General features: G+C 41.9%; 2 protein-coding genes across 2 annotated transcripts; both read left to right on the top strand.

Moving 5' to 3' along the window:
- Positions 1 to 26,464: 26,464 nt before the first annotated feature.
- Positions 26,465 to 51,695, top strand: TCP11L2 (t-complex 11 like 2; the record flags this gene model as incomplete). The annotated part of the gene is made up of 9 exons (XM_084256454.1): positions 26,465 to 26,740; positions 29,530 to 29,665; positions 32,618 to 32,738; positions 33,677 to 33,897; positions 35,550 to 35,686; positions 43,091 to 43,278; positions 43,489 to 43,670; positions 47,066 to 47,238; positions 51,451 to 51,695. The coding sequence occupies exons 1-9, from the start codon at positions 26,584 to 26,586 to the stop codon at positions 51,693 to 51,695; spliced, it is 1,560 nt and encodes a 519-aa protein (XP_084112580.1). The 5' UTR covers positions 26,465 to 26,583.
- A 6,050-nt stretch (positions 51,696 to 57,745) lies between these two features.
- On the top strand, positions 57,746 to 142,999 carry POLR3B (RNA polymerase III subunit B; the record flags this gene model as incomplete). Its single annotated transcript, XM_084254639.1, has 28 exons — positions 57,746 to 57,817; positions 60,301 to 60,333; positions 62,214 to 62,270; positions 62,357 to 62,421; positions 63,727 to 63,802; positions 64,776 to 64,876; positions 66,647 to 66,738; positions 67,924 to 68,041; positions 70,061 to 70,169; positions 76,760 to 76,882; positions 80,331 to 80,450; positions 82,652 to 82,786; positions 89,757 to 89,918; positions 93,796 to 93,996; positions 95,246 to 95,408; positions 96,583 to 96,736; positions 98,371 to 98,445; positions 99,010 to 99,108; positions 103,325 to 103,452; positions 110,233 to 110,442; positions 113,111 to 113,269; positions 114,898 to 115,015; positions 117,570 to 117,712; positions 131,135 to 131,238; positions 132,061 to 132,227; positions 135,719 to 135,832; positions 137,756 to 137,929; positions 142,870 to 142,999. The coding sequence occupies 28 exons, from the start codon at positions 57,746 to 57,748 to the stop codon at positions 142,997 to 142,999; spliced, it is 3,402 nt and encodes a 1,133-aa protein (XP_084110765.1).
- Positions 143,000 to 144,179: the final 1,180 nt, after the last annotated feature.

Raw genomic sequence — 144,179 nt, 5'->3', positions numbered from 1 at the left:
TTTTACTGCACCGATATTCTCTCTCATTGTGCCCAGCACACCCACCCCCTCAGCAGGATGGCCTCTCTTGTTTTTTTTTTTTTTTTAATATTTATTTATTTATGCAAGCACTGGGTACAGTGAGATGCGCGGGAAGGCTAGAGAATCACCAGAGCCAGGCAGGGAACAGAACAGGCAGACTGACAAAATACACTGCTGAGGGGAGCAGTGGGCTCAGCAGGAGAGGTCTGTCGCGCAATGTGAGACCCTTGCTGGCGGTCGGGGATTGAACCTGTGCTGCAGAGGCTGCGGGCAGCTTCGCAGCCCAGTGCTCAACTGCTGCGCCACCAGGGGAGGCCCGAAAAGCACTGGTTTAAGAGTAAGAAAAACATTCTTCTTTCATAGAAAATGAAGGTTGGACCCAGCATGTCTTAGCAATTGGCCTAAAGTCACACAGCTTATCCCTGTCAAGTGTCAGGTTTGATATCACATGTGTCTGACTCCAAACCCTTTCTCCCTTTTCAGGACTCTTCTCTGCCTCTTGAATTAGTGACCTCCAAGAAATACTGATTAGCGCCCAATCTCAGAGTAAATATTTTATGTCAACTTGTAATACAGGGCAGCATAGATTAAGTTTTAATGATTACTGTTCAGAGACCAGTTGCAATGTCATTGTCAAACAGAAGTGCTACCAATAAATATTTGTCAAATCACTGAATGAATATCAATGAAATGAGTTAAGGCAGGTGGATCTTCTGAGAAGGAATGGCAATTACCTCCTCAAGAAAGGAGATTCTTGCCCTGTCAACACATTTGCATAAGAATTTTCTTTTATAAAAATACTATGACTGTGTTATTTTCCAACAGCTGGCCTTGGTTGGCAGGCTAAACTTCCCCAGGGCTGGGATTATCTCTGCACTGAAATGAGGTGCCCTGTAGGGAGCCAGATTTTTGCCTCTGCCAAGCTTATGTAGGCAAGGCCTTTGTCAAGTCCAAAGAAGGGCTCCTTTCCAAATAGATATGGTCTCTTTAAAGGTTCCTGAAACCCGTGGAAGTAAAGGGCAATGTGGGCCTCTCTCTGATGCTCATCCTGACCTGTATCTGTATATCATCTCTAGAAATATCTTGCATCTTCATGCTGAAGGCAACCATGAAAGCAGGACAGGCATGAGCCAAAGGCTCATTCAAAAGGAAAAAGGGGGAAATAATGAACGTGCCAGGTGCTGAGACAGGCTTTAATACATGATTTACCATCAAATCATCACAACCCTACTGGGTAAATATTATTAGGTCTGTTAAGGACAGAAAAATGAGACCCAGAGCGTACCCTCAGCCTGCCCCATTATGTAGCCTGGAATTGGGGATGACAAGGTTGAAACCTCTGTCTGAGTCTAAAGCTCACGCCCCTTCGACTCTCCTGTCAGAGGCCTCCTGGACCTGTAGTTGAGTTCAGCTTGGCTCCCTCAATCTGCTCCCTACTTATCTGACTAGCTTTATCCTCCACATTTGCCTTCCTACAGGAGTTCCAGGGAAGCTGGTCCCATAACAAACCTACTAATAGTAGAGTTCAGGCACGGGTACTTCTTTAAAGCTCCCCATCTGTAGGCAAGTCCATCCTGGGTAAGCACCACTACGTATACACGGACTCTTTGTGCCAACAAACTCTACATCCCATTTATGCCGTAGGCCCCATCCTCCTTGCCATTTCTCACATCAGTTCCATAAACTGGAATTCCTATTGCCCTTCTATAGCCTTCTGCCTTACCTTGCCATTGATCAAAATTCGTTCTGTCATCTTTGCAAATCAACAGAGAGGGGAAGACTTCATTAAGTGTTAATTTTTTGGAAAAAATGACTAATTCATATGCTCAGCTTGCCCCACACATAATGACAAATGATAAATGAATTAAATCCTTGAATACAAAATTTTTCATGCCTTGAAAAAGAGAGAATAAATAAAATGAGTCATACCTTCAAATTTTGTTGGGGAAACAGAATTCCAAGTGTGGAAGAAAACATTTATATTAGAAGGGAAAAAAGAGATCAGATTTCACTCCATGAAAATGTGAAACTACTGTAGTGAAGAATAAGAAAAACATGTAGGAAAAATATGTGCTGTAATACGAAAAGCAAAAGTTAGATGTTATTCTCTAAAAAGACCATATAAATAGGGCAAGTGCTCTGTCCATCCTGTTAGCCATTGCAGTTCCTGTGTATATAGAAATGGCCTATATAGTAGTAAACATTTGTTGAATTAAAAAAAGATTTTTTTTTTATTGAGGTAACATTGGCTTACAATACTCTGGTGTGTGATTCAAAGGCATAAAGTCAAAGATATTTTTTTGAACTTTAAAACCCAAGATAAAGTGAGCAAAAGACATGAAAATAATTCACAAAAGGGGAATTATGATTTTTCAACATAATATGAGAAGTCTTGCTTGTAATATGAGAAAAAGGAGTATTTATAATACCAGTGGGAGATTTATGAGCCCGTGTTCCCAGCAGCCCTATTCATAGTAACTAAGACATGCAAACAATCTATCTACCCACTGATGGATAACTGGATAAAAAAGTAGATATACTCAATGGAATACTACTCGGGCTTAAAAAAGATGAAATCTTGCCTTTTGCAACAACATGGAAGGAACTTGAAGAGATTATTATGAGCAAAATATGTCAGAGTAAGACAATTATGAGGTGGTTTCTCTCATATGTGGAATATAAATAATCAAAGCAAATGAACTAACAAATCCCCCCCAAAAAACAACTCTTAGACTCTGAAAAGTATGGTGGTTGGGGTGGTGAGCAAGGAGGGCAGGAGGGAAGGGTAGAGGGCATTGAGCTGATCGAGGGAAGGTACTAGAATGTTGGCGGTGGGTAAGGTGAGGTTAACACACACATAGAGGCAAAGATGCACTCCTGAAATTTTATAGTTTTGTAAATCAATTAAAAATAGGTTATTTTGCTTATGATATTAGCTGAGGGTTTATTTGTTGTTCGTGTTAAACTATGGACTATAATTGCTAAGGCATTACATGGAATATAATGCTAAGGTAAAACAGCTCCTTCATGCTGCCATTGATTTAGCCATGATGGAGATGACTAGAAATGGAAACTATTGGTTTTGTCTCACCAGCAACTGCCCTTCCACCTTCTAGCAGACCCCATGATCCTCAAGAGGTGCACCTTACCTTCCTATGGATAGAGAAAAGAACACCATTAAAGGCTGGTCAGCCCTTTTCTGGGATTTTTTTAAATCAGCCCTAGCTGGAAGAGAAACCCTCCTTTTTCTTTGGCTGTGAATCAATAAGGATGTGATTGGAAGCTGCATGCAGTCATGTCTCCTGAATCATGGGGAGAATATATCTGTAGCAGGAATAAACAAAAATAAGTTGGTTTGCAGAGAGAATCCTATTGACATTAGATTCCCCAACTCCCTCATTCCTGTGGTCATTTCCATGTTCCACATATGATGGTGCTGCCTTAGTGTACACTGGATGGGCTCCTTCTGGCTTCCCAGAGCCTGTTGTTACATTTTCAGACTTTGCCAACTGGCTGACAAAAGGCTAGAGCTTGCAATCAGCTCTGGTATTTACTCTTTGTATTTACTCTACAACCACAAGGGAGTTTCTAGCCCGTGGAAATCTGCAAACAATACAAATGCAGAGTTTTTTTAAATTTTATTTTCAATCTGGAGAGCCAGTTGTTAAACATTTACCAGCACACCACTTTCCTTAAGATGTCTGGACTGAATTTCTGTCAATAGCGATTCAGAGAATGTTGGGCAATGCAGTCAGAAATGCTGCAAGCACCCAAATCCCACCTAAGACAAGTTAAAAAACACCCAGTTTGCAAGTGAGGAAATCTTCCCAGTCAGTTCCTAAGAGAAGCAAAACCCCAAGGTGGGTCTTATTTTTAGCTGGGCTTTAGGCACTGTGGCTCAAAGCAGAACTCTGGTGTAAGAAACTTTTCTATGCCGGTCACCACTAGACACTGAAGGGGACAACGGTCTTCTGCAACGCGAGTATTAGATCAGTGTTTTTGTAAAGAAAGGGATACCGTACATACCCATCAGCGCTGGGTGAGTTGGGGCCACAGACAAAGAGGGTTCAAGAGCATGTATATTAGCCTGGCAAGGAACCTTGAGGGGCAGGGGTGTGGGAGCCAGGAGGTCCCAGGCCTCTAGCCACCAGGAACTTTGAGAACAGATGCCCTCCAAGAAGGAGTTCAGACTCTAGGTTATGATGTTCTGCTCAGACTACACTCAGCAGATTGGCAGAGAAAAAGAGAAACTACACCCCTCTCCAGACGTCCCTCTGGCTGGCAAGTCTGCCTGGGTCTCTGGTTTATCATATTCTTCCTCTTGAAAAGAAGGGACGTGTCTGGAGGTGAAAGCCTCTCTTCCAGAGACTTCCAGAATTATTCTGAAAGCAGTAGGAACGTGAAAACCTTTGGTACCTTCCACATCAGTGATTTCAATCTAAGAACCGTTTCTAAAGAAAGGATTAAAAATACAAGGTTTATGCACAGACTTGTTTATTACTGAGTTGTCTAGAACAAGTTAAAAAACACCAGGAAAATGAATAACTATAAGAAAGTGAAAATCAAAATCAACAAAAAACTATGAACCAGAGACACTTTTTGGGGGGTGAGGGGCGGGAGGGGAGGGATTGGGGTCAGAATGGGGGGGTTGCAATTGTATGGGGAATATAAAAATAAAATTTATTATTTAAAAAAAAAAACCTAGAATCCACACAAATGTCTAACAATAGAAGAATGATTAAGTACATTGTAAGACATCAATTTGATTTAATGTGTCACAGTCATGAAAAATGTTTTGAAGAGGGCCTCCCCTGGTGGCGCAGGCGGTTGAACGCAGCACTGTAAAGCTGTCCGCAGCCTCAGCAGCGCCAGTTCAAACCCGGCCTGCCGGCAAGGGTCCCACATGGCATCACAGACCTCTCCTGTCGCACCCACTGCTCCCCTCAGTAGTGTATTTTTGTCAGTCTGCCTGTTCTGTTCCCTGCTCTGTCTCTGGTGAATCCTCTCACCCTCCCGCGCATCTGGCCTGTTCCCCCGTTCTTGTATAAATCTCTTTAAAAAAAAGTTTTGAAGAGATGATAAGAAGATGAAAAAATTCTTATGCTAGCTAAATACAAATCAGGATTTAAATTTTGTATGCAGAATGACTGGCAATACAAAAAGAAAAAAAGGTAAAGTAAACTATGCATTGATGGAAAACTGGAAAGGGATACTCCAAATGTCAGCTATGATTTTCTCTTTTGGGTGGCGGGAACTATTGATGGTTTTTCATTCGGCTTTTTTCTATGTCTCAAATTGTGTTCAATATATATACACATAAAAATGGATACTACTTATTGAATATGACTGAATATTTATCTTGTGCCAGACCCTATACGGAACTTTTCCTAAATTATATTATTTCAATCTCCCAACAACCCTAAAAAGTGGGTACTTTATTATCTCAGTTTACACATGAGAAACCGAGGCACAGAGACCTTAAGTAACTTGCCCAAAGTCACACAGCTGATTGCTGGGACTGAGAGCCTGGCCTGCTTGATTTCAGGATCAAAGCCCACTATCCACTATCTCCCCTCCCCAACAAGAGAAGTAAATGGATAACGAATTTCCAGAGGCATCTCCATTACAAGGAAGGTACCATGTTCCCCACCCCCTTTACATGTGCCTGCCTTAGACTAGCTACTGGGAACTGTGGGCGGGGCTGAGCAGCCAGGTGATAGAACACAGAAGGCAGGTGGGCTCCGGGAGAGACACGTGGAGAAAAGGGGTTGCTTGCGTTTCAGCTTTGGACTTGCATCATGGACTTGAAGGTCTTGGGGAAAACATGTGGACGCGAGACACAGAGAGACATTCGCAAGAGACACACGGGTGCGAGGCAAGTGGGGAGGCTGACAATGGTAGCTGTTATCGTGATTTATCCCAGACCTGCCTGGCCCCTTCTGCCCTTTTCCTAGGGTTCCTCACCAGAAGGTGCCTTAAATTTATGGCAAACTTTCAGACTTCAGTGGCCCGCTTTGAACCTACCCTGTTTGGCTGGGTTTTTACCCACAAGGGGATGGGTAACTTTAGGTGGGTGGTGTTGTTTTTTTTTTTTTTTTTTTGGTACAATGTTTGCTTTTTTTTTTTTTAAGATTTATTTTTATTTATTTATACAAGCACTGGGTACAGTCGGGAGCGCAGGAGGGTGAGAGAATTCACCAGAGCCAGAGCGGGGAGCAGAGCAGGCAGAAGGACCGAAGGACACTGCTGAGGGGAGCAGCGGGCGGCAGGAGAGGTCTGCGCCCATGTGGGACCCTCCTCCGGTGGCCGGGGAGCAGCAGGGGATCAAACCGGCGCTGCAGAGGCTGCGGGCAGCTTCACAACCCAGTGCTCAACCGCTGCGCCACCGGGGAGACCCAACTTTGGGTGTTTTATTGGTAAACTCTTATTTATCCTTTCCTCTCTCTCTCTCTCTCTCTCTCATTCTCTCCACACTAACCCTATTAAGTTCTTTCACACTAAGTCTCTGCTTTGCTTTTGTGTACAGGGATGGCTGGACCCCTTTAGGGAATACAGGTTTGGGGGTCCCCTTTGTCACATGCTAGCAGATTATATACATATATAATAAGCTTCTTTAAGCAGTAGATCCATCCTTCAAGCCTAGCTCAAGGCTAACCTCTTTGTGAGAACTTTGATTTGCTCCATCCATCCACACACTGCCCCACGCTGCCAGCTGCGTTCCTTTGCCTCGCTTTCAGCCTTGCCTCCTATCCGTCCTCTCCTTATTTTGTACCCTAGATGTCATCTGCCGTCTCTCTGTACAGCCATAAGAGAAAATGAGCTAGAAACTCCCAGATACATGTCCTGAGGGAATTTAAAAGCCTGACCCAAATTTCTACTTACATTCTGAAGTTAACTGTCTCATGGCCGCTTCTGCCTCCAACGCCTGCCTCCACCCACTAATTCATTCAGGAGATGGTCTCACTGTCTTACCCTATGGAGACTTAGCTCCTTCCTGGGTTTCTACAGGGGAGCCACATTACCCGATCATCTGCATGTGTAGACTTTATCCAAAAAGATGTTGGAGGGAGAACTGCTGAAATCCCAACAGCCTATGTGTGAATGTCCTATGTCCCTCGCAAGAGAAAACAAAACCATTTGGCTACCAGGCCTGGGGATCTGTGTGTATCAGCTGTTTTGCCCTATGAGTATCCCAGGGGATCCTCTCTCTCTCCCTTCCTCCCTCCCTGCTTCTTTCCTAACCTACCCTTACGCCACATGCAACCCCAAATTCTCATGCACAGCTTTCCCCTGTCTCCACACTCAGCTCCTGACCTGGGTATCTGACTGAACAGAAGGCATTTCACTGACAATGAATATACCCTTCTTACAAGGCACTGGTGCTGGTGGGAGCAAACGCTGTATCCGCCCGTTACACTTAAATACATACATATAATTGACAATCTGCTTTGTACCTATGGGATTTGTCTCCCCAAAAGGGGACAGATAGATAGGCTTTTTCAAAGAAGTCCAGGGTAGGCCTGTTTTCAAAGCATGTGACCCTGGAGTGGGGGTTAGGTAGAACTAAGGTCAGTTGAGGCACTGGAGGCTAAAGAATAGCTCTATCTTCTTCCCTAGTCCCTTTGCCCTACCCCTCATTGAAGAGGTGTCCATGCTCCCCTCTAATGACCTAGAAAAGTCTAGCTTGGGGGATGGGCTGTCATCAGTGTAGCTGCACCAGTGAGCATGTTCTCTCCATCTGAGAAACTCCTCTTGTCACCCTTTAGAGAGGAAATCATCCTCTCCTCATCATCTGTAAACCCCTTTCTCTTTCTTGAACACCCCAGGTCTCTTAGCATAGGATATAAACCCCTGGTTTTCCTTCATCTACTTCAGAATTTATAGCCATGTAAATTCTCCCTATGTGTGTTATTAAATTTTGCCTTTTTCTTCCACTAATCTGTCTGATGTTAATGTTTGTTCATCCAGCCTCAGAAGAACCCAACATGCCCAATGCTAGAGATACACAAAATTGGAACAATTTGCTATAATCCTAAGAACTTAATCACTACGTTGCTTAAAAACTCATACCTTAGGACACGTACTCTATATACCAGGTCACTGGCTCTATGACAGAGGCAGAGGTAAAGGGTCATGGGGCCCAAGCGGACAGGGCAGCCTGCACATTGGGCCCCTTGGCAACCCAAAACCAGCCATGCAGGAGTTTTTTGAGTTCTGAGTTTCTTTCTCCAGCCATGGGTTTCAGCCAGATGTGGTGTACATTTCCCTTCCTAAAATTAATTTTAGGTGTGGGTGCCAAGTTTCTGTCTTTTCCATTACACAGTGAACAACATTTAAGACTAACACTAACCCCAATAACCCTAACTTGTGCATGACCCCAAGTTGAAAGGTACAGAACATTCGCTCTGGGCCACCCTGAAGGTGCCATGAACGTGAGCAAGACCCTTGGGTGGAATGAGCAACAGAAGATAATGAAGATAATGAAGGTTCTTCAGACAAAGTCCATTTTCAACCCAAGCTTCCTATTTCCTGCTGGGGATTTGATTGTTTTGTTTTCCTTTCAAAACCAAATGCAAACCAGAGCTCTTCTTTCAGATTCTTTAAAAATAAATGGGGGTAGGAGAGGTGTGGCAATCTCCTGATCACAGAGGATGTTGCCTGTTTTGACACTGGTTTCAACAGTTCCTTTACAAAATACTGTGATGTGCTTTATTTAGCCTTAACTTGAATTCTGAGCATGGAAAAACTGATTGTCAAGACAATCAAACTGCTTGTCATAGAAAGTTCTATTATTTGGGGAACACATTACATGCTAGTTATTATATTAAATATAATATCAAATTTAATCCTCAAGATGAACCTATGAGATAAATGTCAATGTTTCCTTTTTAAAAAAGCGCTTGTATTTAACTCAACGTTTACATGACTTCCAGTTTATGCTGCAGAATTCTTTTAATCACTACAGTTCTTTCCAGAGTTACAAGCACCTGACTTGGGAGTTTCTTGTCCCTGGACAACCCTGGCCAGCAACCAAGCTGTTCTGGCCTACTTGCTCCACCTGGTGGGTGGCTGAGGAAACCGCCTTGCTTTATTATTTTCCTCAAGCCAGTCTCCTTGATTCTGGTGTCCTCTTCCCTCAAGACCTGGGCTTTGAAAACTGAAGGTGCCCAGATTAGACCACCCCAAGATTCTCAGAGTTGGTCTCCTCGAATGCCCTGTTCTGGCACAGGGATTATTTTGAGCTAATCATTGAAGGCCCTTGGAGGCAAAGGAGAACCTCTTGCTGCTTCCCTAATCATTGCTCCCTCCAATGACACAGGAGAATGTAGTTTGAGGGGTGTTGTGCAGGTATAGGTTTATCAGAGAACATATCCTCTCTATCTGAGAAACACTTCTTTTCAGAATAAAGATGAAGCCATCCCCTCACCTTTGCATGTAAACTTCACTTCCACCCCAGCTGAAAACCTGGGCCTACATGACCTCTACTGCGCACACATTCTTAAGTTGATTGTTCCTTTGCTAACCAATCTGATGCTGTTTTGATTACTTGCCAGCCTGAGAAGAACCCAGAGGGATGGGGGATTTCCCCACTCACCCTGACAGAACCCATATGGGAGAAATCCAGCTACTCTGAAGTCACCAGCCTAGCAAAGTACTTGTAGAGACCCCATGGGGAGATGAAGCAATGTCCCAGGAGCCCCAGCTATTCAAGTCTTCCTGAGGTCAACCACCAGACACACAATTGGGTGAACTCTCCTCTGTATTGAAATCCAGCTGAAGGCCCCAGACATCATGGAGATACCATTCCTGGTGAGTCCTGTTCAAAACCCCCCACATCCTAGGATCCATGAGCATAATGAAAGGTTGTTTTACACCACTAAATTTGGGGGTTAATTTGTTTTTGTTTTGTTATGCTGCAACTACAGAACGTTTACTGAGAGGTAAAGCAGAAAGAACCAGTTCTTGCCAATCAGTAAGTGCTTGAAATCCATGTTAAGAAGTTTGGATTTTATGTAGGAGTCATAGGGAGCCATTGATAGTTTTTGAGTAGAGATGTTATGCATGTCATCATGTCACATGTGCCCCAGTATTTTTGTTAGGACAATTTGTATTTCTCTGAAGCCTTTTTGTCAGTGGAGAAAAGCAGAGGAAGAGAACATGATAGGAAGTCCTTGAAGAAACACGATCTCTGTGGTGCTCTAGTTTACCTGGGGAAATACCAGAAAACAAGGAAACAGTGGAAAGAAATATGGCGGGCAGGAATGCCTGGGATCTACCACTAGATACAAAGCTGCTGTTTCAGGACCTGAATATAAGTCCCAAGCTTGGCTTGTGTCCCTTGGTTCCTTTGGTGGGAAGGATAGGAAGCTGCCCTCCACTGATTCTATGATCTGGGTTGTTTTGCCATCCCATGATATGACTTTTAGTTTTCCTACCTGCATACAATTTCTTCTCCATATTGAATTCTCTCTAATAAACTGTAGAAAGGATTCTTGTTTTCCTGAACGGGCCCTGACTTACTGGTTTAATGAGTCAATAACAGCAATATTCTATAAATACATAAATACTGGGTGGCTCTATTAGGCTCACTCATTAGCTAAGTAATTGACTCCTGAACCATCAACTCGTTGGACTCAGATTTGTTCCTTGGCAGAATTTGAAATGATCACATATCACAGGCCTTTATTTGTTTAGGACCAGTTGAACTCTTATAACTTATATACTCTTCTAACAAGAGTATGAGTTATAGTTTATTGATCTATACATGTACCTGGCACCCTGCTCACTTCCTTAGACACATTATCTCTTTTCATTCTGCAATAAACTGTGGGGTATTTGCAAGGTTCATAGTGACAAATAGATACCTGCTTTGAATAGACATACCAGATTTGGGGTAGTTTATGGAATTAAGAGGGAAGCTGAAGAACCAGGTGGGGTTGGGAGAGGGGAAGAGTTGGGGGAGATGGTAGGAACTAAAGAAAGTCAGACACAGCTAAGACCAAACCACAGGATGATCGCTACAAACACCTTGCACAGAACACCAGCACTGTCAGCTCTATGAACCACCCCTGTCTACTCCTGGTGGGGAAAAAAGAATGTCTTTCCCCTTTTCAGTTTTAGTAGTAAGATGTCAATGGCATGACCATATCACACACTCCCCTCCCCCACCGATAGTGAATGGTAATAATGGGATAGCCATTCTGGAAGCTGGACCACCTCCATGACAAATGGCTCCCAAAACACCACTGTATGCATTTTATACCTGTACATATATGGGCACATGTATCATGAGCTTGGCCATGATACATGGCCTCAGGTCTGTCTGAATCCAAAGCACCCCCTCTTTCCACCACACTACATGTGCTCATCATGTACAGTTAGTTTGTACCTTAACTGATTCGCTTTTTGAAACCTTTAATTTATGTGTATAAAATTTAAAAAATCATTCCTAAGCTTACAGGCATAATCACATAAACCTTCCTTTAAATAACCATTCAGCTTGAGCATCAAAACTCATTTGTACGCAATTATGTTAAACCCAGAGCTCAGGACTTGCTGATTTACGTGTATACAGGTGTGCTTGTAACAGGAACAATGGCGTGGCCAGGAATCCTGCTCAGGGAATGGGTCAGAAATGCCTTCTGATTGTTCTTCAGGTTTTCTTATAGCAGAATTAACTCTTTTCCTTCTTTTCACTGCTTCCTATAAATATGAGAGGAAACAAACAGCTTCATATTTTAGAAGGACAGCATTCCATTCTCCTTGCTCGAAGGAAGGCATACTTACCCTAGTACCTGGTGAGGCACTTTTCTAGAGTAATGGAATGTGATTGTAAATACTTTGGGCACTTGGTTGAAATAGTACTAGCATACTTGTTGACATGTTGTTATAGAAATTAGATAATTATGCCAATAGATAATAGTTTACATGTGACTGCCTCTGTGTGTGTGTGTGTGTGTGTGTGTGTGTAGAAGCTATGAAATGAGTTCTAGCTTCTATTTTTGACCTGCCAATTCAGTGAGTCACTGAATGCCCCTTTGGTTGGTCATAAACCCTCAGTGCCTGATACCTTCAACTAGAACCCCCAGGAACTCAGGTAAAAGTGACTGTGCAGACATCTGAATGGTCAGGCTCAATCTTTCATCCTCAAAAGGTAGTGTAGCTTTTCATGTTCCATACTTCTTTGGAAAAGAATGCCGGCCCAGTGTATTACGGAAGGCCTATAGGTCAGGGGTTGGGAAAACATGTTTATAAAATAATAGTAACTTCCATGTACTTTTACTGTCTAAGAACTGAACTTGAAGGGAACAACTCAAAAATAAATTTAAATATTCCCTTACCCAGTATAATTTTGACTCGTAAGGAAACTTTTGCAAATATATTCCTTTCTAGCCTTTACAACCAAAAGCTCTATCGATTCTCATGACTTCTTAAACATCTGAGAAAAAGGAAAATGGAAAAAATGTTATTTATTGTGAAGTGTGAGAGTCCATTTAGGAGGATATTTAGGAGGATATGAGTGAAAAGGGCACCATCACTGTACTGCTGTATGAATTGACAGGGTAACATATGAATAAACACATTCTCATCGAAAAAGAAAGAAGCCACTTCTATATAAAATAAATCAGAGACAACTTCCAGCTTGCCTCGTAACCAGTTGGGAGGGGACCATCCTTTTCTATGCGATTCATAGGTAGAGAATTCATGATATCTCCCCTAATCATTGTTCTAGACTCATGTTTTGATGTTGAACACTATCTGAACAGTCACATTTCTTAATCTTTCCTTTATTTCTTCTGGGTTTCCTGTGTTATTTTAGAAGCTCATCCCCCTGGATATTCCAATTGATTTTTTAAAGTGAGAGCCTAAATGTTGATCCATGGTTGAAGGGAACTCTGGGAGGCATCTAGGAAACAATCACCTACTGGCTCAGAGGTGGAGTAAGGACAGTGACTGGCCTGGCTGGGCTCTGAGCCATCACTTTGTTGGCCTCTCATGGGTGCTCTTTTGAGCTTCAACTCCCCTTGGCCCCTCCCACTTCCTGCCCAGAATTGTCTTTCCTGCTAGTCCTCACTCTCTTCTTTGCTTTCCAGGAGGTAACAGTGGTTTCCAGGTATGTAGAGGGTATGCATTATATATGTTCAAATATGTTTTTGAAGCAGGGGAGATGCTAAGACTGCTTTTCATTTTAGTCTGTGAGGGGTCAGGGCCTGGACCTGTGTCTACGTATTAGGGTACAGGCAATTTTTTGCTTCCAATTTTTTACTAATTCAGTTCAGTGTGGAATTGGGAAAATCTGTTTTTGGTGCTTTGGCAGCTTCGTCAAGCATCAATATTTTGATAACGGGTTTAACATATCTCAGTGATATAAATCTTATCTTCAAGACAAAAAGAAAAAGAATGATAAAATCTGACAAGATATGGTTAAACTTTTAACATTCAGTGGCTGATTATACACTTTTTATATTCGCTAAATTATTTTTCTTCCTTCTACTTTCTGTGGCCTTCCTGTTCCCACCCACCCCCTTACTGCTACTTAACCCTTCTTAGACCTTAAGAGGGACAGGGAACAGTAAAAGAGATGAGATTCTATGAGTCCATTTTTCTGCTTACAGTGGAGTCACTTTATGTGAGGAGCCAGGTACTAAAGGGAGAAATGATCGAAACCATGTACAGACAGCATTATCCTTGACAGTCCCTTCAAAGGCCAGCAGGAATGTCTCCCAAGCTATCCTAGACAGCAAATGAATGAGCAGTAGCTTTAATTTGTACATAATTACAGTTGGAGCACCATGTACATATGTATGGATGTATATATGTAAAAACATAATCTGGGCTCCAGAGTCTGACAGAAATAAGTAAATAGGTTTTCTAATGTAATAAGATAATTCAACTTGAATGATAATACATTGGGGGGGATCATTTTACTAACAAATTGTGACTGCAAACATTGCACTGTAAATGTTACGCAGTTTTTTTCCCAAACCATTTTTGGGAAAGCAGGTTCCAAAAGAAGGTTCCTTCAGTGGGCCATGAATCTGGGATATACCCAGGCTTTTTTTTTTTTTTTTTGCCTGCAGCATTGAAACAGACACATGTGTCTTCAACTGAATACTAGATAAAATTAATTTGCATTTAGGAATAGAATAAGGCAAAACAACCTCATGTTTTCTATGCTGAGGTCAGAACCAGTTACATAGTTTGCAAGGTCTAGTACCAGGTGAAAATTCAGGCTCCTTGTTCAAAAACTCTTAATAGTTTCAAGATAGTGGCAGCAGAGCTTTAAAACAAATGTAGGGGGCTTCCAAGCATAGGGTCTTGTGCCACTGCACAGGCTTCATGTCCATGAACACATCCTTGGGTAAGAAGCTTGGAATATAATAAGAAGGTTGGAAGCTGGAATTAATTCAGGAAGAGAAACTCACAAGTTCCACTGAGAACCTGGAGGCAAAATCAATGGCAGTGTCAAAGTTATTGTCTTGTGTTGCCCACACCCATCTGAATATGCACAGTTGAACTTGATCTGCTAAAACAGCCCAAGATGCAGCTCCACTGTAAAAGCAAATACTGAGCAGCTGCAAATCCATGGTAACATTACATTTTTGGATTTCCTGTTTTGTTTTTCCCCAAGGAATCATTGTCACTTAACACTCAGATTTAAGACGTAGAAAGAAAATGAGTCTATTTCTTCACTGAGCAAAATTTTTTATTCGTCTTTAGTCATTTGCCAAAAGTCCTGACTAGATCAAATGTAGTCTATTGTATAATTTATAGGGAAAAAACCAATTGCAAACATGAATTCTCTCAGTGGTTCAAAAAAGATGAGTTAGATAAATTAGGTGTGATACTATGTCTTCATCAAATAATAAAGCTTATTATTTGACTTATAAAAGGGGTTCATTTTCAGACCTTTTTTTGGTCTCAGAAAGTAAAAGAACATAATCTGAGCAAGGAGGATTTTACTCTAAGGCAGCACTATCTTTTTCCAAGGTGCTTTTATAAACAGGTTAGACAGAGGGCAGTCATTCAGATAAGTTATTTAATGGCAAAGTAACAGAAGATTGTATCTCCAGGATACTTTCTCTCCCTGGCTCGGGTCTCCAATGTTACCCCACGTCTTCCACCTCCAGGTTCTCACCCCAGCACATGCTGAAACTTGACTCATCTACCTTAGCAAAAATTGCTTCCTTGTGGCTTTGCGAGTTACACATTTGAAATTTAAAAATAAGTGCCATGCCCAGGGTCAGGTAGCTGGTGACCCAAGTAGACTGGATAACTCTCCTGACTCATGCTCACCTGCTCCAACTTATGTCATGGAACAAAACAATACTTAGTAAGCTCCTACAAAGCTAACAAAGGAAACAGAGCTGCAATGTGTCATTGTCACAGTGTCCAGATGTTTGGGGGATATTTTTGGCTAATCGTTCTATTGTTGAGTTTTTGGGGCGGTGTTGGCAGTTGTGTACCCTGGTTGTTATTTGGCAAGAAATTGGAGGCTTCTGTCATCCTGACTGCTGATTCCAACAAAATCCACCAACAAGGGCAGGATCATAAGGAAGAACCTGGGTGACAACAGCATTTGTTCCTTAATCTCTTAATCTGCATCACATTGTATATTTCAGAAGGGAGGGGACGTAAATACAAGTTTATACAGATCACCAGCTAAGTTTGTTCAGAAGGTTTGCCAAACGGTTTCAACAACTGCTAACACTGATTGAGGGCTCACTGCAGACAACTACCAGCGCCTCACATGCTTAACTCTCCTTTCATCCTCAAAATAACCCAAAGAGTTACCATCATTGACCTCACTGACCAAGATTTCAGAGGAAGTAAATATCAGAGCCGGGACACTGAATTATTCCACCTGCATTCACCCAGCTTCTACTCTCCTTTAAAGTTTCCTATTTTTTCTCCCTAAAACCAAATTGACCTCTACAATCCAAACAGGATTTCAGCACTAAAAACTTGAAAAGAACTCACTTATATTTCTGCAAGAAACTAGCTCCTGAAAAAAAAAAAAAAAAAAAAACATTTACACGGGGTCTAAGAAACCGCGCTTTTCCTGCCTGCGGGTGGGGGGTGGGTGTTGGCGGACACCCCCAAGCAGGCCCACGCAGGAGCTGAGCAGAGGCCCCACTGCAGTTCTAGGCCTGGTTATTTACATTAACCAATGTCGAAACTTCTCCCAGAGATGGGTGCAGCCCAGAACCCAGGAGGAAGTGAGCGGCCTTATCGTTTGCATGCACACCGCGACGTTTACCTCTTGGGGAGCCGGGTGGGTGTGACTCCCAGGAGCTAATCGTGCATCCAGCCAGATGCAAATCTGGACGTGTGTATTTGTGGAGGCGCAGACTCAGCTGCTGGAGGCTCGACGGCTTGCGGGGGTGCTCGGGAGCACACTGGCCACGCTGTCGCGGGGTCTCCTCGATGTGGCCGTGTGAGGCGGCGCCCGATCTGCACCGCCCCGTCGGGGTGAGGGGTGTGGGGGGACTGATGGTCCCACCCGGGCTGGGGGCCTGGAGGCTGGTCCACGCTGGTGCTCCGCGCCAGCCCCGGGGAGTCCAGCCGCGCCCCAGCCGCGGCCCCGCGGGCTGCACCGCCCAGAGCCCGGCGCCCCCAAACCAACGCCTCGGCCCCGCCCCCAGCGCCCCCCACAGACCCCGCCTCCAACGGCGGCGCTCGGGCCGCCCGGCAGCCCCAGTTCCGTAAACACTCCTGTCCCCGCCCCTCGCGGTCTCGGGGCGCGGCACTCGCAGTTCGCGGGGGGGGCTTTTCCTTGCAGCACCCCCAAACTCCCTCTGCCCGGCCATTCCTCGGCTGTTTCACCCGCACATGGAGCTCGACGCCCAGGGGCAGGTCGGCGCCGTCCGCTCTCTGCCCGCGGGGCCGCGAGGACCCGGGGAGCCCCGCGCCGCGCGCCGCCCGCCCCCCGCTCGCCCCGGCGCGATGGCCGCGCCCTGGCCGGCGCCCGGGAGGCCTCCGGGCCCTTTAAATACCGCGTGGGGCGGGGGGGCGCGGAGAGACGGGGTGTTGCGGGGCTGCGGGGTGCTCGTGGAGCTCGTGCCGCGCGCGGTGAGGGGACACGCAGGACCCCCGGCCCGGCCCGGCCCGTCGCCGTCCTCCTGCGCGCCGGGCTCGGTGCGTATCCGTCCCGCGGAGGGGGCGCCCCCTCGGAGGTGAGGGGTGGGCCCCGAGGGGGGACACCTCCCCCCAGGTTGCCGAGGGCCCCCCCCGCCCCGCTCCACCTCGGAACTCCGATCTGCGACGCGGGGGCCGGGCCCCTCCAGCTCCGCCGCTCGCCGCCTCCCTCCGGCGCCCCCAATTCCCAGGTGGGGCTTCGAACCGCCGTCCCGCGTGGGAGCGGGCGCGGGGCGGCGGCGGGTGGGGGGCCGCGGGGTCGGGGCGGCCGGGGGCCCGTCTCCCTCCCGCGGGGCTCCCCACCCCCCGGGCCGTGGGAGGGGGTTCTCCCCGCGACCCCCGGCCGGCTGGGGTGCGCGCGCGGATGGGCCGGGGCCCGGGCGCGGTTGTTTGGGGTTTGTTGCCCGGGTTTCCCCGGCGCTCGGCCCGGCCTCCGCCGTCCCCTCCCCCAAGGGTTTGTTTTGACAGGAAACGTGCGGCCGGAGGGGAGGGGCGCCCGGAGCCGCGCGCCCGGGGGTGCAGACGCCCGCGTCCGCCCGTGACCCTCGGTTCGGGGGCGGGGTGGGGGGGAGGCGGGACTCCCGGTCGGGCCCCGGGCTCGAACCCCTGGCCCCAAGCTGCCGTCTGGGCGGCCCACGGGGAGCGGTGGCACGTGGACGAGCGTGAGGTGTTTTCGTTACTATTAGGAAAAAATCTTGCTTGGAAGGAGCGACCTCATAAGTTTCCTTTGAAAATGAGTGTGTGTGAATGCAAACGTCAAGGTAAAGCAAAGTGGCTGATAAAACTAGAGGGTGACCTAGGAGGGCGATGGAGCAACGAACAGGCCTGCAGAGGGGTGTTCTCGCAGCTGGAGTTTGGCAGATGGTGTCTTAGATGGTGGTTCTGTTACTTTAACCTTGCAGAGATTAGGGGGATAGCCCTGAGCAAGCCCCTCAGCACCCAAGATCTCCGTGGTCCCACAGTTTCCAGCCTGCTGATCTTAATGAGGGCATCACAGTTCTCACGAAGGAGGCCTCCTCCTGCCTTTTCCTCGTGCCTGGAGGGATTTCTTGACTTCAAGAGGCCCTGGGCTGAAGAGAGCCTGTAGAGTGTGGTAGCTGCTTCAGTGCTTTTTTTGTGAAGGGTTGGGAGCCTCCAAAGGGGAAGCACAGGTCCTAAAACAGGCCAGCCAGGGGTGGGACCAGTGTATGCGAGTGTGAAAGGTGTCCAGAAATCCTCCCTGAGGCTGTAATGGTATGTGACTGGCTTCTTGGCTTTTGACAGTTCTTTGTTGGCTCTAATTTGATGAGGATCGATGTCCTCTAGTCCAATGGAGCAAGCACCTGTATCTGTGCTCTGTGGTTTTTGCTTTGCTGCTTACAACTTTTTGGCTCGGCTGTTTGAGACTGGTGCTAAAGCAGCATTTTGCAGAAGATGGAGATTTTCCACGTCATCTGCTATTTTTCCTGCAGAACCCAGTTTTAGTCCTATAATTCGCTTCACGGAGCTACACCTGTGAATGATTGTCCTTGTGCATGACCTTGATCTGGTCTTGAAGGATGATACCCACTAGTTGTACATTGAATTTTTTTCTTTTTCGGTGACCCAACTTTAATTGGATGGGTTTCATTCCTTGGGGCCCTGCTGGGTAATCTGCACTTCAAAGTGTGTTTGACTCATACCAGCTGCAAGCAGTTAACTCTTGCTATTTGGGTTTTAGCTAGGGATTTTGCAGTATATATAGATTGGTTCCCTGGTAGAGAATTTTCAGTCACTCTAGTGGAGTGGTTGAGAACTATTTTAGACAATGCACTGTCAGTGATGCCCTTCACCCTACTGAGCTTGAACAACTACCCCAGTGTCAGGTCAGCCTGCTATATCACATGTGCAAATGTTCATGTGGTGATGTGGGTAGATTGATTTGCAGAGTGGGAGTAGAAAGACTGAGCAGCACACTAGATCTTTTTTTCCAACCATCCCGGAGAGTGTGGACTTTAGGAATCCACCGCCTGGATTTACACTGTGCTTCTGCCTCTGCTGTGAGCCCTTGGGTAGGTAATTTCACCTCTCTGGATCTTAGGGCATGATAATACTACCTTAGTTAAAATAAGATTAAATGAAGACCTAAGAAGACAAAAAATATTTTAAAGCATTTATCATGGGACTGTGTCAGAGTAAGCTCAGTAACTATTGGCTTTAATTGTTAGTATTTCGTATCAGTGAGCACAGATACAATGTAAAAGTTTCTTTAAACTCAGGAACTGTGAGTCTTTGGCTAGTCAGAATTATTGGTGCCCTGAAAATATGTTGCGGTAGGCACTAGCAATTGTGAGGGACAGTTCCTTCTAGCAAATTTAGTGTGGAAGCAGATATTTAGACAACTGTGCTGCTCTAAGTGACTGCATAATGAGAATATGAACAATGTGAGTGAACCAGCGGAGATGGAAACCCCATGTTGCCATGAATAGGAAGGTGGCTTAATTTGTTGATCATTGACACTCACTGAGCTCCCGCGCTAGCCCAAGATGCTCTAGATGGATAACTTAGCTAGAGTGGGGATAGCAGTTGAAGTTATAGCATTTAAGACAAGGGGCCAACTACCTGGAGATCGGGGAAGAGAATAGCAGGTGCAGGTGCTTCCCAGAGGTGTCTGAGGAAGCCCCAAAAGGCCAATGTTAGAGCACAGGGGGTTAGAGGGAGCGTGTACAGGAGGGGGCTGCAGAGGCCAGGTCACAGGACGTACAGACCACTGCCAAGAGGCTTCAGAAAGGGGAAACTACCTGGAAGAGATGAACTTTAAAAAGGAGTGATTTATTTTGCCTCTTTTGAAGGGCTCTGACCTATTTCCCATGTTATTCCCTAATGCTGTCAAAGACAGACATTGAGACAAGTTTGACTCTGAGAGTTTTGTCATAGTGGTATCTAAGCTATGGCAGCGGTGGGAACAAAACAAAATGTAAAAACTGCAAGAGACTGGATTTTTCTGAATTAAAATCTTAAGCTTTCAGGTCAGTGCTGCTTTTTCTTTTAACTTTTAGTCTGGAAATAAATTCAGATTTACAGAAAAAGTTACAAGAGCTGTAAAAGAACTCCCTCTGGTCTGCTTTTTTTGCAAAGTCACCTATTAACATTTTGCTCCATATGCTTTGTTATTCTCTCTTTTGAATCATTTGAGTGAAATTTGCATACATCATGGTCCTTTATTCCTAGATAAATAATCACAGTACACTTAAATTTCCGTAACATTGTAATACAGACAGTAGATTCGAGGACAGTAACAGTCTTCTTTCTCCAGTCCAGGATTATCTGTTGCCCTCAGTTGTTAAGTATCTTTCTTTTTTAGTTTTTATTTTATTTTATTTTCTATTGAAGTAACATTAGAAGTTTTAGGTATTCATCATCGATAAACAAATCTTTCATCTATTGCATATTTTCAGCCTTTGTGTATATTTTTTATGTACACTTAGTGCTTTATGTACACTTAGTGCACTTTCAGAATTCATCACTTTTAATAAGAATAAAATAATATCTGTTAAGTACTTGCTAGGAACCTAATTGACAGACTGTTTCAGTTAATTTCCACAACAATTCTACAAGGTAGATACTATTATTATCTTCATTTTGCAGATGGTACATTCACTGTCTGCAGTTAAAATTTGAGTCAGGATCAAGAATTCAGTCTGCCTGCCTCCAGAACTGGTGATATTACTGCACAGTGGCAAGTACATTGTCACAGGTGGATCTTTACAATGGTCCTGGATCACAGCAGGACCATTTGTAGATAATTTGCTGCAGAGGGGAAATAATAAAATAAAATTGGTAGTTTGGATAGAGGCTAAGGAATCACTAGCAAATTTAAAAAATGGCCCCTCAGTATGTGGTGGGACATGGCACTAGCCCTTGAGCCCCTACGCCCATTCCCTACTCTCTGAAATGTCAGTGGTCATAATGCCATTCATTCTTCTACTCGTTTGACAATAAACATTTAAGTGCCAGCTGCCTCCCAATGATTGGCCTTGGAAGGAATGGGATAATATTGCATTTATTTATAAAATCAGCAACACTACAGTGAGAAATGTGGCTGTGACAATTTTCTTTGAATAGTGTGTTGGAGCTCTCTTCTTTCTTTTTTGACTTTACCTTTGCCCAGTAAGTCCTCCAAATAGGATGAGATGTGGTTTTCCTGAAAAAGTGTGGTTTCCTTATGCGTTGCAGTGGTGAACAAGGCAAGTAAATCTTAAGTCTGTCAGTGTGAGAAGCATTAAAGAAACAGTCTGGTTTCATTATCATGTTCTAAAGAAGAATCCAAATAGTTTTAAAAGCATTCTAATTACCCTCAGTGCCTCTTGAATGAAATGGCTTTTTTCCCAGATGACTTGTATGAAACCCCAAGACCAAAAAACCCCCAAGAACAGGTATTGTCCTTGTGTGTGACCTTGTGCTTTTTCCCTAGGTAAACTGTCAGTATTTATCAGTAGGGGAACATGCTTTTATCACCAGGGATAAAACCCTTCTTCCCTTCAGAGGTTTGTTTTTTTTTTTTAAAGATTTATTTATTCATACATACAAGAACTGGGATACAGGTCAGATGCGCAGGAGGATGAGAGAATTCACCAGAGACAGAGCGGGGAACAGAACAGGCAGACTGAGTGAAATACACTGCTGAAGGGAGCAGCGGCCAAGACAGAAGAGATCTGTGCCGTGTGAGATTCTCACCGGCCATCTGGGATCGAACCTGTGCTACAGAGGCTGTGGACAGCTTCACAGCACTGCACTCAACCACCTGTGCCACCAGGGGAGGCCTCCCTTCAGAGTTCTTAATGCCTGAAATGATGATAGTAACAACAATGGCAAAGCAATACTGATAGTAAATATCTGTATCCTGTTTATCAGATGCTGTTCTGGGCACTGTACATAATTTGAACAAATGAAATCTCACACTGGACCTCTGGGTTATATATTGTTGGTATGACTATGTGAAGAAACAGGCTATTCATTAATATAATAATGGCATTTTGACTTCAGAAAACCCTTTCTGCTTTGAATGCACTAAAGCCCAGCTTCGGGGCCTCCCCGGTGGCACAGCAGTTGAGCGCTGGGCTGCGAAGCTGCCCGCAGCCTCTGCAGCGCCGGTTCAATCCCCAGCCGCCAGGCGAGGGTCTCACATGGCGCACAGACCTCTTCTGCCGCCTGCTGCCCCCCTCAGCAGTGTTCTTTGTCAGTCTGCCTGCTCTGCTCTCCCCTCTGGCTCTGGTGAATTCTCTCACCCTCCCGCTCTTCTGACTGTACCCGGTGCTTGTATAAATAAATAAATAAATCTTTAAAAAAAAAAAAAAAAAAACTAAATAAAGCCCAGCTTCAATGTAAAAGGCTGTACTCCCTAAGTGAATTTTGAGGCTTTTGAGTTTTCTTTTTTTTTTTTTTTAAGATTTATTTATTTATACAAGCACTGGGTACAGTCAGAAGCGCGGGAGGGTGAGGGAATTCACCAGAGCCAGAGTGGGGAACAAAACAGGCAGACTGAGAAATACACTGCTGAGGGGAGTAGCGGGCGGCAGGAGAGGTCTGCCAGCCATGTGGGACCCTTGCCGGCAGGTGGGAATCAAACCGGCGCTGCAGAGGCTGCAGGCAGCTTCGCAGCTCAGCACTCAACTGCTGCACAACCAGGGGAGGCCCAGCTTTTGAGTTTTCTGTTGCATCCCCTGTGTCAGAAACTCTGCCATTAGTGAATTGTTAGGGAAAAAGCATAGTTGTTCTTTGTCAAGCATGCCTGCCACACACACATTTTATTTCTCAGAACATGCAGGGATGCCTCATAGAACTCTGTTCTGGAGCATTTTAGTTCCTAGGTGAAAGAGACCATAGCTGGCTCACCAACTCAGAAGAAAAATGAGGGAAAGAGGGCTTCCCCGGTGGCGCAGCGGTTGAGCGCTGGGTTGCGAAGCTGCCCGCGGCCTCTGCCGCGCTGGTTCGATCCCCAGCTGCTCCCAGGCCACCGGAGGAGGGTCCCACATGGCGCGCAGACCTCTCCTGCCGCCCGCTGCTCCCCTCAGCAGTGTACTTCCCTCAGCAGTGTACTTCGGTCCTTCTGCCTGCTCTGCTCCCCGCTCTGGCTCTGGTGAATTCTCTCACCCTCCCGCGCTTCTGATTGTACCCAGTGCATGTATAAACAAACAAACAAACAAACAAACAAATAAATAAAACATGCCTCTATTTAAAAAAAAAAATTGAGGGAAAGAAAACAAAGGTTATGTGCATAAATTCTTGCAAAGAATTAGTGACAGACCAAGGCCTCAAACCCTGGACTTCTAACTTAGATCTTTTTATATTTTACTTTACTTCATTTTTTTCAAAGATTTATTTATTTATTTACTTATGCATAGAAGAGCTGGGGTGTGGGCCAGTGGTGAGAGGGGTGAGAAGTTTTACCAGAGACAGAGTGGAGAACAGAACAGGCAGATCGACTGAAATACACTGCTGAGGGGAGCAGCGGGCCAGAGAGGAGAGTTCTGCTGCTCCATGTGGATTAGCTCCCTGGCCAGGGATCAAACCCAGGCCACAACAGTGACAGCGTGATAGTGCTGAAACTTAACCCCTATGCCACCAGGGATATACTTTTTATATTCAAAATCTTTGTGCTTTGCTGCCTGTTAAACACAATTAAGAAACCTATGAAGTATGCACTTCAGTTGGAGTAGAAAAATGAAATAGACAATTGTGACTATTAATCTAGTTCATAAATTCCAATGGATGAAAGCTTTCATTCACCTTTACTTGAAAAACCAGCCAAAGTGAAAAGAAATGAAGAGCAAAGCATGCGTAATACAGTTGCTACACTGGAGGTAGAAAAAAAAAAAATGAAGTGACAGCAAAGTTTAAGATACTCTAATAAAAGTATGACAAGGACTAGAGAATATTGAGTCTCATACCTAATAAGGTAGGTTGAGGTGGCAGGTTCTCTGCTCCAGGGCTTGGGCCTTAGCAGTACCAGGCCCGTAAATGTGCAGTGATATCAGTTTGCAAATGTTCTGGTTGAAGCTGTACTAAAGGGGATTCAGTGATTCCAATTCAGCTGACTCCAAGTGAATACTTGTCACATACTTGACACTGGCAACAGGCAAGACACAGTCCCTGCCTTATTAGGAGAGTCAGAAGTAGCCATGGAGGAAAGTAGCTGTCCAAGGCACTACATGCTGTCCCGAGATGTGCTGTAGAACACACAGTGCCTTTAGCTCTGACCCCAGGGCAGAGGAAGGGCTTCCTGGAGAAGGTAGCATTTTTAAGAAGTGCCACCGATTGCAAAACATTAGGAAAGAGACAAAGCGAGAGGGGAGGGCAGGCATTCCATTTAGGTGTTGGGTTTGGTGGAAGAGAAAGGGTTAGAGTTAAAACTCAAATTGAATGCAGTTCACGGAATAGAGGAGGTTATTTTAACACCAAAGATGCATGAATTCAGGCAGTTTGATGGGCCATGTTCATGGTAGTTGACCTTGGGACACGAAGATCAAGTGAATGTCTCTGTGGTCCGTCCTGGCAGCTGCTCTTCACTCCTTACCCTTTAGGTCTGACAAAGCCTCTGAGTGAGTGGTTGTTAGAGCAGTGGGCCAGATAAGGGTACTTATCATTTCTGCAGGACTGAAGAAAGTTGTTTAGGGGAGATGAGGTACAAATGCCCTTGCCCTTAACCGTTAATACATTCTTCCCAGGCTCCTCCTTGTTTCTGTTACCACAATGAAAATTGACACTATTTCTCTGAACAAAGGCCAGGTCTCTCCCCGTCCCTCCCTTCATTCTGTCCCTGCCTATTCTTTCTTGTGCTTCTTGTTTTCCCTTCTGGCATCTGGCACACACAGTTTGAAGTAACTGGCCTTAGAAACCACGAGAGTAGGACCCTGTCTACTTTGTTTGCTATTCTATTTCCCAGTGCCGGGTGCACAGCACGCCCTCAATTAATAATGTAACCGTGTAGGCATTTCCAGGCATGCTATGGGTAGTTGTAGTTTGACATTCTGGCAGCTTTAAAAGCTGTGCACGCTTCATTGTATGGACTGGCTCAGGTTACTATCATGACTGTCCAAAGTGGATTCTGGGTGCCTTTCTTCTCAGGCCCAGCTTTTGAGTCAGTGTAAGCCACATCGTGTGTCTGTCCAGTGCGCTCATGGCCATGGCTCGAGCTCCTGGACCCTGGCCTGGGCATCCTGTGTGGCCCGGATCTCCTTGCAGGTTGTGCCCAGGCTCACTGGTCTGTCCTTCTCCAGGAGGCAATCCAGTGTCCTTTAGACAGCACTGGAAGTGGAGTCAGGGAGCTGGTTTTATGCATCATAAGTCCCCATATCCCTGGGAATCCACTCCACACCCCCAACATCTGTGAATGGGGATTTTTTTGGGGTACCTCTTTGTTCCTTGGGTGGCAGTGGGTACTTTCAAAATTGTCAGTAAAAACTAAGTATCTGGCTTTACACTTCATATCACGTCAGCTCATGGGAATATAGAGAAGAAACTAAAGACTTACCAGTTTTCCCTTTTCCTCAGGTGGCTCACCGAGAACCACAGAGGTTCATTTCAAAAATATATATTTTTAAAGATTTATTCATTTATGCATACAAGAGCTGGGGTACAGGCCCGAGATTCGGGGAGTGAGAGGACTCACCAGAGACAGAGTGGGGATCAGAATAGGTGGATCTACTGAAATACACTGCTGAGGGGAGCAGCGGGCGAGACAGGAGAGGTCTGCTGCATCATGTGGGTTGCTCCCTGGCTGGGGATAGAACTCGTGCTGCAGAGGCTGCGGATTGCTTCATAGTACAGTACTTAACCCCTTGTGCCATCAGGGAGGCCCCTCAAAAATATATTTTATTTCAAACAAAGACATAGGAGCATTAACAATTAGCTAACTTTGATAGCACCTTAATAAGATTAATTCTCTTTCATCTTCAGTAACCAACCCTATGAGGTTAGTCTTTCAATTCAGTTTTGCTAAGGAGGGGAGGTGACTTAGTGACTTCCCCGGGGTCACATGAAAATAACAGAAGGCACTTCTAGCCAATGCAGTCCTGGTGCTGAGTCCCACCCTGCACGCTTACCTTGCCATGTTTTGGCACTGCAGGAGGAGTGTGTGTGCATCCTGCATGTATTTCTCAGAGATGTGTTATTGCTGAGAGTTGCCCCATGTTTACAGAGTATATTCTGAGTAAGCTCAATCTATGCCCATGGAACCCCTTTTCTGGAAGGCAGTTTTGAAGGCTTAGTAATAGCTTGGCCAGGGTGCTATGGGAAGGCTGAGGCAATCTTCTGGGGTGCTTTCCAACCCCATGACGCTTGCAGGCACTGCTGCCTATGTAGGCAGAAGCATCAGCACATCAGAGGACATACCACAGCACATTGATGCAGGGTCTGTTTGTCTGCACAGGTGCTCTCTCTGGACCCACACGCAAGTGACCCAAGATGCCTTTCAATGGCGAAAAGCAGTGTATGGGCGAGGATCAGCCGAGTGATTCCGACTCATCCCAGTTTTCTGAAAGCATGGCTTCACTAAGTGACTGTGAGTGCTCCAGGCAGAGTTTTACAAGCGACTCCTCCAGCAAATCCAGCTCTCCTACATGTAAGATGACAGGGGAGTAGGGGCTCAGGGTGGTGGGGATGGCTTCACATATAATGTGTCAGATTTTAAAATTCAGAAATGAATGAATTCAAAGTACACCCTTCCTCCCCTTTCTCAATGTACCAGAATAGCACTGCGAAGGCCCCACTGCTATCTGGTACATGCACTCAGGAATAAATAGCCTCTAAAGTTGACAACCTGCCCATTTTTATTTCCCTCCCTGTCTCCGATCTGCTTTGCTTTGATGATAAAGCAGGTCTCTCAACCCCATTTGTCTTGTCACTGTATTGGAAAGCCATTCAAGATCATTTTTGGGGCCTCATTCTAGGACCAATTCAAATCAGTCTTTTCTGGTCATTTCCGACATATATTGAAGGAAACCTGCCCTAATTCAGGGATCAGGCAGGAAGTGAAATAATATAAAGGGTTTCCTGCCTATTTCAAAATCTGTTGTACAAAGCACCCCAGAAGGGTGCACATGAGGAAAATTACTACATATGCTGAGGATGTGAGGAAAGGGTTGAAGGAGTGGCTACAGTGGGGGAAAAAAAAAAAGTCCTTTTATATATATGGAAGCTAGAGATGTGTAAAAGCGTGTATTTGTCTTTTTTCTTGGCTTTTTAGTTGGCATTTTGATAGGAAATATAACACCTTAAACTGACAAAAACAGAGGCAGAAAGAATCAGCTAGTGTTTAATATGCTCAAATGCCAATTTAAAAAAAGTTGTACATTTATATTTATTTTAAATTTATACAGTCTCATTTTAAAAATTTGGAAAGTGCATGTGCATATGCATAGTACAGAGAGAATAAGATATTCCCTATCACACCTCCTGGAGATGACAGCTGGCAGGGCTTGGTCACGTCTTCCATTTTCACTTAGGCATCTGTGTGGACTCTTCACTCAGTCTTATAACTAAAACATTCACTCAGGATAATATATATTTTTAAATAGTTTTTATAGCTGCCTACTACACCACATGAATGTATTGTAAATGTATTTGACATTGTTGTATCATTTGCCATTTAGTTCATTTCCTTTGTTGTTTTGTTTTTTCTGTTCCAAATAGTGCTTTATGAACATCTTGGTGCTTAAAGCTTTTCCAGGAATTCCTTTGGATATAATTAGATTGTTGGACTAAAGGGTATTGACATTTTTAAAGAGACTCTTAATGGGGAAGAGAGTTGATAAAACACACTAACAACCACCCAGGTTTCTATGCCTTTTCTCATTCTTTATACTATATTTGGAATTGATGCTGCTAATATCATATCTAGGCATCCTGAAGAAGAGCTTTACTAATTCTGTGTATCACCATTCTTAATTTTTTTTTAAATTTTTTTTTAATAGAGGCATGTTTTATTTATTTATTTGTTTGTTTGTTTGTTTTGTTTATACAAGCACTGGGTACAGTCAGAAGCGCATGAGGGTGAGAGAATTCACCAGAGCCAGAGCGGGGAGCAGAGCAGGCAGAGGGACCGAAGTACACTGCTGAGGGGAGCAGCGGGCGGCAGGAGAGGTCTGCGCGCCATGTGGGACCCTCCTCTGGTGGCCAGGGAGCAGCCGGGGATCGAACCGGCGCTGCAGAGGCCACGGGCAGCTTCGCAACCCAGCGCTCAACCGCTGCGCCACCGGGGAGGCCCTGTATCACCATTCTTTCTCCCTCACCCCAACTCTTTCCCCCTTCTTCCTCCTCATCCTGTACCTTATAATATCATCATTGTTACCATTATTTTTATTATTTTAAATTGCCTGTCAGTAAGGTGGCTTGTGATCATGACCTTTAGTTAAAGAAGCTAAGAGTTCTAAAAGTGTTACCTCACATATTATAATATTTTCTTAAAATACTCTTTAGAAATAAGTAGAATAATTCCTTATTTATACCTTCTTCCTGAAAAGTAATGACCTAGTTTATTAAATTTATTTTGTTTTAAATTATCTACCTTTAGTGAGATTTTGTTATGCTCTTAGATAATGTAGTCACCTCAGAACAGCCATGTGAGGAAGGTAAGCTGTACCTCAGTAAAATCAAATGATAACTACCAATTTGGGTTCAGTTCTAAGTTTCAAATGATAACTTAGCATTATGCTATACTACCCATACTTTTAGAAATTATAGCTTTTGAAAACCAGTTATTTTTTAGTAAGTCTGCTTAAGTTGATGAGAGTTTGGAGTTACAGAATAAAATTTTCTGTATAGTACACGTAATGATGCAATTAATAGGGAACTTAAAAACTGAGGAGATTTAAAAAGTAACTTTTGAGGGCCTCCCCTGGTGGCGCAGTGGTTGAACACTGGGTTGCGAAGCTGCCCGCAGCCTCTGCAGCGCGGGTTCTATCACCGGCCACCAGCGAGGGCCCCACATGGCGCGACAGACTTCTCCTGCCGAGCCCGCTGCTCCCCTCAGCAGTGTATTTCGTCATTCTGTCTGTTCTGTTCCCCACTCTGGCTCTGGTGAATTCTCTCACCCTCCCGCACTTCTGACTGACCCAGTGCTTATATAAATAAATGAATAAATCTTAAAAAAAAAAAAGTAACTTTTGATTGGCCTATATGGATAAGGTTGTCTCAGAAACATTGAGAGTTTATTACCAGTTGCAGTAACCAAAGCTATCAAAGGAGTTCTTGACTTTTTGAAGTCTTTATCAATCAGCTGTTTTGGAATATATTCTTACTTGTAAAACCCTGAAAATATATATTGGAGTAACTGACACCCCATTTGCAGTGGGGGCTTCTTTGGATGACAGCTTCTCTGCTGGGGCATTGACTGGTTGGTTTATCTTTCAGCACCAAGCCCTCCCAGGGTTCTCACATACGATGAAGTGATTGCTGCGGCAGGGAACTTGTTAAACTTGACTCTTGCTCATGAAATTGCTGTCAACGAGAAATTTGAAGTGAAACCAACTCCCATTCCTGAGAACAGGTAACCGGGGGACGTTTGTTGTACATAAACTTAATTGAAGATTTTAGAAGCCTCTGAACATAGGAATCACAGCTGTATGGACACGGCTGGTTAGCCTCACTCCTGAGGGAGCTCTAGGAGTGCCCTAGATCCTACATCAGTCTGACTGCAGTAGCTCCAAATCTCCTGGGACAGAGATGAAGAAAAGGCCTCAAGCCATTGCTACAGATGAATCATCTTTAAAGGCAAAGTTGGCTTATAGATAACGGTGCTGAATCTCTAATCTCCTGGTGCCATTATAAATCCAGAGGCATCTGCTCTGTGAATTAAGAAAACATAATAGTTGATTCCAGCTAGAACTTAATTCTTTTAAAGGAACATAGTTAATGTAATCATGTTCTGTCTTTAAAATGTAAATCATAGTCTTTCTGGGGGCGTTATTCATGATAATCATTAGTATTTTTTAAGAGTGTGGAAAGTAGGTGTATCTGTGTGGTAACTGCATTCCACCTTGATCCTTTACCTTTATACTGCTTCTGCTGCTCACCTAGGCAGGGCCACCATCATCTCCAACCTGGACTCTTTAATCCTAACTAGTTGCCCATCTCCAACTTAACTCCCCAGGTTCTTCCTCCACATCCACATTGTAGCCACAGTGACCTTTCTAAAGGGCAAATCAGATGAGATCATCTCTTTGCTTAAGACCCTTCAGTGGTTTTCTTGACACTTAGAGTAATACAGATGTTGGTTAGCATGGCCGCAGGCCCTACTTTTCCAACTCCTCTCTACTGCTTCCCCTCCTATTTGTTGTGCTTTAGACACACAGCTCCCCTCCTGACCTCAGCGCACTCCAGCTTGATCCTGTCCCAGGGACTTTATTCTCCAAAGTTCTTGCATTCATCCTGCACAGGCTGCTTTCTTTCTCCCCACTCAAGTCTCAACTCAAAGATTATGTCCTCTCTCAGAGAAGCTTTCTTTAACCACTCAGCAAGATCGGCACCCTCTGCCACGTCCCTACCTGCTACATCGTCTTCTCCGTCTTCCTCATAGCTCTGAAATTATCTGTTTCTTCTTAATGTGTTTTTTTTTTTTGTCCCTGCTAACATAATAAGCTTTTGAGTGTACAAACTTTCTTTTCACTGCACTATCCCCTGTGCCAAAACAGGGTCTACCACATGTTGGATGTTGCATAAACATTTATTGACCTGCTAATGGAAATGAATGTTTGAAGTGAAAAATTAGTGCAGCAGGAGACAGTCGGGGGTATTGGTACTGTAAACTCTAGAATTGTTAGTATAGGCCATAGTGAAGGCACCTCACGATCAGGCAGACCCTGGGATCTGAATTCTGGCTCTGCTGAGACCATCTCTGAGTCTTGCTTCCTCAGGGATATTTTCTTTGGGGGCCGGGGATTGGTGAATAAAGTCCAGTTGTTGATATCCAGTAGGAATGCTTATGATTTGATTGCTCTCATCTCCTTACCCATATTCTCTAGAAAATTTAAAGAGTTTAAGCAGTACCTTGCAGCCTATAGGGAAATTTAAGTTTAAACTCTGATGTCCCTATGGGAATTTATAAAGTTGTTGTCCTGGTTGGTTCATTCAAGCCAGGAGTGGGAGGCTCATCAAGTCAGGAGTACTGCTGGCCTTTCAGATTGCATGGCCGCTCTCCAGCATCTCAAACACTGGACATGGCATTCTGTTTTATACATCCAGTTAGGCAACTGGAACAGGTTTTAACATTTAAAGTTTGTGAGTAGACTATATTATTCACAGTTATTGAAACAACTTTAATTCGATTTAACAATTTTAACTTCTCAGAAACCTAATTTTCATAGCACTATTGTACATTTAGCTATTGGCAATTAAAAAAAAAAAACACTTCCAAAATATCAAGTCATTCACTGTTCATTCATTGAACACTCACTAAATGTCAGATGCTGTATTAACTACAATGGCAAGTACCTGAAGAAGTCCTGCCCTCCACCCGGTGAGCAATAGAGCCTGGTAAATAATTACAATGCAGGGAAATAATATGCTTTTCTCAAAACTGCTGCAGAATAGTGTAGGTATTTAGTAGGAATGTGTATTTTGATACGCACCTATTTTAGGGCATTGACATAATGGGTGAAGTAAGGTGGCTACCTATTCATTGTGAACACTTCCACGAAGGTTCCTATTTCAGCAATTTGGTCTGGCTTACTTTAAATGGAACATCTAAGCTGAAGCTGGCAGGCATTCAAAGGCATGTATCCTTGCGGTCAGTCTATTCTATTCCATGTCATGAAACTTCAGCTGTTGAGGAAAGAGCAACTCAGCCATCTCATTTCATTAGAGCAAGTCTAAAGATCCATGCGGGAGCGGTAGCAAGGTAAACTGCAGCATCTGCTTAGGGCAGAATTTGATGAATTTATTGAAAACTATAGGAGAGAAGCATTTTTTAAAAAGATTTTATTTTTTTTTATTTATGCATACAAGAACTGGGGTGTAGGCCAGAGGTGTGAAGGGTGAGAGGATTCACCAGAGACAGAGTAGGGGGCAGAACAGGCAGCTCTACTGAAATCCACTGCTGAGGGGAGCAGTGGGCAAGACAGGAGAGGTCTGCTATGCCATGTGGGTCAGCTCCCTGGCTGGGGATTGAACTCATACTGCAGTGGCCGTGGATAGCTTAATAGTGCTGAGACTTAACCCCTTGCACCACCAGGGAGGCCCAGAAGGAAGCATTTTTAAAGCATGAAGGAGACACTTAGGAGAGAATATTGAAGAATCAAGTTTAAGTCTAAATAAATAAGTATATACTGGGAATTCTTAATTATGTTAAATACATTGAACTAGGAAAATATGTCAGATATCAATGGTATTATGGGCAATTTTTATTCTGTTGTTCTGCATTTTCTAAATTTTCTACCTTGAGCATATTTTTACAATCAGTAAAAATGCTCATTTTGAAAAAAACATCCATTCATTCCTGTAGCTTGTTTGGTCAAGTGAAGAACATTGTCCACCAGGCCTTTTGGGACCTCCTGGAAGCGGAACTGAATGCTGAGCCTCCCAAATATGAATATGCCATCAAGCTGTTTGAAGAAATCAGAGAGGTGAGTTGATGTTGTCAGTGTTAATTAGCAGTTTTTTTCTCCTGGAAGATCATTTTCATATTCTCCAAAGAGCATTGGATGTGACTGGAAGGATTTTCTTCCTGTACCTTCCAGAGTGGGGTGGAGGCAGGGAAAATGAGGAAGAAAAGGAGCACAGGGCAATGCTTAGTGCACAGAGTGGAGGTTGTGGTGGTGAACAGCTGGTGCTCTGGAGTTAGACCTGGCGCGGGGACAGCCTCTCCTCCTTGAGTCTTGGTTTCCCAAGTACTTCTAGGGTAGTTATAAGAATGAAATGACATGACAGTTATAGTTGTTTTAGCCTTTACATTTACAAAGTGCTTATTCTATGCCAAGCATTAGATTGTTCATTTATCCTTAACACTGTGAGGTAGCTATTTCTGATACTATTTTATATAAAGAAATCAAACTCCTGACTCACCCAGGGTCACACAGCTCGAAAGGGTGGAAAGGATTTGAACTGAAGCTCTCATTCATAGCCAGGTGCCAAACCAGGTGCTTTGTGTCTATAAGTACACTGTTTGCTGTGTGGTGAGCACTCTGTAGAGGTTGCTTATTAAAGGTAAATATTTTATATGTAAAATATACGGTGTTAATGGAGCCTATGGGGCATTTCCATTTTCTCTTCTTTAAAAGATATTTTTTAAGACATGATCTGCAACTTGTAAACTGAGTAATTGCTTCCTTGCCAGTTGTTTTCATGCTGATAGTATTAGTGATTTCCCATGGAGGGAGGGGGGCTCTAGTTCAAATGATCAGAGTATTATTTTAGAGTTGAGACGCTGGAACGATCCCACCACCCAGCACAGGAAACTTGTAGGCCATCTGGGGCATTGTAGCATGGACAAGACACTGAAGTAAAAGGGACAGCCTTTGTTCATATAACAATGCTGTTAATTTTCTCTCCTTTCCCTGCGTAGATTCTTCTCTCTTTTCTGATTAATGGTGGCAACCGCCTTCGTGACCAGATCTGTGAAGTATTGGACACAGACCTCATTAGGCAGCAAGCCGAGCACAGCGCTGTGGACATCCAAGGGCTGGCCAACTACATCATCAGTACGATGGGGAAGCTCTGTGCTCCCATGCGAGATGGCGACATCCGGGAGCTGAAGGTCACTGGCAACATCGTGCAGGTGCTGCGGTGAGCACTTGGGACTTCTGTTCTCTTAGTTCATTCCAGAGGGAATTGCGGGGCTTTAGGAACAGATAGTAATAACTAGTCTCAAAACAAACAAACAAACAAACAAACAAACAAAAAAACAAACCCTTGACTTTCAAAGAAAGCCAAATAAAGCAAGGAGCAAGGCAGTCACTCACAACAACATTGTTCATGGGCAAGTGCTGGAACTGAGGAATGCAGTGTTGGAAAAAGAGAGATGCAGTCCCCGACCTCAGGGAGTTTTCAGTCAGTGGGGATACAAGGAATTACTTACGGTGGTAGCTGCTATAGAAGAGGCAGTGGAGAGGCTTTAATAGAGCCTCCGGCAGGGGGCACCTAACCTAGGCAAGGATCTAGGAAGGCTCCTTTATTAGTAAGGATATATTAGCAGCACCAAGTCCTCAGACACCCTTACATTCAGCTGATGAATGAGAAAGATCACGAGGAAGCCTACCCAGTATTTAACCGTCGTGGCCCAGAAGTGACACATTCCACTGACTCTAACTCATCCCACGGGGCCACCTAGATTGCAGGAGTTTTGGGAAATGTGGTTGCATATCTGGAAAACACATTTTCCACCTCAGACCTGCTTATTGGAAAAGGAGCATGGCTCTTTGGCCAACAAGTCTTCTTTGCCGCAGCTGCCCTGTGGCGGTAAGGTGAGATTCAAATTGTAGGAATCTGATATGGCTGTGTAGACAGTAACATCTTTGTGACCCCACACTTTTGGGCACTGAAGGGAACTTTTTCCCCTTTTTTATGAATATAGCCACATTGAGAATTTAATTTTATACTATAGTGTTAGAAAGGTAGGAGGAAAAAATTGCATGTAGCAGGTAACTGTATGACCTTGAGCAAGGTAATAACCTCTCAGAGTCACACTTTTCCCCATCTGTAAAGTGGACTTTATATATCTTTAGATTTCTGCTCAGCTTTGGAAAATTGAGATTCTTCACTTGTGGAATCCTTGCACAAGTGGAAACGATGTTCCTCGTTTCTCATTGATTATCTCACTGGCTTTTCATAATATCTCTCCAAGGCTGATCTTGTCCTCTCTTTACACAGACAAAAAAAACTGGGGCTTAGAGAGACTGAGTATCTTGTGCCTGGCCACTGAGCTGGTGGTTTGCAACACTGTCTTTGAACATAGGGCTGCCCAGCTCTAACCTGAAGGATGTTGTCCCCTGGGCCTCACTTCCCATTCCTGTTTCGTCTGGCCTTCTCTTTTCTTTCCTCTTATTCCGTTTGGCCAAAAAAAAAAAAAACCATTATACAATGTTCAGGCTTCCTAACATTTAAGGGGTTTTCAAATGAAAATTCCTGCTTGAATCTTTTTTGTCTCACTGTTGAGATTTGTTGTTTATGCTTCTTTGTTTTTCTATCAGTTTATAACTGGAAGGAATGTTTCAGCAGAGATACTGTAATCACTAAACCAAATACTCTTGAAATCTGTGGAAGAATCCATTTGGAATGCACCTGTAATGCTGTCTGTGAAAAGACCTTGCCAAATGGCAGTTGGAATTTCAAAACTATTTTGTGCGTGTGTTGTCTTTCTAGTGTGTACAGTAGGTAGACGCTATGAGTTTCAGCCTAATTTTTAAATTACCTTCCTATTTTAACTGCATACTTTTTAGACAAATATTTCACGTTTTGGACCTCATGAAACTGGATATGGTCAATTTTACAATTTGGAGTATTAGACCCCATCTTCAACGCCAGTTGGTGGATTATGAGAGAACCAAGTTCCAGGAAATTTTAGAAGAAACTCCAGGTAAGTATAATATAATGTGTGTTTATAAGGAAATTGGATGAAGATATAATAGGCTTATGTTGACATCTTGATGAGTGTCACTAAAGCATTTCAGCCTTCTTTGAACATGTTTAATATCTAAAATTGATGTCACAATTTGTAATAATTTCCTATGTTTCAGGAAGTGTGCTAAGCACTACTCATTTCTTCATGCATCTCTCTCAGACACACACAAACACAAACAAGCATGCACATGCACGCACTTATTAAGCTTCTACTGTGTTCCAGAGACAGCTTAGATGCTGTGGATACTCCACTAAACAAAACAGAATAGAGTTGTGAACCCCAAACCTGACATTTTACTAGGCATGATAAACAAACACATATTATCAGATGTAGTATTAATTGCTGTGATGGAGAAATAGGATAAAGGGGTGATAGTAAAGGGGCATGGGTGAGGGTGGGGGTTGTGGGTTTTTTTATGAGTTGGACTGGGGAGCACTGTCTGATATGTAATATTTGAGCAGAGTTTATAAATAAGTGAGGGTATGAATATTTGAAGGATGAACATTCCAGCCAGAAGGAACTGCAAGTACAAAGACCCTAAAGCAGAAAATGACTTGTGACATTGGACAAACACAAGGCACACAGGCTGGCTAGAATAGAGGAAGCGGAGAGAGAATGGTAGAGGATGAGGAAGGCAAAGGCAGGTCACCTCGAGCCATATTAGGACTTTAGAGAAATTTAGATTTCATTCCCAGTGTCATCAGAAGTCTTTGGAGAGTTTTGAGTAGGGGAGCAATGTCTGATTTAGCTTTTTAAAGAGTCATCTGGCTCATAGTAGTCAACACTAGCAAACACTTTGAGTACTCATCATGGGCCAAGTCTTGACAGTGTGTCAAACACTTTACATTTATTAGCCTATGGAAGCCCAAGAATAACCCTGTGAGGCTGTGACTATTGCCACCCACTGTTTACAAATGAGAAAAATGCAGTTGAGGTATTTACCGTAGGTGACTGCTACTAAGTGGGGAAATCTGGATAGGCTAGCTATTTCTGTGGCCAGGCCACATGCATTCAACCAGCAGGCACACTGCTGTCTTCATACAGGATGTGCACATACAGGAGGGGTGTTGCAGCGGGAGCTCTGGCAGCTGGTGCCTTATGGGACTAGATGATTCCTAAGGAGCCTTCCTATAACCAACACTCTATGCTCCAGGGCTGGGTTTTAGCTGCAAAGACAGAGGGATTAAGGGAAGTGGAGGCTGAATTTGAAACCTTATCTATAGTAACTTGTTCTTAGCATTTTCCTGAGAATGGCTGGTTTCATTGTGCCTGTGTGTATGTCTATATGTATACATGTGCATACCTATGTGTACATATGTATGTGTCCAATATCACCATGTCTTGAATCAAGATAACTTGGAATCTTGAGCCAATTCTTTAATAGAGGGTTGAATGATAATTTTGTTTATCTCAAGTGATATGTTTCTGACATTAAAAACCAGGTTTACTGACCCGTAATTCATCTGTACCTTTCACATGAACCTGTCTATTTCCAGAGATTTAAGAATAGAATAATCCAGCTGTGCATATAGGTCATTATTGCCCAGCTCTAAATATGTTCCCAGAGAAAGAGTCCAGGAAGCAGAGTGTATGTCAGCTGTTAATTATATCCTCGAGTCTCTCTGCCAAAGTCGGCCACTGTGGCCTGCTGTCAAAATAAGAGCCTGAGTGTCGTGTAGAAGGATGAAAGCATTGTTGGAATATTGTGTGTGTGTGATTTATAAAATAATTACTGGAAAATGAATACAGAGAAGAACTGTGGATTTCTGAATTGACTTAAAAAATGATTTTATTTTGCCTAAGGGGAGATTTTATATAATTGCATTATTTATTTTTTTTAAAGATTTATTTATTTATATACAAGAACTGGGGTACAGGTCAGAGGTGCAGGAGGGTGAGAGGACTCACCAAAGACAGAGTGGGGAACAGAACAGGCAGACTGACGAAATATACTGCTGAGGGAGCATCAGGTGAGACAGGAGAGATCTGCGTGCCATGTGGGTAGCTCCCTGGCCGGCCGGGAATCAAACCCGTGCTACAAAGGCTGAGGCAGAGTCACGGCGCTGTGCTCAACCCCTTGCACCACCAGGGAGGCCCTATAATTGCATTATTTAGAATACACCAAAGAAAGCCTTAGGCAGTGGTCAGGCTCGTGTAGAAAGCACCAACGAGGTAGCCACAGTAGAGCCAACAACAAAACTAACTGGAAAGAATAACCGATTACCCAGGGCAAGGGGTAATTACCACAACTAATTTATTTTTTTTAAGGATTTTGCTTTTTTTTTTTTTTTTAAAGATTTATTTATTTACACAAGAACCGGGGTATAGGCCAGATATGCAGGCAGGTGAGAGAACTCACCAGAGACAGAGCGGGGAACAGAACAGGCAGACTTATGAAAGACACTGCTGAGGGGAGCAGCAGGCAAGACAGGAGAGGTCTGCACGCCATGTGGGACCCTCGCCGGCCGGCTGGGATCAAACCAGCACTGCAGAGGCTGTGGACAGCTTCACAGTGTGGTGCTCCACCCACTGTGCCACCAGGGAGGCCCACCACAACTAATTTTAAAGAAACTCAGAAAAGAGAGTTGTATTTTTTTAGATAATACCTTTTCTGATACAATGTTCTCATGAGCTTCATTTCATGTGATTTCAAAAATCCTAGAGAACTTTATCTTTTCAAAAATTACATCAAACTGCATTATAATTGTCTTTTCCTAGCTCGTCTTTGAGATAGTTAAATGGGCTTTTAAATGTATCAGTTGTAAATGATTAAGCTTGCAATATAAATGCTTATTATTGCCACATTGTAATTGTATCTATGATTACATGTATATCCCTCCTTAAATAAAAGACTGCAAATCTTTTATATGTTCATAAATAAAACCAGAAAGACCAAGAACAACATTTGCCAATAGACACAAGGTTGTGAAATTCTAGGGGTGGTTTTGTTTTAGTATAGCAAACAGCTACTCATAAATTACCCCTGTTCAAAGGCTGGGTTTGAGGAAGAATCACAGGGTGACTATTCTTTATTTTGTCCGGTGATACTTAAAAAATCTGCCCCAGTGTTTAGTCTACTTTTTTTTAGCAGTCACCGCTCTATGAATTCTACCAAATACGTATTTTTATAGGAAATTCAGTATAAAAAGCAATTTGTTTCTAGTAAGGAACCTTAGAACTGTGTCTAATGTAAAATAAAGTGAATTTTGTCCTAAGGCAGACAGCCTCAATAGAAAAATCTTGCCCTCAAACTTTCCTCCTTCTGAGTGAACTTCAATATGTCAAATTTCATTTGTTCTTGATGTATGAGTTGTTTCACTCACGGTTGGAGGAAATGCTTGCAAATAAAAGTAAATGAATGTTATTATTTAAACTGTTCCTCTCAATTGTGAGTGATTTTGCACTGCAGGGGACATTTGGCCATGTCTGAAGACATTTTTAGTCATTCACTGGGGGAGAAGATTGCTGCCGGCAGCTAGTGAGTGTAGGCCAGCGATGCCGGCAGAAACCCTACAAAACAATGGACAGCGCCAGCGAAAAGAATTACCCAGTCCAGATGTCATGTGCTAAGGGTGAGACACCCTGTTCTAGAAAAGAATTGGAATGAATCCATTTCATGATGGAGGAAAAAATGTGTGGGTTTTTTATTTTTTCCATGCTCCAGGATGATTTGGTCATCAAGAATCTAAGAAGTGTGGTGGCAGTCCGGCCTTTGGGGTTACTGTGTGCTTGGAAGCGGTCTCATTTCAGCCAGACTCGCTTGACGGCAGGAGCCGTCCTCTCCTTGCCTCCTTTCCATCACCTGGGTGGACTGTCTCTTCAGAGCAGTTGCAGAGGCACCTTTGGGAACAATTGGATGAGGGGTGTAGTTGTTTGCTAACAAACTACTAACATAATGGAATTATTATGTTTCCCTTAATCACAAAAATCCCTTTTATTATAGTATCTCAGTGCCTTATTCTTAGAAAATGAAGTGAATTAAGCTTTAGAACCTCATTTCCAGTGACACATATTTTTAATGCAGAAGTATTGAATTTGATAAACTCGTTTAAAGTGAAAGGATAACCTAATGACATTGTCACACATTCCCTAAAATCAAATTAAGTCTAAGACTCAAATTCAGGGATTTCATCTCTGCCTCATCTTGTCCCTCATGTGTACAGTGCAAATTGGATTCCAAAGTAAAGTTGTTTCCCCATTCTGAGTTTGCTTTCTAAGCTCTTGGAGAAGAGACTGTTGGTAATCAGCCTCTCTACATTGCCAGCTTATGTTTACTTGTCAGATGTTTCAAGAATTAATGGAAAGTACCTCTCTGCTTAATACTGGGTTCAGTTTGGCAAGCAATTAATTCTATGGGCACTGCCAGTGGTGTGTTGGAAGTAGTTTGTACTGTTAGTTTCTTGTTATAAATACACTTACTGATTACAACCTAATCATCCCAGTACTAACAACTTGTCCCAAAGAAATGTAAATTCCCATTGACACAAAAACTTATCTGAGAATGTTAATAGCAACTTTATTTGTATAGCCCTATAGGAGAAACAACCCAAATGCCTTTCAGCAGGTGAATAAACAAAACTATAGTGGACTACTACTCAGCTATGGAAAGGAATGAACTATTGATATACACACTAGCTTCGAGGCTGAGTTAAAAAAAAAATCTCCGAAGTTTGTTGAATATTGTATGATTCTATTTGTCTGATATTCTAAAAATGACATAATTACAGTGATCAGTGGTTGCCAGAGGTTAGAGTTGGGAACAGAATGTGACTTTAAGGGATAGTGTGAGGGAGTTTTTTCTTTTTATGGTAAGGGATAGTTCAGTATCCTGATGGTTACACTAATATACATAGTCATTAAATTTCAAAGAACAACATTCACACAAAGAATGCATGTGAAAACTGGTGAAATAAAAGCTTGCAAGTTAGTGGTTGTAAATCAGTTACAGTTTCCTGGTTTTGACAATGGAATGTAGTTTTGTAAAATGTTGTTGAGAGAAGGTGAGAGAGGGATACAGAGGAACTCTGTACTATATATAGTTTCTTGAGTCTTAAATTCTTCAAAATAAATTTTTTTTAATTTAATATTAATTTTTTTATTTTTTACATCACTGTTCATTTTTAAACAGTATTTGCTTCCTCCCCACCCCCCAGGTGTAGTCCCCATAGAGTTTCCTTCCCCAAGGCACCTGTGCACTATCACCTCAGTCCCCTGTGCTCCTCCCTCCTTCCCTCTGCTCCCTCTCCCTCCTCCTCCCCTGCAGGATATCTCTGATTTATAATTGTCCGTTTTTGCTTTGTTGTGTTTTGTACTATTAATATTTTTTACACTGATGTCTTATTGGGTTCCCCTATATTCCTGCTATAAGTGAAAGCATCCAATATTTTTCTTTTTCCTTCTGACTTATTTCACTGAGCATAATTCCTTCTAGTTCTATCCACATTGCTGCGAATGGCATGAGTTTATCATTTTTGATTGCTGAATAATATTCCATTGGGTATATATGCCACATCGTCTCGATCCAGTCATCTATTTTTGGGCATTTGGGTTGTTTCCAGGTTTTACCTATTGTAAATAGTGCTGCAATAAGCATAGGGGCACAGGTGTTCTTTTGAATCAATGTTTTTGTGTACTTTAGGTAGATCCCTAGCAGTGGAATTGCCAGGTCGTATGGTAGCTCCACAAAATAAAGTTATTTTAAACAGTGAAAAAGGAATGAACTGTGATACTTAAGATAACATGGATAAATCTCAAAGATACTATGTTTAACAGGCATATGAAAAAATGTTCACTATCACTTATTATCCAAAACCACAATGAGATACCACCTCACACCTGTGAGAATGGCCCTCATTTAAAAAAAAAACAAAACAAAACTGGAAGCAACAAATGCTAGCAAGCCTGTGGTTAAAAAATGAACCTTTTTTCACTGCTGGTAGGAGTGTAAACTGGTCCAGCTACTGTGGAAAGCTGTGTAGGGGTTCCTCAAAACACTAAAAATAGATCTACCATATGATCCAGCAAGCCCACTCTTAGGAATCTACCCAAAGAGCATAAAAAGACTAATTTGAAAGGAAACCCGTACTCTTATGTTTATTGCCATAATATTTTCAGTAGCAGAGATATGGAAACAACCTAAATGCCCCCAAATAGATGAATAAATCAAAAAGATGTGGTATATATACACAGTGGAATACTACTCAGCAATCAAAAAATAAACTCATGCCATTTGCAGCAACATGGATGGAGTTGGAAGGGATCATGCTAAGCGAAATAAGTCAGAAGGAAAGAGATAAATGTTGGATGGTTTCACTGATGTGTGGAATATAGAGAAACCAAACAAAAAGTTAGGAAAAAGATAAAACTTGTAAGCTTGCAGTAGATCTGAGGCACTCAGCAAGGCAGGAGGGAGGAAGGTATGTCTGAACTGGGGAGGGAAGACAAGGGACAGGGATCATGGGTGCTGTGGCAGTGGGAGAGCTACAGAGACTACACCTGAGGGGAGAAATCAAATGCTATCCAAAAATTTATGCTGTAAGAAAATTAAGTAATAAAAAATTGTATGTTTAACACCAATTCCACTTATATGATGTTTTAGAAGGTGAAATTACTCCATGAAGATAGAAAGCAAAGCACAGTGGAAAGGGGTACAAATTGACTGGGTAGGGAGATAAGATGACTTTCTGGGATGATGGAAATGGTCAAATGAATGCTGTTTGTAACTTGGGTCTGTGAATCTGATAAGATAGAATGACCCTTGTCTGTGGGCCTGTGCACACTAGCATACATGTGCATTTGGGGATAGGCATGGGTCTAGCAAGACACTCAGAGGGGTCTAGAGCCCCAGAGTGTTTAATAATCAATGCCTTTATCCTAAACACCTTATCTACACAAAACTCAAGGTCATTTGTGAATTGGCCCCTATCTCCCCTTGTGTGCCATCTGCTGGCCTCCTCATTCCCCCAGCGACTTAGGCACTTGAAACGTGGATTTGCTTGTGGCATCCAGAGTGTGCCAGCTTCTCTCAGTTTCCCAGGGCTGTGTAGGGGCTCTTCTCCTTGCCTGGAATAGACAGCTGTTTCCTCCCTGGTATCATCAAGTGTCACTTACAGAAGTGTTCCTCTAGAAATGCAATCCTGGAAAAATCTCTGCTCCTCCACTCCCACTGTGCCTTCTGGCATTCATTGTATTCTGCTGTAATTGCTGGTTTATCTAGAGGTCTTTCTGGACATTGGGCTCCTTGAGGGCATGACTGTCTTTTCATTTGTGCCCAGCACCTAACCCAGTATCTGTCACAGAGAGTGTGTGAATGAAAGGAGCCATCAGCTGTAGGACAAATATGTGGCCTTTTCATTTTAGATGCTCTTAAACATACTACAGACTGGATAAAAGAATCTCTCGATGAAGAATTACTTTCTCTTTCTGAGACTGCATTAACTCCTGGAGCTGAAAATACTACCAAACCAAGCGTGAGCCCCACATCGGTGCTCAACAACAGTTACTTGAAACTATTACAGTGGGATTGTCAGAAAAAAGTATTTCCAGAGGTGAGTGATTTCTTTTCTTCCCTCAAGTTTTCCAATATTTTAATTATTAAGTTTTAACCGTGAATCAGCTGATCTGTCTGTGTTGCCTGTGGTTTAATGACTGTACTAAAATTAGATAAAAATGGGAATTTGGATGTAACATTGCTTATTTTACACTTTTATGGTATTGAGTTTCCCTTTCTATTTTTGCATTTTAAATAAATCTGCTAGACGCTTGGGACAGATGAAGTACGTCTTCAGGAACTGGCGGAGAAGCTGAATCAACTGAAAACGATTGCCTGCCTGTCCCTAATTACCAACAACATGATGGGTGCTATTATAGAAGGCCAACCTGAGCTTGCAGACAGGTTAAAGAGGATTTCAGCTGTTCTCCTTGAAGACATGAACAAAAAGTAAGTTCACAATGTTTCTCTGTTCCTGATATGAAGTCTCGGCTTGTGTTCCAGAGCATGAATAACCTTGGACATCTAGATGTGATAGTCAGGACTGTGCTTTAGAGAAACTTGTCTTACATCTTTTTCTAGAATTTCTTTTAATATCTCTGAAGGCTTAAATGTCCTTTCCTAGGAAAGGAGAGGCCTTTTCCATGACAAGTGCCAGAATGAATATAGTATTTCCACTTAGGATGGGTGTGTGCAAGAGTGCTTCTTTGTCAATGCTGTGGAACAAACAAAAAACAAATCCACTAACCTTAGTGTTCAGAATGCCCTATCAAGGAGGCTTTCCAGGTTGTTTTGACCCCATCATTTTTCTATAGTGACGTGTTCACCAGCTTTACTAATCCAGCCTGCTGTCTTCAAGAGGGTGATATCTCTGTCCTTCAGACATGTTACATAAGACCAGTGAAGATTTGGGTTTTGCTAAATTCACTTCCCGGTATCAAACCTTATCACACACTAGGATCTCCTTAGATTCTGCATCTGGGTCATCCTTTTGGGAATCCTGCCCAAGCCAGAAGAGCCCTAATGTTATCAATAAGCAGATCTTGCCATGAGGAGACAGCTCCTGCTGCTGGCTCCCCTTGCAGGTGCTGGCAGGGACTGTGCTCTTTGCTCCTCTCATTGAAGGAAGATGTTCTTATCCTCCCACATGCCTTCCCATTACTCAGAAAACACATACTTTTCAAAAAAAGAAAATCTTAGACTCTTAAAGATTATTAAGTGTTGGAGGCGGCCACCCCGTGTAGTGAGTAGAAGGGCCTTGACCCGAGTTCCTAAGGCATGTGAAAACACATGCGTCTCAAAGAAAAACCTCTAAGTGACAGGACTTGGTGTTGAGAGTCTGGAAAGTGACCCGCGTGGAGTCATGCTTTTACATTTCTACAGTCTGAAAATAACAAAATGGAGAGACCCTGTACAGTGAACAAAAGGGCCTTGACCGGAGTTCTTAAGGCATGTGAAAACACATGCGTCTCGGAGGAAAACCTCTGGGTGACAGGACTTGGTGTTAAGAGCCTGGAAATAAACTGCGTACATTTCCACAGTTTAAAAACAACAAAATAATAAACAAACTTCCCAGGCTCTGGCTAGAAGACAATAAAATTACGTGTATAAAAACTAACTACCTGGTACCTTACTGTCTAAAGTAAATAAATAATAATAAAAAATAGACTAATCATTCATACATGTTATTATTATATGGTATACTTTGATGTTACACCTGTTACAATTAAAATAGTATATAATGAACACTAAGACAATAAAAATTTACTACATACTAGACATGACAGTCCCCCATGTCTAATTTCCCTCACCATCACGTCCCAGGTTCGGACTCACTAAAAGTCCACATTAAGAGTCAAAAGGAGCCTCAGTGGTTACAGAATCCAAAGTTCTCACTTTAAATTGATGCTCAAGAGAGAACTGGGGTTTGCTTCAGTTGGCACAGCGAGCAGAGAGCCCTGTGCTATCAGGGGGCCCAGGACCTAAAATGAAAAGGATCCTTCTCTGGTTATGCAGTTAATCTTACCTTAGTGTTTCTCCACACTTGATAACCATTCCTCTCCAGACACATTTATTTATTAAGCCTTTGATGACTGCCCCCCCATGCTGCTTATGTGTTAATATAAAGCATATGTTGATAAGGTTACTAAGAGTACAGGCTTTGGGGTCAGACAAGCCAGGGTTTCAGTCCTGCATCTATTGACTTGTTATGTATCCTTCAACAAGTTCCTGAATCACCCTGAGACTCACTGCCTCACTGTAAAAAAGAGAATAGTAATTGTACTTACCTTGGAGAGCTGGGAACTTAAGATGATTCATGTGAAGCATGTAGTATAGGTGTCTGACACACACACAATGCTTGATGAATGTCAGCTTCCAGTCACTACTTAGTTGTTAAATCATTCTCTTTATTGTTGTTCTGCCTTTCTGGCTATTTAGTTGTTTTGTTTAGTCCCCTCCCCAACTTGTGTTAAGAAATGAATACAGTCAATTCTCAATTATCCTCATTATGGAGAGAGTAATAGCATTCCATAATATTAAAAAGAAGAAACTATTCCAAATAGTCAGTGGATCCAGATGTTATTTATACTTGTTTTGTGATGCATCTCCAAAACTAACAACAGTTTTGCCTTATTTATTGTGAAAGGGAAGCCATGGATTTTGCTAAAATTAATTTTTCCTTTAGCTCAAGAACTCACTGATTAGAAGAGGAGAAAGCTAGGGCAGTACCTTGTAGTGGGCAAAGAGTCAGAAAATAAAAACTTTGCTGTGAAAAGTCTACCTTTGGCTTGTAGGACCCCAGATACAGGTTCAGTGTGGATTTTTAACACATTTCACTCAAGACAGAACACTAAGGACTTGTTTCCTATTGTTGTTAATGATTATAATAATGAAAAACGGTTTTCTCTTTTTCTTCTTCTCATTAAGCATCGACTAAATGCTTAATGATCTGCTAAGAACTGGCGTAATCACATAGCAGGTTAGTGGTAGAGTTAGGATTTGAACTCAGGTCTGCACAGCAATGCAGGCTTCAGCCATTACCCACACTGCCTCCATCATCAGGCTGCTCTCTCATCCTCTAACACCCACTTTGTGCAGACTTTTCTTGAAGTACCTTTCAGGAGGGTGAGATGCAATTTTCAATCATCATTCCCCAAAGTGTGACCCCAACAATGCCCTTCCCCATTATCTTTTTTCTTACCTATTAAATAATCTACCACTTTACAGTTTTCTAGACTCTATTTTGGGGATTATCGATCAGTTTTCTGAAACTAACAATGGGGAAGAGCTGCTTATCTTTGGTCAAGATGGGTCAAAAGTTTTAGGTAATTCACCTTCTTGGTATTGACCTCTAATATCACTGGTTCTTGTTTTTGACTAGTTATATAGATTTACTGCTCAGGCATGGATAGGAATCAATTCTTCCTCATTTACAAGCATACATTAAAAAAAAAAACAAACAACTATGCTATTCAGACCAAAAGGACTTATTTTAACAGGTAAATAAGGATTTTCTTTCCCTTTCTGCTAGCCCTACTATCAGAAAGTGGGTTTACAGACTTGTTTTTGGACCACACTTTTCTATGTTTTCCTATTCAAACACTATCTGTAAAATGGTTTTAAAAATTTAAACATATGCTACTTATGGGTTGATGCTTGGGAATAGTTACTATTTGGGGAGTCATTCTAATAGCAGAACTTACCATTTGTATAAAGATACAACTTATCATTGCATAAAGAAAATTGGTAGACATTTGAAATTGGTATATTTTTTGGAAAACAACCAAAAACTAATGAAAAAAACCCAAACCATCCCTGATGGGCTTTTGTTTTATGTTTTGTAGGACCTTTAACTTGAAGGAAGCCTTGAATTCTATCGGTGTTCAGATTTGTGTTGAGGTTAATAAGACTTTGACGGAGAGAGGTTTACCCACTTTAAATGCTGAGATTCAAGCTAATCTTCTAGGTCAGTTTTCAAGTATCGAAGAGGAGGGCAATCCTATCCGGTCTTTGATTGGTGAGTCCTCATGTTTTTATTGGTTTCTGCTTCAATTCCAATATGTTTTAATTTTCCACTATTACTAATGTCAAGTGTCAGTAAGATTTTAGACTTAAGATTTCCTGCTTTTGAAGCATCAATATTAAAAATACAAGGAAGTATTGATGTTTTCAAAGGTTTGGGAGTTACTGCTCCTTCTGTGAGGATATGCAGTGAAGTAGAGGGATGTTTCAGGGTTTTCCAGCTTACTGTCCAACTCGAAGATTTTTTTTGTGCAGAAAACAGCATAATGCTGGCTAGTAATGATAAAGCCTAGATGATAAAGCCTATGAACAGCCCATACCAGCTGGCAGTGTGTTCACAGAAAGTAGGTATTGATTCTGCTGTGAGCAAGCCCTACATGAGCTGAGGCCTGTTCCTTAGTCCCACTTCAGCAGAGAACAGAGGCTCTGGGACTGAGAACCATGATGGGTGGGCCTTTTTTATACTCTACTGCTAAGAAAGTGAATATCTTGGTGTCAAGTTGTATTGCAGAGTTGGGAAAATAGAAAATATATCAGGACTTTTTCTGCTACCTATGACAGAGAATTTAAATTTCTAAAGTAGCTTAAGCAAAAGGGAATGTATTTTTTCACATGGCTGAAAAGAGCGGGCTGGGATTGGCTACAGTACAGCTTAATGAGAGCTCAAACTGTCATGGCTGTGGTGGCCCCACCTTCGTCCCTCTGCCTGCTGCAGGCTGGCTGTCTTCCCATCAGACCAGGATGGCTTCAGCCTGCGTCTCTCCATGTTTCAGCCAATTGAAAAACAAGCAGTCAGCTTCCCCTGTTGGCTTAATGAATGACCCCAAAATTTGAGTGTCATTGGTGCTGGTTGGCCCAACAATAGGTCCAATCCATTCTAGAATCTGTCATTTAACCAGAGAGAGAGTAACTTCAGCCTGGGAATTATGTTCAGTTCCTGAAGCCAGGGTGAATCAACCTTATCTGTAATTCCTGGTCTGAGAGTAGGGAAAAACGGGTTTCCCCCAAACAAAACCATGGCTGTGGGAAGGAGATTGGGGAGTGGGACACAAAGCCAGTGTCTCCTGCAGAGACTTCCTACAGAGGGTGAGGAATAATGTCTAGAAGGAGGAAAAGCGTGCAGACTACAGTTAGAATTCTAATGAAAAATAATCAGAATAGACTAACATTCTGAAACTAACCTGCAAGTTTTCAGAGATATACTGACTTCCCTCAGAATACAAATACTTATTATTTGAGGCTCTCAAATGGTTCTCTCATCGTTGTCCCAGAGGACCTGGAATGTAGAGATCTAGGCCACACAGGCCACCTAATAGCTCAGAACTTCAGCCCCGCCCCCAGAAAGGAGCCCTGTGGCCTCCTGCAGGCCGCTGCTGAGAGGTGCCTGTTGCTAACAGTAACCAACAGCATAACCACAGCCCAGTGGCTGAGACCATCCCTGCTGACAAGCATCTGCCCTGCCTGCCTGCAGTGTTTTCATAGGGGAGGGGCAGACTGCCTGCAGTCCCTACCACACTGCTAGACCTCCCCAGCATGCAGGCCTCCTAGGACCGATGGTATTTGCTCACTGCGTAATCCCCAGGTACCATATCAGACCATGGATGACGTTTAATAAACCTGTGGCGGGGAGAACATTGGAAAGTTAGAGCAGCTGGGTAACTCTCCCTTATCTATCCAGCTGCAGAATAGAGAGTCCTATCAAGCCTGTTTGACTTTGGAGCTCAGTTTCTTTTTTTAAATTCCAAACAATGTGGACAAAACCATATCTAAGATAATTATATTGAGACATTGGCTTCCTATCTGTTGTCTACAGTTATTATTTATTTTATTTTATTTATTTTTTATTTTTATTTATTTATTTATTTATTTATTTATTGTGGGACCCTCGTCGGTGGCCGGGGAACAAACCGGCGGTGCTGCAGAGGCTGCGGGCAGCCTCGCAGCCCAGCGCTCAACCGCTGCGCCACCAGGGGAGGCCCTATTATTTATTTTTAATGCAGTAGCATCATTTTGTCTCCCAATCTCTGTTCATGCAGTTCTCCCCCATGTTCCCTTCCTGAAATGTTAGGTATTTTTCCTCCATATGCTTACATCCTTGGGAATCTGAACTATTCCTTCATGTGGATGGCCTTCAGCTCTACATATTCAGATCTGGCATTTCTCCCAGATGTTATGCAGCTCTTTCTAATAGTTTGCTATTGCTGCAGTAATGTTGTGTAACAAATAGCCCCCCAGTCCCAGGAGCTTTTCAACAACAAATTCATTTTTTTCTCTCATTCTTGACTCTGATCAGCTAGGGCAGCTTTGCCTCTTTAGAGTGTGAATTGGGCTCAAGGTCACTGCATGTCTTCATCCTGGGGCCTAGGTTGGCTGAGTTCAGATGCTGAATTACTCAGATCTGCACAGCAGCCAGAGCTGGAGCACTGCTGCTTGTTGGCAGAGTGGCCAAAGTATCTGGATGTCCCCTGTGCCTTTGGTTTAGCTAAGGGGTGTACCTGCAATATCAGGAGAATATTCTTGGGGGCCAGGAAATGCCCCACTCGGATTTTTTCCACCCAGCTCTCCCCAGTTCAGCTCTCCTGTCCTTTTGCAAATTGAAAGCATTTTAAAACCTCCTTTAAAGTACTGTTGCCTAGCAACTCAAATGACTCACTTAGAGCATCTCTCCTGCTATTCTGAAAGCCATGGCACGCCTTCAGATGGGACTTGGCTTGGCTGCTCCTATCTGGACAAACACTTCTGTCACTTAAGTCTTGGCCTATGAACTGACTTGTCCACAGAGGAGACAGAACCACCTGTCAGCATAATAACAGTTTGAAAAGAGTTCCATTCTTTACACAGTCTTGCAGGAAAGTGGACCATATCTGTGGTGAAAAGAGAACTGGGCTCCCAAGAGTCAGGCAGCCAATCTAAAGGAAAGTTCAGTATGCAGTTGATGCTTAACTTCTGCCTGCAGAGAAGTTAGAATAAACTGAGCACTTAGATCCTTGGGACAGAAAGGTTGACCAGCTTTAGCCCTGGTTTTCCATCCCCATTCACAGTACCCAGTTTCCTTCTTGTGTTCTGTTTCCAAACTAAACTGCTAAAATTACAAACATTAAGTATTGAGATTTTGTAAAAGATCCTCTGTCCCACCACAAAAGTGCTCCATATTGTTTTTAATCAGTTAGCTATTGCTACATTACAAGTCATCATCAAACTCCATAGTGAAAAGATAGATAAACATCTAGTATTGCTTACAAGTCTGTGGGGGTAGTTAGCTAGTTCTAGTCTGGCTGGATTCAGTCTTATCGTTGTTGTCAGCTGTGTGTTGGGATGCAGGAGAAAAGTCCCCAACCTCTCTGGTTTCTTCTTGGGCTGGACAAGCAAACAAATTAACATGAGATATATTAGTAATGGAGAAAACCCCAAATTTAATTATCTACATATGGAGAATTTATATGACTGCAACTGCTAAAGTAAATGGGACAAACCTAAGGTTCATATCTTGAGTTAAGGAACAGGACAGGAGCTTGAGGCATCAAGAAGAGAGGAGGCCCTGCCTTAAAATAGGTTTCCCCAATAACAAGGTTATTTCTGGAGATGTCCCTCAATCTAGGTAACCTATATTCTTTAAGTGTATGGTAAGTTTCTACTGAGACCTATAGGGCCTCTGTTGACCTTAGTTTCATAGGCCAAGGCAACACCTGTTAGAAAAAGCCTGCTATTTCTATTTAAACATTTTTGGAGAGGCCCATCCTACATAGCTTGCGTAGGTGGCTCTGCTGATCTTGACTGGATTCTCTCAACTGTTTGGGAGTTGGTCAGTTACAGGTTGGTCTAGCGTGTCCTCAGATGTAATCCCTGGTCTTCCCTCCATGTGACTTCTCGTCAGATCCAGGCTAGTTCACGTGGGGGTTGTGGACAGAGAGAGTAGATGCAAACCGTGTCCCTTGAGATGGTGGCTCGGAAGTAGCATGCCAACACTTCTACTTAATTCTGTGCTGGCCAAGGCAGGGTGAGGCCAGCCCTGATTCAAGGCACAGGAAAACAGACTCTAGCCTTTGATGGGAAGAAGTGCAAAACTGTCTTGTAAAGGGCCTGGATAGAGGGAGGGCTAATAATTGGGAACATTATTGCATTTCACTTACTGCAGTTTCTGTTCTCATTTTTTAAAATGATGTGCTTTCATAATGGGACAGTTAAAGGTATCTTCTTTTCTCCCCAGATAAACGCATCCAGCTATACATGAAGAGCATACTTTGTCTTCCAAGCCCTCAAAAATGCATGCCTCCCATGCCTGGAGGCCTTGCTGTCATTCAGAAGGAGCTAGAAGTGCTAGGCTGTCAATATGCAAACATTGTGAATCTCAACAAACAAGTATATGGACCATTTTATGCAAATATACTTCGAAAGCTGCTGTTCGGTGAGGAAGCCTTGGAGAAGGCAGACACTTCATCTTCTACTAACTAAAGAGGAACTGACATTGACCAAGAGATTGGAAATCTGGCGCTTCAGGACCGTCTGTTCCATCGATGGCATTTTGATATGGCAGCCTCAGTCCTGTCGGTGGTGCAGCCCAAGTCTGTGTGATCCAGTAGCATTAGCATTACACAATCTATGCACTCCTATGAATCCTATTTCTGCGTTGTTTTCAAGGTCAAAAAAAGACATTTAATGAACAGAAAGCAATTTGTAGTTAATTATATTACCTACTTAATACTTACAAATGTTTTCTTAAGGAGTTGTATTTCCTCACTTGTTCCTTTTGAATCTAATAATCTTTGGTTTTGATGCAGCTTCATAAAGGGTTGAAAGCTGTGAGATGAAGGGTATGGCTGTTCTGAATTAAATGGTGTGAAGTAAGCATAATTTTGTTTGAAATGTACGATTACATTTTATTAAGGTGTGGCAGACACATTGTAAGTCCTCATTCAGAAATGTACTCAATCACATTTTATAATACCAATGGTCAGTATTTGTTTAGAGTTTTTAAATGTATTTTTAAGGTACATTTTAAAACTATCTACAAAGTTTGGATAAAACCTCCCTGTTCATTTAGTGAAATCAGAAACAATTCCTTCTAGAATTTTATTCCAGAGAGTGATTTCTTCTTGTACCTTAACCTGCTCCCCAAGAGAAACAATTTTTGCACACATCTCTGAGTGAATGTCCTTGCATTTCTCAGGCCATTAATAAGGTTTTTAAGAGATTTTTGATATTTTATGTAAACAAGGCAGGACTGGTTTGAATTGGTTTACTTGTAAGAAGGGAAGTTAACAATAACTTGAGGACTCCAGGAGATCCCTATTCGCAGTGAAGTTCACCTCTGAAAAAGAGACAAACTCTTTCATCTTTGAGCATATAATTTAACTAGCAAATGCTGATTAAATTCTTACCCTGCCGTGACCAAGTTGCTTTTCTGAATGTCCTTATTATTTGTCATTCTTGAGCATTAAATCAAGCTTTGCCAAGCTGGCGCTGGTTGTCATGGAAGTTGAGAGAAAACTGCTTCACCTGGAGTTGTATGTCTTCTGAAATGTTTAGGGAAGCACTACAATTGGGGTGGACTCAGTCTAGAAAGTGCTTTATGTAAACAATAATTTCCGTTGTTTTCTAAGGGCTCATTGAACTTTAGTAGTTTGGTGGGGAGGAGCGGTTGGAAAAGGAGTACTTCTTCCTTCCACCTCTTTTTCTTGCCAAGCCCTCCACCATTACGGTGCTACTCAATTATTTGATAAAGTGCTAGGAAATGATTATACAAATAAAATATCTGCAACCTTCACATTTTGGAGGATTTGCCAAAATTTAGGAAACTTTGAAAGTCAATTTTTTTCCCACAGTCACTAATAATACCTAAATCATTCTGTCTGTCCGTTCTAAGCAGCTGTGTGTAAGCGAAATTGAACGAAGCAGCACTGGGTCTTCCCATTTTTTTCCTCTTCCTGTATTTCTAGCCTTTGCATGCTTTCCTGTACTTAGAAATCATAAGGTACTGAAGATTTTTTTTTTTCATCTTCTCTTTAGTGAAGTCATTTCCAGCTACCTTTACTTTGGGGGCCACAGGTGTCAGAGAAGGGCCGAAGTAGAAAAGTAACGTGTAGTATGGCTTCTTCTTGCTTTCTGAGTGAACTGGATGTTTAACAGGAAGACAAGGTGGTGGTGGTTTCCCATTATTAGCTTGGAATCGGGCTGGTGTACGTACATAATTGATTATACGGAGTAGCCAGCAGGAAAACTATGTATAAACCTTTTATTTTTAATGAAGGGCATTCTGCTTTTTTTTTTTTTTTTTGAAATGGCAAAGTTAATCTCAATGTCTCAAGTCTGGATTTAGGCAACTACATTTATTAAGATTTTAAACTCATATCCCTTAGCATGTTTATTTCATTTTCTCTAAATGTTTACTTCTACTTTTGAGGTTTTAACATGGTCTTGTTTTGTAATGTCAATTTTAATATCGTAAATACATTTGCATTTTCTGCTGAAACATGTTTTGTCTATACTGGTGAAATTTTAAAACTTTAAAAATTATTTTGAGATAGCCAGTGTCTCTGTTTTCTAAACCACTTTTGGGTAGCTTGGGGCCAAAGTGTTATACAGTCTTAACTGTACTTGTTCTAGAATGATTCTTCTGTGGATCATCAGAGCCTGACAGACATCAGGTCCTGTTCATTCAGTCAACAAACACTTAACTGAGCATCTACTATGTGCCAAGTACCCTAGGTGATGTGATGCTCACATGACTGGACGCTGTCTTCAAGAAGTTTATAACCTGGTAAGGAGGACAAACTTATAAACAATGACAGTGTAATGGAATAAAACAAGTACATACTTCCCCCATTATCTGAAAGCAGGATGTTTCTATTTCCTATGACTTTGGTAGAGGGTTTTTTGGGCAGGGTTGGAGGTGGGTGGTGTCTGGGAATTTTCAACATTTTTCTCATATAAATTAATGGCAATACCCAGTCCCAAAAGATATTTAACCTACCAGATCATACCAAATAGGAAAGCTCTACTTTCAGATAGGAGAAACCTGCACAGATACACTAAAGGAAAAAAAAAGTAAACATTTTATGAAGGCCACTCGAATTAAAATTTGAAGGATACACAGGAACTCACCAAGAGGCCAAGTGCACAATGAAACTGAGTGGTGTGTGACCCCAGGGATCAGTAAACACTGGTTACAAAAGTGAAAGAGATGGGAGGTAAAACAAAAAGGTTCTGGAATGTTTTGCTAAAAAGCTTTTTTTTTTCCTGAAAGGGTCATGAATCTGCAAGATGGGAGAAAGATGTGAACAGATTATAGTTTGGAAACATTGCCTGGACAGACAGCACCTGCTGTTGGTGCTAGACTAGTCCTCTATGTGGCGTGTGTTTCCATGCATTCACACATGAACACACAGGTATGGGTTAAGCAGAAAGGGACTTTATTGGATAGATATTAAATACTCCCAGAATATATTTAATCTGGGGAATCGGCTTGGAGAATGGGTAGGAACCAGGGGAGAGCAAGCTGCCTAATGATGGCCAGGCTGGATTCAGTGCTATGGCTTCAAACAGTTCTCAGCGACTTGCTGCTTTGCTCACTTGCTCAAGAATTAAAGCCCCAGATAATACACTCAGTTGGAAGGATCGACATCAAGAATCCAGGTTCTACTTCATGATGGAACAAGGAGAACCTTACACTCCACGGTCCTACCAAGATCACCCAGCAAGGGGTTTCTCCCAAACTGAAAGGATAAGTTGAGGAGCAGAAGGGGTTAAATAACATGCACTTACAATGTGAATTCATGAGGTCTTCGAAATTCAAATGTGAAAATGCCCATCATTGCCTCTGAGAATGAGGATAAAAGATGATTCAAGGAAGAGCATAGTTGGTGAAATCAAACTTCATTGGTATATACGATAAACTGCTGAACAGAGAACCCTTGAGTCTCCATGGCCTTGTATAACCTTAACTCTCAAATTACAATTCAAAGTAGGGGGTGGCTTGGGGGTGTGTGTGGTTACATCATTTATCCATTCAGGGACCCAACTTCCATCTGTCATGTGAGTTAGTTACCCCCCAGATCTTCAGAGTCTTCTCCATCCACTCAGAAGGTAGGAAAATGGTCCATTGGCCAAAACTCAACCGTGGCTTCATCTGTCTGCAAGGGAGGCAGGAAAATGTGCCCAGGAGAACGAGGCTGCTGTGGACATTGGTAAGCATTAGCAGTCTCCCTTGAATAAGCACCCCGAACCTTACTTTTATGAAAACAGGCTTAAAATTGTGTGCCTGTTCTGGTCATTCAGTAGAAGCTCCCCAAAGCATGGGTTGAGAGTATTTTGGAGCCAGATCCAGGATAAACAGTAAAGAATTCTGTGACTGATTGGGAAAGTATGTCTCGGACACGCGGAGGGCCACCTTGTATATTTTTACTTCTATACTTGAACCTCCTCGAAACTAAAGTTCAGCCTGTTCTACCTCTGAGCAAGTTAAGTTGCAAAAATTTTCCACTTGTCTAGTAAAAGTAGCATTGGACTGAGAGTTCACCCCTACTACTTAGTAGTTATGGGAACCCACATCCATCTTTTAATCACCCTGCACCTTCATTTCCTTCTACATCTGCTTACCCTACTTTCTGTCTGCCTCACCAGTATAACATGAGACTCAAATGAGATAATGTATTTGAAATTGTCTGCAAATTCTAAAGCATGATGTAGCCAGAATACATCCTAATAACTAATTTATTAGTCCTGAATCTCTTTCAAGCTCCAAGAGTTTTTATTATTGAGAGATGTGGTGATCAAGTACTTAAAAACACATGAACAAAAATTGTCATATCTCATCAGAACCATGGTTCGTTAAGCCTGGTATTGTCATTGACAGAGAAATGCAAGGGTATGTGGAAGGCTGCAGCTGCTGTCCCTTGCTGTCAACCTCAAAGGTCAGTGACAAAATGCAGCATGTTCTAATTTCATTTAGTGTTCAATTGTGACTTTACCCCCCCACCCCATGGTTTTACCTTTTAGAAAGCGTATTTGCATGATCAACTTGTACCCTTTTGTTGTTTATTTTTGAAATGAAGTTTATCTTTCCATGTCTAAGCTTACTATGTTACCTCTTTCAGATTTCAAGAGAAAGGCATGATGGAGGCATTGATGGTAAGGTTTATGAAGAAGGGAAACCCAGGAAACTGTCCAGAGTTGCACTTGCAGACTTGGTGGGGAAACTGAATACACTTCTTTTCTTTCAGAGTATAATGAAATGATAGTAACAAGAAGTAATGGCCACTGAGCACTCACTATATGGAGAGAACCACAGTATGCACTCACATAAATCCTCTGTCTTATGGTAACCCATGTTTTACAAAAACTTTTCATGGTTTTTAAAAAAAAATCTATCCAACAAATGAAAAATTTTCCATATAATCATAAACTATAGTTAGGATGTTAGATTCACTTACATTCTCTTTTATGTTTTGTTAACATTTAAATATATAGTCTATATAAAATCTATTCGGGTATATTTTTCCCCAAATGGTTAATCAGTGGTTCCAATATAATTTTTTGAGTAAGTTCTTTTTTCCGATTTAAAATGTCATCTTTTGGAGGGTGGGAGGCGGGAGGGGAGGGATTGGGGTCAGAATGGGGGGGGTTGCAATTGTATGGGGAATATAAAAATAAAATTTATTATTTAAAAACAAACAAACAAAAAAAAGAAACCATATACCTATATCCAAGGTTTCTTTTAATTATCTTTTAATATTATTTTAACATTATGTGTTCTAACTACAGAAAATATTTAGAAGTAATACCAATACAGTGGCAATGTACATTTCTGGTGTCTACATTGTACCTCTTAAATAAAATTTTTCACTAAAAAAAAAAAATAATAAAATGTCATCTTTTCATACTAAATTTCTGATAGTTCTGATCTTCAGTCTAGTTCTTTGAGGCTGTAACCTGATCTTAATTATCGTCCGGTGATGCTCTCATCTCTAGTGAATTAATTCCTCCTAACTTTATGGTCATTTGAATTGTATCAATAGAATATCCCAGTACACTCATGAACCATCATTTTTTAATCAGGCCTCTACTGCCAGGTACTTAGCAAATTTCTTATTTTTTCACACAATGTACCATTTCAGACTGAAATAATTTTCAGTCGTTGTGGCTCAACTGCGTTAGTTACCCTTTTTCTTCGAATTATTTTTACAATTGCAACCACTACGCTTTGTGGGGCTCCATCATGGGACAATCAGCCATGAAGCTGGGGGCTGGGGTTTAGGACCACCCAGGCGCGACCGCCAAGCGCCACCAGGAGGCGCAGTTTCCCGAGTCCGTCTCAGTCACATCCGGGTTCCACCGCAGGACAGGGCAAGGAGCAGGCGGAACCTTTCTACCGCGGTTCCCACTAGCCTGCGCAGTGGGGACCATTTAGGCCTCTGCGCACCGCTCTCCACGAGTGCAGCAGTTTGCTTGGGCAGCGAAGGCCCGCGTGGAGGTGCCGTTTGCTTCTTCCTTCGTCGTAAAGCAGCATGGACGTGCTTGCAGAGGAGTTTGGGAACCTGACTCCGGAGCAGCTGGCTGCACCGATTCCGACGGTAGAGGTGAGGCGCGGGCACGCGGGGAGCGGAAGGGGTCGGAACGCGTGCCGAGGAGGCGTTGCCCTGGGCGCTCTCGCCGCGGCGTGGGGGCTCCGCGCATGCTCAGGACTCCGCGCATGCTCAGTCCCCGCGTGCGCGTCCTGCCCGGAGGCCCGAGCACGTCGAGGGGCGGAGCTCGGGGGAGCTGTCCGCAGTCACGTGGGCGGCGCAGCGCCGCGGACGGCGCTCGGCGTGGGCACTTCCGGTGTCCTGGCGGGGCTGGGGCGGTTGGGGCCTCGCGTCACCTGGGGGGGTGGGTGGGTCCCGCGCGTCTTCGCGAGCTTCTGGAGGACCCCGAGGCCCAGGGAGCGCCCCCCACTTTCGTGAAGTTCCACTTCCGGCTGTGGTGCTCCTGCCCAGTTGCCAGAATCCTAGGCCAGTAGTCGTTCCTTTAAAGAAGGAATTCTCGTTTGGGCTTGCAGAGCTGTTTTTATTATTATTATTATTATTTTATCTTTTTTTTATCAATGCATTTTATTATTTTTTATTTTTTTCAAACAATCTTTGCTTCCCCCCACCCCCTCAGATTGAGTCCCCATAGGATTTCCTTCCCCAAGGCACCCCTGCTCCCTCGCCACAGCCCCCTGTGCACCTCCCTCCCTCTCTCTGATCCCTTGCAGGGGTGTTTTTAAACGTTTTGAAATTTTATTGAAAATTTGCCTCGATGTTTGCTTTCATCAGGGGCTCAGAAGTTCAAGGTAACTGCCCTGGAAATGCAGTTCAGCTTTTGACGAAATTCTGTTTTCTGACAAGCTGTCTGGGCTCCAGGACTCCCCACACTGGCATCCAAGGGGGAACTGTAGAAATGACACCCGGCAGGATAGGCAGGGAAGAGATTTCAGATAGAGAGGTCAGGAGGCCTGGAATAGTTTAGACAGTGTGATGTTTTTGAGGAGCTGAAATAAACCCCCAGTGCTAGAGTGAAGAAAAATTGAGGAGGTAAGAAAAGAGGAAGAATGTGTAAGGGTCCTGATTTTGAGAGGTTTTGGTAGACATCGAAGGAGCTTGGACTTTCTTCTGGGAGGAATGAGGCGCTGCTGAAGGAGCTAAGCAGAACGGCGGGATTGGCCCATCAGTTGGACTGTAAGAACTTTGTAGAATCATTGCAGCTTAATGAAGTGGGATTATAATCAGTCCATCAGATCAACCTACCACTGCATGCAATAACTATGAAATATAATCAGGCAAAACTGGATTTTAATTCTTGAATTAATATGAAGAGCCAGTACTTAATTTGTGCCAGTCTCTGTTTAAGCATAATGTGCATGACATTATTTAATCCTCCAAAATAAATGCTATCTTCACCTCACCTTTCCAGTGAGGAATTTTGAGACCCAGAGAGCTTAAGTAGCAAACCAAGGATCAGGAGGGCTTGATAAATGGCCTATCTGGAATTTGGCTGCTGGCTGCCTAACTCCAGAGTCCTCATCCCTAACTGCTAATTGAACTGTGTCTTAAGAGAGTTGAAGGAATAAGCTGAAAGGATTTGTATGTCTTGCCTGAATTTTCAGGGTGGTGAAGGGGCCAGTATCACAGTCTTCTGATTCAGGAATCCAGCCCACTATCCCATCTTAGGATCCTGCCCTCTAAATATTCTCAAATCTGAAACTTCATGCAAACCACAGTCATCTGTTGGTCGTCTCTCAGTGTTGGAATGTTCTTGGTCTTAATGGAACTCATCTCCATCCACATTCTTTAGACTATCTCATTATTTACATGACTGTAATTACCATCCTCCCCCTAATCTATATCTCCAGGCCTCAGACTACCCTCTTTCCATTTTCCAGACTCATTTGTGGTCTATTTGACAGCTCCACCTGAGCATTAAATGGGCATCTCAAATGTAAATGTGGCCCCAGCCAAACTCCCTCCACACCAAGGAGACCAGTATCGTGTGCTGTCCTCCAGCCTTGAGATGAGCTCTGACCAACACTAGTTGAGAAAGAATGGGTGAGAAAGGACTCCTTTTGGGTCAAGGAATGTGTTTCTCCATGACTCTGAAACTTAGTTTTCCTTTCTCAAACTGGCAACCCCAGCTTACTTAGCAAGTGTCATGAGAACAAAATACACTGTGAAAAGTGCTTAGAACCTTGAGTCATCAAGGAAATTCAAATGTTCTGTTGAAGAAGTCAGCTTAAAAACATAATGCACATAAACATCTACACATACATGTTTACCAGAAAAGTGGTTATAGTTTAAAAATTTTTGTTTTGACTTAACTTTGTTATAAAATAAGTGATTATTGGTACATTAAAATAACCTTTAAAAATATTGTGGTTGCTGGGCCTCCCCTGGTGGCACAGCAGTTGAGCACTGGGCTGAGAGGCTGCCTGCAGCCTCTGCAGTGCCGGTTCGTTCCCTGGCCGCGGGCGAGGGTCCCACAAAAAAAAAAAAAAATTGTGGTTGCCAGCCCAGAGTCCTGATACACCTGTTGTTTTGATTCACAGGAAAAATGGAGGCTGCTTCCAGCATTTTTAAAGGTAATTGTTTAATGTTTAATAATATTTGGTTATTTTTTTCAAATATGTCCAAAAATGCATCCTTTTTAAAAAAGATTAAGATTTTAATCTTAACTAAGATTTTAATCACCAACTAAGATTTTTAAATATTGTATTTTGCTAGGGTTTGGGAGGGAGTGGTAGTCCAGTTTTAGAGACAGGAAATAATAGGCAGAGTAGCAACGTGCTGTTGGCAAGAGTGATGGCAGGTGGTCAGAGAAGGCCCAAGTGAGGTGAGATGGAAGACATGTCTTTGAGGAAAGGATGTACCTGAGCTGAAAGGTAGGCTGCAGGGAGCATGACTGGTATAGGTGCTTAAAAGGAGCCTATCTGGGGTCTGTGGGAAGTTGCAGCCGGTCTGTTTGGCTGGAATGGATATTTGGTAGTGAGAGGAACTGCTGAATAGAAGCTTCAAGTCTGCTTTAAAGAGCTTACGCTCATTAGAGGGGCACCACGAGAGATCGCTTGACACTCACCAGGAAGGGTGTAACTAAAAAGAGAGATAAGGATGAGTGTTGTTGAGGAAGTGGGAATAGAATGGCCTGGCACTTCCACGAACAGAGAGACAGAGACTCACCAGGGGATGGTGAGTCCCACCATGGGAACCGCTCCTCAGTGTCCACTCAAGAGAAGTGAACACATGTCCACACACAAACGTGTGCACAAGTGTTCATGACAGTGTTATTCATGATAGCTAGAAAATGAAAACAACCTAAGTGAATATCAGCTGCTCGATGGATAGATAAAATGGGCTAGGGCCATCAAATACAATAAAGAGAAACCAGCTTCCTCCATGTGTGTCACAGCATGGACGAATCTAGCAAGTGTTACTCTACGTGGAGGAATAGAGACTTGAAAAGTGGCAGGGTTTTATCTGACTGACGTCTCCGTCATGGACCAAGGAAAGAGCTCTGGGAGGTGATGCTGGGCAGCTTAGGCCAGATTTCTGATCAGAATTAAAGCCATAAGGATATTACAAAAGCTCCAGAAGAATGTTTAAGTAGAGCAGGGAACTCAGTCCAAGGGGTGGAAACTGCGGGAAGGCAGAACTCAGGTGAATTTTAGGCAACAACCAGGACTTTCAAAACAGGACAGTTGCTTTGCAGCTAGTGAGATCCCTAATAAGGATGGTAATTTCAGCAGACTCTGGTTGTCTGTCTCTTAGGAATGCTTTAGAAGGGCTGAACTAATTGTGTTCAAGTTGAATGTAAGAACACTGAACACGCACCATTCTTGTTCATCCTAAGGTTGGGAGTCTGTTTGTTCCAGCATCTTCCATTGCAGCACACGGTGCTGTCCTGGGTTAGGGGTTCTGACTTCTGAGACAAGAGGGCAGTCACTGCCAGCCAGTATCTGACTGTCGGTTTCCTGCTTTCAATTTCAAGTGCAGTTATTTTCAGTTTTCTTAATAGAGATCCTTATTGTTTTCCCCTTTTGAACAACTAGAGTTTAGATTTGTGTTAACCCTGAAAGTGCTAAGACAGGAGAAAGACACAAAAAGAAAATGGACATAGTTTGAGAGTGGAGGTGATGCTCAATGCCTGTGTTTCTGGAAGTTTTTTGGAATTCAGAATATGCCGAGAAATCTTGCCTTATTTATTAGCATTTGGGGAACCACAAGGTATATTTAACTGCTTACATCTTGAATTCCGAAGATCAAGTTGCATCTCAAGGACACTGGGGAGGGGTACTTAGTCTATGGATGAGAAATGGAATAGGGACACCTGAATGCAAAGTTTTACTGAGTAAAATTCATGGATATTTGCCTCACTTTGGTTTTGAGAAAAATTTAACCATCACCTTAGAGTCTGTGACATCCTGCTGTTTTGTTGTTCAGCCCTTTGTACTTTGTATTTGTTTAGGTGAAGGGCCTGGTGAAGCAGCACATAGACTCGTTTAACTATTTCATCAACGTGGAGGTAAGATCACACCTTAGAAGCAGACACAGGTAAGCCCTCATGGGAAGCTGGGGTTTTTCCTGATGCTGTTCTTCTTTCCTCTGCAGATAAAGAAGATAATGAAAGCCAACGAGAAGGTCACGAGTGACGCTGACCCCATGTGGTACTTGAAGTAAGGAGCCTCAGTTTGGTCTTTTCACGATGTCTCTTGCTTGGCTTTTGAAGTGACTATAGTTGCTCTCAAAATGCTCTTGAAAGAATTCTCTTTCAGTCTGTTTAATAAGATAATTACCAAGTGCTTGATTTTTGATTGGTAACCTAATTTTAACAAATAGTTAATGATTGAGAAGTTACTGAAACTAGCAGGCTTTAAATATTTCCCAACCTATTTCTTTTGAAATAATTGTAGACTTAGAGAAAACTTACACAAGTGGTACAGAAAGTTCCCATATCATCCTTCTGCTCATATCAACATTTTCTAGATGCTCCAGAGCACAGGTAGCAAAAGCAGGGCATTAGCCTTGATGCAGAACTGTTAGCTGTTCTGAGTCATGCTGAAAGTTTTCCCACTCAAGGCATTTTTTTTGGGTCAGGATCCAGGGCAGGGTCCCTCAAAACAGTGGGCTGTCTGTCTTCTGAGTTTCCTTCTGCGTATGACAATTGCACTGGCTTTCTTGGTCATTTCAGACCTTGACACTTTTGAAGAATTCTGGCCAGTTGTTTTGTAGGTGGTCCTTCAATTTGGGTTTGTCCGATGTTTGCTTGTGGCTAGATTGGGTTATGCGCTTTTGTCAAAACCACCACAGACCCCATATTCTGTTCCTTTCTCACGCATTATATCCAAGGGTGTAGATGCTGACATAGTTTATTCCTGGTGAATTTAACTTGGTTCACTTGATTAAAGGAGTGTCTTCCAAGTTTCTCCCCCAGATACTTTTATAATTAGTAAGTATCTCTGGGTATATCATTTGAGACTCTGGACATCCTATTTCTCATCATATTTTACCCAATGCTGTGTCACTTGCCACCAAAGTGAAAATTCTCTAAAGATTTTAGTGAAAACAAGTACCAGTGCAGGTCTTTCATGAAGACAAAATGGCATAGGTGAACTTTTGAAAAGTGAGGGATACCTGTGTATTTCCTTCCAGTGTATCGCCTTTGTTCTCATATGAATGATAAATGCTATAGGTACTCTTTCAGACCTTGCTTTTTTTGGCAAGTATCATTTTCTAGAGGCTGGATTTCCAGTATTTTTGTAGAGATCGGCAGAATTTTTTAAAGAGATACTTTGGATGGTTTCCCTTCTTTATAGAGCTATATGTACTATTCATGAAGATTACGAATTATTTTTAATTTGTCCTCTTTAGTAACATGAGTATTTCTCGAAACATAATCTTTGGAAATGGGAGGAAAAGGGCCTGTTTGTCTGTATGGTCTTTGAAGATGTATAATTGGTGATGAAATAATTGCTTTCCAGATATCTTAATATTTACGTCGGGCTTCCTGATGTTGAAGAAAGCTTCAATGTAACTAGACCAGTGTCGCCTCATGAGGTAATTGTAAACCTTATTATTGTTTTTATCTTTATTGAGGTAACATTGGCTTACAACACTATATATGATTTAGGGGTCTAGGTTCACACCTCCTCAGATGTACATAACCACATCCATCACCAAAACACCCATAGTCCTTTACCCTAGACCACTGGGCCCTGCCCCCTTTGTTCCCACCCCCAGTACCCCCTCTAGTAGCTGTAATTCTGCAGTCATATTTCTGGGTTTAGTTTTGTGAGTTCCTTCATTTTATTTCTCTACATTCCACATCTGAGTGAAATCATCTTTATTTCTTCTTCTGACTTATTTCACTTATATAACCCCCTCATATAAACCTTATTTTAATTAATTTGTTTGCTTTAACTGAGAAGTCTGTGCCCTAACATGTGCTCTTAAAACTTGATTTAAAAACAGGAAAAAAAATTACAAGACAAAGATAACGAATATAAACGAGTACTTGTCTAATACTATACTGTATTAGGAAACAGTTCTGTACTGTTTAGATTTATCATTTAGTCCCAGTTAACTTGCATTGTTCTATAACCATGTCCTTTTTTTTGGTCCTGTTTCTGAGCATTTTAATGGTCCCCCAACCTTGCCAGCCACTTGTGCCTTGCAAGGGTTACTTGCTTGCGTTTCTTGAGGGTCAGCAGGATTATGTTAGTTGGGGGAGACTAGGGACGAGTTGCTCACAGTCTAGTAGAAAAGGTGGCTGGAAAGAATCATTGTACCCCTTCTGGGCTGCCAGGGCAGGGGTGCTGCGGCTGTGCTAGGTCAGTAGCTGGCAGTCTTCCCCTCGGGGAGGGGAGGCTTCGTCTCAGCACCGGGCAGCACACGGAACAGCTCGGCTCCTGTGGCGAGGTCAGATATCACGGAGAGCCATATTCCTCCTAGGGGTGCAGCTCTTTGAAGCTGTGAAGATATTTTGTTTTTCAGAGAAGAGGATGAGTGATTCTGTCTGATTCTATTTCAGTGCCGTCTGCGGGACATGACGTACTCTGCCCCCATCACGGTGGACATCGAGTACACCCGGGGCAGCCAGCGGATCATCCGCAACGCCTTGCCCATTGGCAGGTGAGAAGCGAGGGCACGTTAGGGCCACTCGCCTGCGCTCTAGCCCCCAGGAGACCTCGAGCAAGCACTTAGGTTCCCTTTGCCCTGTTTCTTCATCTGAAAAAGGTGGGCAGATGTGCTCCTTCCTCCAATCTTGTCTCTGGGTGCAGTGAGTCAGCGTGTGTATTGCGCTGTCCAGCACAGCACTGTGGTGGTGGCTATTTTTAAAATGTGAAATCTTTCCTAAAAATTAAGGAACATGCTTCCATTTCCTTCTGTAACTCCAGGGTGCTAGAGACACATTAGGAAAAGGAACATTTCAGTGATTGTCCAGGCCTGATCTTCTTGGTGGTTTCGTGTATATTTAAAATTTGAGTTTTGTTGGAAGTGTGACTCTCCCCATGTACCAGCATTTAAGGGAGAAATTACTTATTTGACAAGAATAAGCTTGGGAACAGTTTTTGCTGGCATTTTTTGCAGTCTACTTTGCCTACTTAGAGAAATATTTTGACCCTCCTGTAGAAGTGGACAAACCTACAATATTGTGAGTTTAATAATGGACTTGAAACCTAGTCCAGATTGTTTTCCCCCCTTCAGAAGTGCTAAGAGTTTAATAAACATCCACTTGTTCAACAAATATGCACCAACTGCCTGTTGCATATCATGTCTTGTGCTGAGTGTTCAGGTAAGTAGTAGATACTTCAGATACAGCTCCTGCTAGCTGCATGTATTTGCGCTGTCAAGGAATGCAGGCTCAGGTGTCATTTGGTATTTTTGACCTCGTTTGGTAAGTGCTGTGATAGAGCAGGCCAGAGCCCTGTGGAAGCACATAAGTTTAGCAAATCCTTCCCTAGTACTTCTAAAGGAGGGAGCTGTTTGCAATGTTTTTTCATTCTTTATGTAGGGAAATGAATAACAATATTAAAATGTTGGTCTTTGTTTTAGCAGGACTGTTTGAGCAGTGTTGAGACAGTTCTCTTGCTTATAAAGGGACTGTCATCATGTTGAGTTAAATCTTGGGTCTTTGCTAAATTATCCAGGTTAAATGTTATGAAGGAAAGACAGAAGAGATAGGAACAAAACGTATACAGTTGGTAAGATTTAGGGTTTAGATACTGGGTTAAAGAAAGGGTAGGGAGAAAGGCATGTAACTAGTATTTGTTGAATGCCTACTAAGTGCCAGATACTGTGATTGGTGATTTCTTGGGCCTCCATTCATAAAAATGACCTCTTATTTTAATTTTTTGGTTCCTGTGGTAATTTCAATATTCTTATGTCTTAGTCAGTGTCTTGATTTCTCTTTATATGAATCTTTTGTTTCTTTTTTCACCTATGAGAAACTCAGCAATGTCAAATCTGCTGCTCCTCATCCTAGTCCTAAGTTTTTTAAGTGATGCTCTCATTTTTCATTTCTAAAAGTTTTGCTTTTTTTTTTTTTTTTTCCAAAACTGCCTGATTAATCTTTTGAGTCTCCTGTTCCTCGCGCTTTGATTCATTGTGCTGTTTTCATTTAATTCAGGAGAGTCTCTTTGTTTACTGTGAATGAAGAATTGCTGCCATTTCTGAGGTACTAAAACCCATCTGCAGTTTAAGGAAAGGAACACTCGGGTCCTGTGCAGGGCAGGTACCTGAGGACCTCTCGCTCACCTGGCCCCGGAAGCTTCTGGCAGGTGGAACAGGACAGCGCCCCTCAGTGAAATGTAGCGTTAGCGGCACAGTTCGTATTCTTTTCACCATTTTGGGCCAGTGATAATTTGTATGTGCTTTTTTCTTTTGCTTTATTTTACATAGAATGCCCATAATGCTTCGCAGTTCCAACTGTGTTCTTACAGGGAAAACGCCAGCAGAATTTGCCAAACTGAATGAATGTCCGTTGGATCCAGGTATGTATGGTTTCTTGGATTACTCCCTCTGCCATTTTTCCCTTTTCGGTTTTTGTTTTGTCTTTGCTGCTGTTTTCGCATTTTTCCTCAAAAACAACATCAGCCTTTCTGCTAGCTTAATGCTTTGTTCTAAACATTTGGAATTTGGTCCCAACTTTATTCTATTAGTCTGTATTTCTAAACGATACGGTTTCCTCTTTTATCGCAGTTTTAAAACTTTAATATTGTAAGTTCTGGTTTATTACCATGAACTTGTCAGTCTTTTCTTTGTAACTTTGCTCAGTGGTTTCTTTTGGGGTATTTAAAAAGTCAAGAATAATCCAACAAAGGTTCTTGTCTAACTGCTCTGAAAAGACTCAACTCACTTCAGGCAGTAAAGGGGCAAAAAAAGAAAAACTTTTGCTTAACTTTTAAAAATTATGTTTTTGTGCTTATTTTTTTGGCATTTTCTTTTATAGAGTTTCAATCTTAACACTTAACAGAAAGTTTCTTATACTTTCCTTCACTCATATTTCACATTGATTTAATTTAAAGTTGCTTTAATCTAATTCCTTTAAAGTTGCATTGATGTAGAGTTCCAGAAGATTTTGGAAAAGATTAACAAAGAACATTACTTTGTCAGGCTTCAACAAAATGTTTCATAAGTCAAATATGGTGCCTTGTTTTAGCTTATATTCTGAAGGTAAAATGAAGTCTCATTTAATCCTATTCTGACTGTATGCAAAAAAGGATGATAATGTTCTATGAATTTTATTGAGTATAGGATATTATTTTCAAAACCTAATCCTAGACTGTTACTGTCACTGATTTGTTAAAAAATTTAGAACAAATTTTACTTTATACTGAAGTTTGTTGGTCACTTCTGTGCTTAAGAAATCTGAAGACTAATTTATTGAACAGGTTTTTTGCATTCCCCTCTCCTGTGTGTCAGGTATGTACATGCCCTGTCCTGAAGAAGTTTATTATCTTGTGGCCCATTTGTAGAAATTCATGTGATCACTCTGTCATTGGTTCATAAAACAGTTCATAAAACTCTTCATAAATCAGTATTGGAAAACCCCTCTAAATGAATTGACGGCCAGCACCATGTAGCAGGGGAGACCTGGTCTCTGATTCTGGAGATCACAACCAAACCCCACTGCGTAAAGAATAGATGGTGAAGCATTTCTTGTTTCCTCTGGGCAGGTGGCTACTTCATTGTTAAAGGAGTAGAAAAAGTTATTCTTATCCAAGAGCAGCTGTCTAAGAACAGAATCATTGTGGAAGCTGACAGAAAAGGGGCAGTTGGTGCTTCAGTTACCAGGTATGGAAATCAGAGCTGGGGTTGCTAAGAAGTATTGATAATTCCATAAATATCAAATGGTATGCATGTTGCCAATGATCTCTTTCTGATAACATGCGATATAATTAAGCCACTACTGTTCACTTTAAGTCTTCAAGAAGAGAGTATTGATGTAAAATTTTCAGTGATAAGTGTGACACATTATTTGAAAATCTACTAGTTATTATTTTTTTTTCCCATAAAAGGTTTTAATTCATTAATCCTCTCGTGGACATCCACACACTCCCCACAGATAAGGTCACTGCAGAATCTTTAATCTTTAGTCCTTCCTTTCCCAGCACCGCACTGGCCTCTGGCCCCCGGACTTTCTTCATTCTATGCTTGCATTTCACTGTTTTCTGAAGGTCTTTTCCTTCGCAGGCCGTGTCTAGCAAGTCTATGTCTGGTTCCTTCAGCTTTGCGTATCCTAGGGGTCGTAGTTCATGCCAAAGCTGGTTGTCTTGTCTCCACCAAAATGGGTTCTGAGTTCAGATGCAAAGAAGATGACGGGGTGGTCTTGCATATTTGAGCAGTTCCTCTGACTTTCTGTCTTAGGTTCTGGTGCCTTCCTGGGTGAAGGACATCGGTGACCACTTGTTCCACTGAAGCAGTGGGGTGGTTGTGAACTTCCTGGGCCTGGATAGTTACTATGTAGTTCATGTTGGAAGTGGATCTTCAGCTAGTTAGGAAAGAAAAGAACCTGTAGTTGTTTTATTTAAGTTGAATTTTATGTTAATTTAGAAAATTAAAGGAACTTTAAAAAGTGATATTTAAAATGTGCAGTTTTTCATGTTCCATTTCAGTCATTGACCATTTTATAGATATGCCTGTATAATATAGTCAAAGACTATTTTGCACTTAGTATTTAATGAATTACGTAGCTAATTTAACATCTCATTGTTGGTGCTCTAGGCTAGCCTCTCTTCCAGTGTACTCATTTTCCTGTAGCTCCATCCCTTTTATTATTCCCATAATGCCTTTTCTCTGGCTTATTATCCAATGCAATTTGAAATTTAGACATTAACCAGTTCTGAGAATAAGAAATCTGTGGCATAGTTAAGATGTCGATAAGCAATAAAGTTTCTCTTCTGATAATGAATAGCTTGACTCAGAGTTTCTGGCATTTTCCTTCTGATGGAGAGGCAGCTAGCACACGTGGCTTTTTCCTGGGCAGTTAGTTGGAGCCAGGCAGTGTACTAGGAGCTCTCCATGTATTATTTAATTCTTACCGTTATTCTCTCCAGTTCACAGCTGAATGAACTGAGTGAGTTGTGGACTCAGTTCACATCAATTAGAAGAGGTGGTCATTTAAAGCCACATTTAAACTCAGGTCTTCCCATCAGACTCAACTTTTAGAGCCAGGGCAACTGGCTTCAAAGTGAGCATTAGTACCTAGGCGATTAGAGCTGAAGTGAGAGAGTCACAGTGCTTAGCCCAGGGCAGGTGATCAGATCGCATTAATTTTGTGGCTTATTAAAGCCAGGAAATGTCTGTAAATTCGTTAAGAATTTATTCCAGCTAATAGAGATGCTAATAGAAGGAGATTCCTTAGTTTTTTTGGCCTCGCTAGGTACCGAGACTGTACGTACATTTTACTGGATTATTAGTTGAAAAACTCAGAGTAGAAATTCATTTCTTCATGTTTTTGTCATTATGGCATAGGCTTGTTTTGAGGTTTTTCTCTCAAATGTGTAAAACTGATCATGAATATGCAGTTCAGATGGGATCAGAGTGAAATGGGTTAAGGTGCATGGGTGATTGTCACTCATTCTCATACAAAGCTAAAGCTAAAGAAACGCAAAGCTAAAAACTCCCTCTAAGCTCAAAGTGCTTTTACTTGGTTGGGGGCAGGGAGTGGCGGTCGGTAGGAGAAAGTTGTGAATCTTTAAAAAAAAAAAAGCACATATTAGGATCTTACTGGTGGTCATTGGTCACTTGCACCTTAGTGATGATGGATAACTGAGCGAGGATGCAGTTTAACTGACTCATGTCTTCCGGTAGCTCTACCCATGAGAAAAAGAGCAGAACCAACATGGCCGTGAAACAAGGACGATTCTACTTGAGGCACAACACTTTGTCAGAGGATATACCCATTGTCATCATATTTAAGGTAAGTCTGCAGGTGTTTGCTGGAAATTACAAGGAATTCTTCCTCTGGTTTATTTTTTTTACATAATTTGAACTGTGGAACATAAGGAGTGCTAAGAATAGAAAGATTTGTTGCATAGATAAGCTACCAGTTACATATTTTAAATTGAAAACTAATAAGATTAGGCTTCAAATGTTTTAAAAAATTGAATCTATTTTCTTAATATATATATTATAAAATTCCAAATGTGTAAAGGGGGATATAGACATGCACTTATAATTTTTAAGCACAGAAGTAAATTTGTCTTTTCTTGTAGGCAGTGCCCAGTGCAGTGTTTTTAGTGGATTAGGAGTATTTTATCTAATGATGTGGGGTTACATTTCCAGCAGAGGGCAGTATGTTTCCATGCATCAAAGGGGCTTTTCAGTTTTCCATACTTGAAGATGCTCATGATTGTTTTCCTTAGGCCAGACATTATAAATTAATTATAATGCGTATTGTCTTATGTCATTCCTAAAAAATGCATAATTAGTCATGTGTATGCATTATAATCTAAAAATTTTTAAATGCTTTTTCTCTGACTAGCTGACAAAAGTGTGATAATAATTTCTTCTGTGAAATTTAATAATTAATGTTGTAAAGGTGTACATGTATAGCTGACTCATGTCCTTTTTAGAATGGGACTCTAATTAATATGTACATATAACCAGTATTTGAGATTTCAAACCTCTTTCTGATTATAATAGCAGCCTCTTTGCCTTGTGAACAATTAGAAAAGTACTGAAAAATGTAACTGCATGTTTGGATTTTTTTAGGCTGTCTTTCTTTTACTTTTTTAAAGCATACATAGGTTCTATTTTTTTTTCTTATTCAGTAATGAATTGTGACTAGCTCCCCATGTCTGCAAATGAGTCACATCATTACTTTTGGTGGATATTGTCTGTGTTAGGGCCACACAACACAAAGAAGCTACATGGGTGTGGTATAGTTTTTTTTTTTTATCACTATAACCAGTTTGCAGTTGGATGGACACTTACTTAGGTGTCCCTGGTCCCCCAGGTGTCCACTCTCATAATCTACCCTGGCTGTCCACAAATGTTGCTGATTATTTTGTGAGATTTAATTCCAGGAATGGAATTGTTTTTTTTTAAGATTTATTTTATTTATTTATGCATATAAGAGCTGGGGTGTAGGCTGGAGGTGCAGGGGGTGAGAGGATTCACCAGAGATAGAGCAGGGAGCAAAACAGGTGGATGGACTGAAATATACTGCTGAGGGGAGCAGCAGGTAAGACAGGAGTGGTCTACCTGTGGGTGACATCCCTGCTGGGGATTGAACTCGTGCTACAGTGGCTTCCAATAGCTTAATAGTGCTGAGACTTAATCCCTTGGGCCACCAGGGAGGCCCAGAATTGTATCTTTTTTAAAAAACTTGGTTCATGCTTTTTCCTTCCCCACCAAGTTTTTCCTCCCCAAAACATCATAGTCTATAGTCTATGTGGATTAAAATAAATATTTAAAAAAATTTTCAGTTGCAGTCAATATATATTGCTCACACATAGCCTTTTGTTTGGTCGTTTTGGATCTCGTATTCTAGGGATGTTTTAATAAATGGGTGGGAACTTGTTTGATAACCACCACTTGGACTTTTCCATTGAGAGGCAGTATAGACTATCAAATATCTTAGGTCTAGGTTGAGATCCATTTTCTCCACTTATTAGCTATGTAACCTTGTGCAGATTTCATCTTCAATAACTCATCTCTAAAGTGAAAATGTAATCTAAGAGGGCTGTTTGTGAGTGCAAATGAGACCATGGATTTTTTTTTTGAAAAGTAGTCCAGCTGGAAAGAGGATGCTGTTTCTCTTTTCTTAGTTCTCCTTACCCGATTAAAGTCAAAAGCCCGGGAACGAGAACTGGGTTACCAGAAAAGTCACATCATTTCTCTTTTTGTGTTGTGTGGCCCAAACACAGACCTTGACAGTCATTAGGACTTGATGGTTGTTGCTTGTAACCAACAATTGGCTAAAAGTGACAGAAACAGCAGGGTTTCCAGATTCCATGCTGAGTCTGAATATGATGGATAAAGCTTTTAAGACCTAGATCAGCCTTATTTATGGACTTGAATCACTACAAAGGTTCTCCTGCCCATGAATCTTCCTCGCCCTACACTAGTCCCAAGCATTCAGCAGTTGCACTATGAGGGCATCTGTAGTCTGAACGTTTTTTACAGAAAAGAGGATCAGGTTTCAAGGGTGCTGGGCATTGTTTCTTAGAAACCTACATATTTTTGATCTTTAAGGGAAACAAGTAACGACATTAAAGAGGACCATCACGGTTCTTTTAAAATCTTCCCGGACTGCTTTTAGTCATAATAGGTTGATTTCTGTGTACTTAGAAGAAAGAGTAGAGATTTCTGAATATTTTAGGAATGTAACTCCTGTCCCTGCTTCACATAATGTACATCACCATCTCATCATTCACATATCTATCATTTTCTTCTGCTCATTAGTATTCCTCTTTCTGCCTTTAAAAGTCAAACTTCTTTTCACACTTTGTTGCTATCCAAGAAGACACCAGGCCCCCTTTTAAAGAGCACCTCCCCTTATTTTTTCTCTGCCTTAGTGCTGAGTGCCAGACTGTGGGTGAACTCTGCTGAAGGTATTATTTCTGCTTTTTCCTACAGTTACTATAGGGTACTCACCTTAGTTAGGTGAAATGATTTCCCATTTGTGGAGTACAAAGAGTTGCACATAAAGCTAGTTTTCCGATGTCTAAATTATGTCTGTAAAGCAAAAATGGTTGGGCATGTTGCTGTCGTTTCCATAGCAATATGTCATTTATTTGTAGCTGTGACTTCCGAAGGCTAAATGATCATAAAGTCTGTTCGGTCTTGGGAGCTGGAGACTTGCAGTGATAACTGATTGAGTTAACACCTAGGATTTTGGTGACCTGGTAGAGGAAGAGGTTAGTCCTTTCAGAGCAAAGCTTTGCCACTGGTTGTCTTCCTGCACACGGGTGTCATTTACCACGTGTTTGGCATATCTTTGCTTCATACCTCAGAAATAGATGGAGGGCTAAGCAGTCTATTTAAATCTATATTAGGCCACCTGAAAATTTTATGTGGTTATAAAGTTTGTTGCTTAGATTCAGCATCAGGAGAACTTGAAATGGCAATCCACATGTCCAATGAGGAAGGGTTATTTCATTATTACTAAAACACCAAATAGGCAATCAAGTACAAAGTCTTTGCTACTTGGAGATCCCTGAATTGCAGAGTAATTATTGGAATAATCTTGGGACAGATCCTGAAAGTTACTGCCATTTCACTTCTAAGATTCTGTTTCTGTGTCAGTGAGACCTTTTTCTGATGGATTTGGTATCTGCCCCATATACATCTCTTTTAGTATTTGGGCTTTCCCCTGAGAAGGAAGTACATTGGTTGCGAAATTTTATATCAAGGATTTTGGAGAATGATTATTGGAGTCTGCTGCAAATCAGTTGCATTTACATACACACACACACACACACAGAGCAGCTCCATAACTTTATTTTGTTATAACATTGATGAGAAAATAAATCCTGCCTGGTATTGGGAAAAACCATGTTATTCAAAGACCTGGTTTTGTTTTTTGTCGTTTCACTTCAAAGTCAGTTTCCAAGAACCAGTCGATGTCAAGTGACGACTTACTAAGTTTCCATTGAAACCGATTATATAACATTTTTTGAGCTTGATAGTAAAAGTTAGCCTATAACTAATTCACTTTTCACAGAGAAATATTCTCTTCAGATATTTGACTGACTACTTACAAACCCAGGAGAAGGTGCTGGTGGATCTATATGTATGCTGAGTAGCTGCAACCCAATTGATAACCTAAAATTTTCATTTATTTAAAAACTAGAAGTGATAATCGTTAAGGATTGCTCTCCTTTTCCCCATGAAAGTTTTTTTTTTTTGTTTATGCATACAAGATTTTTTTTTTTAATTTATGCATACAAGAACTAGGGTGTAGGCCAGAGGTGCGGGGAGTGAGAGGATTCACCAGAGACAGGGTTTCCCATGAAAGTTTTTTTTTTTAAAGATGCTGATACTTTTTTTAAGACTTTTTTTTTTTTTTAAGATTTATTTTTATTTATTTATACAAGCACTGGGTACAGTCAGAAGCGCAGGAGAGTGAGAGAATTCACCAGAGCTAGAGCGGAGAGCAGAGCAGGCAGAAGGACCGAAGTACACTGCTGAGGGGAGCAGTGGGCGGCAGGAGAGGTCTGCGCGCCATGTGGGACCCTCCTCTGGTGGTGGGGAGCAGCCGGGGATCGAACTGGTGCTGCAGAGGCTGCGGGCAGCTTCGCAACCCAGCGCTCAACCGCTGCGCCACCGGGGAGGCCTGAAGGTTTTAATGAATGTTTAATTATGGAGTTGGTATTTAGTGTCTGCTTGAATAAATGCATCATATCATATTAGGTATAAAAAATACAACATGGGCCTCCCCGGTGGCTCAGCGGTTGAGCGCTGGGTTGCAAAGCTGCCCGCGGCCTCTGCAGCGCCGGTTCGATCCCCGGCTGCTCCCCGGCCACCGGAGGAGGGTCCCACATGGCGTGCAGACCTCTCCTGCCGCCCGCTGCTCCCCTCAGCAGTGTGCTTCGGTCCTTCTGCCTGCTCTGCTCCCCGCTCTGGCTCTGGTGAATTCTCTCACCCTCCCGCGCTTCTGACTGTACCCAGTGCTTGTATAAACAAAACAAACAAACAAACCAGCAAACAAATAAATAAAGCATGCCTCTATAAAAAAAAAAAAAAAAAACAACAACAAAAAGAGATTTGTGTCCTAAGAACTTCTTTATTTGTTCACTAAAAAAAAAAATTTTTTTTAAAAAGTTATACACTTAAAATTTTTTTAAGAAATTTACATTTTTTAAAAATTTAAATAGTGAATTTAATCCCAAAAGTTGGTGTCTTGGTTATTTGTGCTGTGTACAGTTTGTAGCAGTTTTTGTTGGTCAGGGATTTGGGGAGTCACTTGGCTGGGGGGATTCTGGCTCAGGGTGTTTCAAGAGTGAAGATGTCAGCCGGGGCCAGAGTCGTCTGAAGCTGCCTCAAGCTGGCAGACTGCTTCCGTGAAGGCTCCCCAGGCAGTTGGCTGTGGGTGGGAGGCCACAGCTCCTCACCGCCAGGCTTCCCACTGACTGCTTGGTGTCTCGTGACATGGCCTGGCTTCCATGGGGGAGGACACTCCGCAGACAGGAGGCAGTGGTGCCTCTTATGAGCAAGCCAGCAAAGTCATGCATTGTTGCTTCCATTTTCCTTTCTGGAGAAATGAGTCATAAGTTTAACATACACTCAAGAGCAGGAGAATCCATCATCAAGAATGGGTGAACATTTTTAAAACCACCCCAGTTGGCTTTAAAGAGAAATTGCCTATATTTGGTCCACCCACCCTAGGTTCAAAAGTTGCAGTAAGTTTACAGCGATTCCTGAAGTATCCAGGCCAAAGTTACAGAATATAGACTGCTAACATTCACTTGTAGAATTTTGAACTGGAATGGATCCGGTTTTGTTACGGAAGTGCAAGAGGTGACATGAGGAGTGTGAGTTCTGTGTCTGAAGTGGGCGTTGTGTCAGGGTGGAAGTGAGCTCGTGGTGTGGGCAGATCCTTTCTGTTGTAGTCAGGGTCTTCGTCCTGATTTCCTGCACTGGACTTGGGATCTGATTTTTCCCTTTCTTGCTCTAGCATGTGGAGGAGGGCTAAGAAACAGCCTCAAAACCAAGCTCGACCGTTCTAGTATCCTAGGTTCTATTTTCTCTGCAAAACTAACGGAAGAATGTTAATGCAAACATAACTTTTCCCTTCATTCCTAAGAAGCAGATTATTTCTCTGCCAAGAGAGGTTTAGTGAGATTACGCTCTATTTCTTGATATGGCAGAATGCCAGGCAAATGTGTGAAGGAGTGAACCTTAGACCATATGGAATCTACAAAGACCTGTGTTGCCGACTGTCACCTTGAAACACTTAAGATAAGTGGGTTTCTTGGAGCCTTTAAGTGTGTTCGTGGTTCTTTAAAACAATTCTCTTTTAAAATCTGCCTAATGCGCATAGCCTGATATCTCTAGGAAAGTGAAGTAAAACATCCTTTAGGAAAAATTCCTTCAACCCAAATGTGAATGATGTGAGAATACTCAGAAAAATTAATCTTAAGACCAGTCTCATTGGGGTTCTGTTTATTTTCAGCAATGGGTATTTTCTGATTTGCTCCTTTTTTGACTTATTTTTTTTCAGTTTGTCTTTGCAATGCTGACCCATGTCTCCCATTCTCCCTCTCTGCCTCCTTTTTTTTTTTTATTTCCATGATGAAACTCATAGGATATTTAAACATTTTCAAAGATAGTACACATGCGAAAAGTGCCTGAGAATGTTTGTTTTCTTCTTCCTAATCAAAATTTCTGTTTCAGGTTCTTCAGCTCAGGCTGTGGCTGCCAGTGCCAGATGGCACTGTTTCTGAGAAAAGAGCTAGCTTTTGCTTAGAAGTAATACCCACAAACAATGCCAAATTAGCATAAGCAAATGTCAGTGAGTTAACACAAAGCCAACACTCTTTCTATCTTTTCTTTCCTTCCTAGGCCATGGGTGTTGAGAGTGACCAGGAAATTGTGCAGATGATTGGAACAGAGGAGCACGTGATGGCAGCGTTTGGGCCCAGTTTGGAGGAGTGCCAGAAAGCTCAGATTTTCACACAGATGCAGGTGTGTCTTTTCATGTTGTCCTTTGCTATGAAAGGGAATCAGAGATTTAATGCTGCTCATTGATAAAGCCTCAGATGCAATAACTTTTTGGCCTGCAGACTTGGGAGGGGCATTGGGGAGGTGAAAAGAGTGGTAGTGAAGCTTCTCTGACTCAGTTTTTTTAGGGACTGGAGAAAGGAGTCTGCCTGGACAATTGATCAGCCTGTGTATCTAACTTAGAAGGGTGATGTGTGGCCAAGAGGCTTTTGTTCTAATTTTATAGCAAATATAGGTTTTTGGTTTTTTTTCCATATTTGCCTGAGTAATAGCTATTTTTTTCAACTAGTGACTCTGAGGTAGAAGATTTTAATTTCATGCCATTCTCTTTAATATCCCTTTTTAGTTCCTACTTCCAGTTGCTTTCAGCATCCAATTGTATATGGTCTCTGTCCCTTTTCCTTTATTTCCAGTGTTACTTCAGCAAGGGAGGCCCCTCTACCCCTACAGAGCCTTCACAGATCTGCATAAACTCTCATGTTAAAACCTGAGAAACTTAGGACTAGACTCCAAGACGAAGATAAGAGCTGTGTGTGTGTATATGTGCCAAACATAATACAATTAATTGCTCTTCCCTTCCCACATGGTAGTGAGCTCCAGCAGCCATACTTGGGGTTTTTAGTCCCACATTTGTAAAGTGCTTTGCTGAGTATAAATTGATGGTGATGTCCTCATAGCCATCCTGGGAGGTAGGAATTTCCTTGCTTATCCATATGTACTTGGTCTCTTCTTTGAGTTTCTTAGAACAAGGTATTGAATTCCAGGCTGCTTTTTTTCTTGTCACCCAGGGTGTTTGCACAAATACATTTTCCCACTTAGATCTGATTGTATGTCTTCTGAGAGTCAAACAGATCTGAATATTTTCATAGACTAAACCATATGCTTAGGGAGGTAAGTTGTCACAGGCAAATATATATAACCCCCAAAACACAAATCAGTAGGGATTCTTCTTATCACCCCCTTCCTCTTTTACTGCAGTTAACCAATAATCACCTCTAGCTTTGGGAAAATTTGTTTGAATTTGAGAGATTCTGTTTTTGGTCTTTATTGAAAGTGTAATGGTTTCAGTGAACGTGAATTCTTGTTACAAACTGAAGTAATGTTGTCCAAGGGTTCCAAGGACATGAAGAGAAAACGTTAAGGAATAAATACCCAGGAATTGGCTCAATTTGAGGTGATATACCCCATCCTGCAAAGCTGTGTAATGCCTAGAGAGAGCAGCTTACCTCAATGACACCCCTGAGATCCATTATTCACTTTATTATATACTTCATCATGGGTCACATAACTCTGGCCTTGTAGAGCTGTTTGAACAAGGCTAATCCATGGGTCAGAAAAATCATTCGTTTCTCTTAATTAGGTACAGGCTGAAAGTTTCTGCTAATGGAATTAGAGGAGTTCAGTGAAAAGATGGAAATATACAGTTAGTTAACATAGAAAAGACAAGTGTTCCTAACATGAGAAAAATAAACAAAGTATAAGATTAAGGCATTGGGCCTCCCCAGTGGCACAGCGGTTGAGCACTGGGCTGCGAGGCTGCCCATGGCCTCTGCAGTGCTGGTTCAATCCCCGGCCGCCAGGCGAGGGTCCCACATGGTGCAGCAGACCTCTCCTGCCGCGCCCGCTGCTCCCCTGAGCAGTGTATCGTCAGTCTGCCTGTTCTGTTCCCCCTCTGGTTCTGGTGAATTCTCTCACCCTCCCGCGCTTCTGACTGTACCAAGTGCTTATATAAATAAATAAATCTTTTAAAAAAAAAAAAAAAGATTAAGGCATTGATTAATATTTGCAACTAATAAATGGTGCAGGGGGATAAGTAATCCTCCGTGATTATTTTATATTCTTCTAAATGCAAATATGGCAGGCAGATACACTTCATCTTATATAACAGAATTTTCAAAGACATGATACATTAGTGGATTGATAAAATCTGCATTTCATTTTGTTTTTAATGCCTGCCTATTTAGTCTTTCCTGCATCTCTTCTGCTCATGAAGACTTTTTGCGTATATTGGTCATGAACGTTTTATATCATCATTGCCAGTGGCACTGGTATATAGGGAAGAAATTATTATCTTTTTGGGAGGTTAGATACATCAGGGGTATTGTCTTGGCCTATTTATGAACAGATTGGGCTCCCGTCCCAATGCTCACACCGTGAAACCCTGGGAACATTACTAGGTATTCCAGGCAAAAGGCGACTTTCTGCTTTTTCAGAAGGCCTATAGGGCTCTCCTGGGTTTCTGTTTCTTCCTCAAAGAAGTGTAGGATCTCTAGCTTTTTTGCAAGGAAACCAGAAAACCAAAATTTATTGAGGACAGCTCAATTTATAGAGGACCTAACTGCCAGTCTATTTGCTGCTTACTGCTAGGTTATTGCAGCAGTATTTCCAGGGTCTCAGTTGATCTTATGCTCTAATGTCCTTTTAGCAGGGAAGATCTTAGGTTTCCCCTAGTCTGTTTTCACCTCCAGATTAATAAAATTTTTCTATTGGTTTGAGGTAGAGGTCAAGGTTAATTTTTCACTTTTTGGATATTTAGTTATTTCAGCACCATTTGTTGAAAAGACGTTCCCTTCACATTGAATTGCTTTAGCACTTCTGTCACAAGTCATTTGACCATAAAAGTGTGGGTATATTGCTGGATATTGTATTCTCTTCCATTGATTAGGTGTCTATTCTGCTTCTAGAAGTATCATATTGTCTTGATTATTGTAGTTTTATAGTTGAAATCAGATAATGAGGTTAATTACTCAACTTTTCTGTAAGATTATTTTAGCAGAATCTTCTGCATTTCTGTATAAATTTCAAAATCAGTGGATAAGCCTGACGGGATTATAATTAGCAATTATGATAAACTGAAGATAGCTTTTAGCAGTAAGTCACCTTAACATTATGAATCTTCCATTCCATGAAAATGACATAGCCCTCAACTTACCCAGGTTTTCTTTTCTCTCAGCAGTGTTGCGTAGCTTTCAGAATGGAGATCTTACATGGCATTATTATTATTATTATTATTATTATTTTTGAGGGGATAAAAGTACTTCCTGAAAATGTTAACTATGGACTATGGTTCCCTCTGGTGGGTGGGGGGGCTGACAGCTGCTTTATAAAATATATTTTATGATTATTTCACTCATCTATATTTTCTAAATTTCTTAAAATGATCATGCATCAATTTGATAGTAAGAAACTTAATTATAAAATAAAAAAGGAACCAGTATAATAGACACACGTAATGTTTTGTTATTGACGTGACAAAATTTGATTTTTGACCAGGTCCAGTGCATCTTTCTCTATAACCAACCAGCATTTTTGTCTTGTTTGCTTCTAGTGTTACACATATGGGTGGGTACTTAATACGTTCTCTCTGATGGTGTTATTCAAACATTATTATAATATGTTCTGTCTTTTATAGGCATTAAAATATATAGGGAACAAAGTAAGAAGGCAAAGGATGTGGGGTGGGGGACCAAAGAAAACCAAGATAGAAGAAGCAAGAGAGCTCCTGGCTTCTACCATCCTGACCCACGTTCCTGTGAGTAACATCTTTGCTGCTGTGAATAATGGTGATTGTGGGGTCTGTGCTTGTCTATTGAAGAATTTTGCATAGAGTTTACTTAAAGTCCAGTAACTTAAAGTCTAGTTCCTTAAGAAAGAGAATCCTAAAGAGAACTGACCAGCCCTGCTGCAAATAACCCTCCATTATCAATAGTTTGGTTGGACCCAGAGAAGATTCACTATAGTATCATTAGCAGCTGTTTATTCTCTTATGCTTTCTCTCTCAGTCTTAAATGATAGCTTTTGATATTCAGAATATATTAGTGACGCTACTTGAGGCCATGATTTTGATGGACAGAAATGGTATCTTAGCTGTTTTTAAATTAAAACAAGCTTATGGTATCTGAGCCATCTAGATGGGTGGGGAAAAGTTGGTGAAATAGATATAACACAACACTTACCATGTTTACAAGTACAAGTCTATGGCATTAACCACAGCTCAGTGTTGTGTGACCATGTTTAATTTACCACAGATATTTTAAAAGTAATCAGGTGACTTCGCCTCCTAGACCTGGAGTCAGGTTTGCATTGTCCCACCTCTTAATTTATAATGACAGTGCTCAGGTCCCGACAGATGAGATTTACTTACATTGTCATCCAGCTGGGTAACAGTCAGAAAGAGAGCTAGTGCATCCCCTGCCCTTGAACCAGCGCTTGGTGTGTACTCTTATTATGTGTCATTAAGCAGACTTAGACCATGTTGGCATGCGGGGTATAGGCAGGAGTCATCCCCTAGCTTCTTAGGGGATTTAATATATGCTTCTCTTTTTACGTTACGCAAGACTGTTAGTCAGGCTGTCTCATTAACCAAATAGTCTGCCTTGCAATGATCTCATTCAGGAGCTAATCATAAGAGTGGAAAGCTGAGGGATATGTGGAAGTGGAGAGTGAATTTCAGATTCAAAGTCCCTATTTTAAAACATCTTCCTGGCCACATAACGCAGGTCTCTGATTCTGCTCTTTACCTGCCCTCTATTTCTATGTGTCCTTGATCTGATTCACAGAATTAGAAAATTCTTCATGTTGATGCGGGGTCTGAACTAACTAAAACTCTTGGAGGATTGGAAAAGCAGTTTTAAACTCAAAGTCACTAGGTGGAGAGAGGAAATAACATGGGCCTTGGAGCTAGAGATTAACAGTGTACATCTTGATTTCTTATTTTGTAGCTTATTTACTTTGAGCAAACCTTAATATTTGTAAGCTTCAGTTTTCCTCATCTTTATAATGAAACATACTTCCTCACAAGGCTGTGATGATTCTGTGATGCTGGAAAGCCCGTGGTCTCCCACTCCCTGATGCAGCCATAAACTCTATTAAGTGCTTCACTTACCTTTGTCTGTAACTGTGGACAACTTTTCTTAAAAGACCCATAGCTGGCACTTAACTCACATTGATAAGCCGAACACTGGCACTTTCCCATGGTTGCCACAGGCCTGACTTACCATTTAAAAAGTTTGGTTACACATAATCCAGTGAAGAGTAAAGGCAGAGACTGGAGTCCCCTGAAGATTTGACTGGGCTGGACATCCAAGGTGGCTTGTCCATGCCCATCTCTGGCTCCTCTGGAGCCTCTCCCCAGGAGAGTGTCCTGGACTCAACGTGGTGCCACAGAGCTGAAAGAGGGAGTACAAATTGCCAGTTTAGAAGCTAACTCAAAGAGGAGGTGATGGACTCTACCTGTTAATGGAGTGGCTTGAAATAAATAGGAATTAATAGTGATCCTGTTGGAAGAAAAGCTACCACAGGTACTGAGTACAGAAAGTTGAAAAGTCGGGGCCCTCCCTGATGGCCTAGGGGGTAAATTTCAGATGATGGCACTCCAAGTCGGCCTGAGTTGGATCCCTGGTCAGGGAGCAACCCTCATGGGGCAGCAGACCTCTCTCCCCTGCTGCTTATTCCCTTTTCTGTTCCCCAGTCTGTCTCTGGCTTACACCCCAGTTCTTCTATGCAAAATAAATAAAAATCTCACAACAAGGAAATAATTCTTTTTTTTTTTTTTAAAGGAAAATTGAAAAGTCATTTCAGCTTCTAGGAAGTTTAGCCTAGTTGAGTTTCTTTGACTCGCAACAGTCATAACAATCCATTGTTTTATTTAAATACTGTAACATTGGTTTTTATTCATGGCACCATAAATTTTGTTCATTGTCTCAGAAATATCCTCTGATATCTGAATTATAGGTTAAAGAATTTAATTTCCGAGCCAAATGTATCTATACTGCAGTGATGGTGCGAAGAGTAATTCTGGCCCAAGGAGATAATAAAGTTGACGACAGAGACTATTATGGAAACAAGCGGCTGGAGCTGGCAGGACAGGTGATTGCATTATTTCATGTCACAGGTTTTTATATTCTTTAATAAAAATTAATTTGGTATTCATTTTAGATAGGCGGAAGAGACAAATGGACTGTTAGTTGCATATATTTGAAGTATAGACCTTTAACACATGATTTACTATTCTGTTTGACCTAAGAATATCATTAACTATGAAAACTATCTTAGTTCTTTAAATATGTTAATATAAGCTCTAATTTCAGCTCCTATTTTAATCTTGTAGCTGTTGTAGTGTGGAGGTCATTGTGGGGAGGGCCTGTTATTCCTGCAAGCACAGCAATAAACTAGAGGCTTATTTTATCCAGGATCTAGTCTTTTATGGCAACCACAGAGAATCTGGCTCAGTCTGCTGCAGCAAGCAGAGGCCCCTTCATTGTTGCAGTGGATTTGAAACTGTCTCTTGTTCATCTTTGTAAACTGAGCTTTTAATAACGATGTGCCCTATGTAGTAGACCCTCATCACATATTTGTTGAAGTATTGAATCAGTTAATTACAAATTCTAAAATATTTTACCATAAAACCCCTTTGAATACCGATACTCTTTCTTCATTTGCTGTCTTAGTCCGTAGCGGCGCCGTCTACCCACTTCTCCAAACTGCAGACTTCGGCATCAGCCCAGATTCCTGCTGTTCCTTTACTCTCCACATCAGATTAGTCACCAAGTCCTGCTTATTCCACTTGCTCTGCCTCTGACTTAGCCCCAGTGTAATTGCTTCAACATCAATATCCCTTATTAAGGAATCTCCCTGTTCTTAGCTTCACCTCAGCCCTATTCATTTCCTACCACAGTGCTACTGAAGTTAGTTTCAGGCACAGATACAATCTCGCTCCTGCGCTTGCTCCTTGGAAGACACAGGGCTGTGATTCCTTGTCTTTCAGCCTAGAATGAGACTGTGCCAGGTGCCGCGTCCACCTGCAGCCATTCTCCTGGCTATTTGTCTTACTAGATTAAGTATCTTCAGTTTTTTTAAAATGTTATGAATTTTTCAAAATAATATAGCAGTGAATTAAACATAAAATAGCAGGTGCATTTAAATAAAAAGAGTAATACACATTATAGAATAGCATAATAGTATAATAAAAAGAATTTAAATCATTACAAGAAAGTGTACAGTGAAAATGAGTCTTTCTCCTACCCGACCTCCCTTCCCTATTACCCAGTTCCCTACTTTCTATCTTCCTTCCATCTAGAATCTTGCCATGCATATACAAACATCTTTATTAACTGGCATTTTAAAGTTTTATTGTTGGAAACTAGTGGTTTGCAGATATCCTAGGCCCATGTGTGAATTTATGCTAAGTTTTATGGGTCTTCTTTGGGTTTTTTGTCAGGGACACGTTTGGAGTTAGATTTTTCAATTTTAGAAGAAATCATGTAAAGGAACAATTTGCCAGCATTAATAGCGATTTAAAACAAACATCTGTTTGTGTCTGCTGCTTGCCCATTGATGAAGAAAGCCCTCTTACTGAAGAGAGGATTTAATCAGTTAAATGTGTGCGTTGCTGCAAAGATGGACATACACATGCTTTTATGTATGTGCTTTTAAGTTATGAAAAATTTCATACATGCAAAACTATGTGTGTTTGTGTATTAACACTCACACTCACATGTCACAACTCAGGTGTGAACACGGCAGTATTGTGTTTAACTCCCCACCCCCCATACACCATATCTGATGCCCTGCTCATCTGACTGTTCTGGAAGCTCTGGCCAGGTGTCTGCCTTCTCACCTGCTGGAGAGTCATACCTACACGCACCTGAGCATTTACTGTGAGGTTGGGGGAAGCCCAGATTTATTTCTCAGAAGCTTCCCCAGCAGACATGAGCTTCAGACAAGGGTTTTAAGGTTTTTAAAGCGTTGATTTTTACTTGGAATCCTAATGTTAGACAGAAGTGGAGCTTCTCTGGGCCGAGATGGGGTGTAAGGGCTTGTTTCTCTGGCTGCTTGCCCTTCTCTCAAAACTCCCTGTGGAGTCCATAACTGCAGCATGCTCTGCAGAAAGAATTTGTGGCTCTTTAGCAGGACTTGCAGGATTCTTGATGATCTTGCCTCTGTACTGCTTTCCGGCTTCATCTCGGGCCAAGGCGAGCCACTTAACATCTTTCCAAACACAATGGGGTGCTTTTTCATCCTGCCATGTCTTCAGATTGTGCCTTCTACCTGAATGGCTCCTCCCTCATCTTCCTTCCACTCTCCACCTAATCAGGAGTTCCTCCCCATTATTCATTCTTTAAGTCACTCTCTGACACCATATGTGAACCCCAGGAGTATTTAGTGGCTTGGTCTTCCAAGTTCCAGTAGTACTTTGTCCACATCTTTTTTGCATTCTGAATTAGTATAGAGTTCTGTTACAGAGTTCTTTACCTCTAGGTTTCTTTCCCCTTGGACGTTAAGCTCATTGAGGCTAGGGGCTATTTATATTCATCTCTCTGTCCCTGATAAAGTTTTAGGCACCAGAACTACAGAGGTAAAGGAGACTCGATGAGGCATCTCCTCTCAGGAGTGTGTACTTAGGGAGGGAACACATGAGCAAGTAGACAGTAAATAATGTGATGCTATTAGGTGGTCAGTAAGTGTGTAAAGAAAACCCAAAACAGGCTGATGTTCAAGATAGAGTTGGGGTGTTGATGGGGGAAACGAGTGTGTCAGGACATTCAGGAAAGAGCACTTTGAACAGGTAATCATTTTAAACTGAATCTTCAGACTTTCCAGCTAAGATTGGATGAGGAGACGCCAGTCTCACCCAACCATGGGAATTGCTGTCTAGCAGGAAATCCGGGCAGGGTCAGACCTTCCCAGGCAGTTCCGGCAGAAGGGTCTCTGTGACTGTAGTGGGTAAGGCATGGGGTCAGTGAGAGGTGATGCGGGACAACTGACATAGAAGGGGTTTGGATTTGATTTCACACATAGTGGAAAGTCACTAGGGAGCTTCAGTCTGGGGGACAACCATCTCATTACCACTTTAGACAGATCTGCTTTGGAGACGAGCTGTCCAGGAATGAATGGGGTAGGAGCCTCGGCCAGTCTTCCAGGTGATAGCAGCAGATATTACCACCACTGAAATTTAAAACTAGAATTAAAAAGTGACAGCAATTAGGAAAAAGATATTGTCTGGACTATGAGGACGCCACTGTCTGGTTAATGGCCGATGTTGCAGCAGGTGGGTCTTTGGCCATCCTCAGATTGGCCACTGTGAAGGGGGTTGGGGGATGCCCCCGTCTCCATTAACCCAAATTTTTATTACTTTCCACTTGGAAAAAATCGTGCTGTTAAATGACTCCATTAAAAATTGTTGGTTGTTCAGAGGAATAAGGAATGGAGAGACTATCCTGTTGCTTAAAAAATTAGAATTAAAAAGAGGGTTCCCATGTGTATGAAAACATCGCTTTATAAACAATGTAAAGACATAAAAGGTATTGTGTTGGCGAAAATGTGTATAAACAATAGCTGCTAATTTCACATCCCCTGGGATGCGGGCGCATAAACGGCTTCAGCTCTAGATAACAGCTGTAGCCACAGCCAGGCGGGTTCGTGGCTCTTTCCCTCGTCTTGCTGCCACCAGGGGGCTGGCAGGCCAGCCGCCAGCAGAGGTGTTAGCAAAACCCACTGATTTCAGGCTTAATCTTTTCACCTACCTTTTCTTTTTCTGTAATGTGTTCATTATTTGCTGAGCATTACTCTATTCTTTGTCTGCAATTTTTTTGTTTCTAATGCAGCTTGCTTTGTGTGGGGGAGATAGGGAACGGCACCAAAATCCGGCACCCTGGAAAGCCAGGGATTTCCACCCTGTGACAAAAGAATGCCGTCTTGACTTCAGAGATTGCCTAATCCCAGCTGTTCTGATAATGTAATTAAGGCTGCCTAATGTCTTTAATTTTGCAACCAGTTTGTGTGAAAAGGAGAGTTTGGCACTCTGAAGGCTTAAACACTAAATAGCAATCTCAAGGCACCTAATTAGAATTCTCTGACATTAAGCTAATTGGTGAAACTGTATTTCAGCAGCTTAACTTCTTTATTAATTTTTTTTAGCATTTTCATTGAAAATCAATTGATGAGCTGTCAGCATTTTTCCCTTAAACATAACTTGCTCTTCGGTGCTCCTGCCTGGCGGGGCCGTGAGGCCTCCTCGTACCAGCAGTGAACGGTCGTGAGCATTATCGTCAGCACGCCATCCCTTTTCATCATTTCACTCTTGACCTAAATAATGTGGTTTATTGTGTGACTTTGCCTTGTAGTTTCTCACTGCTCTGTGAACTGGAGAACATTATTTCTCTTAAATTGAAAATTTAGGGGCGGAGAAATTTACTGAGGAGGCAGTGTTTCCGCCCAGTGCGCTCCCGCCCAGTGTGTGCGTTGTGGCCCAGCGCTTTCTTGTGTTTGTGTCCGGGAGCTGACACCAAATTCAGCTGGGAGCCAAAAAAACTTTGTCATAATTTGAGACACAAAAGTCTAAGTGTAAGAGACTAATTAAAATAGGGCAGAGCTTTTGTGGTGTAGGTTAAGGGCCTTCGCTTCTGTTCAGGATGCTTATTCAAGTTCCTTTTGCCAGTTTCCACAGGAAGTTGCTGAAATGGGCTGCTTCATCCCTCCCTCCCCTCTGCACCTGCTTCCATTCCCATGTTCTTTCTTTCCGCGAGTGAAACTGCTGAGTCTGAGTGGAAGAAAGGATTAAGCTCTCAGAGGAGGAAGTTTTCTTTATAAAACACTTCTGACATGGTAGATTCAAGGCCAAGATCCTGACTTTGCTCTCTGCAGCATTGATGTGAGCAGAAAAGTGGAAGGATGTGTCTACCATAGAGGGAGGAGCATACAGTCTAATTATACTTAGGACATTCTTTCATCAATCGTCACTAGAGGAGAAGACTTGTTTGCTTTAAATATCTTTTTTCATTATGAGTCAAAAAATGACCTGTGGTTTGGAAACATTCAAAAAATATAGTCAAGATGGCACTCAGAAAATCTTTAACATAGAAGATTTCACTGAATCTCAGAATTCCTCTTTAAGTAAATAATTGGAGTATATATAATGCCCGTACCCCTCCAATACTGCTTCAATAGTATGTTACGTAGAGTACAAAGGCATCTGGGGGTTTTCCCCCCTCTGTAAAGGAAAACAGAATGCTATAAGTGAAAAAACTAATATGATTAATTTTGCAAGGGGATTTAAGTATTGAAACATCTGTTGTATTTAGTTACTGAAGAAGTATGCTAGTTATTTACTTTGTAGTAAATCACCTACTCAGATTTGCAAACTTTATATAGTGTTGTGTTGTTTTTTTTTTTTTTAAAGATTTATTTATTTTTATTTATACAAGAACCGGGGCACAGGCCAGACACGCGGGAGGGTGAGAGGATTCACCAGAGACAGAGGGGGGAACAGAACAGGCAGACTGACGAAACACACTGCTGAGGGGAGCAGCGGGCGAGACAGGAGAGGTCTGCTGTGCTATGTGGGACCCTCGTCTGCCGGCCGGGATCAAACCAGCACTCCAGAGGCTGCGGACAGCTTCACAGTGCTGCGCTCAACCGCCTACGCCACCAGGGGAGGCCCAGTGTTGTGGTTTTCTGATGTTGTATTGCATGTTGTCCAAAAACAGTAGCTCAAGCAATAACCATTTCATTATCACTCACAATTTTGTGGGTCAGAAATTCAGGAAGGACTTGACCGCTTGATTCTTTTGTTACACATGGTGTTGATCGAGGTTAGATGGTGGCATTCTGCTGGAGGTTGGTGGGAGGGTGGAAGGCTGGGCTCAGTTGGGCCTTGACCTCCCCAGTGCTGTGGTGTCAGAGTGGGCCAGGACTTGAGTATTTCCCATGAACAAGACAGAAGCTGTGTGGCCTTAATGTCCTAGGCTTGAAAGTCACAGCTTCACTTACTTTTACTTTGTGAACAAAACATCATAGCCTCTCCCAGATTTGATTTGGGGCATCTGGAAATGTGGGTCACAGCATTCAGTGTGTCATTCGGGTCAGCAGAGATTTATATACCTAATTTGGGCATTTTCTCCTGCTTCGTTCCTTCTGGAGAATTTCCCCTCACTCTCTAGCTACTGTGGTAGGACATGTCCTTTTCTTCTGACTCTTTAATCCACTAAACTGTAGCTCTCTCTCCAAGTTTTAGCTCCCCAGTTATCTTGGACTCAGTTACCAGTATGTCCTACCGTTAGTTGAAAAGCCGTAAGAACAGGAGATGCACCCAATGCTGTTGATTACGATTTTTTGGCTTTCCTCCATTTTCTGCCTGCTGTTGGACACTCTCCAGTGCTTTAAATAGTTTTAATGTTTTGTCTAGGGTTTGCAATTACTATTGACAGGCAAGTTCATCTGATAGGAGCTACTTCACCAGTTCTGGAAACAAACCCTCCTGTCTGTTTCTGTGACTTGCTATTCTGTGCCATTGGTTGGGCTAACTTGGTTGCGCTATTCTAGATATGTCACCATGATTTATTATTATTTAAGCTTTATTGTTTAAGTTTTAATATTAAAAAGTTACATACTTTAAAAAATGAGGCAATATCAGTAAGTGTTTCTACCAACTTACATGTTTACCAATCATGTAGGAAAGTCCAAATGGCACCACACATTTGGTGTTGTCAGGCTATAATGGTAATTCTCCCCCACCCACACATACATTGTTTTGGTTTTAATGTCTCTATCTGTAAAGTTAAAGGTTAGTCACTGGTCAGTGAAGTCTGAGAGTCTAGGAGTGGCTGGTCTAAATTAAATGTCTTTGAATGCAGGGACTATGTTAACATCTTTGTTCTTATTCCCAACACCTAGCATAGTGGTGAGCACATAGAAATTGTGGACATATCACACTGAATCTCATAAAATATTTTAGGCAGTTTTTCCATCTTTTTTTTAACAGTTTAATAAAAGATGTAAAGTTTATTAGATAAGCTAATACTATATTTTAAAAGTTCACCATATGCTTTTTTATTTTTAGCTTTTATCTCTTCTTTTTGAAGATTTGTTCAAAAAATTTAATTCCGAAATGAAAAAGATTGCAGATCAGGTGATTCCTAAGCAAAGAGCCGCCCAGTTTGATGTCGTGAAGCACATGCGTCAGGACCAGATCACCAATGGCATGGTGAACGCCATTTCTACTGTGAGTCCCTGCTCTCCCTGAGCTCTCCTGATTAAGTGTAAACCAATGGGATGGAAACTTAGAGCACTTTGAGAATCTAGGTGAAATATTCATGTATGTATGCACGTATTTAGAGAATGCTTACAAATGACAGATTTTCTGTTTTGAAAAAGAGAGTCTACAGTTGAAATGTTATCAGGGCAATTTTGTCACTCTGATACAGGGTGGCAAGGGGCAATAAAACTGGCCAAGGACAGTGCCCAGACAGTTTACCAGTCACTGTCTGAGTTCTTCACCCGCACGTGCAATTAATTGCAAGGCTACTCAGGTTCAGAGAACAACAACAATAGGATTGACTTAACAAACCAGGGAAAAACAAAGAGTTACTGAGGCCAAAATGACCATTTACCGCACCCGAAGCAGTGTCCAGTGTTTTAAAGTCCTAAACACAAATGTTCCCAAGATGGTGTCTTCCTGCCACTGAGGACAATGGAACTCCATCCTGAACAAAGGCCATGCTCCCAAGATGGCATCTTCCCACCAGTGAGGGCCTAGAGCATGTGGCAGCCTGACTATACGCCAGGATCCAACTCATGAAGACAGGAGAAGACACAACAGGAGATGCTCCTGGAGCTGTTGAGATGCCCCAGTGCAGCACCAGACAAGTGACACTCAAGACAGCAGCTGCAGCAGCCCAATGACCCGACAAACGGCCCCACTCACACAGCTCAGCGAGGCGCCCAGGTCTGGGTCTTTGCCTTCCCTGTCCGGCTGTAATAGCAGCAAAACTGGGAACAGTTTCGGTTGCTTGGCTACTTGCAAAGCCTCCAAACTTTTCTGAGGTTGGCTGCTGAAAGCCTCTCCACATCCTTCAGAGGCCCACAACAGCCTTCTGGAAGATCAGTGCGGTAGGGGCAGAAATCACTGACCCTGGAATTGGTGAAGATCTGAAAATGCTGAAATCCCGAACACTAAATGCTGGAGGCTCCTTCTGCTGTCCCTTATATTTCTTACCATAGTCTCCATTCCCACCTGGGGCTATCCATCCTCATCAGCACCCCCTCCAGGGGGTGCCACCTATAACAGTCTTTGGCTTTAGCCACCGGTTACATCTCTCTGACTTAATTGCCAAAATGCAGTTATATGACGCAACATAGATGCTTTCACGCAGACACGCAGAGGAAAAACAATTCAATGTAACCGTTAGTAGCCATTCTTTTCACGGCGACTTCCCTCCATTTTTTTCCTGTGATAAACGACACATTGCAGGCAGGTTTATTAATTGACAATTTTTGTCAAAAACAATACAAAATATTTCATTGTAGGTTTATAGGCCTCAAAGGGCTATCAGCTGTTCCTCATGTGAGTGATATATTCAGGCCTCAGCAGCTGCTGTGTATTCAGGCCCTCTGGCTGTTCACAAAGGGTTATCAGATAGGTTTTTTTTCTCCCTTTCTTAAAACATAACAACTGTAGGTCTATCTGATGAAGTCTGGTTCGCATTTTGTTTGCCAGACATAAAATTAGTTTTATGGATGGGATTTTGCCCCAACAAAAGAATAGTAGAGTGTAACACATGGATCCCCTTAACAATGAAAGAAGGGGAGGCAGACACTGCAGTACTAGGGGTGGTCAGCGCAAGCATCCCTTGCAGTGGCACCTACACCTGCGCTGGAGGCACACCAGCCCTGTGCCTGTCTGGGCCCGGTGGACTCTCGTGGGCCAGACTTGTCTGAAAACAGATCCCTGGCTGTTTGAAAAGATGCTTCCAAAGAGTATTTAAACACACTTGTTAAACTTGCTTTTCTTTGCTTTCTGATCCATGATTTTCAGTTCATAATAGGTCTTCTGAGTAGTTTTTTCACCCGTGACTGACTCCCACTTTCTCTCCCAGAGAAGACTGCTTTCTAGAAGTATCAGCAGTAGACCTTGTTGCTGGTGTAGCCCAGTCTGTAGGCAACAGAAAAGATAAACTTCTCATCCTCTGTGAGTGTGGCCATTCGGAGAAATTTCCAACACATGCATTTGCTGAGAGGAGAGGTTTTAGACCCCTCCTCTTTTTTCTCTCCCTGTAGTGAGAAATACAAGAAATACCTCCCTGTGCAGAATATGAGAACAAATCCTCCTGCTAGACATCTTGGCTTCCCTCTCCATCTTCTTCCTGTTTGCCAGCAGCTGCTGCCTTCATTTAGCTCCCTGGTGAATATTTCTTAAACTTACTTTTCCTCTTATTCTCTGGGCCCAAGTCAGTTTACTAGGTTCATTTCTTATTCTAAGCATAAGTTAACTGAATAAATAGTATAAGAAATTGTTAATTAATGGAATCAATGTGTTTGCTCTATTTCTTTGCTTTGTGATGGATAGATTTTCTTCCTAGCTCTTTTCCACACCATCAGGAACCAAGTTTCTGAACCGATCTTTACTGTAATAATCATTAAACTTTAATTTATGAGGAAATTGCCACAAAATCACAGGTCACCTTAAAAAAAAAATTACAGCCCACCTGATATGCTTCTAGAACCCTAGCAACTTCTTTACTACAAAGATTTTTTTTTTAATTTTTTTTTTTTATAGAGGCATTTTTTTTTTATTTATTTATTTGTTTGTTTGTTTGTTTGTTTATACATGCACTGGGTACAGTCAGAAGTGCCTGAGGGTGAGAGAATTCACCAGAGCCAGAGCGGGGAGCAGAGCAGGCAGAAGGACCAAAGTACACTGCTGAGGGGAGCAGCGGGCGGCAGGAGAGGTCTGTCTGCCCGCCATGTGGGACCCTCTTCTGGTGGCCAGGGAGCAGCCGGGGATCGAAACCGCGCCGCAGAGGCTGGGGCAGCTTTGCAACCCAGCGCTCAACCGCTGCGCCACCGGGGAGGCCCCTACAATGATTTTTTTTTTAACCTGGATCTATGGTTCTGCTCCTAAAACCGAATGTAAAATTTTGAGTCCATGGTTCAGAGGTGTTTTTATCTTTTAAAAAGAACATTATAGCTTTCATCAGATTCTTAAAAGAAAAAAGCTAAGAACACTGTTCAGACGTTTCTTTCTTTTTTGAATCAGAAAGATAATTGAATTAATTTTTTGACATTTTATTTCCTACCTTGCTTTTCTATGCATACTATTTTCAACTATTAATTCATGATAGCATGAGTTGAAAATTTAACAATTCCGAACCTTAATCTTTAAATATCCTTGCAAGTATTTAATGTGTGCAATTGATGAAACCATTGTACAAGAAAATATATTTAGTGTATAGGAGACAAAGCAAACTTAATGTTTAAGATTTATTTCATAGGAATCTATTTTAAGATTGACCTGATAGCCACAGAGGACATAGAATATTTCTAAATATGTATATGTATGTTTATATACGCAATTTTTTATTTATATAAACATTAATTAAGAAGCCTACAGTTAATTCATTGTCCCTAATAACTGCTCTTAGAGTCATTTGCCGTTGCTATATTTTCCTCCAATTTTGGAAGACATCCAAATGATGGCACATTCCAACATAAAATTATCTCTTTGAGCTTCAAGCCAGTTTTACTTTAAATGTGTGCAGAAATTGCTAATGTTTTGTTAGCTTACTGCTTCCAGTGGAAATCCCTGGTTGCATGGGCTTATCCAAGATAGAGTTAGTTCTTCAGAAAATAACTGCTCTGATATAAGGTTGATATAGCGAGACATCCTTAGATGGTTGCTGGACATAGGTAATATTTTTTTAAATTCCTAGAAAACCCCCCTGAGTGAGCCAGCTAAGTTTTAATTGAGACATTTTGATTTCTGAAGATAAACATTATGACTCTAACTTAATAAACAAGCAGCTCCTGTGATGGGCTTCCCAGAAGAGTATCAGGCAGCATTAGAGCGGATCAGTAGTATCATGTCCTTTATCTCTCTACAGGGAAACTGGTCTCTAAAAAGATTTAAAATGGACCGCCAGGGTGTGACTCAGGTGTTGTCTCGCTTGTCATATATATCTGCACTGGGCATGATGACAAGAATCTCCTCCCAGTTTGAGAAAACAAGAAAAGTGAGTGGTCCTCGGTCCCTCCAGCCATCGCAGTGGGGGATGCTCTGTCCTTCGGACACTCCTGAAGGAGAGGTAAGATATCCGAGGCATCTCTGTGCTATGTCAGAGGTAAAACCCCCCCAGTTTTTTATACAACTAGGAGCACATGGTGCACAGCCTGAAGTGGATTCCAACTCATATAGGAAACAGAGGCAGTTAATATGGAGTCCCACATTGTTTATAGGTCTGCTCCTGTCCTCACCCACCCCTTCCTGTGTCATGACCCTTTCTTCATGTAACTGTTGTTGGTTTCAGTTCATTTTACTCTTTTTAATTTTAAACCTTCGAAGAAACGAACCTTGTATCCCAACTTCCGAGTACAGACCCACATTCAGTGTACAAGCCCCATAAATATATGCTGACTCAATAAATAAGTTGATTGCAGACATGTAAGAGGTGTAAGTTCCAAGTGTTAGAATTTGTTATGACTTGAAAGAGTTGAAAAATACAAGTCCTTGCAGAGTCATGATTTTTAGGAATTACCGTTCTCCTAATTTATCTTAAACCATATGGAATTCACAGTAAAATTACGCAGCTTGCCAAGTTTGCATAATTTCTACATCTTGAGCTTTGGAGTACTGTATTTCCCAGATCGCAATGAAGGGCATGTTTTGTGCATCATTACAGCAGATGGTTTTTAAGAATTGAAGGTAGACTCTTTACATGTCGTATACGTCTCAAGTGTTTTTTCTGTTTGCTTCATTGTAGCCTTATTTTTATTTCTGGTATAGATTTTTGTGGTTGTATAGAAGTTTAAGAATTTAAACATTTTTTTCATTTTGCAATAATTTTTGGACAGACAAAAAAGCTGCAAAGATACTATAAAAAATTTCCATGATCCCTTAGCTAGATTGCCAGATGTGAACTTCAGACATCACCATGGCACGGTCAGCAGCCTCGTGAATTTAACATCGATCCTTGGACCTTATTCCAGTTTTGCCACTTGTCCCTCCAGAGTCTTTTTTCCGATCCAGGATTGCACATGACTTCAGTTGTCATGTCTCATTTACAACGCCATCATCATCTGCTATTACAAATATTACCCTGCTGAGCATTTCTGCGGCTACACCTATGTTCGTTTTCTTGCTTGTTACTGAAGGGGGAATTCCTCTGGGTTAAAGGCTATATGCATTTCTGAGGCTTTCGTATGAATTGCCACACTGTCCCCTCCAAGGTGGTGGGCACTTCACATTGCTCCTGGCACAGTGGGAGCTGTTTTCAGATATAAGCTGCATGTTGTGCTCCTGATGTTCATTCTTAGAATTGACTCTTCTTATTTTAGGCATGTGGTTTGGTTAAAAACTTGGCCCTTATGACACACATCACAACTGACATGGAAGATGGACCCATTGTTAAATTAGCCAGTAACCTGGGAGTAGAAGATGTGAATTTGTTGTGTGGGGAAGAGCTCTCTTACCCAAACGTGTTTCTCGTCTTCCTCAACGGTGAGTGTGTTTTGGAGATAGGTGTACCCTAGATGATCCATTGGGGAGAGGGAAGGAATGTTTTTATCCATGTGTTTAAAGCACACAGTAATTCTGGACCTAGGTAGATATTAATTTAAAGATTAAAAAAATGGTACAGAACCCATATTCCATGGGCTGGGGCCAGGGCCTGCGGGGTTCCACTGTTAGAGCTAAAGAGCAACGTTGCAGAAACTGGCTGCCTTCCACCCCCTGCAGCTGCCAGCAAAGCCACAGTGGAGTGAAACTCAACATGAAATCTTCAGGTTCAATATCTGAGACATTCTGCAGAAATAGTCTGGTAGTTATGTTCAGTCACTTGATAATTAATTGTCAACAGACTGTGGCAAGAGGATCTCTTTCCTTCAGCTAATGCTCTAGTGGCTTCTTTCACATACCCCTTGCCGCCTCCTTCAGAGTCCTCAGAGACATAGCAGCAAGTCTGCCTTGTCCTTTCTCCTTTTCCTCTGGTGGTGTGGGTGCTTGTTCTCTCACCTGTGGGCTCCCTGTGCTGATCCTGGCCACTTAGTTCCCATGCTCTTCTCTGCTTCTTTCTGCTTCTCCTCATAGCATTAATCCTTTACATGCTGAAAAGGAAGCGGTTAGGGCTTGGCAGGGCTGTTGAATGCCTCATTTGGTGTCTCCCCACAGCTAACATCGAGTGAGCCCTTCTTTACCCCCTGCACCTCTGAGTCCTCATGTTAACCCGAGGACACAACGTCCAGTGTCCTCGTTTCATAGATGGGGATGATCACAAAAGCAGGTTTATAGTAGCAGTTGCTGTGTGCCAGGCAGAGTTCAAGAGTAGGTGCTGTCAGAGGCCAACTCATTTAATCCTCGAATTGACCAGCCCAGGGAACTGGACCGCAAGCTTGTCTTCCCAGCACAGTTCTGACAGGTGAGGACAGTGAGACCAGCTCACCCAGCACTGCCAGCCAGCAGGTGGTAGGACTGGCTCTCGGTCCCAGGACCCCGGCCTGCCCTTCATCATGCCTCTGCATTGCTTCCCGGCCACCTGTGGACCAGCTCTAGCTGTCAATAATAATAATGAAAATGACTGCAGTGCTGCTTTTCATTCTCATTGGGTGGATATTTTCAATCCAAGTAGATTTAGCTTTTATTCCTGGCTTAAATACTGCTCTCTCTTTTTGCTTAGGTAACATCTTGGGTGTCATTCGAGACCATAAGAAACTTGTGAACACATTCCGACTGATGAGAAGAGCGGGCTATGTCAATGAATTTGTTTCCATCTCAACAAATCTTACAGATCGATGTGTCTATATCTCCTCTGATGGAGGGAGGCTGTGCAGGTATATGTTGCGGAAAGGAGTTTGTAAGACTGTTTACTTTTGAAGGAAATACTTCTTTTTTAAAGTTGCTTTAACCTCTTTCGTTGTTAAGATAAATTTAATGCAGTCAGCAAACATTTTATGAATATGCATACTAGGTCATGAGGATTCAAAGATGAATGGGAGTTACTTTCTGCTCTCAGAGTTCAGTCTACTGGCAAAAGCAGAAATAATCACTAGTAACAACCTTAGTAAATGTTAGCCATTAGTTAGGATTTTAATGGATGTACTGTGTATAAGGCTTTAACTGCGTTCAGCCCTATCAGGTGAGATTATTATTTTCACTTAACAAATGAGGAATTAGCGAGACTTGGTAACTTATGCAAAGCTAGATAGTAGTAGCCTGGTGACATCCAATATGATAAGATACAGTCTAAAAAAGGAGACAGACTGCTTTTTGAAAGTAGTTTTATAATGGCGTAACGTAGATCTTGCAGGAAAAGTTAGAATATGTGGAGCACAGTCAGAGGTAACAGAGGTGGCGTGGAGTGATGTCCACCTTCTCTTCCTGCTGCTTCTTACTCTGCTTCTGAGTCTCTTAACCTGGACTCAGCGGTGACCACTAGCTGTGGGGCCGAGCTGCCCTGCCCGTGCTCCCTCCAAGAGGCAGCCAGGATTCCAAGGTAATGTTGATCTCACCCAGTTCATTTTTCAGCAACTTGTGTTCCCCTTTTGTAATTGTGCAGCTCCTCTTCTTAACTGTTTAAAAGTGCTCATTAGTCCTCAAATAGTTATTTGGACTTTCGGGTAGAGTGCACAAGTGTCTAGTGGTTACTCGCTCCTCGCTGTAAGAGCTGCTTATCCAAATAGCAACAGCTCTTGACGTTTCGGTGCCACATACCATCCTTTGTGTCAGTGTTTCCTCGTGGTGGCGATGCCCTCAGAAGCAAATCACCACTGACAGTTACAGGTTAATCTACCAGAACATGTAGACCAAAAGCTCTCTCTAACTTGCCTCCACTGCATCGCTAAAATCACAAGTGAAGATGCTTTATTTCTCTGCAAATTTATAGCCACTCTTTTTGATTGTATGTAGCTGTAGGTAACCTGCTGGTGAGGCCCCAGTGCTGCTTAGAGAATCAGACTTTAGAGAATCAGACTTCTCTAAACAGCTGATGTTCCCCAGACCCTTTCTCCAAAATGCATTGTTATCTTCAGTGACAGGTGACAGTTCTTCTCTGCCTGCTGGCACCACGGATGGTGGATCACATGTTCCCTGTATGAATCAAAAGATGCATTTACATGATTTTAAAAATATGACCAAAGATTTTGTTTTCTTAGTGGACTTTATTGAGTATCATTTCTGTGTTGCCTTTTCATTCAAATAAATGCTCAACAGTAGGATTTTCTAAGCTACCTGGAGAAAGTGCCATATGTATGTTCATCTGTACCTATTCACATAGCTGGGATGCAGGAGGTGGGAGTTGGTAGCCCCCTGCACAGTCACACATACAAAAAGAATATCTTGTGTGCTCGAGCACCCAGATATAAGCGTAGTTATACCTACAACTTCCCTCATTTTATTATAGTCAAACTCACTTGCTGATTTCATTTTCTAAATTCTATTATGAATGTTTTGTTTATCTCTGCTCCAGACCCTACATAATTGTTAAGAAACAGAAGCCTACAGTCACAAATAAACATATGGAGGAGCTTGCTCAGGGATACAGGTAAATGGCCAAAGGAGGAACCTCTCGGTGTCCTAAGTACCCACAATTAATGACTTAATCAGCAGGAACATCTATACTTTTTAAAAAGTATATTTTCATTTTCTTAATTCTTTCCCATTAAATATATCAGCCTATTGAACACCTATGCTTTTCTGTGTAAACTTACTTAGACATTGTAAATTATCATTTTAGTTCATGAGAATTAAAGAATCTGGGTTTAAGTAGTATACCATGAAGTGTTTCTAGTAGGAGAGGACTTCCTCCATTGTGATGATGTTGACTCTGTGGGCCTCTTATACTGGGGAGTTCCTGAAGCCATAGGAGCTATTTTTGAAGTGGAGACTAGATTGACAGTGACCACAGACATTTTACTGTTTTTATGTCAGTGATTTGTGATCATTCTGTGATACGAGAGTATCATTTCAGATATCTGAATGTACTGATATGCTCTGGGAGGGAGAGGTACTTTGGGCCCAAATGAAAACCAGGATCTTTTGTTGTTGCCTATAAAACACTGCAGTAAAATGCATTTTTAAAAAATGTATCTCACCAATATTTCCTAAGGAATTTTGAAGATTTCTTACACGAAAGTCTGGTTGAATACTTAGATGTGAATGAAGAAAATGATTGTAACATCGCACTCTATGAACATACAATTAATAAGTAAGTGTGATCTATAACAACCATTATTAAAACCTGTTCTGATTATAGGAATGATCTTTTTCTCTTTTCATTTCTTCTTCAATTCTTCTGTTGTGTACTCTCACTTAGAACTGTTGGAAATGCTATATGCTGTTTTATAATGAAGTATAACCTTTGTAAAAAAAATCACAAAACTGCTAATAAGTCATCTTTAGATTAATACTCCTTCCTATTCATTTTTTCTGATTTCAATATTGATTATTGCCAAAATTAAACTAACAAATAAGATTATGCAAAGATGTATTTATCTCTTGTAGAGGGAAATTTGTCAATGGACATCTGAATTCTTATTGTCCATATAGGAATTCCCTCTGCAGTATGTTGTAATGTTATCTATAAACTTATGTGCATTATAAACATGAAATGTTAATATGTTCATGATGTTTCTTCTGGAGCACTGATATTTTTAGTAGCATCTGTGTTCCATTTGGAATATATTAGAGGACATTTATGTAACTTGCTGTCTAATGCATGTGACTGATGGACCACTTATCGGGAATTGGAATTTTTGCAGTTATATTGTAAGCTAGTCAGGGACTGTGATACCACCACTTGATAACTATTGATGTCTTCAATCAAAAGAAGTACTTTTCTGCTACTGGATGAAATATACCACTTTATTTTTGTCTTACTATAAGTTAATAATGCTTTTCAGTCAATTTTTATTCCTTAAGAGTATAAATCTCTCAAAGTACTGCTTTTATATCCCTTATCTCAAGATTGACTATAAAGGGAGGCTGTTACAGAGGACCCTTGTACATAGCAAATCTATTCTCATTACTCAAGCCAAAGCCTTCAGTTTCAACCTTGACTCCTCCCCTTCTCTACACCCACATCTGATCATTAGCTTTTCATGGGGATGTCCAAAATATACCTGGAATGCTGAACTCTTCACCACCTCCGCCTGCCGCCTTCGTACAGGTTCTGCCATGCTTGCCTGGATTCTTGCCAAAGACTTCTGACTGCTTGTTTGCCCCCACACACTCTATGCCTAAAAGATGGGAGTAGTCTCGTTACTGCTTTTCTCAATTCCCTTCTTGCCCAGGGGCTTTCCATCTCTCTCCAAATTGCTTACAGATACTGTCAGGTCACTGCACCATCAGCCCCACCTACCTTATTCCTGCAGCATCTCCTACCTCCCCTCCCCTTTTCCATTTCAACCACGGTGGCCTCTTCTTAAAACCCCTTACTCATACTTCTGCCTCAGCACTTTTGCATGGGCTGTTTCCTCTGCCTGGAACCCTCTCTCACATGCCTGCTTGGCTCGCTCCTTTATCTCCTCTGGGTCCCTGCTTAGCTGTGGCCTTCTCATTGACTTTTCCTCACCAACCATTTAAAATATTGTAGAAGCCTACCTCTTTCTATCCCTCTTCACTGATTTATTTCTCTGATGCTTATTACCTTGCAGTAAAATTGTAAAATATATATTTTATTGATTTACCGAAGTAGTGTCCATCATCCTATGCTAGAAGATTCTTGAGGGCAGCAGTTTTTTTTGTGGCTGTAAATGAATATAACTGTCAGAACCAGTATCATCCATTCACCAAGCTCTCCCACACATCAAGTTCATTTTATTTTAAAAATAGAAGTTTGTATTACTTAATTCAGACATGACTTTTTTAAAATATGGAAATGTATTAAATAAAAAGAATAAATTTTCTTCTTCCCTCCTCACACAACTCCACCCTCCACAAGTAGCCAGTGTTGATAGTTTAATATGTACTCTTCTAGATTTTTCTATAAGTGAATACAAACATATGTACATAGTATCACAAAAATGTGAGAATGGCAGCATAATTTCATTGCCCTGATTTTTAAAATTTATGCCATTTTTAATAACATTATTCTGGACATTTTTCCATTATAGTGTATTTATGTATATTTATAAAACATCTATTTTAATTGCTTTTATTAGATTGTCAATCTACATGTCCCTAGTAGTTGGGTGTTTTGCAATTTTGGAAACAGTTTCCAGGTAAAAGGTGGCTTGATCTTAGTTGGAGCTAAATTTAAGATGCTTATGCACAGTGTATAGGAAGTCTCCTAATTCCTATTCAGGAACAAACTTACTGGTAGTTGTAATTTTGAATAATAATATTCCTTTTTTTTTTTTTTTTGGTAAAATCAAAATCCAGAGTGTTTGGATTTTCAAGTATTACTAGATAATAAATGATCTTACAGGTGATGTTGTCATGAAGAAAGAAGAAACTTAAATGTTTATCTTATTAATTTTCAGACTATCCTAATCTTTACATTTGCAAAACCAGTTTTTATTTGCATGGGGAATGTCAAGTTAGCCAGTATTTAAACTAAGTAATACATTTAAAGCAACTCTTTCATTCTATGTTATGAAAAGTCACTATAAGTTGTTGCTCTTGAATAAAAAAATTAGAAAACAAAATTCAGAGCCCTCTTCCTTTCTCTGCTGACAAAGACCTGCTAGGTGTCAGAGGATTCTGCTAGGTCAGGACTATATTCTCCAAGCGAGAGCATTCCTTTTAACCAAATTAGGGACAGAATTCAATAAAAGTGTATTAAAAAAAAAGTAGATGGGTAAGTGGAAGATTTTTGTCATGTACATTGCAACTAATTTTTTCTGATGAGTTGGGTTAGTTAGGAATCAGTTCTCTTCACATGTATTGTGAACCATTGAAATTATTCAAGTCAGGCTGCAGAAACACTTAAGAAAGGAACAGAGGGTTAGCAGACGTGGAGGCCAGAGTCCTGGATGTGGCATCTGTACTTTCAGCAAAGACCTAAGAAGTAATCTGGCTGTTCCACCCCATTGAAATGTCTGTGTTCCTTTATCATTCAGCCAAAACTGAGTTGTCTAACAAAAATAGCTTGTGAAAGTCATCAAAATTCTAATACCTACTAGGTGAAGTGTTACTTTGTGTCCGACATATAGTCTAGTGGCCCAATAAAAATATAACACGAGGGCCTCCCCTGGTGGCGCAGCGGTTGAGCTCTAGGTTGTGAAGCTGCCTATAGCCTCTGCAGCGCAGGTTTTATCCCTGGCCACAGGGCGAGGGTCCCACATGGCAAACGCAGACCTCTCCTGCCAGCAGCCCGCTGCTCCCCTCAGCAGTGTACTTCATCAGTCTGCCTGTTCTGTTCCCTGCTCTGGCTCTGGCAAATTCTCTCACCCTCCCGCACTTCTGACTGTACCCAGTGCTTGTATGTATAAATAAATAAATAAATAAATAAATAAATAAATAAATAAATAAATAAATCTTTTTAAAAAATAAAAATATAACACGAGCCATCTATATGACTTTAAATTTTCTAGTAGCCACACTAAAAAAGTAAAATGAAACAGATGAACTGAATTTTAATAACTCCATTTAATCCAATGTTTCTAAAATACTATGACCATATGCCATTAATATAGAAATATATTTTTTCCTATCAAATCTTTGAAATCTGCTCTGTGCTTATAGTGCATCTCAGTTTGGATGCCAGGTTTTCATCAGAATTACTTGACCTGATGGCATAATGTTTACTGAAGAAGTAGATTCACAGTAACTCAAGTGAGTTACTTAAATTTTAAGTTTTAAAATATAATACTTTAAATTAAATTAAAAATTCAGTTCCTCAGTGGTACTAGTCCTCACATTTCAGATGCTCTATAGCCACATTTAACCAGTGGTTATGATATTTTGCTCCCCCACAGAGCTGTAGTAACGATTCCTAAGGGAAAATTCATTCCTCTCTCTAAAATGGTGATAGAACTTTCTCATTACTATCAGTTGGAAATGAGGAATAACAGTTTAACTTATCCATGTGGATATTGTTGATACTGTATTTGTATATGCTCAATATACAGTAATTTCTTTATAGGTGTTAGTTATTGTTGTTATTATGAAATAATACTTTATTTTCTCTAGAGGCATTCCTTGCTGCCTCCCTTCTCTGGTATTTCTACAAATGATAAAAATTTCTGTTGCTCAAAAAAATAAATTCTTATGCTTTATCATACTTTATTTAAGTATGTTTTTATTTTTTCAGTTTTGCTACCATCAAATTTTAAATATAAATTTTATATTAATATAAGCTTATATAAACCTCATTTATCTAGGTCCCTTGGGTGCCTAGAGAGTAATATTTTTATACCCATTAAGATATATTTATTTTGGTACTTGGTTCTATGATGTCTAATTCTTAATTAACTTTATAGAGATACCACCCACTTGGAGATTGAACCCTTCACTCTGCTTGGCGTTTGTGCTGGCCTGATCCCATACCCGCATCATAACCAGTCGCCAAGAAACACTTACCAGTGTGCCATGGGGAAACAAGCCATGGGTAAGATTTCCTTCTTGAATTTGGTTCTAAATACTGGGCTTGCTGGCTTGTCTCTGTATACATATCTCACTAGTATTGCATGTGTGGCCAAATCAGGCATCACTAACATTTGAGAGTTGTAAGCTCAGAGAGCCTCTGTCATGTCTACGCTCAAACAAAAATGGGGAAACCTCTCTGAACGTACTCCCTAAACCAAACAAAGGGGCCTGTAATAAATGTCAGAGAGTAATGATGGGGTAAATATAAAGAGAAACCCCCAACAAAATGTAAGTCGTTAACCAGGAACGATGGAGGAAAGAGCAGAAGAGACAGAGATGCAGGCACGCAGCGTGTGTGGCATGTACATAGTGTTTGTCCAGGTCACAGTCCCTGCGCCGCTCCATCCCCATAGATACTCCTGTAGCTCCCGAAGCACCCAGTTGTGTCATCAATATCTGAATTCATTTTCCTCTCTCCTTTCTATTTTCTTTCCCTTTTTCCATGCAGCTATTAATTTGCCTGCCTCGCCTTCCATTATACTTTTTGAGCATCAACTACAGATCAGGTAGTGGGGCTGGAACCTGAAAATACAGAGATGAGACACCTTCCTGTTCTTAGGGAGTTCACAGTCCGGTAGAGAGATCAACAAACGAAATGATAATTCAATATCATGAGCTCCATGCTGTAATAAACTAATAGCCAGGATCTAAGGAAATCACAGGCGGGAGGTCACGTAGGTTAGAGAGTAGGTTGTTTCTAAAGAATAAAACTGAACTGAGTCTTGAAAGATAGTGGGTCTTTTTCAGAGGTGTGGAAGTATAAACAAGCCTTGAATGGGAAAGTCTCAGCACTTTGGGGGATGGGCAGATTGCTGGTTAGTATCTTAGGATTCTGGAGGTGTGCAGGAGAGGTGCCATATAAGGGGCTTGATTTTTATCTTGAAGGTGATAGGATACCAAGCCCAAAAAAAAAAAAAAAAAAAGGTTGCTTTTCAAATATCTCAAAGTTTTTTTTTGAGATATTTGAAAAATTGTTTAAATACTAATAAACGTAATGAATTTTATTTTCATGTATGTCAGTAACATCGATATGATTTGTCATCTCTGATTTTTAAAGGATCCTATAAGTAGCTACATAAAGAAACTGTAAAGGGTTTTTGCATTACCTTTGGGTAACAATCAGAATGCATTTAACTTCTCAGTTACCGCAAATCAGCTGCAATTATCCGCAGCTTGACAATTAAGGAATTCTATATCTCATTAAAGATAGAGCATATAGATATTCTTTTCAAGTTTATACATTGCCCTTTGGTTGGCTACGAAGGAATAAGGGGCATGTTGTCCTGCTGCCATTTACCTGAATGATGTAATGCCCGGACAGTTCAGAATAATTCCCAGTGGGAAAATCTAAACAGCGGCTCATCAATTTAGCCTTTCCCATTCATCCTCGGCGGCAGTGTAGGCCGATTTCCCGCTTGTGCTTCTGACTTGCTAACAAGTTGAAATATACAGTACTGAACCCTGTGTGTCATGAAAGGGCTATCACTCCTATTGGGTTTACCAAACCATTTTGTTTCATGATGTGAATCCCGGCTGAAACAATACACCTTTTGTGTAGAACCTTCAGCAGAATTAAGGGAAGACTAATCACTTCATCGCTCACGCCACTGCTCAGTGTGTTTGAAGATTGAAACAGAAAGGGCCGCCTCTATCTCCATCTCGCAAATCTTTTTTTTAAATACAGAAGAAACTTGAAGAAGAGAAAAAATATTTTTATTTTTGTAAACCCCCCCTTCCTACAGGAAAAAAAAGTCTTTATTTGTGGCCTTGCGTATCTGAAACGTTTGGTTAGTTACCACACACAGTTAAGCAGGATCAGTGTGTACAGAAAGCCAATTCAGTGTCTGTAGAGTTCTTTTGTAGTTTTCTGTGTGAAGGTTTTTTTTCTCGTTTTGTTTTGAGTGTCATTTGCAATTCATTGTCTGTGTTTTCTGAGGTTGGTGTATTCAGCTGCTCTGACCCTGGGTCCTGCACATTTAGCTCCTTGGATACAATCCTCTGACGTTACTGCTGACGCTGGGAAGACAAAAGCCACTGAATATCTTAAGTAATAAAAAAAAGGCTTTGTTACTATTTGTTATTACAAAACACCTGACTGGAAAGAAAAGCAGCAAGATAAAAGTACATTTAAAGTTGGCATAGAACATGGTCACATTTTTTTTTGGACACTGGAAATAGCTGCAGACTGTTGAGCGAGGTCTATATGAAAAATCACAAAAGGAAAAAGACAGGCAAAGGGAAGAACCCCACAGCAAAGACCCAGGTCTGTGAAGGAGGCCTGGCACTCGAAGTAGGATTTCTCTGGTCCTTTTAATTCCATGCAGACTTGACAGCTCATAACTAAAAGTCATGGTATCTTTGAAATAGGAGCCATGGTTGAAGACTGTAAACATGTCAGAGATTCTGTATGGAATTTCTAAAATAATCTTTAGTTGCCCTCCTTCTAGCAGTCCATGTGGAAAGTAGAGGACAGTAGCCCAGAATTAATTCTCCAAATGCTAGCCTCCCTTGGAAATTTGCTCTCTGCCATTCCCTACCAGCCCCTCCTGCTCCATGGAGTGGAGAAATGAGAGAAAGTCATTTTCTGTCACTACAGAGACCAAGACTAGTTCATTACACAGAGACTGAAATTTAACCTTGTACGAAAAAGAGAGCTGGCTTTAAACCAACAGGGAACACCAGCAGAGGGTGTTTCTTATATCTAAGGCTATTTAAGATATTCTTGCTGTGCAAGTTCCCACACAAGCACTTTCCTGTGCTCCTGAGAGACATCTCCCTGCATGGAGCAGAAGTCAGGTGGGCGGTGTGGAGAGGCGAGGTCCCGGGTCACTCAGGCTAAAGTAAAGGCCGGTCAGCGCTGCATTGTGTGTGCTCCCTGGCCCCGGGCTTCCAGCTCACATGAGTCACACTTTCATATCCTGCCCATTTTATTAGTTGGCAGTCCTCTGGTGGAATACTTTTTTCTGTTTAAAAGGACCTTGTGGTCACTATCAGCTCCAGTCATGAATATGCATCACATACCTCCCCCGGCCCCACTTGCGCACCACCCCTTCCCCCTCAGCTCCAAATTGTTGGGACTTTGTTTTTATACTCAGGAGCTAATGCTGCTCAGTGTTTTTGTTTTCAGTAGACTCTATTTCTAAGCATAGAAATAGAATGTATACCCTTGTATACATTCCCTTGTATACCCCATTTTAGAGTAGAATGGGATGGACTGGGAAATTTTATTTTGTTCTACTCCTCCCCCACCTCTGTTTTAATTTTTTAAAAGCATGTTTATTCTTTGTCCATTTGGGGGTACAAAATGAGATGCTATCTTGACCAAATCATCCCTGGCAATTATTTTTAAGAATTCTGATATTAGTCAAAAAACATTTTTATTCATTATGTAGCTGTGTAAACTTATATAACATTTCCTGAGACTCCTTATCAAGGTAAAATTAAACTAAAGGTCAGGATGTAGATTTAAAGCTGCAGGTAGAATGGTTCATTTGCAGCGTGATGAGGTGCATATTTTTTATCACCACTAATGTTAATATTAGCCACATGAATTTTGCCGCTTACTGAATAGCCAAATACTTTACATATATTTCTCATTTTGATCATAATAATTCCATCAGATAGAATACAGACTTGTTTCTAACAAGGAAACTGAATCCCATTTGGTTGAGGAACTTATAAAAGGCTGTATCTTATATGCAGTGTTATCTATAACATTTACTTAAAGTCTTCACAGCCAAACTTATTTTCTCATTTTTTCCTGTTCACTCTGGATCATGATCAAGGTGTGTTCCCTGCTAGACTACAGATTATAAGCTTCTTGAGAGACTACATCTGTGTTATTTAATGTTAGTGGTCTCACAGGTATATACGTGTGTCAGAACTCATCAATTTGTCAGTTTAAATGGGTGGAGCTTATTGTATTCAGTAATGTTGATTAAAAAGAAATTGGGCACAAAGTAGACGAATGGATCAAAAGGTTGTGATATATTTATACAATGGAATATTGCTCAGTGATCAAAAAAGACAAACTCATACCATTTGCAGCAACATGGATGGAGCTGGAAGGGATTATGCTAGCCGAAGTAAGGCAGAACGAAAAAGATAAATATTGGATGGTCTCACTTATATGCAGAATATAGAGAAACCAAACAAAAGGTCAATGAAAAGTCAAAACTAGCAAGCTGACCATAGATCTGAGGCATACAGCAAGGCCTGGGGAGGGAGGGAGATTAAAACAGAAGAGGGAAGAACACAAGGAAATATGGTGATTGCTCACGGGTGATATGGTGGTGGGAGAAGTATGGGGAATACAATAATGTAAGGAAAAAAAGCTTTAAAAATTGGGCAAAGAAAGAAAACTTTAATACATAAAGTTTTTTTTTTCAGTACACATTTTCTAAGCTATTTGTAGCCTCCTTTCATTCCACCTTAAAACAAAAACTTGTATACTATTTTAACCTACATTTGTATATCTTGCTGTGCCAAGTTGTGACTTCTTAAGAAATTTATGGTCCAAAAAGATTATGTCCTGAGTAGTAAGAAAAGAAAATCATTGGAGACTGTAATTATAGCAAAATGAGGCTGTAGAAGGAGATAGCGGCTCACAGACACACTTTCTGTGTTGGGGGCTGTCTGTAGCACCCCTTTAGAGGAGGTGAGGACAGTAAAGGCTCTTTTTGTTTCAACATGTGCTTCACCCAGATCTCCCCCTTGTAATCTAATTTCTTTATGACATTTTATCTAAAAAATGTCATATTTTCAGCAAAACAGCCAGCCATTCGTAATTTTTACAGAAGTCAGGGATCAGATGGCATTTTGAAGTTTTATAACATAGAAGTCAATCGTGTTTAAATCATGTTTTAACTACACATAGTCAGTGCTGCTAAGCATGTAAATTACTTGCCCATTCCTACAAATTCTTTTAAGAAAATTTTGGATGAGATTATAAGCATCAAACATTTGCTAAACCCAGTTGTTGTCCCGTGCAGCCACCAGCTGTAACACACCAGGATTGTGTTCTGGGCCCGGGAGCACAGTTCATAGCAGGATGTGGTCTCCTGCCATTGTTCAGAGGTGCGGCCTCTCCTGCTTCCCTGCTGCATGATATTGCTTGTCTCAGGTTTCAGAAAACATGCTTGGCAGCCTGGCGGGACATTGCCTGCACCCTCGTCTCAAGCTGGGTAAAGTATACAACTGGAGCTGAAATCTCAACATAAATTTTCAATGATTTCATGTTAAAGGACAAACTTATTGTCAGTGAATTTGACCACGATCCAAGCAGCAGTGATTTTATTTCTACAGTAAGTGATCTATTATCAGGTAGCCTACCCACTTTATTAGTTGGCACTAAAATAACATAAATTAATTGGTAGTTTATAGTGTGAAGTTCATGGGGCTCAGGTTAGCCATTGTTTTTCAGCTGAAACTTGATAAATTTTCACAACATGATCCTTGAGTTCCCTTTGCTTGCTCTTTACTGAGACCATAGTGGCCCCAGTGCTTACTAGGTGTTGGTTTCTTTAGTGCTGCACAGGTTTTATGGCTTGTTGCAGTGCCAGTTGTCTGGAAGTTCTGTACTATTTTTGCTGCTTGAATATTTTCATCTCTAAATTGAAGTCAAAGACTTGAGTATGGAGAAGGTGGTGAAGGAAACAAATGCTTTTTGATATCTGTTCACGTTAGAGCCAAAGTCCATGAACAGGCACATAGGCTTCTGGGTTGGGGCATTGTGACTCTGCCCCCCAAATCATGTGCAAGAGACTTCAGAGCTGCCTTCTCTCACCTAACATGAACAGCTATTCTGACTTCTCAACCTCTTGGAGGGAAAAGAAACGATCCGGGGAGAAGTTAAGGAGACTCAGTAGCCCACACGCTCCCTCAGCAGTAGGGCAGCCCTGAGTTCCAGTTTTAAGGTCTCTGGGTTTTTCAGGCAGGTGGTGAATTCTAATGAACCCTGAAGGGACAGAGGTTAGCATACTGACTTCACTTCCAGTTGACAGTACACCTTTCCAAGGCGTACACCTTCCAAAGGTGTATCTTTCCAGTCCACCTTTCCAAGGGAACAGCCTGGTGGCTAAGGAGGGAAGTGCCCAGCCCTGATTGGACAGCGCCCCAGCTTCCTAACAGGAAGAGACCAGGCGGTTCCCCATTTTAGCTGCAGAGTAGATGTTCCCTACTGCTTTAGCAAAGGAGTAGTTATACAGATGAATAAATACATTCTCTGTGTTTGCTTGAATTCCTCTTCTTCAGTTCATTCCCTCCCTTTTCTAGTTTTTTTTTTTTTTTTTCATGTAGGACTTTGGTAACTGTGACTTTGTTGGGTGAAATATATCTGTTTATCCCACTGTATAAGTTCCTTGTCAGTCAGCACTGGCTGCTATTCTCCAATTACCTGCCTCCAGCAACTGGATGTGTTCCTGGAACATAGTAGAACCAGACCAGAATTGTCAATTTACTTGTGAAAATAACCAATGAGACTAAAATTCTCAAGTAGGATTAATTAAATCCAAAAAGTTGAAATGATTTAGTCTATCATAAATATATTGGTTTTTCACTAAAAAATTGTGAGAAAAATGTTTTTAAAAGTTGTCAGACACTAATAAGGGTATTGCTTTTGAAATGTTTGACTTGAAGATTGTCTTGGTTTTAATAGTGAACCTAATATGTTGACCTCTGTGTTCTTTGCTACCTAATTATTGCACACAACAGTATGTTGCATTATGTTGTCTCCATTATCAAGGTACCATTGGATACAACCAGCGGAACAGAATTGATACGCTCATGTACCTTCTCGCTTACCCACAAAAGCCCATGGTTAAAACAAAGACCATTGAGTTGATAGAGTTTGAGAAATTGCCAGCTGGACAGAATGCTACCGTTGCCGTGATGAGTTATAGTGGCTATGACATTGAAGATGCTCTTGTCTTAAACAAGGCCTCCTTGGACAGAGGTGAGTAACGTTTCAAAGCACGGAAAACTTTGCATAGAATTAAATGTGAGGTGATCAGTGCAAAAATCCCTTAGTGTTACATGTTAATGTTAGTTTCAAGTGATTTGAATTTTATAATAAAAAAGTGGTTGGTTGTGTTTCAGTGTTGACTTTTTTTTAATGAGTATTAAGTCATTTGTTAGATGTACTACTAAGGAATCTTTTTTTTTCCTTGATTGATATTTTTTGGTCATTCGAGACAATCCCTCAGCAGAAAACATGTAAGAATGTGTTTATTTTCTAGCAGAGAGTACAGCAAATGAAATATGTTTTTCGAATATATCTAGTGATTTGGTCAGCAGCAGACCTGTTGGAGAGGAGCTCATTAACAATATTTGCATATAAAAGGCCAAATTTTTAGTGGTATCTCTGAACTCCATCATGTTATACCTTTTTATTAGTAAAAAGATAAAAATAAAAAAGTCACAAGCACAAACTCTGGTTCAGGGAGTTCATGCTTTCCTTTCTCCGGGTTTGGCAGTTCACTTTTGCAAGTCATTGCTTCCTGGTTTGCTCACCATCACCTGATCTGTAGTCTGACTTCGCTTTTCATGATCTGTCTCTCCTCCCTGGCGTAGCCCCTCCACTCTTTGTAGTTGCTAGGCAGCCGTAATAGCACTCCTAGACATGTGTCTTTGGCATTAATGTTGGCTCCACTTAATTTATGCCTCTTTTTTTTCCTCCAAATGACAACAGCCATGCTTTAAAACTCGATGTTTTCCTTTCTGATTAACTGGTAACGTTTATGCGGAAATCTGAAGACTTTGTGATATCTGTCAGAAACTCCGCAGCACAATTTAATGATGTGAGTTTACTGTCCTCTGGCTTTTAAGCTACCACCTGTAAATAAAATGTCCATTTACACTTAGGAGAAAACGCTTCTTGATTCTGTGCAGGTCAGATTCACACCGCACTCCAGCGGGTTGCAGTTAATAGCTATTGTGCAAAATTTCAAGATCATGTAATGTTTCCAAAGCAGCTGGTTCTCGAGCTGAGGTTATTGTGGCCATACACAATTTATTAGCCCATGATGGCTAAGACCTTGCTCAGAGCCACACAAACATCTTCATCCACCCTCTAGTTGTAGAAATTTGTCATTTCATTGCACGGTCACCTTTGTATTTAAAAAATTACATTAAAGCACGGAGATTTTATTTAGAAGTCTACTTTTCCCTGATTGATTTTCTAAACTCACATTCTTAGATTTCTCGAAAGAGTTTTGTTTTTGGTGGAGAATCACAAGTACAGGATTTTATAGTCACGCATTTATTTTCATCAGTAATAGCTGGCATTTCATCTGGAGATATTTTCCTATTTAAGTGAACTCTGACATGGCTCTTGTATCCTGGGGGAGATTAGAGAGAGAATCCAGTTTAAAATAACTGTTTGGCCAAAGGGAAAAAAGAAAATGAGAAAGAAATGTAGCTTCAGAATCTTGGGGAGTGATATTTAGTGTTGAAGGAATGAGAGCTCTCTTGGACAGCTATGCAACTAATGAATCCCTATGTGGAATTCAGTGGCTGAGCTTTCTTTTCTACCTAAAAGTTTTTGTATTTTCATTTTGCTTATTTTTCTTAATGCTTAGGTTATTGGGTGATCTCAGGATTTTGTCCTTGTCCACTAAGTAAATGTGATAAAAATGTAATCAGAGTAAAGAACCATCAAGGCAGAGATGAACTCTCTCCCTTTAAAATCATTTATTGTTGCTGCTTTTCATTCTCTCTCTTTTCCAGAGAAACATTAAATTTTTTATTTGCTTGTTTGGGACTTCTCTGAATTCCAAAATTAGAAAACTTTCCTAGCAATGGTTAGCATAAGTTAGGTACTGAAAGGATATGTATGAAGCATCCTGGCTGAACCAGTTGATGGTGGACTCTTCAGTTCTGCCACCAATTTGCTGGGTGACTTGGCTGCTTGATTTCCTATAGTGCCTGTAAGGTGGAGGGGTAAGCCCCAGGAGGCTCTGGGTTCCTTCCAATTCCCATGTTCTGGCCCTGCGTTCTCGGTGAGTCACAGTGACACTCTTAGAGTTCTCCCACCTTTCTCTAGCATGACAAGGTGGCAGAAAATGTTACTGAGATTCCACTGTTTTCATGGACAGTAGGTGGGGGACAAGCCTGAGCCAGCTCTTTAGATGACCAAATTATTACTTGGTTTGTCCCCTCCCTAGTCTATCCAAATGTACAACAGTTTGGACTTTGTCTTTTTTATTTTATTTTATTTTTAAATATTTATGCATACAAGAGCTGGGGTATAGGCCAGAGATGCGGGGGGTGAGAGGATTCACCAGAGACAGAGTGGGGAACAGAAAAAGTGGATTGACTGAAACACACTGCTGAGGGGAGCAGCGGGCAGGACAGGAGAGGTCTGCTGCGCCATGTGGGTTGCTCCCTGGCTGGCTGAGAATCGAACTCATGCTGTAGAGGCTGCGGATTGCTTCATAGTATGGTGCTTAACCCCTTACGCCACCAGGGAGGTCCCTATTTGGTTTTTAATTTGGGGAAGCATAGGGTAGGGAGAGGAGTGAGGAAAATGAGGTAGAGAGGGCCCGATTGTTGAATCGCACAAATATCTGCAGTTGATGTTTTCTCATAGTTTTGTATTCTGATACCATGTTCATTTCATTTAGGCTTTGGGCGTTGCCTTGTGTATAAAAATGCAAAATGCACATTGAAAAGATATACCAATCAGACTTTTGATAAAGTGATGGGGCCGATGTTGGATGCTGCCACGAGGAAACCCATCTGGCGACATGAAATTTTAGATGCGGATGGTATCTGTTCTCCAGGTAAAGGCCTTTAAAGGATACAGGCGAATGTGTGCTTTTTGAAATTATGAAAATTATGCAATAATATTTCTGAATATTTGGTAAACAGGGTAGAGAAATTAACAACCAATAAAACCTCTATCCTAACAACCAGTGTGGTCACTTGAGATGTGCTTCTGTATAGTCTGTTTTTCTGTAGGTGTGTTTTTATATAATGGTAACCTATTCTAGTTATACTTTTCTGGTCACATAATTTTGAATCACGGAAAAGTCTCCTAAAATTTTTTTTAGGATAAGATCATATCCCTGCATCTACACTGTTATTTCTGTGCCTTTAGCTTCCAGACTGACTTTAAAATCTTCTTCCCCTAAAGAATGGGACTGTAGTTATTATAAATCTCAGTGAATTATGTTGATGCAACCCACAGCTCCTGCCCGTGTGAGTCTTGGAGACTAGTGTGGGGGCTGACATTGACCAAAGACACGTGCAAACGTAGGTCACGTGGCAACAGGTTAAGGAATGGCACAGGGGTTTTCAGGCCACTTTGTAACAAGAGGATTTGACCTTGTCAGGAAGAGCGAGGTAGCCTCCCCCAAGGAAGTGAGCCGAGCTCTGAAGATAAGTGCAGTTAACTCCTGGGCAGGGGCGGGGTGGGGGGGGTGGGCAGAGGAGGGGCAGGCGATGTGCACTAAGCCATGGGAAAGGCCTGTGCCGGTGTCCTGCGGCCTGATAGTTGGAGGATCTAAAGAAGCACATTCTGGCTAAACGAGGCACGTGTGGAGGAATGGGAGCTTGGTGGGCACGTGTGGGGGCCAGTGCCCAGACCAAGGCCTGGAAGCTCGCTCCTTGTCATGGTGATCCTGAATGCTGTGATGTGATGCATTTTGAAGTGGTCATTCTGATTACAGTGTGGAGGAAGTGGGAGAAGGAGCCAAAGCAGAGGGGACCAGTGAGAGCTCATGTGGCAGACCAGGCAGCAGGTGTCGTGGCGAGGTGGAGAGCAGGGCAGGGTGGGAGGCCACAAGGAGGGGAACAAACGTGGCCTGGCCTGGCCCCCTGTGGTGCCTGGGTGGCCAGTGTGTCTGCTGTGTTGCCAAAGCCCACGTAGTACAGGGCCTCCTCTCCTTGCTGCCTCTGCTCCTTGGAGAACTTCTCTCCCTGTTAACACAGGCAGCATGACTGTGGAAATAAGTGTGGTTTGATAGCATTATAGTTATTGGTCTTAGGGCTTACCATGAAAAGATGCAAGCCAAGGTAAGAAGAGCAGGAAAACTGAGGAAATAGCTGATTGCCTCCTCAAGTAAGTCAGCAGTGATATATTATGAGTCAAAATAAATATCGATAAAATATAAGTGTTCTGAACCCTGAAAGATGTGTAAAATTGCTACCCACTAACCTTTTATTGTTGTTGTTAATGTGGTTAGCTTCCTGATTTTATATACACTGTGATCTTAATCTGATTTTTTTCCAAATGGGCTGCAGAATTGCAAAAGAGCCCCATTGAACTCTAGTTTCTCTGTCTGGGTGGATTTTTTTTCTTCCATGTCTGGACTTGATGGACAGCATCTCATCATGTGCTGTTTTATGCCTCCACAGCCTTTGCATTCCACACAGACGGTAATCATATGTCTATGACCTTCTTTCTTAGGAGAGAAAGTGGAAAACAAACAAGTGCTTGTAAATAAGTCCATGCCCACAGTCACTCAGATTCCTTTGGAAGGAAGTAACATGCCACAGCAGCCACAGTACAAAGACGTGCCCATCACGTATGTATTGGTTGTGCCTTGACAATACATGGAAAGATTCAACAGAAAAAGAAGGAATGTAGAAATGAGAAGTTCTTGGAGGGTTGGAGAACTAGAAATGTTTGATTACTAATACTTACCATGAAGGCAGCGAGGCTTAGAAGATAACATGGAGGAATCACTTAGACCTTCTAACTTGGGTTTAAGTTGTGGGAACAGCAAGATGAAGGGCATGGGGGAATGAAATCACCTGGGTGTTGGAGGACAGCCCCCTCTGAGAAGGCAGGATAGAGGAGGTTTGGGGGTTCATTCACTAGAGGGTGGTGTGATCAGAATTGCATCTTTAAAAAAGTAAAATACACTGACCACTCAGGGTGGCATCACCAGTACACCAGGCTGTAGCTGGGGTTTAGCACTAGCTGTGCTGTGTGTTGTCTTTTTTTTTTTAAATAATAAATTTTATTTTTATATTCCCCATACAATTGCAGCTGTGTGTTGTCTTAAGTGGATAAAGTACTTGCCGTCTGTCAGCCTTAGTTTTTTCATCTATACAATGACAGAGTGAGATTCATCAATCTCCAGATTGCTTCTGCGCCACGGGCCAGTAACGGCAGCCATGCTGGTATAAAAACAAAACTAGGAGAAGCAGTGTGATATCTAGCCCCAGTGAACTCAGTTAAGTTCAGGAAGCTGGGGAGTGGTGCAGGAGAACTGAATTCCTTAGCCGTGGAAGGCAGTTTAACAAATCTATTCAACATACAGCTGCTCTGTGCCAGCCCCCATGCCAGCTGTGCCAGAGGTATAGAGCTGAACTAAGCCACAAACTTGCCTGCAAGGAGTCACATCTAGTGGGCAAAGGCCTGTGCAAAACAAGTACACAGTTACTATAATAACTAATTAGAGAGCCTTGCTGTACCAGTGACTGTTCCAGGCAGCACACTCCCCTGCCTCTCAGAGCTCTGTCCTCTCAGTAGCCTTATTTGAGAGACGTGGAAACAGGCGGCACCAAGAAGTGACTTACCGCGTCACACAGCTCCAAGTGGCAGAGCAAGGATTTGGCTTCAGAACTGCACTCTTGACCCCCCCCCCCACCCCGTCTTCAATACAAGTGTCGTGGGTGCCCTGGATTTGCCTAAAATGGGAGCACAGAGAAGGTGGACTGGTGCACTTGCGGAAGGAGCAACGACCCTTGCTACGAGTCACACGCGCGCGCACACACACACACACACAGAGCAAATTAAAAGTGACAGAGGCAGTTATGCAGATGGTTTTCTTCCTGTTCCCAGGAGGATTATCTTTTTTCCAATTCAAAACCTGTCTGTCTCTTCCTGGGTTCTTCATCTCATCCACATTTAGGGACCTTCCTAAATGACCTTTTCTCATCTGTGCATCCATATTTTCAACCTGTTTTGTCTTGATTCCTCCCCTACAGGCTGGCAGAGGTCTTCAAATATTCCTTATCTTTTGAAAATGCAGCGTCTTTTGGACTTGGCATTTCTTCCTAGCTATTACCCCATCCCTCTTTCTTCCACCACAAAGCTCCTCCAAAGAGGGATTTGTGAACTGGTTCCTCTTTATGTGCTCCCTGAGCCCTAAAGCCCCCTCCTCCCACTGAAGCAGCTCTCCCTGCTTCTAGTGTCTTCCCCACCAGCAGCATGATGGGCTGGTGACTCATTAGGGCCCTTCCTGCGTGACTCCACTGCAGACATCCCACCCACCTTCCTCTCTTCCTTTGTTGGATTATGAGTTCCTTTGGAAGAGGATCATGTATACTTAATATTTTTTTAAAGATTTATTTATTTATTTGTTTGTTTATACAAGCACTGGGTACAGTCAGAAGCGCAGGAGGATGAGAGAATACACCAGAGCCAGAGCGGGGAGCAGAGCAGGCAGAAGGACCGAAGTACATTGCTGAGGGGAGCAGCGGGCAGCAGGAGAGGTCTGCGGGCCATGTGGGACCCTCCTCCAGTGGCCAGGGAGCAGCCGGGGATCGAACTGGCACTGCAGAGGCTGAGGGCAGCTTCGCAACCCAGCGCTCAACCACTGCGCCACCGGGGAGGCCCTTATACTTAATATTTATACATCCATCGTCCACTCTTAATAATATTCATTGTGTAAAATGAAAGAGAAGGAGCATAGTGTGAAAAAAACTAATAATCGGAAACCTGGGTACAGTGTAATATTTAAGAAGTAGTTAAGGTCTGACCAGCCTCATCTCACATCTCAGGTCCACTTTATGTGAGTTTTGCGCCCTGGACAAACCCCTGACTGCTCTCAGCATCCATTGTCCTCGTCTATAGTGAGGAATAACGGTGTGTGAGTCATGTGAGGTGAAGATCAAATTGCTTCAGGCCTGCTTCATGATAAGTGTTTAGTAAACATTAACCATTTTCCACTAGGACGATAAAAGGGAAATTGTAACATTTGAATTTAATGTTGGAAAATGAAAGTCACTACTCAAGAGTCCAAACTGGGATTGTCAAAATAATCTGTGATTGGCATTAACTACAGCGTGGCCTGTTCACAGAGGACAGCTTGAAAACCCTGCTTTCTCTTTGATTTCTCTTACTACTAGGTACAAGGGGGCCACGGATTCCTATATTGAAAAAGTGATGATATCTTCCAATGCCGAAGATGCTTTTCTGATCAAAATGCTGCTGAGACAGACTCGACGTCCAGAGATCGGAGACAAATTCAGTAGTCGCCATGGGCAGAAAGGTGAGTGACTTCGTTTCTCTACTCATTTATAAAAATGAAAATACTGAAGTTTTTATCAACCACATGAAAGAAATATTATGTTTTCCCTATTAAAAATTTTTCTATATTTGAAAAGCTATTACGTTGTTATCAAAATTAATCGTTTTATTTCTCACATTAACCTGGTTGTCCTTTAGTGGCATTAAACATGTACCTTTGGATTACTTCTCTGTACTGTTTATTTCATTCTCTTGCAACTCCTTAGCCCAAATTTTAACTACATGCTTGATGACATACTTACTGTAGTGTAGGTAGATTGTCAAAAATAAATAATAACAGCTATTTTTTATGAAAGGTATGTATTTAAAAATACTGTATTTTTGGTTGGATCATAGCATCCTAGGATGTCAGCACCAGACATCGGAATTACCCGCCCCTTCTTTAACAGGTCACCTGTTGAGGGTACCCAGCTAATTGGTTGCTGAGCTGGACTTGAACCCAGACTGCCTGCCTCCAGTTCGCTGCTTTGCCCACCGCTAGGTTATCCCACTCCTAGGTTGTGTTTCTCCAGTGAGTCCCACTGACGGGCCTCACACTTTCCATTGCTGTTTTCTGCTCAGTTTTCACCCATGTGTGTGGTTTTGTTCTGTGGTTTATTTTCAGGAAACATTGCACTGTGTCTCTCAACTCATTTTCAGTAGGATCTCTTAGGATACACAGTGTTTAAGTGGAACATTTGTCTGAGGGTTTGAGTGTGGGCTCTGTCTGCCCCTTACCTGTTTTAAGAGCAGGCTAAACCCTTGTAGCACTAACTGTGCCTGGCAGTGTTCTCAGCGCCCTTTCCCTACTGGTGATTCTTCGCACAGCCCTGGAAGTGGGCATCCTTATTATCAGCATTTTACAAATGAGGAAACAGAGGCGCAGAGAGATTGGTAACTTGCCCAAGGTTCCCAGTAGGTGGCAGAACTGGTTCTGGGACCCTAGAGCCTCGTGCCAGGGTCCATGTTCGCAACTACCTCACACTCCTGACTGTTGAGCAGTCTGCATGTGCTTGCACCTGGGTAGTAAGAGGTGATAGCGATGATCACTGACCTTGGCCTTACACGTCCTGCTCCTCAACCTTGAGGGTCACCTTTCTCTTCTAATGACTAGCATGATAACGCCTTGTTTTTAATTGATTGTTTTGGACATAACTTCTGCACATCATCGCCTTGCTGATTTTAGCTGTTTATTTGCAAAGCAGCTATATAAAATATTATAATTTGTTTGATCAGAGACTCCAGCCTTAGTTGTCATTCCATCAGTAAAAACTATCTCAGACTAATACTGTTTTATCAAAAGCAATTTCAGCTTAGTTGACAGATGTTTTTTTTTAGCCTGTCAACATTTTTTTATGAAAAAATTGATACCTCTACTTCATATATTTCCTGAGATGCTAACACTTAATAATACCTTTTGAGTGTTTTTTAAAATACTGTAAAGTTCTAGTGCTTTCCACTGCTTACCAGTGCAAATAAAATTCTCTATATTGACTGTTTCCCCTTCTCTTGGTTTTTGACACTTTCTGAAATGCTTTCCTGTCATTCTGTGGTAACCATAATAGCCACTGTTTTACTTGGTCTATTGCTGGCACAAGAGCACATGACCACCTTCTTATAAAATGCTGGCACTAGAAGCTTTACAAGTGTATACACCATCAGAGAGAATCTTCATTCTGAATCAGTTTATAGACTTCAGATGTCCCAAAACCTTGTGCTTTATGCCATCAGAATATTGTGCAGAGAGTGGAAGGATGGCAGACATTGTCGCGATTAGCCATCGTATTGGAATTCCACTAAGTCTTGAGAACAGGGCCCATGGCCTTATATTCTCAGAAAGCCTGATAGAGCCTTTTTTTTTTTTTACTGTAGATACTAAGAAGTTGATAATGGTTGAACATGTGAATGAATTGATAGGAGAATTGAAGAGAATAGACTGATTTTACTAAGGTTTTTAATCAATACATTATATGTGAGTGCATGTATGTAAAATATAGACAAAGCCCTACGTTTGAAAATTAAAATCACAGATTTGTAAGCACCTATAAGTACAAACCTGTATATAAAATGTCAGTAAGTCTTTGTGCTGTAGAACTTTTTCAGAATGTTAGGTAGGGATGATGTTCAGTGACAGAAATACTTGCTGTGATTTGAAACAGCAGATTTTAGAGATCTGTTCTGACTGGTGGTGCTTTTATTTGTACATCTCTGTGTGAAGCTGAAAGAAGTACTCCTGGGGTTAAATGACCTTTACTTGCAGTGAGGAGTTTATCTTGCTAGTTTTCCTTTTCCAGATGGCTTTTAATCCAAGAGTAAAACCTTTTGATTAGCCTAGATCCCCTTTTCTTACAGCTTCATCAGATTTATTGGAAAGATTGGGGAAAAACAAACAAAAATACATAGTGTAAGTTGTAACACAGGAATAGGAGGAATGATGAGGAATCCTTAACAGAGCATAGTTTTTATTTCTTTTAAGTGTAATTTTTTTATCAAATAGTAGTCATGGTTTAAAAAGATCAAATAGTATGGAAAAGTATCAGTGCCTGCCCTTCTTCCAGCTCTGCTTCCCAGAAGCAGTCTCTCCTCACTTTTACTTTTACTTTCACATTTCTATGTTATATTCTTAAACATTTTTGTGGATGAGATGAGTTGAAATGAGGAAAAGAAATAAAAAGGGAGGAGAAGAGGAAACGTGGGGAGTGGTTGAGGAACAGCATCTCACTGAAAAGGTGACATCTAAATGAAGACCTGAGAGGAATAAGGGGCACACATTCCTGATGGGAGGGCATTGGAGATAAAAGGGGGGTCTAAACTGGAGCTGGAGCTGGCTAGAGGGCCCACAGGGGGCCAGTGTGGCTTCAGTAGGGTGAGTCACCAGTGAGGAGGGAGTCATGAGGGTGGTAAGTGCTGCCTGTGAGGGAGGATGTGCGAGAGCAACTGGTGGGGGTGAGAGGGGAACTTTAGCTTGATGACCAGGAACAGCCTCTCACAGGCAGTGACATGTGAGTCAAGACCTGAAGCTGAAAAGGAGCCAGCCTGAGGGAAGTATGGGAGAGTTCAGTTCAAAAGCCCTGGGGCATGAATGAGCTCCACAAATTGAAGGAGCAGAAGACAGACTGGTCCAGCCATGCTTATGCCGGAGGAGGAGCATTGTGTGAGATGCAGGGAGAGAGAGAATTGGAGCACACCCCATCTGGCCTCATGGCCCAAAGATAGGAATTTGGACTTTATTCTTAATCTACTAGAGATCACGAGAGCCATTGGGTGATGAGTGTGAACTAAGGAATAATGGCAAGATGTAACTTACCATTTCGCCCTAGATTTCATTTGGAGAGCAAAATGAAGTGGGGAGCAGGGGAAGAAGCAGGGAGACTATTACAGTACTCCAGGGAAAAGAGATGGTGGTGTGGACTAGGGTAGCAGCAGTGGGAACATGGAGAGAAGGGATAGATTATGGGTATATGCCAGAGATAAAGTCAATAGAACTTGCTGATGGCTAAGATGTTGGGGGGAGCGGGGGGAGACAGGAATTAACCATGAGGCTTGTGGCCCAGCAGCTGGTGATGCTGTGTGCCAAGTCAGGCCGGAGCAGAGGCTGAGGATTTGGGCCTCGGGTTTGGGATGATTGTTAGACAAGTGAAGATGTTAAGTGGGCACTGGTGTACTGGAAAGAGGTTAGGACTGGGGATAAGATTTGGGAGTTATCTGCATGCAAATGTAGAATATTTTACCTTTTATCTATTACTACCTTACAAGCATTTTCATCTGTATTCCATCCTTTAACCTTTATAGTACTAGTTGGTATTGTTACCCCTTCCATACAGAACAGGAAATTGAGGCTTAGAAAGGTGACCAGCTTGCCTACTACTGGTGATGCCGGGGGTCGGGCTGGAATCCAGGGCTTTGATCCTGAGTGCACTGCCTGTCCTGTTAAATCCATTAAAGGTGGCTCTTTTCCCTCTGAGATCTCATTATTTCTCTGCCCCCAAGACTGCCATTTCCTTGAGATTTCCCCTTTGGGAAAGACATAGCCTTTTCCTGAGACTGAATCCTAATATTTCTTAATGTTTCTTTTCTTTGTCTTCTCCTTAAGGTAGTCATCTTCTCAGAATTCCTAGTCCTCCCGATAAGCAGCTTACATAGCCCTCCTCTGTCACCCACCCAGAGTCAGTTCTGCCCCCACGTACCTAGTTCCAGAAATGCCTGCCAAACCCTATAATGACACATGCTCCTAACATAGAGCTGTGTTTGCTGGAAACCCTTTCTTTCTAAAATCAACTCATTGTAAAACACGACTTCCACTTCTTTCTTGAATTAGTCCTCACTCAGGCTTTAGTAGCCTTAGTTAAAATTCAGAATCTCTCAAGAATTTGAGTAGATATAGAGGAAAGTAAATTTTTGAGTCCTCAACTGTAACCTTTCTTCCGATTCGTGGAGCTAATTTGGGTGGAGCAAGGGGCACTTGAAGGAAGCTCTTTGCACAGTGGTGACAGAGAGAGGATTTAGAATATTCACACGCTGTGGGCACAGCTGGCAGCATCTGGAAAGGGTCATGCAACAGTGCAGCTCTTAGTGTGGGGCCAAAGAAGAGCTGGATCAAGCCTAAAAGCCTGGGTGTTGACAAGTAAAATGTGAATGAAATGGAGAACAGAGTCCCCAACACCAGTTACGCTGGCTACGGTTATCATGAAATAAGCTAATTTCATAAGTTGCCGGGGAACAGGTATCCCACCGTGATTCCTGCAATGATTTGTTTCTGGGTGAGAGCAGTGGTTAGTGGAGTTAGTGTTCATCCTGAAATGTGAAATTGTTTGGAATACTGTGTTTTCATGTAGTCTCTCTGAGAAAATGTCAAGGTGTGTTGATTTAGTATCTTTATGCCCACCTCTTTTCTTTCCTCACCTTTTAAGGCATTAAATGTGTTATTCTTGGTGATGAGAAAGCACCATGGCCCTGTGGGTTGCCTAATTTTCGTCTTTTGTTACATTTGCATTGGCAAAGCTGATGTGGGGGGTTTATTTTGTGCACCCAAAGTGTATAGATTGCATTTCTACACCTAATGCTTCTTAAAATATTGTAATGATGAGAAGAGATTTGGAAATTTAGTTTCACAGAAGCCTGATCACTTCAAAGGTGGTGGGATAATTAGTAACTAAATGAAGCAAATGTGAAGAGGGAAGCCAGGCAGACAGTTACATGCAGTGTGTAAAACATGAGCTCATGACAGAGATTGAGAAAACAAAAGGAGAGTGTGAACTGAAGCAGGAGAATCAGTACTAAGTAGTTGAGAATCCACCTCAGTGCCATGTGATATACAGATTGAATATAATTGAGCAGAGAACGCCCCCTGAAGAAATGCAAGGCACAAACCCAGTAAACCGGTCACCTTCTGTGACCTCGAGAATGAAGGAGGAATGAGCTGAGAGAACCAAGTGTGGAGGAAGGAGAAATACTGATATTTGATAAAGAAGAGTATTCACAGTTAACATAACGATGACTCCAGGCCCTCTCTGGTGGCGTTGGGGTTAAGTCTCAGTGCTGTAGCCTGAGTTTGATCCCTGGCCAGGGAGCTCCCCCACATATAGCACAGCAGACCTACCCTGTCTCACCCACTGCTCCGCTCAGCAGTGTATTTCAGTGAATCCGCCTGTTCTGCTCTCCACTCTGTCTCTGGTGAATCCTCTTACCCCTCTACATCCCAGTTCTATGCAATTTTTTTTTTTTTTTTTAAAAAAGGTGACTCTGGCCTCAGAAGCAGGCAGGATTCACTCACAGCACACTTTTTTAGCTAAGGGAATTTCAATACAGCCTTCTAATGAGAAAGCCAAAGAATTTTAATGAAGTACAGCCTTCCTTTGGGTGTTTGTGAAGTCTGTGAGGTATCTCATCAGTGAATGTGCCGTGAATAAGCTCCCCCCAAAGACTGGGCCTTGATCAAGAATCCTAGAGCAGTTCATCCTTCAGTAGTATGTAAAATAGTGGAAAAGGTGAGGTGAGTTAATAATAACCTCCTGTACATCAAAGCTCTGAATTTGTTGCCTGCCTGTTTACAAAAGAAGGAAAGTTTTACTGAGTTGTGTTTCAAATTCGGCTGGGGAGAAGTGTTCATACCCAAAAGTCTTGATTTCTTTTCCAGGTGTTCTAGATTTCACCTTCGAGTGAAGCTGTGACTTACATGATAGATGCACAGTGAGGCTTCCTGGGGGAAGTAGAGCACAATGTGCATCTGGAACATTCTTGATGTTTCCTCTTCATATTCTTTCTTGATCAGCTTTATAGACAGAGCTAAAGATAGGACGATACACTCATATATAATGCTGGCTGGTGTCGTATTGGAACTAGACTTTTTATTATAATCAAAATAACTCATGTGGGCCTCTTGAACTCTGGGGTTTGGTTCTATGTGAAAAAAAACTCATCGAAGGCAAATATTTTTATCTCAAACCCTGCTTTTTCTGGTAGTGCATTTATTAGAAGGGTGAGCAAATTTACTTCATGAGGTTTTTTTTCCCCCCAGTTCCTTGGCAGAAATTTGTCAGCCTAAGGATATCTCGAGTTAAGTTTCATTTTAGTGCTCAGGCAAGCCAAATTATAATATTTCCAGATTTCCTCTTAACTTTTGCTGCCATCCACAATGAGGGAGGAAAAAGTGGACTCCTTTGATGTGGGGGGAAAAAAGCAATATATCACTTCCCTGAAAGAACATTTCTCAGTCTCTCATGTGAAAAAGGATTAGCACCTCCAACAAAGGTCCTGTAGATCACAGAATCAGGCAGCAATACCAAACAGTGTTCCTAAGGAGAGGAAAAACTGTATTTGAGCAAGAGTGTTTGTCCTGGCAAACAGAAGCGTTTTAATAACTGCAAATCTGAGTTAATGGCATACACTCCTTAGTGTCTCCCTCTAAATCCTCAGACAGCTAGTTTTAATGGAGGGAAGTCAACCTTTGTTTTAAAACAGAAGTGACGTTTTATCAAAATGCAGTTTTTCCCTAAATGGTCCAGGTAGCTCTTTGGCTTTCAAAGAGTTTTAAGGATGGAAATGCATGAAAGACCCACCTCTGACCCCCTCTTCATTCAACAAAAGTTCCCTTATAAAGTCACTTGCTAGCACTTTGCATTAATAACAGCAAGCCAACAACCTGCTGAATTTTTAAAGATGTTGATTGAATGTTTATTAGAAGAAAACCTTCCCCCCAACTTTGCAGCACTTTAAAGGATCCTTATACAGTAGTTAAAGAGACTGTGGGAAGTTAGAAAAAGTTGATTATCCGGCGGCAGAAAAGCCAAAATCAAAATGTAGTTAAGCCAGGCTTGGCTAAAACCTTTGCCTTTTCCATATTTTTCATTTGTTATTCCTTTTTCTGTGTTATGTTTTACAAAATTGAAAGACTAAGAAGACTGATTTAAAATAATAATAATAACAACTTGTACACTTGTAGCACTTGAGACCGTCTAAAGTCTGCTCTCCTAGTCTGAAGCTTCAAAGTCTGGATGTCTTTGGCTCCTACTTTGCTTGATCCTGCTTGAATGAAAGATTCTGAGCGGGAGGGGAGAAGGGGGACCATGGAGCTAACAGCATGAGCCCCAAGATAAGGTATATGATGCCAAACGATCCTTGAGAGTTTGGGTTCAAAAAGAAATTCTGGCGGCTTTTACTCTAATGTTAGAAATCAAGGTGATTTTGTTTACATAGACACCTCATATTGGAAGATTTTATTTAATTTACTCTTTTAAGAACAAATTTGAGTCTTTGGTAACTAGCCAGTAACCCTCTGACCTTTCAGTAAATATCCAACCAAAGCTTTGAAATTAGGGTGTTTAGTGTTTTATGGCCCAGAATAAAAATCTCCAATCCTGTTTCCAAATAGTGTAGCCTCCACACATTTTATTAAGCTCTTGACACATTCAGCCGTGTGTATTTTGTAAAGTTCCTATGGTTATTGTTTTACAATAGCTGCTTCCAGAAGCATTGTAAGGGTTTCAATTAATCAGCCCTTTGTGTGCTTCAGACTATGCAAATCTATCCCATCAAACCATTCAGCTGCTCATGGGAAAGCCGTGTAAAAACTGCATTGTCTTCTAGCGCCTCCTCTCATTAGAGTGATGTTTTAATAAGCAAGCTAATCAAGTTTCCTTATGCATCATTTATCTGTTAACATGTAAGGAAGAGCCGAATTAAAATTATGTCAACCGGGATATGGCAAGTGATGTGATAGATCTGGAAGTGATTCAACAAGAGAACAAAGCTAATATGATTCAACAGTTTTTGTCTCCTCCCCTCCCCCTTGGGATTATTTAAGGTGGTGGTGTGAAAAATAAAGGTTAATTTAATAACTGGAAGGGGGAAGGAAGAAAGACGTAAGCACACCTGTGCTAGGCTTTGCATTTTGATTTTGAGATTTACATTTCTGAATATATAAAGACAGACTGAGATGAGTTCATTCAAAGCAAAAACACTTCTTAATGCAGTCAAACTGGAAAGCATTTCTGCTGCACTTTGGCCCTATTTATCACGATACTCACCAGCAATAAACTAGAAATCCAGAGTCAGGTCCTGGGAAGTTCTTAAGTTCTTACACTGCCTGATAATGTTCAGTGACCTCAGCAGCCCAGCGGAGTGGGCCACTCTGAGCCCTCTGCAGCTGGAGAAGTTAGAGTGGCTGCAGCTATTCCTGTTCATTAACTTGGTCTCTTTTGCTATACTAGTTTGCTTCCTGCTGAGAGTAATTAGGTTTCTTATATAATAATAATTCCTTGTATTTAGATGCTACCTTTCTCTGTGGACTTTAAAATGCCTCTCAGACTTTAGCTCATCTGTTCTTCTGACATAATTGCCTCATGAGATAAGTGCTAATTATTCCCATTACCAAGATCAGACAACTAAGGCTCTCGTTAGCACAGGGTTTTATACAGGGCAGAGTAATCAGCCTTGCCCCACAGTTAAGTACCTGCATAAGGTCATGGTCGAAAACGTAGGCTTCAGCAGCAGCATTTCGGCAGAGCGTACTACCTGATCCGCTGCGCATCAGAACATGGCGAGCTCAACTGTGTAAGTGTTGTCAGTACTCAATCAGATTAGCCTGCACAGGACACCTCTCAAGTGGAGTTGAGTCCCCGAATCTCTTCGTAGCCCCACCTCATCATAGCGCTTGCCATGCAGCGTGTGCTCTGTCATTGAGAAATGCTTCTCTTTCCTCACTTGGAAAAGGATGAGAAATAATATAGATCAACCTCAGAGTGGTAAATTTAATCCAAAAGTGGTTATGCATAGAAGGCAAATTGCTAAAAGTGAAGCAGAGGAATGTTAAAACACAGCCTGGCTGTCAACAAATAGAAAACCTTTTGCTAGTCAGTTCTCAATACACTGAAGTCCCATCAAAAACAGCTCTTGAATTAAAGATGTCGTTACGGATGTCTCCTGCAGTGTGGCTCCTTGAGTGCTCATCTTGATAGGGTACTAGAATGCTTTCATTTTTCTTTGCCTCTTTAATTCTTACCCTTTTTTCTATTTAGATTGAGATAGCTCCATTGTACCAAAATAATCTTTTTTAAAGGCCAAAAATGACTTGACCAAGTCATTGCTATTTATAATTAGAAGTACTTTCTAAGAAAATGAAATGATTCATCAGGTTAACTGAACTTTTTCTCCGTAAGACTATTCTTAAAATGGGGCCTCCCTGGTGGCGCAAGGGGTTAAGCACTACACTATGAAGCTATCCACAGCCTCTGCAGCACGAGTTCGATCCCTGGCTGGCCAGGGAGCAACCCACATGGCGAAGCAGACCTCTCCTGTTTTGCCTGCTGCTCCCCTCAGCAGTGTATTTCAGTCAATCTGCCTGTTCTGCTCCCCACTCTGTCTCTGGTGAGTCCTCTCACCACCACCACTGCCCCCCCCCGCCCCCGCTCCGCATCTCCAGCCTGTACCCCAGCTCTTATATGCATAAATAAATAAATCTTTAAAAAAAAAAAAACTGTACTTAAAATGATTTATCTGTTTTGGAAGGCCATGGAAACAGCAAGAACAAATTGGTGGTGGAAGAACCTCCAGGTCTGGACGTGACACACAGATGAGACAGTGGTACCCAGATTTGCCTTCTTGAGTGTGCTGACATCAGACCTCTGGTTTCTTTGGACTCCCTAAATTCTTTGCCTTTACTGTTAGAAATTAATATTGAATGTGAGGGAATAATATTTTATTGAACAATAGTTTATCGATGGCATAACATTTATCTCCAGTACCTTTCTACTCTAACTTGCTGTGAACTGGATTTTCCTTAGTACCTATCTTCATTTGTTTTGAATTCTGTTGGGCCGTCTGTGGTCTAGTTCCTGGATGGTCACTCTGAGTGCATTAAATGTCCCTGGGCTTGTGGAACTGGTGTATTTGCATTTCACTGCCAGGAGGCTGTGCTGTATACAATGGGGTTGAGACACCAGCATGAGCCAGGGACCGAAATTTTTATTTTAAAATCTGAAATGCTGTGTAAGCATTTAAGGTATGAATCAGTAATTGTTTCACAACAGCTTCCATTAGATATGGTTTATTTGTAGTCCATCCTCTTTTCAAGGATCCAGGGGAGTGTTAACACACTGAAGCATACTGCATATCATTTACATTTTTAAACCAGCCTTCAAGGAAAGCCACTATAACTTTTAAGAATTCTAAATACTGGATGAGATTTTTGTGCCTCTGTCCTTGTGGGAAACACCATTTATTTTACTTTTTCATTTGAAAATAAGAACAGAAACCTTTCTGCTCTAATGAAGGATTTGAAGCCCTCTGAAGCAGAGAAATTTACCTTCTTAAAACAAGAAAAGTCTGGTTCAAAGATTGAGAACGCTCTTCTCCCTCCTAATGAATGCAGAAAAATCCAAACTGTTAAAAATCATCCATCTCATTTGAGATTTGAGATCATCAAATTCTGTCTAAATATTTTGTTTTAACTTCTAAGCTCATTATGGTGTCTTTGTGTTAACTTGTATTAAAATCTGTCAGCTATGACTGGTCTCATAAGCACAGTCAGCGGACCAGAATAAGTTAATTATTTACTTGTGTCACTAGTGCTCTTCATCTAATGAAATGCACAGCTGTGTTAGATCTGCAGTGGGATGTGTAGCCTCCATTGTTCCGCGAGTCAGCAGAGGGTAGAAGCCGCAATGATGGAGAGCCCTCAGTTCTTTCTGCTGTTCTGGCTTTCTGTGTCGATTTCATGGATCTTTTATCATTCACTTTCACACAAAACAAACAACACAGGGCTGTCTGCTATGGGAACCATCTTGGCATATAAAAGGGTTTTCAGAGCCTAAAGTAATTTTAAGTTAGCTAAGATTTAATTTTTGGCTTACAGGTGCCCTTGATTCAGATGCGACCAGAGCAGTCCTATGACAGAATGGGGGGAAACTTCCAAAAGTTACCCATAAAATACTTAAACTCAAGGACAGAAAAGGACTGATAGCAAAATAACTTCCCCCAAAGGGATCTTGATACTAAATATTAATCAGATTTCATGGGGAGTTCTTGGAGATTCAGATTTCAGGGGGAGGAGCTTGGCTTTCATTTTAATAATAAAAAAGTCAAATTTGCTTGATTAAACTTATCACTAAAACAGAACATGCAAAATGCAAATCATCTCTCTCCTCACCCTCCCCCCAGTGTCAGGATGCCAGGCAGGCTTCCTTGGTGGTTCTGTATCTCCTGCTCCTCCTCGCTCCCACCTTCTCTCGTTGGGGGGGTGACAGGAGCTTCCTTCTGAGCCTACGCCGGCATCCCCCTACCCGGTCCTGTGGATGGACTGCTGAAGTTTCTCTTCTGTTTTTGTCTTTAAGGGATGTAGCCGAACCCTTCTGTCTCCTCGCCAGCCAAAATCCCATTCTCACCCGAGCCCATCCAGGACTGGCCTCTTTAGAATCTGGCGTTTTAACATTTTGTTCACCGCTGAACAATGTTGGTGTCGGTGCACCTGATTTACAAGTTGATCTCTTTCAAAGTAGATTTCCCAGTGCCTCTAATGTTTTGTCAGATAATTTCAGTGTGGACAAAATAGATTTTTGGAGGAAAGAAAAAAGGGTTGCACACGCTACTTGGTTTAAATTCAAGCACATGTTAGCTGATTTTGAAATAAAGTGATGATTGTTTCTGTTCTTCCCATAGGAAAGTATACATTCTTTATAATAAAAATACAGTTTTGAGCAAAAATGCAAAGTACCTAACATGCTCTAGAACTCAAACCCACAATCCTAATTACCATATTATAGCAGCCACTAGAAATCAGAGTATTAATAGACAACGTGAAATAGGCAACTGGCATTCTTTCTCTTCAGACCTCAGCTCTTGGTGATTATAACAAATCACAAAAATTTTAACTCTAAAGTGCTTTGGGTATTTAAGTAGAAATCAAACAAGAATGGAAAATTTCTCTGAGAAAAGTTTCTTTGTCAGTAGGTACAGAATTTTTACTCAATGAGGAAGGAATTTTATCGCTAAATAGAAAAACTTTTTTTTTTAGTCCTGTGCCATTTACAAACTAGTTTTCTGATTTGAAATTATGAAGGCTGTGGTTAACAATTAAATTCTCTTCCTCCTCCTCCTCCCAAGAAAAAGAAATCAGAGGAATTAAAAACTGTTTAAGCATCAAAATCCCCTAGAAGTTAGGCTACTCGTAAGATGGTAATAAATACAGTTAATTTACGGGACTGTCAGCAGCATGCAGAGAGTCGGTAGGTTTTTGTGTTGTTGTTTTCATTCTTAGAATCCCGTTTCTAATCCTAACCTTTCTCTCCGAGAATGACTTGGCATTTAAATCTCTTGTTCAACTTCTACATCTTCAGTCAAAGATCACTTTTCTATTGTGTTATAGGCTATGGGAACTAAAATTCCTCCTAGAAGTTTAGGCTCAGCCAAGGCAAGCCCTGGCAAAAGTCAGCCAACCCAGGAAGCACTCTGCAGCCAAAAGGTGGACCTATTAGCACGTCAGCCACACAAGAGTACTTCTTGTCACAATTTTTTTTAAACCCCTGGCTCAGTCATTTCTGTGTTTGGTGTCAAAGGGAATGGATTGCTGTGATTTGGGTGTAGTGTGTAGGACGTCCACAAACTAGATGCCATGGAGCAGAATTGCTGCTGACTCGAATCTGCTGGCCCGGAGCTAGGGAAGTTGCTGCTCTCTGCTCTTCATGGCAAGAGAATCTGGGTGGGCAACCTGGCGGCACCACTATGTCATGCCAGCAGGCCAGTCAGCAGGCTGCTGTGCCTTTCTGCAAAGAAGTCTGTTTTTTAACTGTCCAGCAGGATTGCTGGTAGAGAGCATGGGTAAGGTTTTAGAGCAGTAGAAACAGCATTGGGGAGGAAGAAGTATAAGCTTCCACCTGCCAGTGTGCTTGTCACAGCATGAATGTCTCCCCAGGTGTTTGTGGCCTCATCGTCCCTCAGGAAGACATGCCATTCTGTGATTCTGGCATCTGCCCGGACATCATCATGAACCCACACGGCTTCCCATCGAGAATGACGGTCAGTTTACCTTAAAGTTTTACAAAGATGCTGCTTTTTTTATTTTTTAAAGATTGTATTTATTTTTGCATAGAAGAACTGAGGTGTAGGCCAGAGGTGCAGGTTGTGAAAAGATCCACTGGAGACAGAGTGGGGAGCGGAACAGGCAGATCTACTGAAATATACTGCTGAGGGGAGCAGCAGGCGAGACAGGAGAGGTCTGCTGTGCCATGTGGGTTAGGTGTGGCTGGGGCTCGAACTAAGGCCATAGGGGTGATAGTGCTGAGATTTACCCCTAGACCACCACGGAGGCCCCCAAAGATGTCGCTTTTGAGGAAAAAGCAGGAGCTGGCTTGTAATGAGTGATTCTTTAACAGGGTCCTTTGACCCTTTGTCAAATACAGGGTTCTGAAGCCTGGCAGTTCTGGGCTGCTCTTTACAGAGGGATGAGGTGCAGCTCTGCTGAGGGATGAGCTTACTTAGCCTCAGTGTGGAAGCCTGTCCTGAAGCGAATATATCCCCCTCCATGAGGGTGTTTGGGTCATCTCACTCCATCACTGAGCAGTTCTCCATTCGTCAGTTTCCTCATCTGTGACATGAGGAAAAATACAGTATCTGTTTCACAGAGGTGTGGAGAAGCATAAACTTAAACATGCTTGTCCAGCTTGTTCAGCGGTGTGTCTCACAGCAAGAGAGCAGTGAACGGAGAGAGCTGCTGTTGACGCATCACTATTACTAATAGTGGTTGTTGCAGAGTCCTTTGGGGAGATATGTCAGAGCTAAACAAACACACAACTCCTTTGCCACAGGAAGGTGTTCACTTAAGCTGGTCATGTCCCACAGGTGGGGAAGTTAATTGAGCTGCTGGCTGGCAAGGCCGGCGTGCTGGACGGCAGGTTCCACTACGGCACTGCCTTTGGAGGCAGCAAGGTGAAGGATGTGTGTGAAGACCTTGTTCGTCATGGTTATAACTACTTGGGGAAAGACTATGTTACATCTGGCATCACAGGGTAAGTGTGTGATTAAGATGTATGATTTTTTTAGAATATAAGGTAAGAGCTTTACTCCCTAAGGAATCTAGAAAATTGTTGGTGTTAGCTACAGTGAAGGTGATAATCATTTTGCAGTATGTAGTTTTACCAAATCCACACATTGTACACCTTAAGCCTGCACAAATGGTCAGTTAAATTTCGGTAAAATGAAGGGATGGGAGTAGGAAAGACAAGGAGAAAATTCAAATTCAGACAACTGGTAAATTGAGGAGCATTGTCAGTACTGGTGAGGTTATCATTTAAAAATTAGAAAAGATCTAATTTACCAAAATATGATTTCTATACAGCTTTTAAGGAACACATCTATTATTACAATGCATAGGGTTTCCCTTACTGTCGAATCTTCTCTACGTTAGTATGATGAATGTCGGGTAATTAGTGCTCTGACAGCCTGAGGCTTAACATGTGCACATTTACTCCCTACGGAGGCCTGGGACACCTGCTGTGTGCTAGGCCCTGAATATATAACAGTAAGCAAAATACACGTGGTCCCTCACCTGTGGAGCTAAGATTGGTTACTAGACATTAACAGATAATAGTCAAAAGGTGACTTTTAAGCAGGGTGACCAGGATTACTTAATTTAAAACTTGAGCCCACTGTCTCCCATTTCCTACTTTATTTTTCTCATAACAGCTCATTGTGACCAAGTATATGATATAATGATACTCTCTAAATTACGTTTCTGTCTCCACTTAGAACATAGCCTCCATACAAGCAGAGCTTGTCTGTTCTATTTCCAGTCCCTAAACAGGGCCTAACACAGAGGGTGCTCCATATTTCTTTAAGAATAAAGAAATTAAAACAAATAAATACATGTAGAAATAGCTTTCACCAAAATGAAGACCAGGAATAGATTGGCGGACCCCTGTGAGGTAGTGGGTATTTCTACTGAGATCAAAGAATGAGAAGAACTGGCCCTTGAAAATTGGTGTGCAGAGGAAAAGCATGTTGACCAACTTAGGGGAAAGATCTTGGTAAGTTGAGGGAACTGGAAGAGGCGAGACTAGAGAAGGGACACCAGGTCACACAGGTAGAGCTCAGGGTCTTCTTAGTAACAGGGAGAAATGGCTGTCTCTGAGATCATCGCAATGACTAGGTGTTGACACTTGATTCAAGTGCAAGATTTTAAGTCAGTTCCCTAAATGAGGATTGTTATCTATTTTATGGCAGGTAAAATGCTGGGACATGGTGTTTATGTTGTTCCTCTGAGGTTTTAAATGCTTGAACGCAAGTGAACTCAGCATGGATACATGTGTGAGAACACAGAGGAGCTTGGCTTTAATGCCGCAGATAGATTATCCAGATGTGATTAAAATGGTGAAAATCTGTATCTGTTTAAAGTATTTTCTGCATTCTAAGATGACCTATCCAGACTGTAATTATACGGATTTCCTTAAGTGTATTACCCTTGAGGTGTTGTAGAAAATTACATTACAGAAAAAGAGTAATATGCTTTAAAAAAAAATGATTCCATAAAATAGCTAAGGTCCATTTCAAATAACACAGTTGTCATTGCTAAACTGATCATCTTAACTCTTGCTTCTCCATCCAGATGGAAGATGAGTCAGTTCTGTGGACCTTCTTTTGTGAATTTGGTTGAATCATGCTCTGCCTCTATTGACAGTGGTGGGCTATGTCTATACCACCTTCCCCTCTACCCCTAGCTGGTGTATTTCTTTGCAAAAGTTTGAGAAACTGGCCTCCCTGGTGGCACAAGGGGTTAAGGCGCAGCCTGTGAAGCTGTCCACAGTCTCTGCAGCACCAGTTTGATCCCCAGCTGGCAGGGAGCAACCCACATGGCGCAGCAGACCTCTCCTGACTCACCTGCTGCTCCCCTCAGCAGTGTACTTCAGTCAATGTGCCTGTTCTGTTCCCAACTCTGACTCTGGTGAATCCCCTCACCCCCCCCACACCTCTGGCCTGTACCCCAGTTCTGTATGCATAAATAAATATTTAAAAGAAAAGTTTGAGAAGCACTACCTTAGCTTCTTAGTTGAAAGTTCTACCAAGGGCTTGTAAACACATTCACCCACCAGCTTCCATCCCTAGTGACATTCTTGAGCATAGCTCGGAGGAAAACTTGCCACTTGATTCAGCAGATGATGGAATGACAGTAGGTGACCAAGTCCCATAAATTCTACCATCAGCAACCACACTGTGTAGGAACAGTATCATTCCACTTTAGAGCTGGAATGACCAATTTGCTACACAATAAGAAAATAGAGATAAAGATCATGTAATTACTACATGACAGCTGGGACATGAACAGGGTCACCTGACACCCTACCTGTTGTGTCTCCGGTGCATCCCCCAGGAATCCAGTTCTGTAGGCCCAAGCATGGACAGTGGCTTCATGGCTGCAAACGCCTCTGGAGTGTGTGAAGGTATAGTAAGCACACAGGGCCAAGCAGGTGCCTCTCTGCCACGTCTCCCACTTCATGCTGTGGCCCAAATGTACTGGCCGGGCAGGTAGAGCACTGCATTCCAGTCTCTGAAGAGGTATTCAGTTGCTTAATACATGGTGGAAGAATGTTTCACACAGATACAGTGCAAAGGCCCTGAGGCAGGTACAGACTTGCTGCATTTGAGGAGCAATGAAGAGATCATTGTTGCTGGAGTAGAATGAGCAACAGAGAAAAGGAAGAGGAAATGAGTGAGAGATGGGCAGGGACCAGATTACAAGGGATCTTGCGGCCATGATACAAGATTGAAATGATATAGATTCTGCGTGTGATGGAAAACCATTGGGAATTTAGAGCTGAAGAATGACCTCCGGTGATTTACATTTTAGAAGGAATCACCCTGGCTTGCTATGTGAGGAACAGATTGTCGAGGGCTAAGTGTAGGGGGGAGCTCACCTTGATTATCTGTGGTGGTCCAGGCAAGAAAGGATGGTGACCTGCTGAGGCTGGTAGCAGTGAAGGAGGGACAGCCCTGTGCATGGTTTTTCAACCTGTTTAAACTTTTATTTCTTAACGTATCTTTTCATGTATCCACACTACTATCATTTTTTCAGATTTAGCCTTTTCAAAATCATTCTCACCTACTCAGTTATAAACCTGCTCAGAAATGAGTAAGGACCCACCAGAGCTGAGTCCTAGAGAAATCTGCCTCTTGTAAGTTCAAACTTCACTTCTTTTTTTTTTTTAAAGATTTATTTATTTATTTATACAAGCACTGGGTACAATCAGAAGCGCGGGAGGGTGAGAGAATTCACCAGAGCCAGCGCAGGGAGCAGAACAGGCAGAAGGACCGAAGCACACTGCTGAAGGGAGCAGCGGGCGGCAGGAGAGGTCTGTGCGCCATGCGGGACCCTCACCTGGCGGCCGGGGATCGAATCAGTGCTGCAGAGGCTGCGGGCAGCTTCGCAACCCAGCGCTCAACCGCTGCGCCACCGGGGAGGCCCTCAAACTTCACTTCTTAACCCAAAGTGCCCGCTTCCCTCCAGGGAGCCCTTGGAAGCCTACATCTACTTTGGGCCTGTGTACTACCAGAAGCTGAAACACATGGTGCTGGACAAGATGCACGCCCGGGCCCGGGGCCCCCGAGCTGTCCTGACCAGGTAGGAGAAGAGCGTTCACAGAATTCATCACACAGCCAGGTAGTAAGCACACTCAACCGAGTTTGTTTCCCTGAGATGTCAAAATTGGGCATATTGAGCATGAACGGCAATCATATACGTCTGATTAAATGAAATAACAACAAATTAAAGGTCATTCATAAGCACAACAGCAAAGCGGGTCCTAACAGTAGTCTCTGGTCATGGACTGTGGACCAGCTTGCAAAGATGGTCCTTTTCAGAAAGGTTCCCGTGTAAGGATGCAGGTGGCCTTACCTACCCACACATGTGTCAATACACCTGCATGCTCCCCTGTGTGCGTTTAAAGCTGAGCAAGTCACATCTGTTGAAATGATAGACTTGTGCTCTTAAGAAGAGCAAGAAGTTGAGAATCTCAAGACAGTAATCAGGGCACGGAGACCCTGCCTGGCTAAGGCATGTCTCTGCTCTGAACGCTGCCCCCTCCAGAACTTCCATTTCAGTTACAACATCCAAAAACTATTTCAGAGTAACATAAATGTCAAAGCAGCTATTTCCTATTTTTTGCTTTGTTATGTAAAAAGTTACTACTTTAGTAATACTTTTGTATATTCCAGATGAGGACTGCCTGGAGCCCGTTTATCTGTAGTCAGTTACCTCAGTTCTTTAAAATCTGAGTTTGGGGTTCTGACCACGTGTGAACTGACCACCTTCACTCCATCCGGTGACCACAAGTGGAGGGACCCCTACCCCTGGGCAATTCTACCAGTAGATTACGTTTACATGCCTCACTTATGAAGTCTCCACTGCACCGGGCCATTTAGACTTCTCTGTGGGTTTTTCATATGCACATTTTCTTTCAGCAAATAATCTACAACTTAAATTGATTTCCCATTGTAACTTTCAACAACAAGGAATTTCAGCACGTGTTGACCTGTGTTTACCTCTCAACTCTTTGGGAGACTGGCAGTAACAACATAGATTAGAGGATGCAGTGAAATATAGCCAAGAAGAGTTATGCTCCACCCCTGCTCGGGCCACCTCCAAGGAAGGTCACTCCAAAATAGGCCAGTCAGGAACTTGCTTTTTCTTTCTGTTTGTCTGTTTTTAATCATCTGTGTCACCAGTACTTTGGTGGGTTGCCTGGGTTGTTCCAGAATACTCTGACTTTACCTACATCTCTGGATTCTGGGTTCTTCACCTTTTCTCAAGTATTCTCATGCCCAGCATGTGCGTCAACCACAGGAGGTCCACTCAGGGGACTCATGGCTTCCCAGTTCTGGGACCCCCTCAGGAGGCATGAAGCGTTCTCATACATGAACAGCTTTCATGTGTGGGATGCACAGAACTTTCCCAGTCTCTGGAGAACTCCTATCTGGCTTGGATACTCTGTCCTTCCAGGTGACTCCTGATCTACCCCAATTGATAAAAATCCATTTGCTTCTTTCCATATTTAATGTGTTTCTTAATAGTAAATTTCCTCTCTAGATTCCTGGTAATAGCTACTGTTCTGCTTAGTTTTTCTGCTTTGTAAGTCATTAGAAAACTGAGACATCTCTGAAAATACTCTAAAGACATTCTTCCCTATGTTGAGGATGATACCATACTAAGAATAATGATGGTAATAGTAACACTTGCATTGCTGTTTTATAAAACAATGTATTAATTTATGATTACTTTATATAATGCTATGCAATTTATTATTTTTGCTTAATGGGAATAATAGCAACCATTAGTATTGCAGCCATCTCTCATTTAAGGCATTTCGGGATCGGTCTCCACCCATACGTTTTGTAAATGAGGCTGAGCAGCTAAGCAGCATGCTCAAGGTCACTGTCTAATAAATGGTTTGAGTCCAGGTGAGCCCTGTGCGCCTAGGCAGCATGTGATGCTGCTTCTCTGTTTGTTTAATAGAATAATAACACATTCGTCTAACTTGTTTCAAAGGCAACCCACTGAAGGTCGATCTCGTGATGGTGGTTTGCGTCTTGGAGAAATGGAACGTGACTGTTTAATAGGTTATGGAGCCAGTATGCTTTTACTAGAGAGACTAATGATTTCAAGTGATGCCTTTGAGGTTGATGTCTGCGGGCAGTGCGGACTTCTGGGGTATTCTGGCTGGTAAGTGGATACCATATGTCTCTCATACCATCCCCTTGCCTCCTAAATCACAGCTCAAGCATTGACCCTGGGTCACACCCATATATTCTCCAGCCCTCCCCATGCATGCATTCTTAGAATTGGGGATTCTTTATGTAGATGTTTAGTTCGTCTACACAATATTCTGCTTTCTATACTGCTAGAGATTAAATTCTCAAGGAGTGCAGACTTACCTTGTTTTTAACATTATCTTAGCTACATTTTATAATGCTGTTCACCTGGAAAAGCCCTATCAGATTCATTGCTGGATGTTAGAAGTAGAGTGTATTACAACTAGAAACTTTTAGGGAAAATTATGTCAAATGCACTCATTTGTAACTTCAGACCCAAAGAATCAGAGATGCCCCACGTGCTGGTGCGTTTGGCGATAGTCAGAACCAGGATCTGGGGTCCTGATCCCCAACTCTGTTCTCTTTATGGCACTTACACTTGGACTGTAAGTTCCGGCACGGCAGATGCTGGGTCTGTCTCCTATTCACTCAACATTCAGCGAGGATCTGCTGCGTGTCAGACGCTATGCGAGGGCCTGAAAATACAGCAGTGAACAAGACGGGTGATTGTCTACTTACAGGAAGTTTACCTTCTAGTTGATCTAAATTACTTTCTGTCTTGTTTACTCTGTGACTGGCAGATGCTCAATAAAAATAATCACTGAACAGTAGCCACCCTGCATATGGAGGATTGCAAATAGGCAAGTTACGTAATTCATGAAGTGTGTGATTGCTGTGTGGAGCGCGGTACACTCAGGCCAGCGTCAACGATGATACTACCTGTGTTCTCTTTGTGGAGTCAGAGCACCTTCCTGCTTGTTTCAGAGAGCTCTGCTTAGGGCTAAGCATGATCCTAAAATGCCGCTGGAGGCAGGAGGGCCTGTGGTTCCCCACTCTATTCACTTTTGTATCAGAGGCAAGTCTCACGCAAATGCTGCAGGGATGGGAACCAGCCTTCACCCCTCAACACCCCTCACCTGCTCTCTCAGAGCGCCCTTTCCTAGCAAGCAGCCAGCCCCCAGAGCATAGGGTTTGACCCAGAGGAGCATCATTGCCGAGATTTGAAGAATATAGGAGCCATCTTTCCCCCACCAAGCCCCGACTCAAAGCCTCTTTCCAGACAGCCCCTGCTTCTTGCCACCCTCAGCTGTCAATTTCGTGGTTGAATAAAACAAATCAAGAGCCAGAATGAGTGGCTTCTTAGAATGCAAAGTAGACCTTGCCAGTTAAGTAACAAAACCTGTTAGCCAGTTCTTGTCTGATTTTAGTGTAGAGGAGTTGATGAGACCTGTCTGAAGAAATAATTTCTTTTTAAAATACACAAAGAAGTGACTCTTTGCAGTTCACACTTACGGTTGCAGAGATGGGGTGACAGTATTCTAAGCCTAAGCTTAGCTTTTCTTATGTCAGTGACATGGGCGTTTGTTTCAATTCTGAGATGTCGTGTTTATCTTTTGAAATGAATATTGAGTTTTTTGAAAAAGATACACACATGTTGTAATAGAAAGATGTCTGGAACCTAGTTCCACTGTCTTTAAATCTTCAAATTTGACACAGGAATTTTTAAGTCATCTATTTTGGAGAGATGGTGCAGAAGTCTTTTTTATTAAAAATAGGGATCATGAAACTTCGGGAAGGGTTTGCTTTTCTTCTCTATGCTCCCTGCATTCCTTTCCTCCCCTCCAAGAAGAAAGAAAGGGAGGGAAAAGGGAAAGAAAGAAAGAAAGCAGTAAGCCAGTTTCACCCATGCACTTAGGAAACCTTCCCCTCTCCTTTGCTGAAAACTCAGTGACATTAGTGGAAGCGGTAATTGATCTCAGCATGATTCTTTTAAATTCATATCTTTCCTGCTTCTTTTCTGTCTCATTTAGAGACCTTCGATGGCAGAGCCTCATTTTGAAGCCCAGGTTTCCAATGTGTATTGTATTCGAAAACCTTTGAAAGAGGGCTAAGTTGGGTTCCACTGTTTAAGGGTCTTTACTGTAATTAAACAGACCTGGATCTACTGTGGGTCTGCTTTTGAGTGGCCTACTTACACCCTTGTTACCAACAGAAAAAAATCCTCATCCTGTCTTACAGTCTAGCCGCCGGCTGGCGTGCTGCTTGCCGCAGAGGGGCATAATGATGCTGTGGTTTTCCCATCTTACCTGAGTGTGTGCCGGGCTGTGCAGGGCTGTGCGGGAGGGAGCAGGCGCGTTGGTTGGGGGAAGTCTCTTTTTAATGAACAGCACAATGGAGGCTGAGTAATTAGAGCAGTTCAGAACCTTGAAACTGGCCTTTTGTGGGTGATTTGCACATTAGTAAGGCATTGCTATGGGGATGTTTACAGCAAGACTGTTGTTCTACAGAAGACACAGGGGCATAAGTCAGAAAAGACAGGTCCAGAAGGAAAACTGCAAAGAAAAGAAGATCCCTATTAAGATAATTAACCCATACAGGATATTTTACTGGACAATCACTTTTTATGTGAAGCCACAGCTTCTTTTGCTGCCTTTGCCTTAAAAAATCCATTTATTTCATTGTTGTTTGGGTCATGTTTCTTCCTTTAGAAATTGTGCATACATAGGGTAATTGTGTGTGTGTGTGTGTGTGTAGATATATATATGTGCATTAGGGGATTTTCAGTGATAGAAACTATTAATAACAGAAGCTTAGGGAGCTTTCTGGATTATGAACCAGCATATATGGACATTTTAAATACATTAGCTAGGATTGAAGTCACAGGATAATGTACTAGACAGGAGAATCAGCAAGAAGTTGCTCCAGTAAATCCGTTTCTCCAGTTTAATTAAAGCATGAACATAATTCCTGAATAAATTAGCTCAACCCAGGCACATTAAAAATATAATTCTTAAACTATAATGTATTAAAGAGGTCTTTAGGTAATCTTTTAAGAAAAAAATTATTCACCATGTTTATATAATTATTGTATATATAAATATATATATATTTTTATCTCCTCCAACAAAACTCCACAGTGTTTGTTTTGGTCAGTCCTCTGCAGTATCCTAGTAGGGACGTCACAGGTCTCTAATGGCTAATTCTTTTCCCAAGAAATTCTGTTTGTGTTCTCCCTCATCTTCAAATTCTCAGTCTTAATGCTTATCTCTTCTAAAATAATAAAAGCTTTCTGAACAGTCACATTAATCCTTACCAGTAGAGATGGCCACAGCTAACATTTTAGCAGACCTTCGGGCCATCTCTTGTTTGCTGGTAATAGTTCTGTTCCCTCTTTTTTTAAACCCTTTTGAGACTCTAATAATAGCAGAAAAATACAAATATATACTCACGCAGAAATTTTTTATTATATATGATTTTAGGGCCTTCATATACTTAAGCTCATCTGAGGTCCCTTTGTTAACAACAGGTGGCTTGGCAATTGCTTTCTTCACTCCACGGCGTGTCCTGGGCACTTTCCCATCTCAGGGGTTACAGGCAGCACAGCATCCACTAAACCTCCTGTCCTCAGAGTTGCATCTCGAGCAGTTTCCTGCTTTATGTTGTTACAAATAATGTGTCTATGAACATTCTTGTGCACCTCTATTTGCTACTGCTATGATTGTTTAAATAATATGCCCATTTACATGTTGACGCGAATTGCCTTAACTCCCCTCCAGAATGGCCTCGACTGCTCATAGGACACCTTCAAGTCCTGGCAGAGCAGAATCTTCTAAGACTCAGTTGCTCGTTCTCTTGCACCCATTTTCTCCTGTTAACTGGGAGGACCTAGTTTTCTGCTTAGTAAGTCTTGAATTTATCCTGAGTAACCATTGTCCCAGCTGCCTCAGACCCTGGAGGTGTAGCATGATGTCCTATTTCAGTCTGAAACATGATAGGATCATCCAACTTCTCCTCAGGGCCCCACTTCAGTTGAAGTCATTGATTAAAACCTAAGTTCAGGGCCTCCCCGGGTGGCACAGCGGTTAAGTACTGGGCCGTGAAGCTGCCCACAACCTCTGCAGCACCGGTTTGATCCCCAGCCGCCGGCGAGGGTCCCACATGGCGCACAGACCTCTCCTGCCACCCGCTGCTCCCCTCAACTGTGCGTTTCCTCAGTCTGCCTGTTCTGTTCTCTGCTCTAGCTCTGGTGAATTCTCACCCTCCCGCGCTTCTGATTATACTCAGTGTTTGTATAAATAAATAAATAAATCTAAAAAAAAAAAAAAAACTTTTAAAAAAAAGAAAAAACCTAAGTTCAGTTCACTCGCTTTTCCTGAAGGAAAAGAAATTCCCAACTGGCATACAAGTATATAGGTTAGTGGTTAGGTGCACACACACCGATTCATTAGTTTTGCACAAGGGACAGTACACTGTAGGTACAGTAGCTTCCAATACTGATAGATACAAAGCTTGAAGAGCACTGGAAAAATAAGTAGAGTTTCACTGGAGACCTCCTCTCTATATGAACATCTTACCTTTCTTATAATACCTAAAATATCTCAGGGACAGAAATCAAGTTATAGTTGTGAGCATCCTGCCTAGAATAGCGGGCAAGTATAGTAGCTGCTGATCAGATACATAATGATTGAGTGAATCAGTTTCAGTGCATTCAACAATGAAAAGTTTAATGTGTGTCACTTTCAGATGGTTCAGATTTCTGAGGCTCCTTCAAAACAAGTATAGAGACAGATGTTTTGCATTTCAAGGAGAAAGGTCTAAAAGTTTGGTAGTAGCCTGATTCAAATCGCATGCTTTCCAAAGTCAGTTTGCTTTATTTTTTCTTTTGCTTCCTTCGATGCCTCTTTTTTCTTTGGCGGGGACAGATGCACATATTTGATAGTTGACTGGCTGGTGAGGAATAGAAAGTGAGCTTATTTGAAAGAATGGTAAGAGGCTCTTGTAGAGAGATGCCCACTTCTCAACACACGCCATAAGTTCTGTGGCCCTCTAACCTGCCGACTTGGGTTCCAGGTGTCACTACTGCAAGTCCTCGTGCCACGTTTCTTCCCTCCGCATCCCGTACGCCTGCAAGCTGCTCTTCCAGGAACTTCAGTCTATGAACATTATCCCCAGGTTGAAACTGTCCAAATACAATGAGTAAGGATGGGACAGAAGATTATTTAAGGAGAACCATTGATAAGTCCAATGCCTTGGGAAGCAGAAGGACAGGACTGTTTCTGCTCCTGTGAGTAATTCCTATGAATGTTCTCACACAAGAAAAACTTTTTTGATGGAAAGGCATTTCATACAGAGAAGACTGACTAAAACAACCTTGATCATTGAACCCCAGGCCTCAAGGGAGATACCAGCTATGTGGGCAATTACACAGTCTCTCATTCGTACACTGCCTTTGCTTCACAAAATGGACATTATGTTTGATGTCTTGAAATTCACTCATTAGAAAGACCTTCCTCCTTGAAAAGAATATGTGGAGTTAAATTCTCCATGATGTGTTCTGGCTACGAAAACTCAAGTCTTAATGAAATTTGAAGGCGGTGAAGAATCTTTGACTTGGTTGGCTCAGCCTTTGTGAAGGTGTCTGATGTGAGCAGCGCATGAAATCAGAGCACGACTAATAGATGCCGTGGTGGCTTTGTTTGGTACTGCGCAGGGGCAGTGTTCCCAGCAATTGCATCTTGCCTTTGCACACCCAAACTTTAACATGTCCATCTTGGTGAAATACAATAAATGTATGCCTACTGTCTTACACAAGTTTACCAAGGATGTCGTCTTTCTTATGAACTCTATTGCTACTATGTTGAACCTTCATGGTAATACCATGCGGTAATATTTGCTGAATAGCTGGAAATAATTCCATGGGTGCTTCGTGATCTTGCTGTTCCTGTCACTCCTCCCAGGATGTAGCTGTCTGTTTTCTTTTAAACTGACAGCCTTCTTCACCCTCTTCTAAATTGTTCTTATTTGCTCTGCTCTGAAGCCAGATCAATATTTGTGTTAAGGATTTTTTATAAAGAAGGTCTGAAAAGCTGTGACTAGCCTTTAATGCTGCGTTCCCCACATGTCACATCAAACATGTCCCACAGAATATCAGTAGATAGTGTACGCCAACAAGAATGGAGCTCCTGTGCCAAATAGGGAGAAACATGTACCCAAGATAAGCACACCCAGGACATTTTCAAAGCCTTTACCAAATTACCACATCCTGGGACTCTCCAGAAGAGGGACGTTCTGGGAGTGGGCTAGTCATTGACTTGAGAACCAACCTCCACATCATTTTATTCTCTTCAATCTAGAAAGCTCTAACACAGGTGAGACAGCCC

This window comes from Talpa europaea (genome assembly GCF_964194135.1).
Source record: "Talpa europaea genome assembly, chromosome: 15".
In the NCBI taxonomy this organism is placed as follows: Eukaryota; Metazoa; Chordata; class Mammalia; order Eulipotyphla; family Talpidae; genus Talpa; species Talpa europaea.
Note: the sequence above shows the minus strand (reverse complement) of the source record. Positions and strands in the feature narration are given on the sequence as shown.